The sequence below is a fragment of the Phodopus roborovskii genome, unplaced genomic scaffold (assembly GCF_943737965.1).
Source record: "Phodopus roborovskii unplaced genomic scaffold, PHOROB, whole genome shotgun sequence".
Lineage (NCBI taxonomy): Eukaryota > Metazoa > Chordata > Mammalia > Rodentia > Cricetidae > Phodopus > Phodopus roborovskii.
In genome coordinates, this window is record NW_026126648.1 from 4380689 (window position 1) to 4524867 (window position 144179).

Sequence of the window (144179 nt, forward strand, 5' to 3'; positions counted from 1 at the left end):
GGGTGTACGGTGTGCTTAAAAATAGACATAGGCTTGGGGGGGAAGAAGATAGGTGGTTAAAAAGGAGTAGAATGGTTAATAAGGATTTGCTGAGGGAGGCAGAGGCAAGCAGACTTCTTCGATTTCAAGGCAATTTGATGTACAGAGCAAGGGAAAGGTACACATAAAAACCCTGTCCAAAACAATGAATAAAAGTTAAAAAAGTAGAGTAATAAAAAAGCCACATGAAGATGAAAAATACACAGTCTGGATACTGTATGCTATTGTGTTATCTTTAAATTTCTTGACAGCCAAGGAAAGAGCTTCAGCTGTTAAAATACGTTTGGTTATCAATGCTGCTGGACTAATCCAACTTACATGTTTTGACAATGCTTTAACATCAAGATTTAAGTTTAAGGACAGCTTACTTTGGAAAAGAATTTCTGCTTTTGTTTCCACAGAAAATGAAAAGCTGTTGATTCCCTCCAGACTAACATGGTTTGAATCAAGCAAAACCCCCTGATGATCCAGGTGATCCAACATCCAAGACAGCTGGAACGATGCAGCCTCACAGACCACTACAGCCAGGATTTGGCCAGGGTTCTGGGTTTTCTCAGGGTCCCCATGACAGCGCCCCCCAACAGCAGGAAGCAGTTTGGAGAGAATAATACCCATAAATCCCAAATATTGTTTATAAGTGTTTGTTTTCATTTAAATGGGGTTGGTTATTAATGATTAATGATCACAACCAATCTCTTTTTAAAGGAAAGAGGGGGATTATGATATAGTAATGAATACTTTGCATTGGTATGGATTTTGATTTATTGAATCAAATTTAAGGCCTATTTTGTTATATGTATATTTCTTCTCTTGTTTAGGTATTTTTAAAAATGTAACACACAATTAAATACAGATTATGTAGTCACCTATAATAGTCAAAACTTATAGTTATGTTAATTAGGTTTTCTAGATATTCAAAGAAATAATTGCTGGATAGATATTCTTCAAACCTTTCAAAGACCTACAGAATGTAGCATTTAAAATGGTGTAGGGTTTTTCATGACAGTGAGACACAATTGCTCCTGGCAACACCAATTACTTCAGAGAAGAAGATAGACATCGAAAAACGAAAAATCTCATTATGGAGTTTGCCTTTGACACAGCAGAAATAGCCATTCAGACAAGAAACTGCTCTTGTCTGGACTGTTTTGACTTTATGCTGTACAAACTGGACGTATAGGACCCACAGGAATGTGACTGCTGAATTTGCCAAAACAAGATGGGTCCCTGCTTCATGGAAGAATCTGCCGGACATTCTGCAGGACACAGAGAAAAGTGGCTGACAAACTGACAATATAGGCAGACAGTTTAAAATTTCCTGCTTCACTGAGAAGCCTGTCAGACACACTGGCCTTTGGCTAAAGATGGATGCTCCAACGTTGCAGAGGAATTTTGGATGACTGTCCAGGTATCGAGATGTCTCTGTCAATTCTAGAGTTTACATATTATCCCTTCTGTGGTTTTGATGGAGCTGAAGATAGACAGTTATGATTATGGTTTCATTACTTATGATAAAAGATAAGTTACATACAAGACTTTAGACTCACAGAGATAGGATAGATGATAAAATATTTTCTTTAAATCATGCTAAATGTTAGCAGCCTAAATATTGTAACTATAGTTCTTACTTGATAACTGTTTTGTTATATGTAATCTTACTATGTTAAAATGAAAAACCTTTTTGTTTAGACAGAAAAGAGATGTTGAAGATGTCTTCTATTCATATGTTTCTCTTATTGGTTGATGAATAAAATAATGTTGGTCAATAGGGCAGCAAGATAGGCAGGTCTAGAAGATGAGAATTCTTGGAAAGATAAAGTCAGACACCATGTGAGACCACAAAGGGGTAAGAGGTCTGGACCCTTCTCAGGTAAGATAAGACCACGTGGAAATACTTAGAGTAATAGAAATGGGTTAATAATCAAGAGAGAGCTAGCCAATAAGAAGCCCAAGTCACCAGCCAACCCTTTCATAATTAATACAGCATCTGTGTGTTCATTTGGGGCTGATGTGGCTGTGGGACCAGGCCTCCGGGAAAGTGTTCATTACAACTCACACTCAGCATCCAAGGGAGAATACGTGAGCACGGCTCTAGGACAAAGAAACCTTAAAAAAGTTACCCCCATAGTACATGAGAGACAAACATACATATGTACATGAATGTAGATGTGAACTAAAATTATCTTCACTCTTTGTTACACACTTCCTTAAAATATACTGCAAGAAATCTGTATTGATGAGAATTTACGCAGTATTGTTTAGACATTAAGAGAGGCGCTCTATCACGTACCACATATCCTAAACAACCTAATAATGTTCTAAGCTATCTGGCCATCTGGAAACCAGTGATATGATGATGATGATGATGATGAAGATGATGATGATGATGATGATGTGGTTATTTTACAGGTTGGTATAAAGATTAAATTGGAATATGTACCACAGTTTAATACAGGGCCTGGTATACAGAGTACTCAACAAACGTTAAATGCATTACTCCACATCTAGTAAATTTGGCAGCAGTCTAAAGCTTAATGACAGACTGTTTTAAATGATTACATATTATATATTGTAATGTTGAACGAGAGATAAGTGTTTCAAATAATAAGATATAATGTTAAATGATAGAACGTTTTAAAAGATTATGGTAAAGCCATATTAATGCCACACTATTAGATAGCCACTAAAATGTTATTTGCAAATAATTTTTAATGTTGGAGAAACGCCTGAGATGAAAGTGAAAAGTCATGATATAAAAAATTATTTTTTATGTGAAATACATAACTATTTCAAAAAGTATCTAGCAGCAGAAGGCACCTCAGATAGTACAAGCAGTTCAGGGAGCAGAATTGGAGCTGCGTGCTTCTGTTTACAACTTCATACCTCTGTACCAGCAATCATCTCTTTTTTCAGTAGGGAAGAGCCAGGAAAACACCATAATTTGGAAAGGCTAGAGTAAGCCGACAAATGTACGTAAAATTTATAGAACTGAACTGCCCAACATTTTATGTGCGACGTAATACAGAAATGTTGGGGTTTCCAAAAGTCAATTATTTTCTATTGAATTTCCAAATACTGTAATTACAGCAAATAAATATCACAACATGCAACAGGGAATCTCCCTTGGTTGGATGTGTTTATAAATGTGTAATCTGGCATGCACAATGTACTCTGCCTACAACCACCCACATACTCTCAGGCCAACCTCTCCAAGTCTCTACCTGGCTCTGACCTAGAATGTCCTACCAACCCTAGGAATCAGCAATCTTGCAGGTCAAGCCTTCAACCAGCATCCTCCGTGCTTCAGTAGCTCTGACTTTTTCTATTCACCAAACCAAAAAGCTCTCATCTCTGCTGTAATTATCAGAGAACTCCTCCTGCGCGGCCATGAGAAAGAGAGCATCCCCGTTCACTCTCGAGGGTCTCCAGAACGTCCTACTTCTTTATGTACAATTGCTTCCCTTCCTGTAGAGCTCCAGAGCTGTTTCTAAACTCCTCTTTCATAGGATCCTACCTTACCTGCACAAGGCACCTTCGATTCAGACAGCCAACTTCTATCCCTAGGAGTTGATCTGTAACCATGTAATCATCATCCTCTGGGGAAACCATTTAAGACCTTGACAACTTTAACAACAGGACCAATGGAAATAATTAACAGTCATGAAAGATGATAGTCAGCTTCTTAATAAAGCATTCCTTATTAAGCCAATCTCAAAAGAGCTCCCCACTTATCTATCAGCACACCCCACACACACACACACACACATTATCCAGGGCCAAAACATCCTGGTTAACATGTCTCATACGTCACCCATCCTCATTGCACTTCTAGATAATTCTGACTGAGGTTCTAAGAGCTGAGTAAGAGGGAAGTGCTGTGTGTGTGACGCTGCTTGCTCTCAACTAGCCTATCAACTAACCAATTTCAAATTTTACAAACTGATACAACACAGTCTAAATGCACCATAAATTTATATTTGTTAATCTTGATATTAGAACGTTTAAACATTTCAAACTACATAAAAATATGACAGACGATGTAAAACAAAGACATCTACTGACAACTTAGTTCCAAAACATCGCTATTTCTTATACCGCAATTAAGCAACAGGCCAGCTTACATAGCTCTTCAGAAAACAGTGTTTTCAGTGGAGTGTTATCAACAAAAATCAGCACAACCCCCACATAATAATGTCTCCAATTTATTATCTTTTCCACAGTACAAATTTTTTTCCAACCATAAATCCTTTGCATTTATTCAGAGTCTGTAAACAAGTGCCTGACTCCCCACCCCGCCTCAGTCTAAGCATGTGAATGTTTAAGCCTCCGATCAAGTCTCAACTCTCCAGCTTGTATAAGGGATCAAGAGCCTTCTCTCTTTACATTATTTATATTTTATCATACAGCCTGCAGTGCAGTAAATCACAGTGAAAGCCCTGGGAAAACAAGACATGATCTTTACAGCAGGACTTGAAACTTTATAATAATAAATGCATTTGAAGAAGCATCCCATAATAAAAGTGTGGGTTTTCATTTCCAGAAAGCAAGTCAATTAGAAACCCTAGTTTCTACTTAAAAACCCATTGTGATCTAAAAGTGGAAACAGTCCCCTATCTGCAGTCAGGTCAAAAACTCTAGACAGTTTTACTTGCAGAGATTTTTTTTTTTTTTTTTTTTTTTTTCCAGTCTGGAAAACAGTAGTGCAATTAGTTTTACTTCGTTTCAGTTATTTAGTCCATGATGGAAACAGCTCTGTGGAAAGATAAGAAGATATTCTGGTAAACAAGAAATTTTTGCAAGCCCATGCTGGCTTACTGTCCATTAAAGCTTGTAAGTCCATGGCGGCTTTCAACAGAATGCTATGTATACGTCACTAACATCGATGCAGAAATAAATAGGCGGAAATAACTGTCTCTTCTCATTGACTCTTCGGTAATGTCGGACTTGGTAAGTCGATGGCGTAGTCTGTTGAATCAGCAGACAGTAGACAGTTGCCCTTAAGGACATTCCCACTATGGCATCAACTCTGGAAAGCCCCAATGGAGTTACATTCCTAAAATTAAGATTGAAAACGGAGTGGAGGGTGGGAGATAAAGTTCACAGATGCCGCTGAGTCACTTAGATTTCTTCTTGAAAAGGCTTTTGATTTTTGATGGCTTTTTGCTTTTCTCGCCATTATGACAAAGGTCATGTGGGGTACTGCTTATCCTGGACACACTGGAGGCTTCCTGAGCTGGCTTGCTGTCATTGCCAGCCGACGAACACGATGTGTGTCGAGGTTTAGGCACCGGGATGCCACTAGAGAGTTGGTTCATGCTACAGGATTTCTCCAAGATGCCATTGTAGACTTTGCTGGCAGGACTGAAGATCATGCTCTTGGTCTCTGTCAGACCCACGCACTCAGGGGAGCCCCGGGAGGCATCTGCTGTCACTGGCGAATCCCCTCTGGAAGAATCCTCCAGGGAAAGCTCATCTCTCGACACCTTTCGAGAAGACAACGTTTGGTACATCTCAAGGCTCGAAGGAGGAGACTGTTTCCTTCCAATGGAAGAGTTTAAGGAGTCACACTCTGAAGCTGTGTCTGGTACTTCCCTGAATGAGATAATGAGATAGGCAAAGGTAAAACTTTCAGATCTATATGCTCTTAGAAGTACCAACAAACATTCTAGTCAAATCAACTCTCATTCAGTATCCAATTATAAAAGGAGATATGTTAGAGTTATATACATAGTAAAATTTGAAAATGTTTCTGGTACGGTAGTCTATTATTTCATGAACGTGTGTGTGTGTGTGTGTGTGTGTGTGTGTGTGTGTAAGAGAGGCATATATATGTATTTATGTGGATGCCTGCATGTATGTGAAGGCTACAGATCAACACTGAGTATCTTCCTTGATTGTTATCCATGTTTTTTGTTTTGGTTTGGTTTGGTTTGAGATAGGGTCTCTCACCAAATCTGAAACTCATCAATTCAGGTAGGCTAACTGGCTAATTAGGTTCCGACAAGTGTGGCGGCACCTGACTCTTACACAGGTCCCAGGAACCCAGGAGCTTCTCCTGCTCATTTAGTAGGCATTGCATTTTCTGAGTAACGTATAACTGAACACATACAAGTTTTATATGAAGATATGTGTTTACAAAGAAAAAGACATCTGGGGTTGAGGGCTAGCACACGTGTATACTGTGTAGAACATGGAAGGCTGGTTTCACAGCAGACAGCCACCATGAGGGAAAGCAATACAGGTGTCCTCTGAGGTCACAGTCCTGCGGGACAGGGCAGCTGTGGCGGCCCCCACCACTGTGCAGAAGACATGGAAAAACGGTGTGGAAGCATAGCCATCTTGCTTGTGGCTGTGGTAATACTACGAAGACACACAAAACGCCAATCGTAACAGGCTCTCCGGAGAAAGCGCATCAAATCCTCTACTTGCAATGAGACCGCAAACCCTGACTATTTCTTTAGGATCAAGCCCCAGAGATTACGTGCTAATTAAAAAACAACTTTCACTAGGCAGAAAAATGATTATGGGTGACAAGTGATCTGATGGTAATATACCAGAGTCATGTAGCAACAGTTGTAACAAACCACCCAGACCACCATGACCAGTGCTGACACGTGGCAAAACTCAGGAACTAACAGCAGCTTCTCTGTCATAAACACCACTCAGCTTGAGACGTGGAGAAGGGTTTAGAAGTGAGTTCCCCACAGCAACAGGCCTCACAGTGCACTGGGCCCTCCAGACAGGGTAGAATGCACACAGCCATACTCACTGTGGCAAAGAAATTAAGTCATGATTTTAACTGAGTTTTATCATTCTCTCCATTAAGCTCTCAACATCTTCTTGAGCCCTGGGTATATGACCCTGCGTGTGTGTTAATAAGTAACGAATTATTTTGAAATTTCAGTCACGTTGATGTCTCTTACGTGTAAATACACTCAAGCCCAAGATATTACATTTTACATGCACGTTTTCACGTGACAAGTGTATGGTCGACCGCGTTTGTTAGCATCTATGCAGTTACATGCAACGTGCTCCTACAGCCCGGTGACGGCAGAGCTCTCCACGGGGTTCTGAACGTCACAGCTTTCCCAGTGGTCCAAAGATGAAACATGAGTTATGATAAGGAGGGACCTGCAAACACTAAGGCCCCAGAGTCCCTGATATTCACAGATTATTATTCAGGCAGGCCAATCAGCAAAGGCAGGACATGCAGAAGGCAAGTCTCCACTACCTACATAAAGATTAGCTCACTTGAGAAGGAACAGTGGACTGCCTTTAGAAACGGAAAGCAACCAGACTCTAACCCATGCTTAGAGAGAAACACAGAAACAAGAGCTCAGCAACATGACCACAGAGAACAGAGCTCTGCCACACACACCTGAGGCTCAAAGGGGACTCGAGATTCGACATGAGAAGTTTGGGGCCCGCACCTTGATTTTAGCCTCTGACAGCCTGAGCTGGAAACCCGTCAGCCCAGACTGGGAGTTCACATGTACTGAGCGCTGCGCACACATAGGTGTCTGTCGTGTGAAGCACTGAGTGTGTGAAAGCTTGCCGTGTGACCACAGAGCGCCCCCCACCTACCCCCTCCCCACCCCTCCCACTGCCGCTAGCTCGCCCGCCCCCACTCAGCCCGCTCTCCGCGGTTACTAATCGCCAGTACCATTGCTTTTCAGCAGTGAAGTAGATGGCCTCCTCCTCCTCTTCGTTCCGATACAGAGCAGGGCAGCTGGACACAGACAGAATGTCTGGATCGGGGGAAGGCAGTGAGTGCTGGGGGTGGTGAGGGTGCCGAGGGTGGGCGGCCAGAGGAGCATGTGCAGGGAGCTGAACTCGCGGAGACTGTGGGGAGGACGGCACGATGCTGCGGCGAGAGCGGCATAAGCTACTGCTTCGGGCTAAAGACCCAGAAGGTTTAGGCACAGTCCCTGAAACACACAAGACCATGAAAACACTCGCAACCTCCAACATCCCTTGTTCCTACGCAGACTTCTTACAAGCATGCACACGGGAACTGATACGGCAAGGTGTCGGGGTTAATGTTTATTCAGGTAACTATAACAACTGCCAGCAATTAATACAACTGTAAAAAGAATGGTAAGAGGTAAAACTAAAAGAAAATGCACATAAACGTAATCTGACTGTAAGAACACAACACCGTTAAAATAAAGACGTAAAACTTTATTCAAAATAACATTTAAATTGAAAGTCAATATGGCATTTTTATAAGGAATGCTAAACTTCATGAACACTACACTGAAGGAGGGAAACTACTATAAAGTGCTGATGGGTCGTCTTTAGGGGATCACATGTTTGACCTCTGAAGGTTTAAATAAAGTCTGGACAGTCTACCAGCTGAAAGCAAAGCTTGCTTCCTGAACACAGATCCTCACGGACTAAGTGAGCCTCTGTGCTCACCGCTGCCCCAAGCTACACCCAGGCATGTGGTGCAAACACACACACCTTTCCTTTCCTGAACTAAGGCTGCCCAAGAACACCGCCGTGGGCACGCTCAACGAGCTGGCTCTTCCTGCGCGCTGTATTCCTCAGGGCACAAACCAGGACAGCAGGTACTGGCACCCTCTATGGAATGGGTTATCTCTGAAGCTCTTGCTACCAGATAACACTGAGTTCTCAGACTTCACACCAGTGCTTTCTTCCCTGTCCGATTTTCTTGTCCTAGCCAAACCATGGACTCATCAATAACCCCTCCTTCGTCTCCCTGTCTATTCTGAGGTCTCGATTCACCAATCGTTTTATGATGAAACCACAGAACAAGAAATGAAACAATTCTCCTAGTATCAGAAATCATAATTATGTAAACAGAAACTCCAACAGCTTGACTGAGGACAAACTTCTCAGCAACAACTTCAAAGCACTCTGGAGAAAATAAGGAATTAAATTGGTCTACGCATGTTATCTAGTTAAACTATTATTTTCCAGTAACAGTGAAAACAGACAGAATTTCTCACTTCTAATTGGCTTCACAAAATATTAATAAATACTTTACTTTCAAGAAAGAACCAAAAGGAAGAAAGAAAAGTAAGACATAATGATAAAAACGAAGTATACTACATAAAACATTTAATATAAATAAGTCCATTTAAATAATGACTAAAACTGTAACAAAAGTGATGGTTATGAGCGGCAGTCCACACAGCAGAAAGTACCAGAGAACCCGAATATACAACTGAAGAGTCTCTAAAGTCCAAGAGAAGGAGAGAGGAGGGAGGGAGAAGGAGAGATAAGTGTGAAAGCGTAACTAAGAGCTCAGGGATAGAACAGACCAATAACCAGGTAAAATGTCTGCATTAAATATCCCCAAAACATGAAGGAAACAGTGCCACACAATTTCCAACCTTACTTCTTGGGGAGGAGAAGACATTCTATTCTCTATTCTTCTACTCACAATAAAGGTCTACATCCTACCTTAGACTCTATGCTTTAAAAAAAAAAAAAAAAAAAAAGATAGCTTTTTTATATTTATATTTGAAAGAAGGTTGTCTTACATGTCAATCCCAGTTCCCTCACCAGTCCATCCTCCCCTGTACCCCCATCCCCCATCCCATCCCCTTTCCGCTCCCCAGGGAGGGTGAGGCCTTCCATGTGGAATCTTCAAAGTCTGTCATATCGTTTGGGGCAGGGCCTAGGCCCTCCCCCTTGTGTCTAGGCTGAGGGAGTATCCCTCTATATGGGATGGACTCCCAAAGTCCATTCATACACTAGGGATAAATACTGATCCACTACCAGAGGCCCCATAGACTGCCCAATCCTCCTAACTAACACCCATGTTCAGAAGGTCAGGGTCAGTCCAATGCTGATTTCCCAGCTTTCAGACTGGGGTCCATGAGCTCCCCCTTGTTCAGGTCAGCTGTCTCTGTGGGTTTCTCCAGCCTGGTCTTGACCCCTTTGCTCATCACTCCTCCCTCTCTGCAACTGGATTCCAGTTCGGCTCAGTGTTTAGCTGTGGGTGTCTGCTTCTGCTTCATCAGCTGCTAGATGAAGGCTCTAGGATTGCATTTAATGTAATTTAATGTAGCCTCTCCACTCTTGCTTAGGTTGTTATTTGGGATCATCCTTGTGGGTCTCTGGACGTTTCCGTAGTGCCAGGTTTCTCTTTAAACCTATAAAGGCTATTATGCTATCTTTTTTTTTTGCCCTCCTCTATTCTTCCCCTGACTCAATCTTCCTGCTCCCTCTCCCCTCCTCTTCTCCCCTTCTCTTGCTCCTAACTCCCTCTTCCCTCCCCCCATGGTCCCAATTTCCTAGGGAGATCTTATCCCTTTCCCCTTCTCTGGGGACCAAGTATGTCTCTCTTAGGGTCTTCATTTCCTAGCTTTTATGTCGGTATGGATTGTAGGCTGGTGATCCTTTGCTCTATGTTAAAATCCATATTGAGTGAGTGCATACCATGTTCATCTTTTTCTGACTGGGATACCTACTCAGGATGGTTTCTTCTAGTTCCATCTTTTTGCCTGCAAATTTCAAGACTCTGTTGTTTTTTTCCCCGGCTGAGTAGTGCTCCATTGTGTAAATGTACCACATCTTCTGTATCCATTCTTCAGTTGAGGGCATCTAGGTTGCTTCCAGGTTCTGAATATTACATATAATGCTGCTATGAACATAGTTGAACAGACATCCTTGTTGTATGAATGTGCATCTTTTGGGTATATGCCTAAGAGTTGAATTGCTGGATCTTGTGGTAGACTGATTCCCATTTTCATGAAGAACTGCCATACTGATCTCCAAAATGGCTGTACAAGTTTGCACTCCCACCAGCAGTGGAGGAGTGTTCCCCTTTCTCCACATGCTCTCCAACATAAACTGTCATTGGTGTTTTGATTTTAGCCATTCTGACAAGAGTAAGATGTTATCTCAGAGTTGTTCTGATTTTATTTCCCTGACTGCTAAGAATGTTGAGCACTTTCTTAAGTGTCTTTCGGCCATTTTAGAGTCCTCTATTGAGAATTTTCTATTTAGTTCTGTACCCCACTTTTTAATTGGATTATTTGGTGTTGTGGTGACTAGCTTCTTGAGTTCTTTGTATATTTTGAAGATCAGCCCTCTGTCAGATGTGGGGTTGGTAAAGATTTTTTTTCCCAGTCTGTGGGCTGCCCTTTGGTCTTGTTGACTGTGTCCTTTGCCTTACAGAAGCTTCTCAGTTTGAGGAGGTCCCATTTATTAATTATCGATCTTAGGGTCTGTGCTACTGGTGTTATGTTCAGGAAGTGGTCTCCTATACCAATTTGTTCTAGGGTACCTCCTACTTTCTCTTCTAAGAGGTTCAGTGTGGCTGGATTGATGTTGAGGTCTTTGATCCATTTGGACTTGAGTTTTATGCATGGTGACAGACATGGGTCTATCTGCAGTCTTCTACACACCCTTATCCAATTGTGCCAGCACCATTTGTTGAAGATGCTTTCATTTTTCCATTGTATAATTTTAGCTTCTTTGTCAAAAATCAGGTGTTCGTAGGTGTGAGGGTTAATATCAGGGCTTTCAATTTGATTCCATTGGTTTACCTGTCTATTTTTGTGCCAATACCAAGCTGTTTTCAGGACAACCGCTCTACAATAGAGTCTGAAATCAGGGATGGTGATGCCTTTATTGTACAGGTTGTTTTGGCTATCCTGGGTCTTTTGTTTTTCCATATAAAGTTGAGTATTGTTCTTTCAATGCCTGTGAAGAGTTGTGCTGTGATTCTGATGGGGATTGCATTGAATCTGTAGATTGCTTTAGGCAAGATTGCCATTTTTGCTATGTTTATCCTACCTATCCAAGAGCATGGGAGATCTTTCCATTTTCTGGTATCCTCTTTAATTTCTTTCTTTAAAGACACAAAGTTCTTGCTATAGAGGTCTTTCACTTGTTTGGTAAGTGTTACCCCACAACATTTTATGTTGCTTGTGGCTATTACAAAGGGTGATGTTTCTCTGATTTCTTTCTAAGTTCCTTTATCCTCTGGATATATTAGGGCTACTGATTTTTATTTGAGTTTGTCTTATATCCCGTCACTTTGCTGTGGACTCTATTTTTATGGTTAACAACCTTTGTTTTTTACAAGGTCCAGAACTTAGACTCTAGTAACAAGGCGGACTGGAGTTCCCCTGTGTGACCACTAGGTGGAGGCACAGCTCTCCAATCCTATGAGCAATCAAATTGATTTTTAAAACTTCCTGTTAAATATAAACTAGCTCTTGTATTTTTTCATAAGTTTAAATATCTACATATAATACCACATTATTCAAAACATGCCAATTATTCAAACTTATAGTAAGTATTTTAATGAGCAGAAAACAACAAAAAATGTTTGCTACTTCCAAACTCCCAAAAGTGCTTCTAAGACAGGTAATGATAATAATAATAGCGATTATTATTACTACAACTATTGTTGTTATTATTATTGTTATTGAAATGAATCATCCTCTAGTACAATTCTGCATAGTTTTAAAGAAAACTATTTTTAAAAGGTTTGGTGTTCAAACAAATGCATACACTTAGGAATCCGTGTTAGGCACATATATAAACAAATAGAATAAACAAACTCAAATCGCAAGCCAGCTTCAATACAGACACAGTGTCAACTATCACCTCCTTGCAGCTCACACAAGGGCACAAATGAGGTCCCGGGCTTCTAGCGTTCCCCAGACTGGCAAGCTGCCCTCTTACCCGCTGTCTTACCCACCCGGCTGACCAGGAGTAGAGTTAAAGCCAGAGGAACCACGGCCACTGGCTGAGACCTGGCTGGCAAACGAAAAGCTTCATTTGATAACACTGTTTTACACAATCGGAACTGTTCTAGCAGTTTCAGGAAAGCTGTTAACAGCTGAACAGAAAAAGTCAAAATTAAAAATTACTCAGATTAGACGACTTGATTGCTCTCAAAAACTAAACTTTTATGTTTCCAGCTAACCAAGGGCTCAACTAATATACTTTTTCATTCTTCTGAGCTTTGCCCTATTGACACTAAAAAGTCATAAATATTGGGGAAATGGACCGGGCAAGCAGTAATAAAAATAAAGAATTTTTCAAATAATTTCTAATATTTAAAAAAAAAACTGCAAACTGAAAACACCTGTAATTCTGCCTGAAGTCAAACGTTACAGCATTCAAATTTTATCATACCAGAAACAGAGCATACAAGTAAGCAATAATAATATACGTAAAAAGCTTCCTTCGGAAGGACTCCCATTCTGGCAAAGAAGCACGTTGGCTCTCGAGTTTAATACTCAGAGGGGTAAAGACAGGAGGCCAGCCTGGGTCATACAGCAATCCTCATCTTAAGACAACAGAAAACACCTCACTAACACGTGCACATATGTTAAGTATGTATGCATATATTTACATAATATATACACGTGTGTGTGTGTAGTCTCATGTATGCATACGGATATACAGATCACGTCTACATTTTATAAACAAGCAAGGTTTTGTTCAAGGCAAACCGACTCAGATGAGGATGTAAAGGCAGCAGGGTTACAATGGGACAAATCTAAGCTGACCACAGTGGAGCGCTGACCACAGCGCTGACTACCGCCCACACCCAGTCCTCTGCAGCGCTGCCTTAGGTCTCTGACAAAGGCCGCCACTGCGTTTATATAACCACTGGTGGTCACAATGCTGAGTCTGTCCCTTCTTAACGTGACGCCCCCTTTTCAATTTAATGATAAGTAATGGTTTCAGAGCAAGCTCCTACAACGGGCTGTAGACAACAATCGCCAAAGTACAAGTATGTGCTACACTATGCGAATTAATCAGCTATTCATACTTCCTGATAATGTGTATTTCTAAAAGGGAACTCGTAACGTACATATAAAGAATACATACCTGAGAATATCTCACATAGTACTCTCTAAGGGTAAAACAAATATTACAAAGAAATAAAGGACAGTACATCTCCCCCACAGATTTCACACTACATCGCCCCTGAAAGGGCATGGTAGGAAGTTCGCTGAACTCACTTACCTGGGAACTGTGACACGATCGGGGGCGTGTCTTCATCTAAGTCATCGACTCCTCCAGCAATAGGGTAGGGTGGGAGGGAGACTCTGGGCATCACCACCCAGCTGTGGTCGGAGTAGAGGGAGGAGGTAAGGCTGGGGAGCCCAGAGTTGTGAGCTATCTGAAAGCCACAGATCTTCTCAATCTGCTGCCAGCGGAAAAGCCGCTCGCGCAAACACGTTGTCAGCTCAGAGAGTGCCTTCCTGAAAAGTTAATAGAGAAGTTTTTTTTATTATTGCATTTGAGCCTTGAATGTGACGCTGAAATAAAGGCAATGACAGGAAGAGACCATGGAAACTGGCCCATCTCAAGAAGAAACGATCCAGTTTCAGAATTAGTGTAAACTGTGCCGCTGTGTGTTTCCCTAAGTGCACAGGATCTGCATAGTGGACGGACGGACAGACAGACAGACAGACAGACAGACAGACAGACAGACAGACAGGCAGGCAGGCAGACAGGCAGGCAGACGGGGTAGAAGAGTGTTCTCACTTGGCTTCCAGAATCTTGTGGTCTACTTCATCCAGCGAGGAGCTGTGTGCAACATGCAAGGTCCCAAACACGGTGCTCCTCTTCTTTTTAATTTTTTCTGCCTGGAAACCCAAAAGGGAAAAAACAAAGCCCGGTTAGGGAAGGCCCACTGACATGCTAACAAAGTTGATTCTTGCTTTGACTGTATTAATAATCATAAAACCAGTACAAGAGGATTATTAGCCAAGATACAGACATGTTTTCAAAATAAGAAAACATGAGAAAGAAAGCATGCTTTCCTACGTGTAAGACATTTAAAGCTTTGTTCTAGAGAACTGTTTTTCTTACTGAGCTGAGAAAGCCCAGACTCTTCTGTCAAAACTAACAGAAAAACTTAACCAAATCCTATTGCAATGAGGGGTTAGTGAGTCAACTATGCATTTTCTTCCAGAATTCCGATTAAGGCTTGCTCTTATTGCACACAATTTAATAACAGCAAACATGGATTTCTAGTGACTACTAACCTGCATCAGGCATGAGGCGGCAACCTGGAGGAGAGAAGCTCCGTATAAAACGTTTACACCAGTGATAATAACCACAGTTTCTCAAGGACACTATGGTAATTTCGAGAGCTACATATGCTCTAGGGAGAACAATTTTACCTTGATTGCCATAATTACAAGATTCAACTTTACATGGCAAACTGTATTTTAAAAGCAGAGCCCTGCAGAAGAGAAGAGCTTTCACCAAGGAGTTGGTGACCCGCGGGATTGGCCATGACCTAGGATAATACCTCGTCCTTGGCGATGGCTAGCTGCGTCTCCGCGTTCTGTCTCTTGATATTGTAGTACTGCACTTCGACTTCATGCGTCAGCTGCAGCCACTTCTGAAGTGTGTCGGGGACAGACCAGCTGCTCCTCATCTCAAAGTCCTTCTCGGCCTTTTTTAGAGCCATGCGGACCTGCAGGGACAAGCGGAAGAAATCACAAGGAAGGGAGACTGAATAAACGCGGGTGCCAGAGCAGAAAGAAAAACTAGTTCGATTACGGGCGTGACCAACTCTTTTAGGCTCACTGCATCTAAGTGCAGCAACTAGAGCTGGCTTCCATTGCATCATAAACTTACTAAGCAAGGCTGAAAAGTCGCGGGCTGGAGGAGGGTACATGCACCCACATATAAAAAGTAGAAACACTGATGTTTTTGTTTGTTTGTTTGTTGTTTTGCTTTGCTTACCACTGTCAAGCTAAGAGAAATAAGGCACAGAGGAAAAGGAACCCAGGGGACATGCAAAGTACTCTTCACAGGGGACGCACTCCACACTTATGTCACCTAATACAAAAAGCAATGCCTGACACCTAGTGGACATTTTACTTCTCGTTTCCTGACACCCTGTCTGTTATTTCTCTTACCACATTTCCACCCTTCCTGCCTCATCCACTCCTTTCCATACAGCACACAGCAAGTAGACACTGAGTATGAGCAGACTGTGTAAATTTCAAGAAAAATCAGTTACGACCAAGAAAATACTTGGTTTTCCTTGTGAGAAGCTATGCATTGCCTTCCCTGTAAGTATGAGGTATTGCTCCCACATGCCGTTTAAAGGGGCCAGAGAATTAAACAACAAAAAAGGTGTCTGGTGTGTTAAGTGTAATGAATGCTAAGGGAAAAATTATCTAAAGAAAGCCTCAGTAACAAAGTGACAAAGAAGGAACAGAGAACCTGCTCTTAGAGCACTTACTTAAAAACCTAGGCACGGTACAAACTAAAGACATGAGGTGCCGCACGGCGGGACTGGAATAGATAAGTCAAAGCCTTCCCACAGAGCCATGCGTTTCTGCTGCCCGACCCATAACTGCAGTAGTGGCTCTCACGAGTTAACTAAGGTAACCGAAGCGCCACTCCTAAACCAAAGTGCAGAGGAATGTTTGATCTGAACGAACCCAACTCATTTACATAAACTTTTCTGTTTGCCAGAATAAACTAAGAAAAGGACTACACAAACTTTTGATAAAGAAATAGAACAGCTGTTGGGCAGTGTAGAAAAATATTTTAAAACTCCAAAATTAAAAAGTAATCGCAACAAGACACACAGTCCATAAACTTAAAGGAAGGAAGGAAGGAAGGAAGGAAGGAAGGAAGGAAGGAAGGAAGGAAGGGTTAGAATGTGGGACTTTAAAGAAAATGCTTTGTCGGTAGAAGCAACGTCTAAGGCAAAACTCTCCCGGCATTGTGTAGCAATATATGGGACAATGTGAATTTACTAAGACTGTCAGCCAAGCTGCGTGGCGTCCCTGCTAATCTCTCAGGGAGAGGAACTTGAAACCAAGCCCTGCAACATGTGGTCATGCAGAACACCATACAAGCAGACTACAGCAAGTCTTTCCTCTCACAAGACTCTGAAACTAAAACTTCAGTGCAATTTAAATGTACAGGTTACTAAACACAGAATCTCAACACATTTCCCCATGTTGTTCTTTATAGTCCTAATGATTTCCCTTAAAATAGCTGAATTATTTTTGCACTGAAACTATGTAGTTTGGGCATAATTGAAGCTGAGCAATGCTTAAATTGTTAAATAATGTCTCAAACCTGTGAAATGAACGACCATCCCATATTAGCGAGTATCCAACAGCAATTATTCATAACTTTCTTATCTGACTGAAATCCTAACCCTTAGTTTGAGTTACATTTTTTATCCATGAGGACGGTCAAAGTCAAATTAGCTAATCGCTTTTGCAAATGAATTCCAGATCTGAAAACTATGTATATAACAAAACAAACAAAAGAGCAACAAGTAGAAACATGCCAGAAATGAAGAGCCCCACGCCTCAAAGCTGGCTTCTAGGCCTGCTTTGTCTGTATGAGCTCATGAAGGTTTTAACAGGACGGTGAGGTTCACCGTCTGAGACTTAGATTTTTAGAGGCAGAACCACGCTGTGGTGAAAACTATTTTAATCACATAAAACCTAAAGTAGTATGTATCAGCAATTAGCCGAAAGTCTTTATTTAAGGGAAATAATACCGTGTCATCATTTTTTACGTTATTTCCACTAAGGAAAAAAAAATACATTTCAAACTATATGGAATTAATTGTAGGGTAACATAAGGATATGTATACATTAATTTCATGAAGCATTGAACAGCTCTACAGGAAAATACAGATTTGGAAAAGGATGTACAAAACCTTGGCTTTGTTGAGTAACATCTGTGCAGAAACAAGACAGCAGTTACTTAGCCCCTAATATGACCTTCTCTGTGCAGTGCGGCACAGGGTTACTGCTCAGAACACGCCACTGGCAGCATAAACAGGCACTTGTATACTCTGAGCGCAGTGTCTCTCGTCAATTCAACCGTGTTGGGTAGACCTAAAGGCCTCCTGCTCTCCTTTAAGCCATCTCTGACTTAGGATGGCATGAGGGTTGTATTTATACTGGCACAAATGGCATATCATATTTCAGTGGCCTTAGGGTCTACGGAGGCACGCAAAACTCCCCGTACCGAAACCAGAGATAAAATGAGAGGCAGCCACCTGTCAAACACTATCCTTGAGGCAGTTAATGTTCGCTCAGGGAAGAAGAGGCCTTTTCTCTAGTGGCCACTCGTAAGCCCATGCTTCTGTAAATACTCCCTCATCAAGTACTCTACAAAGGAACCAAATAAAACCCATGGGGGTCATCAAAATAAAAAAGTAAAAAGACATGAAAGCAAAAAGGCTAGGTGGGAAGAAGTGGTCAGCAGGGGCAGAGCGGAAGAGGGTAACTCAGAAGACAAATGACACAAATGCATCATATGTTATGAGAATGCCAGAACACAGCCTACTGTTGAGTGTAGTTACCACATGCTAACAAGAAGGAAAACTATTATTGGTTCTTTTGGATTGTCTCCATTCTAATAGGCAAACTTAGATAATTAGCTAACAAGCTTTTGGTAGTCCTGGAGCAAGACAAACACCAGACATCTTGCTGGGATCAGGCTGGGGTTTTCACAAGAACCTAAAGGGCATACCCAGTCCTTGGAGAGAGTATAACTTCGGCTAGGTCTTTACTGTTAACCTCTTGACTCATCCTGTATAGAAAAGGTTTGCCTGGAAGCCAGACATAATTACAAAATGTGCCTAAGAGTCTATTTTAATAGTTTTTAAAGTATGTTTTAATAAACTATCATATAAAAAACTTGCAAATAAAAAAAAATTACATACCAAAATTAACCAGACCCAAACTTAATGAACTTAAGTCAGAGGGAAGAGATTTAAAATGTTTTCTCAAGAGAGATGTGTAGTCAACGGCAACAAAAAGCCAGGGTTCAGTCAGTCAAATTCTCCAAAAGGACGCTTCTCTTGGAAGAAAAGTGATGTTCGATGTACACTTACTCATAGATTCTACTGAAATGTATCACATGATTCTCAGCTTTTACTTGACGATCAACTGGCAGGCGGCGGCAGCATACAAACAGTACACCATGTAGGAGGCAGATGCTTAGGTTCTCGTCCTGCCATGTAATTGACTGATTCTGAACAAGTCTCCCAACCCTCACTCTACTTTTCAGTTCCTCGGTCAATTAATGGCCAAGTCAGAAAAATGAGATGGCATTATAGACACAAATGTTCACAGAATGTATTCTAAAGATGAAAGAAGGGCCACAGAAGCTTCTAGAATGGAAAAGGAAACAGGTCCTCCCATATAGGCTCCAGTAGGATAAGGCCCTACAGACACGGTAGAGTGAAGATGAATCTACATCTATTTATGCCACCAAGCTTGTAGTAATTTGTCTCTGCATGTCTTAGTTAGGGTTCCTATTGCTGAGAAGAGACACCATGACCATGGCAACTCTTACAAAGGAAAACATTCAATTGGGGTGGCTTACAGTTTGAGAGGTTTGGTCCACTACCATCACGGCGGGACACGGTGGCGTGCAGGCAGACACGGTGCTGGAGAAGGAGCTCCATAGGTAACAGGGAGTAAACTGTCTCACGGGGTGTAGCGTGAACACAGCAGACCTCACCCCCAGAGACACACTTCCTAACAGTGACACTCACTAGGAGCTTATGGGGGACAATTACACTCAGCCAACCACAGTGCCGGAGCAGGAAATTGATAGGCGTGCATGCCCCGGGAGATTCTTCTACACCAGTCCTCTCCTCCCCAGAGCACCGTGAAGTGTCTGAAAGCCTACACCATCCTATTCTGAGTAGCTGAGTGCAGGAAGCAGACATCGGGAAGGACACTGTAGGTAACCGGGAAGATTTTAGCAGACTGTGTTCAAAAGCCACCCCGACAGGTTTCAAAGCAATGACTAATAGATGGATACCCTGTGGCCTTTGGCTTTACAGAGGCCCAAACTAGATGTCCTTTCTCTTACTTCCTAGGTGACATTAGAAACTCAAACTTACTGCACATACTACGTAAACACACGTGAACTCTGGGCAACAAACCCAGCATGGCATAATGTTGCATGGAAGAAACCTGCTGGCAACTTCACCCTTCAGTTACTGCTCCATAATTTACAAAACAGGAATTCACCAGTGCCGGGAGGAACAGCCCACAACGGGGATGGACACGGATGCAGATGGACACGGATGCAGAAAGGGGACAAAGGGAAGAAAGGAAAGCCCTGGTCCTGCCTCGGGCGGCAACAGGAGCGCAGCCTTAGCGATGCTACCTGTTCCAACTCCTGCTCCGCGTACTGACGTCGGCTCAGCTCGCACTCGGCGCCTTCCCTCAGCTCTCGCAGCCGACAGGCCTCCTCCTTGGCATAGTTGATCTCATCCATCATTTTTCGCTCTAGATTTTGCTTTTCTACAGCAACAGTTCTGTTCTCTTCCTGTGCCTTTTCGAGTCTTAGAGAACAATAAAAATAAATTAAAAAAAAAAAAAAACTCTTCACATATGCACCCAAAATTTCACTTTCATGAAAAGAGAAAACATTGTTTCAAACAACATATACTTTTTAAAATGAAGATTTTTAATAGTATTTCTATTTATCTTAAATTAAGGTAAGTATCAGGCAACCTAATATTTGGCTATCTTTTGTTATTCTGGGCTCAAAAGACAAGTATTACAGAAAACAGTCTCTATAAAGACACCATCCAGAAACTTACAAGTATTTAAATATATGCTAAAGTAAAACTCAACTACATTCTGTCTATATCTGATTTACTTCCTCTGATCTTCTACACATTTATTCCCAAGTTGTGACCCTCTGAAAATACAAAATGAAATGAGTATTTATACCTAATATGAACACTAACCATAGAGTGTTTACATATACACTATACACTCAGGTAATATTTTTGTAAGACATATTTGCTTATGTGAATGACAAGAATTAAGACCAGTTTTAGTAATTAATTTTGTCTTATTTTGGCTTTTTGAGACAAGTTCCTATGTAGCACAAGCTGAACTTAAAGTCACTAGCTATAGAGCCAAAGTTGACCCTGATGTGATCATCCTAGCTCTGTCTCCTAAGGGCTACGGTCCATCCCCGCATGAGCCACCACGCCTAGGCTGAGTGCGATGTTCTCAGTTACCTCTCTTGTAGGTCCATGAGACTTTGCTCTGCGCTCTGTAGACTCTCTAGGTCTTTCATCATTTTTGCAACATGTTCCTTTGATGACTTATTTTGTGTATAAGCAAACCAGCACCCCCCAACACCAATTACTATGGAAATTGTGAGAATAAAATCCTTCATCCAGTTATGAGGTGGGCCTATAGGGGGAAAAAAAGCAGACAGTTAAATTAATTTGAATGTAACACAATGTAAATATACAGAAAAGCAGATATCCAAAGCAAGGAAAAGTAAACATCTGCTTCCCCCAGATATAGATTCTGGACTCATAAAATCAAAACTTTCTTCCAACAATCAGTATGCTAACTAATATACGGGACCTGCGGAAAGGCAGAGAAAAATGCACGTGGCCATGTCAGGGCCCATTTCCAGCGCCATGCTCCTGGGAGAAGCCCCGGCAGAGTAAAAGGGGCCCAGGATGCTTCCATTTCCCTTAGTCAGACCAGGTCACTGTCTCTGAGACACAGACTAGATAACCAATCATTCACAAAAAGGCATTTCCCCAAGAATGTAGTTACATTATAAACTATGCTCACCAGTGGTCCATGACGCTGGGGAGATATTACCCCCCTCCCAGGACACACGACAATATTTTGTTAACCCACAGGGAAGTGAGGTGGGGGAAGTCGTTACTTGTACCTCATGAGTAGAGGCCAGGAATACCCAACACCCTACAGCTGATAGGAAAGCCTCTCCCCCACACCCTCTGCTAGTAACAGGGATTATCCACTATTCCTCCATGTGACAAGTTCCGGGTGTACATAGCTAGCTAGCTAGGAACGTGGATCCAGTGGCCATTTGTTTGAGATACAGTGGTTAGGTAAAAGGAAAGGTGCAGGAAACGTCTTCCTTAGCCTACCAAGGTATGACACCAACCCAGCAAAAGACTCCAGGACAACTGTCTTCAGAAACATAAAACATAGAAAACCCTATACTCGAGGGCCATTTTAACCTTGCCCTGACTGTCGATATACACCAGCTTTCCAGGGACTAATTAGAAAGAGACGCATGATTTCTAATAATATGTAATACAGTGTATTAATGCTCCAGGGGAATGTTATTTATAGTGGTAAATTGCCTGTCCTATCTAGTTTCCTGTCAACCTGACACAAGCTTACTTCATCTGACAGGAGGGCACCTCAATTGAGAAAACGCCTCCATCAGATTGGCTGGACGCAAGTCTGTAGAGCACGTCCCTAATTACTGATTGGTGTGGGAGCACCAACTCCAGTGTGGGTGGGGTCACCCTGGGCTGATTGGTGGCCCTAAGTTCTGTAAGAAAGCAGGATGGAAAAGCCATGAAGAACAAGGCAGTACGCAGCCCTCTGCACCAGCTCCTGCCTGCAGATCCTGGTCCTGTCTCAGTCCCTGTCCTGACGTCCTTCAGTGACCAACGGTGATGTAGTGATGTAGAAGTACAGGCTGAATAAACCCTTTTCTCCCCAGGTTGCGTTGGTCATGGTGTTTCATCACAGCAACAGCAACCCTAACTAAGACACTACCTAACGCTTAGAGCTCCTGCCACAAGACACGCTCCATGCTTCCTGTGGATGAACTCCATGGAGTCTCAAGTTGCTGGGAAGTCCAGGGTACATCCGTGTTTGTCTCAGTGTTCAGTATTTCTAGAGCACACACCCTCCCCTGCCATGTATGTAAGACATGCACTGCAGGCAGCTACAGTCTCAAAACTGCTTAGATTTCTGCTTCCAACTGAGAGGTTCAACTCAGGCTTCCTTTAGACCCTGAGCCCTATTTCCCGACTCTTCCTGAAATAGAATCTCCAGAAACAACAATATGCAGATTGACCAGTCCCAAATTCCAAAGCACTACACACTAAAGAGGAGATAAGTGAAAACTCTTAAAATGTATCTTTTTATTGATTACATTAGTCTTTTGTTTGTTTTTTAATGAAATCTAGGTTGGGCATTACACTATGGTGCTAATTCAGTCAAATGATAATTCTAAGACGAACATTTAAAATGTAATATGTCATTAATTTCTTAGGTGGTTTGCTTATTAAAATGCATTTTTAACAATACTTTTTTTGAAAACAATTTCATAATAGCACATTCTCTGGATTATGAAGCACCTTGTTCCCAGATAAATACAGTAAACAATCCCAACCAAATGGCATGTAGACAAAATTCTCTACCTTTAACTCCTGTTTTCACTAATCGGCTCCTGGGGAAAAAACGTAATTTCACACAAAACAATCACCTGGTGGATTCTGGCAAAGGCCCTGGGCATTTCGAGCAGGGTTCTACATCCTCTCTCCTGACTAACGCCCACCAGCTCACAAAGAGGAATTCCGGCTGTTTTCACCGCCTGCTTACTTAGCCCCAGCCAGAACAGAGAAGCACAACCAAACTCAGGTGATTGCTGAGCCTTCAGCCTCAAGCTGAGGAGCCCACCTCAAGCACTGTCCCAGGCACACATCCTAACCCGCATCCTGTAAAAGCCAGAGTCCCTGTACAAGTCTGGCGTTCCTTTTAGGACTCTGAAACACTAAAACACAGTATTCTAAAATATATACCGTTCAAAAACATCCAAAAGCATTCAGAAATTGTACATTAAATAAACACATTAAACTTCTCTTCTGGGGAAAAAAGTATTGCTGCCCAGGTTTAAAAAAAAAAAATTTAAGTAAAAATATGATGCAACTGTTTCTGACACATTCCTTTCCTAACCAGGCAAGTAACATTGTATACTTGGCTTTCCTACTAGAACTGAGTTCCTTCTAAAGTTTCCAGGGCATCTTTGTTTCTAATCTACACCTTAAAAGTTCTTTTCCTGGTGGCTAGGGACACTGTTAGGACTCACTACCAGTACCATCAGAACAGTTAAACTGCCATATCCTTCAGGATGAGCATCCGGCTGAATTAACACCAACAATCACAATAACCACAATAACCCAACTTTTTTTAAATCTAAAAATCCAAATTATCAGCTAGCCCCAGTTTTGCAGCTTTTTACATTAGTAAGCAGTTTTGAAAATTCACATTTTTATGGCAGAGAAGCTCGTCCTATAAGCCATACTTCCTTAACAGTTAGCCAGTGGTCTGCACCTCTCCATTCTCGTCTTCTGGATGGCACAGGGCTGGGTAGACCACACCCCTGAACCACACTGAGCCAAAGAGATACTAACGTGTCAGAGGCCCAAACAAAACCACATCCAGTGCTTTGAGCTGCAGCTTCTGTCTGTGACTCCGATCGCTGATTTTCAACTGGGAAATCATAAATGAAGTTTCATGAACCGCTATCCTGCACACAGAAAAAAGTTTACATGTGGTGAACAAGGCATTTCTAATATGTAATTCTGAATGCATGAACAACATATATACTGCTTCACGTACTGGAGGTCACTGCTGAGGGCTCATCCGTATTTAAAGCACACCATTCAGAAACCCTTCCGTAATACTCAGCTACTGAAAGCCTTCCTCAGTGTTGAGCTGTTGCTTTCTAGAGCTACTTTCTATTATATCTTACTGTAATTGAGACATTTAAGAAATGGACAGTATTTTATAATAACTAACAAGTGTCAGCATTTTCACAGAGAAAAATAAAATAGCTATGGGACTGACTAATAACCTTTAGCGGATGTTAAAAACGGAACTTACTTTAGGAGCTTTCAGTTGGCAGTAGCGGAGAAAGCTCTCCCTACACTCTTAGCGTTTAAAATGAACAAAGCATGCGGAAACCTAAAAGGAAGCTTAGCAGTCTTGAGCAGGTTTGAGGGGTGGGGGGACTCGTGTAACATGCAGTTCTTGGGTGAGTTACGCGGTAAACACAAGAGAACACTCAGAAGCCTGCTGGCCATAACGGGGTTTATGCGAACATAAGCAAGGGACAAGGCAGAGGCCACCGCCTGAGGTTGTCCTGTAACTTCCATATATGCTCTGTCCCCTACATGTACCCACACTTGTATCACAAACAAGCACGCACACTACATGTGCACACACACAGACTCAAACTATAACAAAATAAGAAACAAAGTATTTAAAGCAGATACAGTTACAATATTCCCTTTACACATCAGCCCCAGAAACACCTTGTAGGTTCAGAATTGAAGAGTGGCATTATCTAAAACACACTCCTCAATGCAGGCAACCCCCTGGATAACTACTGACCTGGGAAGTGTTGTTCCCTTTACATTGTTATCCCTGAAATTCTTCTCATACTGCGGGAGTTCAACAAATTCTACCAGCCACTGCAGGGTATCCTCAAGTGTCCAGTTATGAACTGCAAGACAAAAAAGAAGGTATATTTTAAAGCACACCGTTTTCACAATTAAAATTTGCACACAGCTATCTAACTTTAGAGGAAGCAAAGATGGGAGATTAAATTTTCAATTATATTCAATAACCAGAACTAAAATAGAATCTGGTACAACTGAAAATGAGGCCCACGTTGCTTTCCTAAAGGCACAGAATCTAAAACAAAAGAAACACATAAAAAAATAATGAAGACAGTTCTAAAATAAGCATCAACGCACAGTTTGTAAAGGATGGAAGAATCTATTTCCCTGGGCGCAGATCTGATTGACACTTCGCCTAGCCCATCAATGCATACACTACTGTGAATCGCCCTGTGGCAGCCAGGTCCAGCCTAAGCATGGCAGCATATGGCGGGGAGCAAGAGGAAGGAAACGTTTGTCCCTGTGGGAGTTAAATGCCTCAGACTCGGACCCATGTTGAGGCAACTTGGAAATAAAAACAGGGGGAGGAAGGAAAAACTTAAACCATGTTAGTCATTAAGGAAAATGGGGGAGGGGAAATCCCTCTCTCTCTCTCTCGCTCTCTCTCTCTCTCTCACACACACACACACAAACACACACACACACACACACACACCCCATTGGGATGGGGGGAGGCCCTCTGAGGTGACTATATCAACTAATACCCAAAATTAAAACCCATAGACGTCTGAAGGTCTAAGATAAAAATATCTCAACCAGAGAGGAACACTAACATTAAAGTATTCGTAAACAGATAGATAATCCTGCTGGGTTTTGTTTATTTGATGTGTGTGTGTGTGTGCGCGCGCGCGCACGTGTGCACGTGTGCATTGTGTGTGTTTGTGGTGGTGTTATTGTTGCTGTTGCTGTTATTTGAGGAGGGGCCACACTAGGAAAGTCTGCATTTGAGCACAGAATCTTACTCTGCACTAGTCTGAAAGTAACAACTCAGAGCAAAGACACAGAGAAAGCAATGGGAGTCGCATCAGTCCGAGGCGCTTGTCCGCCTGCAGTGTGTCATGGCTACGAAGGGTCCACCCGAGGGAAGGCTGTGAGTACACTGCCTTCTGTCTGCTTTCCTCTGAGGACTTGGGAAAAGGAAGTGTTTACAGACCACACAAGGGGGCACACGGGGCTGCGGACATCAAGGATGCACTGAGCGCAGTGCCGTGAATCCATCTGCACACAAACGGATCCGGGACAAGAGCATCCTCATAAATTACAGAAATTCCGAATTCACATTCGCGTGCAATGTTTTCAGTCTGCCTTTTCAATGTGATCTTTAAAGAGAGAAATGTGAACAAATCATAACAACTAATAAAAACTTTATTTTAAAGCTGTATGTGCCAAGTGGCAACTTTATACTGAGACAAAGCTGTCTCTCGTGTTCCCTTTTAGATAGAGCTCTGTCACAATGACTGTATACGGGCCTGAGGCTGCTGGACCACAGACGAGGCCACCAGCCAGGGGCTCGGGCCTAGATGCCTCCTACTGAATCTAACCCAGTCAGAGTAGGCTTCACAGAGTAGATAGTAAAAGACCCAATCTAAGCAATCTAGCACATCAAAGACCCAATCTAAGTGATCCAGCACATCAAATACTGCCCCAGTTTTCAAGGAGATCAGATTCAAAGAAGAAAATCAAATAAAGATGGCAAGAAACTCTTCCTAAGTAGACAGTTGTGGTGGTTCTAAAGTAGCTTTGTAAAACTAGTTTCTTTTGAAATGTATCTTTAAAACAACACATCCTAACACAAAAGGGAGAAAACTCACTTTTCCACTTGCTATCTGAGTTCCTTGAAGATGCCTTGCAAATACCTTTTCTTTTCTTCCCATGACCAGGAGCTTCCTCTGCTCCAAAGACTCAGCCTATCTCACAGCCCTCAGCCCAGTGCATTGTTATGCATTTTTTCCTACCATCTCCCGTGTTTCACTGAACCTTCCATCCTTGGGTAAATCTTCAACTCTTCATAAGTCATTCTGGAATTTAACTGACGGCAGTTGTATATAAGAGAAGGAATCCCTTCGGTATCTGCTTATCCCGCTGAAGGGTGTGTAAGTCCCTTGCTGACCACTCTGTGCTAAGCACTCATGCACAATTATTTGCTGGGGGCTACATAATAAATGGAGGAGATCAGACTTAAAGTCTACGTACTGTAAAAATCTATTCACACTGCAATGAGGAAATTAGCTTGTTTGCGTAAGAAATTCTCAGTGTCAAAGGGCTATCTGAGGCTACCGTGTCCCTTCTGCCCACCTGTAACTGAGCTAACTCATGCTGCACAGGTGAGCTGCACCTATAACCAGACGGTAGCAGAGAAGGACACAACATTTTTAAAAATGAAGTTAGCAATTTATTTAGAGTTTGGAATTGCTAACAAAGTGCTTTTTCTCAAAGCTGTGGCAAGTGCTATTAAGTTGACATTTCAGTAATTTTTACAACTAGTTCCAACACTAATCAAGAGGGCTCTGGGGTGGGGAGAGACTTCCGTGAGGCTGCACTGTGCAGTCAGTCAGGGACTGCCATCCCGTCTGGGCTCTTTAAGTCAGGTCCGGTTCTTAAATAAGCAGACTAATGAACTGGTCCGAGCTACCCTTTAAACCCTGTCTTTACGCTACAATGTAGCTAGCATAGGAGGGCTGCTGCCTGAAGCACCGCAAACTAAAGGGTCAACCCTGAACGCTTCATTACTGAATGCAGGCACAGAGTTGAATTCTATTCTATTGGGACACCAATAAAAACAGTAGCTAACATTAACGATTCACTCCACACCAGATTTACGAATGTTATTTCACAGGGACATTGCAACAGCTGTGAAGTGAGCATTTTTATTCTCGTGCTGGGCCAACACCTTTCTCAAGGTAAATCCCTTAATTAGGTTTAACAAATAAGTGAATGGACACATAGGTTTCAGATCGAGCTGTTTCTGGAACTGCTGGTCACTGGGCAGCAGCGTAACCGGTGACCCTCACGGTCTGTAGCTTTTTAAGCGTGCCGTGTGTCCCTGTATTCCCTGGCACTCTTCAGCTCAGAGTAGCTTTCCTTTCTCCCATTTGCCTACCCTGTCCTTACGCTCTGTGACTCAAATTAGGAACTCCTTCCTGCAGACATTTTACCCCTCGCCCACTTCAATACTACAGTGACCTCTCCTGTGTTCTCGCATCATCTGTACATAGATTTGCCACGAGACTAACCAAACACGCATGCAACTGTCCTCAACCAACTTTCTCTGTGGATGAGGACTGCCAAGAGAACAGGAACTTTGCATGAATTACTGTGTGTGTACACATATGCAAATAAGTGTGCACGTGTATTGTGCACGTGTGGAGGCAAAGAGCAACTTTCAAAACTCAGTTGTCTCCTTCCACCTGTCCTGTGGCTTTCAGGGATCAAACTGGGACTCAGCAGCAATTAATCGCTTTACCTGCCGAGCCATTGTGTTAGCCCAGGGACTTGTTCTTTTATTAAAATATCATTCCTCTAACTAAGGAATTTTTGTTTTAATATACACGAGCACATTTCATTTGTGCCCCATATCTAGAGTGAAATGTAGCTGTTGTCTCTATATTCTATGAAGAGACATCTGGCCAAGTGATCACATATATGGTCACACATGTCTAACAACTGACATGTGTGAAACGTGAAACATGCTCACTGCTGTAGAATATTAGTTTAACTGTGGAAAGAAGTGTTCCATTTGTCTATGGCGTAGAATATCACCTTAACTGGATAACGGAGTTACTTTTGTTTAATTATGAAAAGATGAGTTGCTTCTGTTTCACTTGCCGGCCTAAGGCACCTGATTGGTCTAATAAAGGGCCGAATGGCCAATAGCGAGGCAGGGAAAGGGTAGGCGGGACTGGCAGGCAGAGAGGATACACAGGAGAAAGCTAGGCTCAAAAGAAGAACAAAGAGGGATGAAATGAGGAGGGGAATGAGGGAGACACTGCAAGCAAGAAGCCGGACAGACACACAGACATACAGACACAGAGACGCGGTGAAAATAAGACATACAGAAGTAAGGAAAGCAATTAGCCCTGAGGAGAAAGGTAGAAAAAGAGAAATAGGTTAACATAAGTTAAAAGAGCTAGCCAGAAACATGCCTAAGCTAGCCCAAGTATTTAAAACCAATAATAAGTGTCCGGGTCATGATTTGGGAGCTGGCTGTTAGCCTGGGGGGAGGGGGGAACCTAGTACAACTAATACTTGAGATTTTTTCTCTAGACATTGAGTACTAGTAGCATAGAAATGTAGAATGTTATCAACAAGTAACCTACTACAAGAACTTGCCTCAGTGGACTTGTGGGTCTCCATGAGATGTCAGGGTTACATAGGGCTACTGAAATTGGAGGTGGTAATATTTCAGAGAGAGAGAGAGAGAGAGAGAGAGCGCATGTGTGAGTGCCACCTTGCAGTACATATCAGGCTGATCTGCCTGCCTCTGCCTCCTGAGTGCTGGGATTAAAGGTGTGCACCACCTCACCTGGTATGAGCTCTGAAGAGCAGGAAAAGGATGGTGAGTGGAACTAGAACTTCAGGGAAGGTGGAGCTCTGATCTAGGTGTGGATGGGCAGACATCTGGAGATTTCAAAACCAACGGTTTTCTGCTAACAGGGCAATTTCTGTGTAGCCTCTGTCCCCTCCCACTCCAGCCCTACCACAATGCAGCTGTTTTGGAAAAGCACTTGAAGAAGATGAAAAGTAGGCCTAAGAAGTGAAAGCTTTTTGAAAGCAGCAGGGTTGAAGAAGTGAGAATTAAGAAATGGGAAATGGTGGATACATCCATCAACAGAGGCCACTACAGCCTCAACTGAAACAGCCTTCTAAGAAAGACATGAACAATGCACAGGGCCACAGTCGGGCTTACAACTAGGTCAGAACCGCATGAAATGCTCTACCTGGCAGAGATCTCTGCCCCTGAATCCCTAGGGTGCTTACTGTTTCTACAAAACGGCATAGCACATGAGCTGTCTTATTTTGCTAACTACCTAACATTTCGTGGCATACTATAGTGAGCTTCCAAACTACACAAGATATTACTATATTCCAACATAAAATTATCATTTTAGTATTCAATGAGTGTAACATCCTTCTTTAAAAGGAACCAGTTTTAGTTTGAATTGTCTACCTGTGACCCGGAAATTGTAATAAAAAAAATAAGCAATACTACTTTCAGAGTGTCTCATCTCACAGCATCATTGGAGAGTTCTTGGCTCTGGAAACGAATCTGAGAAGCCTGGAACTAATAGAGGCCCCAATTCCCAACAGTATAAATAAAGAAGAGGGTTCTGCGCTTTTGATCCACTTCTGGGCTTAAGTACACCTGACATACAAATCAGTGTGGTGTAAAGTCAAAACTTTAAAAGAGCAACTATGCAAACTTCTTGTTCCTTTCATCCATAAAAGGCAATCTTACAGAGTCAATGCGGTCAGTACCCTTAGCCACACTTACATTAAATTAGAGGCCTAAAAATAATTTACTGAATACAAACTTAAGTTAAAAGTTTAGTTAATGCTGGTCCTCCAAATCTTAAACATGCTCATAAAATCACCCAAATACCAAAAAAAAGAATAAAAAAAACCCCTCTAATCATAAAGCATTTCTGTGTGTAATGATATGCTGACAACCGCTGTCAGTTAACTGTGCTAAAAGATTCCCACGTCTTAATTCATGAAATTCAACAACACTACGAAGTAATACTACAGCGTCACCGTGTTTCGTAGGTCACAGAGTTTAATTCCCAAACTCATACTCCAAAGAGGTATAGCACAAACATGAGACCAAAACCTCTCTAGGCTGCGAAGCTCAAACTGCCGACCTCCATGGCCTCTCTCCTCCCCATGCCTGTCTTCGTTTTGAGAAAGCCTCAAACACAGCCAGGTTCACTCAGGGTTGGCTGTGGCAGAGCTTGACTGGAAGAGATACACCATTTCCACATTTGATGTTCACTAGCTCTTAGCAGCTGAACACTAGCTCTTAGCGGCTGAAGCATAGTCTTACCGGTATGCAGCACTATTTGTGCTGGAGAGTTCTTTCAGGCAGGTCCGCTTCTGTTGCCATTACACAGAACACTGGGTCAATGCTGTAAAGCTAAATATGCTGTTTTCAATTATATCATGAAAACGACCTTATAAAATACCAAAAGGCTTGTTAGGGAAGATAAATCACAAAAGGAACGATGTTTAACGTTGACCATTATAAAATGTTCTGTGTGCTACGTTTTGTCATTTCTACAAGAGTCCAAAGACACGATGGCTTGAAAAAATGTTTGAAACACTAACATGTTTGCTAAACCTACTCTAAAAGGATGTAATTAATTATACAGAAGCTACTGAAATTAAATTTAATTTCAAATGAAGATTTTCAAGCTACAAAACCTCAAGAGTTCTCTTTATACTGGCAGACTCAACTTCTCACAGGAAACTTCAGTTAACCTAAGTTGTAAAAAGGCAGAGCTCTGATCGTGAAATTTTAACTAAACACGATATGAACATGAGAGAAAGCAACTTATGAAGGGGGAGTAAGTTGCAGGCCTACTCTGTCTTTCCTCAGTTGGTTTCATGAACCACATACAGTAGTCACTCGTGAGCAACACTCCTGATAGCCAGCTGCCCGGAGACAGGGTTATCTTTAGAACAGGGTCAGAATATGAATTCCTAGTTGCACATCAATCAATAGGACATGTCCCTGACATGGATTAAATCCCTGCATCATGCTATATTTGGACACCTAAAGCCATGCCCTGAACTTGGGAAGTTCGGCTATTAGTAGTTGCACTAATACTTTTGTTCATGTATTCCTTGCCTGCCATCATATAAGAACTGTGTAAAACTTTTTAGAACATAAAATGGCATTAGCAAATTTCTGGATACTCAAAACTTAAAACCATCAGGATATCCTGCTCCCAATAGTAATTCCAGCTATACAGAGCATTGTAGCCTTTCTCTACTATAAACTGGTATTTTATAATTATTTAAACTGTCTATATTACCGTGGTTACTCCAACAAAGATGGTCAGAGACAACAAAGACACAACTAAAAAATTGAACTCAGAGAAATACTGAGTCCCCAAACCTATAACAAAATGTAGAATAGATTCATTCAAATATATTGTATGTGCATATATTACTGGTTTCATTTTTTAATCACAAATACAGGAGTTAAAATACTGTGTGTGTGTATTCTAGGAGTGTTTTCTATAAAAACAACACAACAGCAGCAACATGCTCAATGGCCATTGTAAGTGAAAGAAAAATGTTTAATCAAAGTTTCTTAAACATCTCTCTGCGTGTCCTACAACAAATTTTTGATCTCAGGAACAGAGTGGCTAAATGTTTATGCGTTTTTCCCCTTTATAGTCAGATTTCTCCTTTTAATACTGGATTGAGATCATGGCAAGGCAGCTTACAATTACAAACACTTGCTACTCTTCAAGCTGACCAGAGTTCATATCAGGTGACGTAACAACTGTCCGTCACCCCTGCGTCTGGGGATCTGCTGCCCTGTTCTGGCCTTCATAGGCACTGACATGATACGGCTTGACTTTTTCTTTTTAAAGACTATTTCATATCAAATGAAATAATCTCTTTAAAGATGGGCATTATTTCCTTGGTTCCTTTACTTGGATATTCTCAACATGTCAACAACCGTTAAGTGCTTAGTAAATATGGAGTTGTGTGGAAAATGATTCTATTAAACAAGGCAAAAATAAAGAAGACAACCTTCACCAACTTGTTTTAGTGGCATTTGTAGACAAAGCAACAGATTTCTCCTAAAGTATGGATATGTGTCATTAGGTAATAAACATGCTAATTTTTAAAGTATATATTATGAGAAATTATATGTTAAGTAAGAGCTTTGGAAATGTTTGCTTTTGTTTTCTGCTGCTTTCCTCTGTTTTTGCTTTTGTTTGTTTGTTTTTTGAGTCTTAAAAAAACAGAGTGGCTTCTTTGGAAAACACAATGGCAGATGGTGCTGGTGTCGCAGGACGGCACAGAGGATCCGAGGGCCCAAGATTAGGAGGGCAAGGACTAGGCTCTTAGAGGTAAAGCTGGGCCCCCTGGTGACATGAGGAGGGAACCCCAGAAGAAACAAGCCTGTTCTCCCTGCCCATTAAGGAATACAAGATTGGTGGCTTTTCCTGGGAGTATCCCCAAAAGACCAGGTTCAAGGCTTCTGTCATCATTGGGGTGTGGCGCTTTGAATGAGAGTGGGCCATCGGGAATGGCACCTGTAGGAGGTGTGGCCTTGCTGGAAGGAGCGAGTCACTGGGGGCGGGCTCGGAAGTTTCAGAAGCTCAAGCCAGGCCCAGTGGCTCCCTTTTCCTGCTGCCTACAGATCCAGATGTGGAGCTCACAGCTACCTCTCCAGCACCACGTCTGTCTGCACGCCTCCATGCTCCCTGACATGATGATAATGGTCTAAACCTTGAACTGTAAGCCAATTAAATGTTTTTCCTTTGTAAGAGTGAGCAGGAAGATTGAGTCGGGGGATGAATAGACAAGAGCAAGAAGAGAGACACCATAATAGAGGGAGCCGTTATAGGTTTGAAGAGAAAACTGACTCTAGAGAAATGTCCAGAGACCTTCAAGACTGACTCCAACTAACAATCTAAGCAATAGTGGAGAGACTACCTTAAATGCCCTTCCCTGATAATGAGATTGATGACTACCTTAAATGCCATCCTACCGCCTTCATCCAGTAGCTGATGGAAGCAGAAGCAGACACCCACAGCTAAACACTGAGCTGAACTCCTGGAATCCAGTTACAGAGAGGGAGGAGGGATGAGCAAAGGGGTCAAGACCAGGCTGGAGAAACCCACAGAGACAGCTGACCTGAACAACCTGAAAACCCCACCATTACAATGACAACAATAGTCTCAAGTTAATTTTACTTATAAAATGTCTGATCTCCAACTACATAAGACTTTTCCTTGTATATTTAGCAATTTAAAATTAGCTATAGTTACTTGGTATAGAGTGTTTTCCAACTTAGGTTTTGTTACATACATACATATATACATACATATACATATATACATATATATATATATATATATATATATATATATATAGAGAGAGAGAGAGAGAGAGAGAGAGAGAGAGAGAGTCACAGTTTAATGCTATTGTGTCAAAAACAACTTTTAGGAAAAATGTCCTCCATTGCGAGTAGCAGTACAATAGTTAAAATATTAAGTTACTAGGTAGGCTCATTTACAGAGGACCTTTGTCAACAGCTCAAGAGTTAGTTACGTAAGACGTGAAAACTGTGAATAAGGCACTTCAGTAAAAAAGTAAATCCACACAGACAGACTCACTTACTCAAAGATGCTGAATAATGCCCTCTGAGGCTTTCTCCAAGCTTTCTCCAAATCTCAATCTTTCTATTGCTCAGGAGCACTCCACACACACACACTCCACACACACACTCCACACACACACACACACACAGATAAAGAGAAAGTTGCTGCCGACCGGCACCTACGTAGTGGGAATGGGACAGAGCCCCACACAAGGCAGGGTCTGCAGCGTGGTCCGATGGGCTCAGCAAAAGGGTGATAAACAGGGGAGCAAGTAAGTAAACATGCTGGCCTAACAGCCTATTACTCTATGGGCAGGGAAGCAAGACACAGATAGGGAAAGGTTAAGTTACAATCAATGCAACAGTGTGTACTGACACTAGGGGTATAATCCCAGCACTCAGAAGGCAACGACAGGCAGATCTCTGTGAGTTCCAGGCCAGCCTCGTCTATAGAGCTAGTTCCAGGACAAGCTCCAAATCAACTCAGAGGGGAAACCCTGTCTCAGAAAACCAACACACGCACGCACAGAGACAGAGAGAGAGAGAGAGAGAGAGAGAGAGAGAGAGAGATTAAGTTGGACTGAAATTAGAGTTATAAATTATCAATGTGAACTTGTGGTTTTTTTAATAAAAGAATATATATATACAAGCTGTAATGTTTAAGTCTAACCATTGAGAAATTTAAGAATACTATCCTAGTAACAACATTCTTGCTAAAAATCTTGATTTCTAAATACAACATCAACTAAAGTAATCGTAATCAGTGCTTCTAAGACTGGCACTGAGAAATAACATGACGCACCTCTAATACCTTCTCGGGTCAAAAAGGAAGGGCTCAGGAACAGAGTGGGCCAGTAGAGGTTTACTAAAGCCAGCACAGGAGAGCACTTTCCAACACTGAGCATCGAAATGCAGAAGGTGGGACTCTTAGAAGAGGCAGTGGGATGCTGGGCTGATCTTCCCCCAGAGGCTACTTCCAAGACAAGTCTGTTAGCACCAAGCATCCTCACATGACAAGGCGTTAATAATGAACTCAATTCTTGCAGTAGGGCACCAACTAATAAACAGAAGAATGATGGAATCTGAAAAACTGCCATTTGGCAATGATCAACAGTTAATCCAATGGGGGGGTGGACACCTAAAAGACACTAAAACAAGTGGGTGAAAATAATATGAGGAATATGATATTCTTTTTCAGAAAAAGTATCCTAACGGGCTGGCAGCACACCTCAGCAGGTAAGGTCCTTGGGTAGCATGCACAAAGCCAGGAGTTCAAGCCCAAGCTGTATCAAATTCAGGGTTGACATACACACCTGAGCCAGCTTGATGCAGGCCTGGACTACATGAAAGCCTGTACCGAACAAAAACAAAACTATCACAGAAGAGAGAAAGACAGCCGACAGCATATGCAGTTTGGTGACCAGGGTGAAGCCTCTGCCGTTGCAATGAGGCTGACACCTAAGCCACAGAAGAAGGGTGTGCTGAAGAAAGTTCCAAAAACCCGAACAGCCTGGTCGTGTAAATTAACAAATACACGCTAATTTAGGGACAAAAAGATGCTACAAAGATGGAATTTCTTAAGATGGCTAACCAAAGGGAGGAAGGCGTAAGATGCGAAGGAACTCTTCCGGGCTGAAGACTGCAGACACATAACTGGCTATCATCCATAATCCTGTACTTTTCAGCTGTAAGTCATTATTAGGACAAACGTCAAAACCGAAATGGGCAGTGGGGTTATCTAGACAAAGGGTGTATGGAAATTATTTTTTCTGGTGCTGGTAACTTCTCTAAATCTGATTTACTTCAATTGTGAAATTAAAATTTAAAACAAAGTTTTTCCTATGTAGCGAAAAGAAATTCTACTAATTTTGCAGCTTGTGATCTTCTTGAAACCAGTATGCTAATGCTAATTGTTTTGGGTTTTATTTCACTGCCTGTTCTAGAACTCCCTATGTAGACTAGGCTGGCCTATAATGCACAGAGATTGGCCTGCTCTAGCTTCTGCAGTGCTGGGATTAAAGGCATCTAACACCACAGCCAAGCAGCATGGTAATCTTTCCCCCTGACAATGAGAAGAAACGCAGAGCCCCTATTAGCTCCCAAATACTGTTCTCACTAACCCTCGGCACCGCTGTCTAGGTAAGCCATTGCTATTAGCAGCATTTTATAAATGGGAGCTAAGTTGCAATCCAGAAAGTATTGCAGGAAGATCTGAATGTAGGAAGCAAAGCCAAGGCACTCACTCGCTTTTGGATACTGATCTTGTCTATTTAGGAAAGGGTGAGGGTCCCAAAACCTATAGTAAGTAAGTCTACGCCAGCATTCATTTAGAAATAAGTTGAGAAAAAAGTAGCATGAAAATACATAATACTGGAAATCTTGTACTATAGGTTTATGGTATTTATATAAAAAATAAAAAGCACTATAAAAGCAGCTGAGATAATTTTAACAACTACAGTTTAAAGAAAGGCTGACTCATGACTTTGCAGTGAGAAAGAATCTGTAATTTTAGAAGTCTTTTTGGGAACATAGTGATTACATGTGGCTGCTGCTAGTACCCCATTTCTCTGCCTTCCAATCACCTGAGGGAATGACGTAGGGAACAAGTAACCATAAAACCCTATCGTGGATGTGACCATGACAGGTTTGGATTTGACTTCCTGGCAGTTTTCCAACTAGCGCAGGCAGGGAAGACGCCTACTTCCCTTTGGTCATCTTCCTTGAAAAGACAAGTCTCCAGAGGCCAAGATGCATAGAACTAGCCTCCAGACAGCAGCAAACAAAATCCCAACTGCTAAGACAGTGAGACCGGCATGGGAAGTCTAAGCGCATTCCTGCACTTTCCAACTCTGTAAGGGCCATTTTTCAGTTACGATTGCTCAGCCTTCCTCCACATCAATTACTGCTGAACTGGACCATCCTATTAACACACGAAAACACTGGAAAACCTCCCATCCTTTAAAATGCAAATAACTGTTTTAAAAGATGCTTCTTCATGGTTATGTGTGTGCGTCTGAGCATGTGAGTGCGGGCCGCGGAGGCTAGAAGGGGCTGTTGCATCCCTCGGAGCTGGAGTGCAGACACGCAGCCAGGCCATCTCTCGAGCCCCACAAACTAACTTTCTTCAACCCATGTCTGCCTTCTGGTGTCAGAGCCCCATCCTCTATGCCTCCTTCAGGAGTGGACAATGTTTACTGTCTTCGCTTTCTGTCTGATCTACCCCATTCACGTTCCCTGGGCCACCAGCATGAACCTGTGTCTGTAAAGAGCTTCCCCATCCGTCTAACCATGAAACTTGCTGTCCTGTGGCTTGAACTCCTCTCTGGAGTTCATACCCATCCTTAAACCATGTTCTTTCAGAGGTTTCCAGACCTTCCCACTCTCCTGGTTTCCTTTCTCTTCAGATACTTGCCAGTGTTCTTTCTCAAATCTTCCTGTCTCTTGACCTCATAGCCCTTAGTCCTACATTTCATTGCATTGTTAAAAATAAATAAATAAATAAATAAAAGTCTATCAGTATTCTTTCTTTTCATTACTGATCTCTGATCTCTGCCCAGAAGCTCATTCAGACATTTTTCCTAATCATGCCAATCCTCCCAAACTCTAACACCACAGAAGCACAAGTGCAAATCTTTATTCTCATTCTGTACCTGTATCCAGAATCCAGCCCCCATAAATACTGCTGGTCACTCTTTCACATTAGAAAGCGACTGACCTCCCTGCCATCCTGCCCTCACCCGATAATCACCAAGGCTCAAGACCCTCAATAGGAAGCTCCCATTTTTTGCTCTTGACTACATGTTCAAACAGCAACTATAATAAAGCTTTTCAAAAGAAATGACAAAAACATGTTGTTCAAACTGCCAGATAGGACTGGAAAGATGGTTTAGCATCAAAGCACTTTCTTTGTAAGTAAGAGAACCAGGACCCAGGGAAATGCTGGGGAAGTATGACCACCTTGCCTGTAATTTCAGCCTCAGAAGGCCAAGATGCAGAATCCCCAGAGCAAGCTGGCTAGCAACACTAGACACACTGGCTAGCTTCATGAATGATTCAGAGGCCATGCCTCAAAGAATACGGTGGGTTAACAATGAAAAAGATGCCCACCATCAGCCTCAAGCTTCCATGTGCATGGGCACTCCACACACACACTCCACACACACACACACACACACACACACACACACACACACCCCACACACACACCCCACACACACTACACACACACTGAAAAAGATGCCCACCATCAGCCTCAAGCTTCCATGTGCATGGGCACCACACACACACACACACACTCCACACACACACACACACAATCCACACACACACACACACACACACACACACACACACACTATTTAATAAGTAACAAGTAATAACTATGTTATTTAAGTAGCCTTGCCCTCCCTGGTCACAGGCTTTCTTGTTACCCTGTCATAGCTTTATCATAAAACTGTACCAGTAGTTGTATGAGATTGTAAATGTATTTACACATACACGGACATTCACATGTGTTGATTCTCTCCCAGAAAGTAGATTTCACGAGGGCAGGATATCTGCTTTATTGAATATCTACTCCCAACGTCTAGACATAATTCATGTCTCACAGAAGGAACTAAATGATTACTGGTGACTGACAGGAGGAAGGAACTGAATCTCACTTGGTCGCTTGCAATAAAGGGTACTGTTGATGATCAAATTTCCTTATCAAAAAGTACTCACTACTTTCTGGTCATTTTCAGTCTCATTGTGACAAAGAGAGGAAGAGAGGAAAGCAGGGGATGAAGAGGGGGAAGGGGGAGAGGAGAGTCAGACTTAATAAAGTGTTCAGATTCAGAAGTTCTACAGTAAAAGAGAAAATACACTATCCTTCAGTTTCAAACCAATCAATGAAGCATGGTGAACAAATCAGTGCAACTAAGCATGCCCACTAAAAACAAACTAGAGAGCTTTAGACAACTACCAAAGCAGACGAATCTTCGACTATCTCACACTACAATGTGGGATGTGCAGCTACTGTAATGCACAGAAACCTATTATTAGTCACTGTGGGAGAGCTAGAATAGCACTATCATTAAATCCTGCCACAAAACATTTGGTATTGGTCAAAACATGTAAAAGAACGGCGTTAGCATTTTACATGGTTAAAATACATAATTGAGAAACTAAACAAACTCATAAGGCAATTTATAGGGTAACGGATCTCTTGGGCCTCTCGTCAACCCCCTTCCCCCCCCCCCCCATCTCCCACGCCTTCCAAAAAGTAAAGGGCTTTGCTTAACAGGGACTGTTGCTGTCATCTCCAATGAGCATGGGTTCAAAGGGTCTGGAAATGGTGGGCAAGCGTGAAACCTCTACCTTCCAATGCACAACTGTCTTCCCAGGGAGTTTCTTGCCTGAATGAGCTTAAATTCTGTTTCTCTTTCGAGACAGCGTTTCGGTGTGTAGCCCTGGCTGTCGTGGAACTCAATCTGCAAGCCAGGCTGGCTTTGAACTCACACCTGCTCCTGCCTCATGAGTGCTAGGTTCAAAGGCATGCCCAGCCACCACTGCCCAGCTCACACTCAAACCCTTATCAGCTCAGGAATACAATTGCTCCTGAAGGAGACAGAAGCTGTGGTGAGATGTAGGGAGATAACCTCTCACCCATAGCTATTCAAAAATTTGCTAACTGTGATGAAATGTGTTGTACTTGTAATTTTCAAGCGCTTCCATTTTCTTTCTAGTACAATCTTATCTGCTTGTTCCCAAGAAAAACCCTTTGCTTAATCATACTTGCAACTACGATTCAATTTCCTTTTGCACTGACTATCTCTTAAGGAGGGTGATAATCACTGTCCCTACTTAGCTCACTCTCTTTAATTATTTTATTATGACAAAATATATATAACATAGAACTTACTATGAGTATAACCAAAAGGAGTTAAATCTATTTCCACAATACTTTTCATCCTGTGAAACTGAAAATAGTATGTGTCAATTATACAGTAATTCCCTTCTCTCCTGTCTACCAACTCTTCTATCATTGTGATTTTTGAATATTCTGTAAGTATTTCACATCTTCAAAATTATATATATATAATTTGTGTTGTTAGGCATATTCATTTCTTCAACAAGAATCATCCATATTGGGCATATTGTCAGAATTTCCCTCCTTTTAAAGGCTGAATAAATAACTCACTGAATTATATCCCATACTTTGTTTATCCATTCACATATCAATTAATTACATCTTCTTGTGTGGGTTTGCATGCATACACATGTGTCTTCAGTCACCATACCAATGCTTAAATCAGTTTCTTCAAAGTTAATGATTTGCTCCTTACCAAGTTGTTGGTTTGGATTTTTTATACCTCATTTCTTTACATCCAGCTATAATACTAACCACTCTTTCCTTCCTTCCTCCTTCCTTCCTTCCTTCCTCCTTCCTTCCTTCCTCCCTCCTTCCTCCTTCCTTCCTCCCTTCCTTCCTCCTTCCTCCCTTCCTTCCTCCTTCCTCCTTCCTCCCTTCCTTCCTCCTTCCTCCTTCCTCCCTTCCTTCCTCCTTCCTCCCTTCCTTCCTCCTTCCTCCCTTCCTTCCTCCTTCCTCCCTTCCTTCCTCCCTTCCTTCCTCCTTCCTCCTTCCTCCCTTCCTTCCTTCCTTCCTCCCTTCCTTCCTCCTTCCTTCCTTCCTCCTTCCTCCCTTCCTTCCTCCTTCCTCCCTTCCTTCCTCCTTCCTTCCTTCCTCCTTCCTTCCTTCCTCCTTCCTCCCTTCCTTCCTCCTTCCTCCCTTCCTTCCTCCTTCCTTCCTTCCTCCTTCCTTCCTTCCTCCTTCCTTCCTCCTCCCTTCCTTCCTCCTTCCTTCCTTCCTCCTTCCTCCCTTCCTTCCTCCTTCCTCCCTTCCTTCCTCCCTCCCTCCCTCCCTTCCTTCCTATATCTTCCACTATAAGAAGAGTGTTGCGCAGGAGAAAAGGAAAAAACTTTTTCAGGAGTCATGCAGTATAAAGAAAATAAAAGAGGGATGTCATCACTGAGCCAGGAAATCAAAAGGAAGCGGAGTTAAGAACATGTGCGAAATACACGAACACGAAAAAGTCCCAGGGCTTACATGAGGAGACACATGCCGGGACCATCATGCTTGTATTAAGAACAAAGGGTCAGGTAAGCTATCATGCCAACTCGCTTCCTTTCACATCCCCTCTCTCGATATCAACGGCACATCCTTGCCGCTGCCCCTTTTCTTGTACGCCTTGTCCTTAAGGGCTAGGCCATCTTTCCAGCCCTGTCCCTTTCTGATTTGCCCTGTGTCCCTCTGAAGGACACTACTCATTTCACTAGTCAGGCCCTGCAGCCCTGTCAGCATTCCGTAGGCTCTCTCTCTCTCCTACGCCTTCTTCCAATGGACTGCCAACCCCTTTGTTACCCCACCCTCAACACCCACACCCACCACAGACAGACAGACAGACAGACAGACACACACACACACAGAAAGACACACACCCACACACACACACACACACACACACACACACACACACACACACACACAAACTCTCACAATGGTTCTGGAATTACCCAGGGCATTCCACATGATGCCAGGTGCTTTACCACTGAGGAGCCTTTTTCTACTTTCCATTTTGAGAGAGGGTCTTGGTAATCTGAACTTTTCCTGTGGTCCAGATGGGCTTTGAACTTGTGATCTTCCAGCCTTAGCCTTTTGTGTGCTGGGATTGAAGGCTTATGTCAGCACACCTACTTGCTTGTTGCAGAAATTCTTCTTGTCCTGATAGGTCCTACTGTCCTTCTCAGCCCCAAATAAGTAGACAGACGCTACATTGATTATAAAACTGTTGGCCAATGGTTTAGGCTTCTTATTGGCTAGCTCTGTCTTAACTGGTTAACCTAACCCATTTCTATTAATCTATGTATTTCAGCGTGGCCTTATCTTACCGGAGAACACCTGGAACATCCTACCCTCCCAGGCTCTCTGGTGGGCTTTCTCTGCCTCCTTTCCCAGAGCTCTCCCCCCAGCCCCGCCTATCTACCTGTCTCATTGGCTGAACAGCGTTTTATTCATTAACCAATAGGAGAAACATATGTACAGAAGGACATCCCCCATCACTTGCTTAATTCCTGACTTTTAACTAGTAAGTCTATCATGTTAAGCACTTAAAAGCAAATGAGATAACACGTTTTATGCTCTCTCTCTCCCTCTCTCTTTTATTTTTAAGTTATTACATAACAACGAAGAAGAGTTGTTAGGGAAGTAAAAACTGAACTCCTTTCAATGAGGCATTACTTCATTTTGTCACAATAATCTGGATTTTTTTTTTTTTTTTCAAGACATGTTTCCTTGTGGACCTTTGGAGCCTGTCCTGGAACTAGCTCTTATAGACCACACTGGTCCTGGACTCACAGAGATCCGCCTGCCTCTGGCCCCCACTCCCCCACCCCCCTACCCCAAACCCCCCCCCCCGCACAAGTGCTGGGATTAAAGGCATGTGCCACATCCACCCAGCATAATCTAGATTCTTAACTTCAAACTAATAATTGCAGTAAATATCTAACTTCTGAAGAAAACACATGAAATCTAAAGTATCTAATAGCCCATTATTTTCAATATTGTAGAAGCCATGATGAAGCCAAGAGAAAGTAAAACTTGACCTTTAAGACATGGAACTAAATGGCAATGCTAGACAACACAAGTAAATGTGTGTGTGTGTGTGTGTGTGTGTGTGTGTGTGTGTATGTCTGTGTGTGTGTGTATACTGTAATTTATTCCATTTTAATCTAGCATTTCTTCTAAACTATGTCTTTGTAAATGAAACATACATTTCAAAATAATGGAAATTGAAGATTTCAGAAATGAGATAATGTGATCACATATAAATTGAACAACATAGCTAACACCATTACATTTCAATTTATACTATGTTTATTACAGTATATTTAAAACCGCAAACAATCAGTTGAATCGGGGGGGGGGGGAGGGGGACTTAAGTAAGTGTAATATTTACTTGAAAAGAAAACACTTTCTTTGACAGACTATCTTTGGATAGAACAACATTGTTCTATTGTCATTTTAAAGTAGTAATATTTTTCCATGCAAAGTAGAATTTAATATAGCTAATTTCTGTCAATAGCATATATTTGAATATCAAAACTATATTCACAGTCACAGCCAGGAATGGTGGCGCACACCTTTAATCCCAGCACCCGGGAGGCAGAGAGGCAGGTGGATCTCTGTGAGTTCAAGGTCAATCTGGTCTACAGATCGAGTTACAGGACACAAATGAAAATTATAGTCACAGTCTATACCCTCTCCCCAAACAAAGGGCTAAATGTGCTCTACCCATTACTAATACCCTCAGAACTATTCATCCAGCAGAAACTTCCAGCTAAGGGTGACAGGGTAAGTATCATGGAATGCAGCCCTTCTCACCTTACTTAACCTCTTCCTATCTACCCCACAGTTCCTCTCATATGGGCTCGACAGCCCATTGTAGAACGTCCCATTAACTACCTATTAGTCGGTCTCTCTCCCACCATGGCTAGGTCAAGAACAAAGGTGCATTCTACACTGACGTATCTTAGTCTGGGACAATGCCTTGCTCCTGCTTAGCACTTATGAAATGCTCCTACTGTGTGAGCCAGCTTCACGGACACCCTCAAAGCCAGTGTGCGCAATCATAAGAAACAAGCAAGCAAGCAAACAAACAAGAACCACACAAACAAAACCCTCTGGATACCCTCTAAACACAGGGTCAACGGGTCCAAGTCCTCCTGTAAAACATTGTGGAGTCCGCGATGTTCCGCTCTTCCCACTCAAATACACAGCTTACCCACACAGTGTCAACAACTTTTTGCCTGCATATGGCAAATAATCTTTCTACAGATTCTTATCTATTACAAGGATTTCTCAGAAGTTTCAACAATATCCAACATTTAGAGGTGGTGACAAAAAAAAAAAAAAAAAAAAAAACAGCTGCATGAGCTGTTATACCCCACATACTCAGTAAACACTGCTGCATACATGCACATTAAACACTGTTATACCTACATACACACTAACACTGCTACATACATACATATACAGTAACACTGCTATACATACACACACACTAACACTGCTACATGCATACACAGTAAACGCTGCTATACATACACACAGTAAACACTGCTACATACACACACACAGTAAACACTGCTATACATACACAGTAAACACTGCTATACATACACAGTAATCACTGCTACATACACACACACAGTAAACACTGCTATACATACACATTAAACACTGCTATACATACACACACATTAAACACTGCTATACATACATACACACTAACACTGCTACATACATACATACACACTAATACTGCTATCCATACATACACACTAACACTGGTACATACACATTAAACACTGATATACATACACACACAGTAAACACTGCTATACATACACAGTAACACTGCTACATACATACACACACAGTAAACACTGTTATACCCACATAGGCAGTAAATGCTGCTGCTCATAGCTGCATGCTCTAAGAGCACCTTTGTCTTTGCTACTGAGACCACACACACACCAACAGCTCCCTCCGACAGCGTTGCTTAGCTTACCATGGTCACATTTGCCTCAGAGAAACAGGAGAAGGAACACATGTCCACTGAGCATTTGTTCGGGGCTCAGCGCTGCTCTACACTTTCCTCTGATTGTGAACAACCTTCTAGATGCATTTAACGGTATTCACCCTTACCTCAGATCTGAGATACAGAAATAAATATTTTGTGACTTATCACACGCACTAAAGGAAATTACATGTCTGGTTTATAAACTGCATTCTCAAAGAACTTAACACTCAAACGTGCCATTTTAAAAGACTTGTGCTAAAAGTACTAATAATATATATATATATCCCTGAATTCATTCCCTAGAATAAATCTGTCCCCACTACTAACTCCTGCAACTCCACCATTTAGGTAGTATTTAACCAAACGTTCTTACATCGCTATCTAGTTTTTCATTTGTGCATATGAAAACTGCTGTTAACACTCCATGAAGAAATGGCTTGACGCTTCCTTGGATCCTACTACTGACTGCCATGCACGCTGTAAACAGACAAAGTATTCTGTTGCTGGGTGCCACAAACATGCTCCTGGATCGCCAAGTTTTATGTTTTGAGTAGCTCTGACAATATCGCCAAACGGTGTGGACTCAGTCCGTCTATGTTTTCTGATTCAGACTCGATGTAAAAAGCGACAGTGAACAACTAGAAAAGGCCAGCAGTTTTTATTGATACTTAGGGATCCACCCACACTAACACACCCAGAAGAAAAACCTCAGCAGAAAAAAAGTCTTTGCAGAGTAACAATTTATAATGAGCCTTACTTTTAAGAATTCAAGATCCATGGCCAGAAATTTTTTTACTTTTATATAATATTTACAAAAAAAAACTGCTGTCATAAACAGAAAGATAATACCCAAGATCATTTTCTGTTTAAGTATATTGACTTAAAAATAACAGTTATTAAATACCCAGTTCTCTCTACATACTGAATTAAAGAAAATTTAAGCTGCTTTAAGCTAAACTTTTCTAAATGTTTAATGTCTACTCAACTTATTGAAAAAAAAAAAAACACCTTAAAGCACAGCTGAACATTTTAGTTTGTACAGTACTACAGAGAAAGCACTTGCTAAGAGAACCATCTGCTGTGTCAGAAAACATTTAATTTACATTATAGAAGAGTCACGTTCTGTAAGTTAACCACTTTTATTATTCTTGTTATCTTGTATGCAGCGGTGTCTGGCCTGCATGTACTCCGAGCATTACATGTGCATCTGGGGTATCTTCAAAGCCAGGAAAAGGTCTGGGATCCCCTAGAACTGGCATTACGGATGGCTGTGAGCACTGGGACTCAAACCTGCGTGCTCAGGAGGGACAGGCAGCCAGTGCTCCTAGCCACGATCTCTTCATTCCCGAGAGACAGCTCTTAAATTACATCACTTGGAAGTTCCTAGACGTTCAGTAACATTCCACGTTTACTTCCAATTTCAGAAAATATTCAAGCATGAGTAAAGAAAGAACCCTGCATGGTATACTTTGTCATTTCCCTTCCCCTTTCTTCTTCTGTTACTCTCTGACAATCCCACATGTACACAGGGTACCCTGATACTGTCCGCCCCCAACTGCTCTCCGTAACCTGCCTTCCTTCCTAAGACCTTCCAGTCAACCTCCACGGTCTACTCCAGGCACCGCCTTCTGTAAATAATCCTAATGAGCTAATACTCCCTTCTGTGAACCCGCACCATCCCCAGCGTTAGCTGAACTGTGTACATACCACCTCAGCCTGCAATGACTCAATCCCTTCCTCTCTCCTAATCTGCTCGGTGTAACCTGGGGCCGTGTCTAACTTAACTTTAGTCCCCAGGATCCAGTGTTATGCTTGCCTGGCACAAAATACAGAATAACCCATGTAATATGAATTATCTTACGTATGACTGGTAACTAGAGATGTGTCAACATATTATGTCATGAAGCATTTTCAGACAAGTGAACATTTCATATCATGCAGCAGCAAAATATACAAAACGTATCCATCTCCCACCAACACCTCCAGCTGTGACTGGCCGCCGCGACCTCAGACACATGCCTATCACATGTCTGCGATTTGCCTTTCTCTTTCGCTTCAGGCAGCCTCAACCCAACTTAGCGCAGTAGTCCTTTCCTCAAGCTGCATTCACGAATGATTTCCAAAGTGTGTCCCTATGCCCGCTGTAGCATTTAGGGATTTTACATTCCTTTCCATCAGTTTCGGGACGGCAAGGACTCGGGATGCAAAGCTGCACAGATTCTGAGACAACTATTACACCTGCTTTTCTTTTCCATTAACTGTCACCTCGAGTTGTTCAGGAGTCCATGCGTTACAGCATGACATAAGTGTTTGATGCAATGGCTGTGGAGCAACGGGCACTGTACTGTCAGCCGCTAATCCCACACCGGTTGAGCATCAGTGTTGAAGAGGGCCACTGCTCTAGCCACTGGATATCTAAAAACTGACAGGCGAGAATGAATGTGTGTGTTTATCTGCCACATGCACATTTTTAACATACTCATCGACACTGAATTTACTATTTTTTTTTTTTTTTACATTCATTCTAATAAGAAGAACTAGTTGCTTCCTAGCAGAACTCCTGTGAGAAAAAGGGAAGGAGATCAGAGCAGAGCTCCGCGGGCCCAGCAAAGCTGTAACAGCAATGCCTGGCCCCACCCCACTGTTTAGTAACTATGGGAGACTCCACCCCGTCTCTGTAAACTTTTTGGTGAGGTTATAATGCCTGAACCCTCCACACCGTTACCTTCCTCCTTCCCTCTGGGCAGCTGTGCTAACGGGAACCTGGCAGCCACTTCTCTCCGGCCTTTGCCCCAAAGCAAGTGAGGTGGACCCAGGTCAAGCTCTCGGGAAAGTAACATGGGTTACGTAAGTCAGGCAAGTAATTTGGCCTTAACAGCAAACTATTGCTCTATCACAATACATCCCTCGATCACAATGTAAAATAAGGAGATAAGGACAGAATCAAAAGCTTAAGAGGAAAAGATCATATCAGTAAGCACAGCAGACTCCTCTCTCTGAGCCTTGCCTTGTGGGTAAGGGGCAGGCGCCGGGAAGACGTCATCCTACAGCACTTTAGAACACAGCAAGTGACACGGGAACAAGACATGATGGAAAGCAAGTGCAGCATGACGGAGACTGGCCCTTACTAAGGACCACAAATGAGCCAGGGGGCTAGCGGACAGGCCACTGGGAAACAGGAAGCGGACAATAAAACTCCCACCTCAAATACATTCCCTTGGCATGTTTCGGAGACACCCGCAGACCTCTACAGGAAAGACCATGGAAGGCTGTCCTTCTGTAGAAAACCAAGACTAGAACTCTACAACAATCCTCGTAAGTAAAATGAGTAACAAATGTAGGCAGAGGCATTTTCAACATCTTTTTGCCTTGATAGTATTTTTCTCCCAGAAACAAAGATTCCGTATGTGTCAATCGGCCAGCCATGCAGAGTCTGTGACCTGGCAGACGCCAACCTGAGGGTCCCCAGCCAGTTCTCCAGTTACACGCCTTCCTCTGTATGTGCCATTTCTAGATGTTATCACTGCTAATCAAAAAGTAATTAATTTATGTTTTTACAAAAGTCTGTTCAGCTTCTTGGTTTCGTTATTCAAACTTCTAGACAAAATATATGTGCCATACACAACTGTTTGGCATTTACGAAATAGGAATACTAGGGAAAGGGATAGTTTGGTTAACTGATACAGAAAAACAAAATAAACTGAATGAACTTTTTAAATTGCTTAAATTTTAGTGCCTTGCTAGCATGGTGTCTGAGGATGGGCCACAGCTTTCTAATTATTGCCCACAAAGTAGCTGAACACTTGGAAAGAGAAAAACTTCAGGAATCCTTCTTCTATAGTTTCACTTGCTTATGGTTTCGGTAACCAACATTCCACCTCAATGAGAAAAAATATTGATGGAAATTTCCAGAATGTTCTAAGTACTATAACAAAATATTATGCTCTTCTGGCAGGAGCTCAACTTATTCCTCTGTCCAGAGCATCCACACAGTATATGCTACCTGCTCTGTGACAGACAGCTAAAAAGGACCACGTCCTAGAACTTTTACTTGTCATACATTGTTATAGTTCCTCGACTGCTATTTATTATTTGCTGTTAACCGTACGGTACCTAACTTATAAATTATACTTCGCTGAAGAAGTATATACACAGGGAAACAGCATGCCCAGGTGCTTCTTCTGGAGGTCTTGGAACACAGGCTTGGGGCACAAAGCCGATTACAGCATTAGAGGGGTTCACAGAGGGCATCACTTTCTGAGCCCCTGAAGACTATAGACATTACTCACAACTAAAAGGAAAACTTGTTTCCTTTTTTCAAAATGTGATGTAACATTTATAAGGATACCATTTAACAGCTCACACAATGAGCTCAAGCAGACATTATCTTATTTAGTCTAGTATAGGATATAAAATTATCTAAGAATAGCCTGTAACTTAATGGATCTAAGAAAGTTTTAATGTACACAGTCTCAAAGAATTATGTGCAATGGGTAGGACTGCCAATGCCGGGCAGGGCAGAGGCAGACTGGCCGAGGCCCCAGACCACCGCACATTCTTACCTTCTGATGTTTTCCACTGTTTCCACAAATCCTCAACAGTTATGTGCTTATCTTCCCTGTGCAGATGACTATGCTTATTTGTAGCATCTTTATATTTCATATCTTCTCTGATAAACTGTAAGAGAGAAAACACTAAGTTAGACGTAAGTAAAATCCTTTAGTCCCAATAAACTAAAAACAAGACAAAAGTAAATTATAATTGGTGACCATCTTTCATAAACCACCCATTACTCTGTTGGTATTCTACAGCCATTTTCTCATGAGTGTTAAACATATTTTATGAAATGTTTTCTAATCATGAGAATGGAGGGAGTAAAAGTCTTTATTCAAAGTTCATTTGCTCAGTAGATACTAGTGCACATTTATAGTGTGCAGAGCTACACACACACACACACACACACACACACACACACACACAGAGAGAGAGAGAGAGAGAGAGAGAGAGAGAGAGGGAGAGGGAGAGGGAGAGGGAGGGAGGGAGGGAGGGAGGGAGGGAGGGAGGGAGGGAGGGAGGGAGAGAGAGCGCACTATAATATGGTAACTGTTTCTAAACGTCATGATGGTCCTGAAGGAAAGCACTGTTTTAATTCTGCTTTATAAATGAGGAGTGAGGGTTAGAACCAAGAGTTGAGATTGCAATCAAAGCCAAGGCCTCAGTCAAGCACATAGTTCAGTTATTGGCTCAGTGTTCCAATTCTGACACATAAACAGTGATGATGTATTTCCAACAACTAACACTAATCTCGTTCACTTCATCATAGTTCTGTGTTTTTCTACCATCTAAGCCATTACTCAAAGCAAAGTCAGCTATGGTGTTACAACTAGCAGATTTCATAAGACTATGTATATCCATATAAATCATATCTTAAAATATTTAGAAAGAACGCAGCAAAATTAATCTCTGCTAAAAATTAACCAGGTCTCTAATATTTCTTTCCCACTGTCCAACAAATAAAAAGCAAAGACTATTATACCTATAAATGATTCATCAACACTGTCTTATCTCCTCAAACTTCCTCGAAATGAGAAACAAATAGAATACTTTACATTGTTATTACTTCTAATTGTTGCTCAATGTTTCTTTCTTTCTTTCTTTCTTTTTTTTTTTTTTTTTCTTGTTTTGTTATTTTACTTGTATCTGCCTTGACTTTTCCTTGATTCTAAAAGTGAATCATAGGCTGTCAAAGTCCACCAGTCAAGAAGACTAAAAGCAGAATCTGAACTCTAATTAAGTAAACAGCATTCCTGGTAGAGATGTCCAATCTCCCACAAACCTACTCTGGGAAATCCTGACCTGATAGCACTAATAAAGGACTGTTCCATGAATAACTGGTTACTGAATATGATTTTCAGAGAGACTCACACACAAGATTCTACTAAGAAAACTCTTCTAGTAGTACTGGAAATCAAACAGATTGCTTTCCACATCTAATTGCAGGAAGTCATGTCACAAACTCATCACAACTTTTGCACCTATAATATGCATCCGGTATTTGTGCCTGTGTTTCATTGTTTTGACTCTGCTGTAATAAAACCTAATATATATCATTAAAACTATTACTTGGATGCTCTATTTAGTTGCAGCCCTTTCCCCTACAGACTAGTAAATCAATAAAGGCCCACGTACAAACCCTGCCACTCCTCTCTCACACTATCACACACTTCCACAGCTACGGGACAGGAGGACAGCTCATCAGAAAAGAAAACACAGGAACTACAACAGGGTGGCAGCTCTCTCTCTCTCTCTCTCTCTCTCTCTCTCTCTCTCTCTCTCTCTCTCTCTCACACACACACACACACACGAAATCATGAAAACTCACACTTCTTGGCCATGACTCTGGATCTTCAAGGAGATAAATACTCTGGTTTTGAAAGTACCATAACACTTCCAGTCACGATGGACCAAGTGTTAAGTGGAAGAGATCAAGCCAGTAAACATGCAGAGACTAAATAACACAACAAAGAGGGAGAGAGAGCACAACTACAGCCCAAGCGTCCCCGTGGCTCAATGGCTCCCTACTTTCAGTCCCTGGACTGCACAGGTTTTACTCTTATTGCCACAATACAAATCTGGATCCTCTTGAAGCCTTAATACCTGAGAGACATGACTTATCACTGATGGGAGATGGCATTCTGTAAATATGTTTCTCTTATTGGTTAATGAATAAAGCACTTTTGGCCTATAGGGAAGCAAGATAGGCGGGACTAGGAGACAAGGAGGATTCTGGGAGATGGAGTAGAGAAGAGTCGAAATGTAAGACTCAAGACGAGTAAGAGGTCTGGACCCTCTGGTAAGATAAGACCATGTGGAAATACTTAGATTGGTAGCAATGAGTTAATATTTAAGACAGAGCTAGCCAATAAGAAATGCTAGTAACAGGCCAAGAGTTTCATAATTAATACAGTGTCTCTGTGTGTTATTTGGGGCTGATGCAGCTGTGGGACCAAGCTGGTGGGAAAGCTCACCACAGGCAAACATTCAGATCTGACTCTATCACTATCAGACATTTGCAGGCTACTAAACGTCTCTTCAGTCTCCTACCACTGTTCCAGGCAAGAAGGGAAATAAAAATGCCTACCACATATAGTTGTAAAAGTAAATCTGAAATGTATACACAGTGTGCACAGTTTTGCAAACACAAGTAGATACACCAGTATTAGTAAAGTACGAATAAGTGCTGGGCTGGCACTGCACAAGCAGTGCACTTAAGAAGCTAAGGAGAGAATCATGGTATTGAGCCCAGCCTGGGGTGCAAGCAAAGCCCTTATCAAGAAGAAGCCTGGATAAGTGAACCTCATCTTGACTGAATATGTAAATTCTGAGGGAAATGCTAAATGTTTATAAAAGCCTGACTCCTAGTATTACAGAGTTTCAATTCAGATATTCTAAACAAAAACAATGCAAGGCTCAGATGCAGAAGAAAACTACAGCCTCTTCATTGACGAAGGAAACAAAAAATCTGACAAAGCACACTCGTCATCAAAATAACACAGTGTCCAAGGTCTGATAAATGAGTCACTTAAAGCAGATGGGCTCCTTAGAAACTGCAGGGTGTTCCTGTCTTGAAAACAAAATGAAAAGAGCTTCGTACAGGATCACAGAAGAATAAACAGCAAAAGAATTCCTACTGCCATGCTCACTTTATGTTGTAATTTGTATGTGTACCCATGCACATGGCACAGCACGCATGTGAAGTTTCAGAGGAAAACTCGAATGAGTTTCTCCTCCCACAATGTGAGCTCCAGGATCAAATTCAAGTCACCAAGCTTGGGTGGCAAGAGCCTTTACCTGCTGAGCCATCTCACCAGCCACACTCTCGCTTTTAAAGATGAAACACAAGCGCTTGCAACCAAGTCTGATAAACTGATTCCAGTAGCCAGAAACTGCAGGAGAGAAGGAGAGAGCCAAACTCCCTAAGGTGTCCTGTGACCCCCAGAGGTGTGACGTGGTACACATGTGCCACATCCTGCACAATCAATCAAACTGTCACTCGGTGAATTAACTTAGAAATGTAAAGAACACAAACTGGAGTGTGTTCTCATATGACTAGTAGCAAAGGGTAAATTATTTAAAAATCTGAAAAAAAAGTATTAATGTTACAATAAGTGCATTCCATGACAACCAGAAATATATTAGGAGTTCATCAAAACCTACCATTAGGCTTTGGCCCCAACTTCCAGAATTCTTTAATACCAAATTACTAACTTGGTTGTCTTTTTGCCATCTTAGAATTCATGCAAACTAGTACCTATGCAATCATATGAGTCAATACTATGTCCAATTAGCACAGCCTCAATGACATGCCAAATTATTTAGAATTAACTAGTGAATATTTAAGGAGAGGTTACATACTTAAATCTCCGTGTTCTACTTAATAAAACTGGTAAATAAGAATGTTTATTTCCAGTGTAGACGAAGTTAGAGACTAGATTTAGCATCCTCCTACATAGAACAATTAAAACACCAGGCAAACTATATGGACACCAATTTTCACAACATTGAACACAAAGCCAAAAAGGACAGGGATCCTGGAGAAACTAGAAACAATCATTTTGGTAGCTCAAGGAGTAGGGTAAACTTTGGGTCATTTTTAATGTAGGGTCTAAATAGTTGCCATATACTAAATGTATTTTTAAAACAGAACAACAAAGTTATCAGAGCCTATAATATACATTTTCATACTCTCTTAGCTGCTAATGGACCCACTTGATAACCCTCTCTGATAACCCCAAGAGCTAACACCACAGAGCTACATCAGCTACTGCCCAGGGTCTCCAAGGAGCACACAAGACCCTCCATCTAATGAACAGCTCGCTTTAGGTCATTTCTATTACTATATCCAAGTATCCCAAAACAGTAATTTGAAGATTTTTGATAATGAGCATAAATAAATTTTTCTCATATTTCTAGAGGCTAGGTAGTCTAAGATCAACCTGATGAGGACCTGTTCCCTGCACACTCATGTGGCTTAGCGAGGGCCACCCATGTCATTGGCTCACCCACATAAATACATGTAGGAGAGTAGAGTCCTTGTGACTGAAATTAACACTGATGATGTCTGACCTCCCAAAACTTCCAGGGCAGGCTAAATTCTTGGCACATAAAGTTGGGCAGAGGCCAGGGAGATGGCTCAGTAAGTGAAATGCTTGGGGTATAAACATAAGGACCCAAATTAGAATTCCCAGCACTCATCTAAAGCCAAGCACTCCAGCAGGCATCTGTAACCCAGTGGCGAGAAGAAGTCAGAGATGAGATCAGGGAGGTGGGGGACACAGCGCATCCGTGGTGCTCATTAGCGAGCCTGTCTAGCTGAAACTGAGCTGTACATTCAGTGACAGCCTCTTTCCTTCCATCACCAGATCTGAGTCCTTGGAGACCTGAGCCAGAACTCCTCCAACAAAACAGTAAAGCGCATCAATGCTAAGCTAGAGAAGTCATTACCGGGCATCTGCCAGCCACTGCCTCAGCTGCAGGCAAACTCAGAACTCAAGATATGGCTGTGAGAACTAACAATCAGCTACCTAAGGAAACCGCAAACAGGCGGTGATCCTAGAGCTATCATAAGTTTTGTACCAGTTCCTCAACTGAAATGTTTCCAGAAAATCCAAACCTAACTATTCATGATCTGGAGAAAAATTTCAGTGGGAAGCATGTAGTTATTATTGCTCAGAGGAGAATTCTGCCCACATACACCAACTCACAACAGCAAATGAAAATTAAGCAAAAGGATCCCGGAGGCCAAACCTGGTTGCTGTGCAGGACGGCACTCTTGGGGACTTGACCTTCTCAGGTGAAACTATGGGCAAGGGGATCTGATGAAAGTGGACGGCAGCTGGCTGATAAAGGTTCATTTACAGAGATGGGGGTTGGGAGGGAAAAGACACAGCCGGACAGGTGGCACACAAGAGTGGAGATACATCTTCTGGTGGGTCCAGGAAGAAGCTCATGGGCAACGGTGTGAATTCTGAAGTCTCGAGTTTCAACTGTCAGCATAAATGACGAAAACGAGTGCCTTTCACACAGAGGAAGACACGTGACATTGATCTTTGTGTGCATATGCACAAGCACACGCATGCCCACCTGCACCACACACACAACACACCACACTTCAGGTGTGCACATGAAAACATTAGACATATTCAATTAAGCCATAACATTTCTTCCTAATTTAAACAGATGGCTTAAATGGAAATGTATATTTCTAACTTGAAGTGCATTTTGTAAATTGAACTATAGCTATATGGTCCTACAGATGAGAAGATATTTAAGAAGTTTTTAATTTCTATAGAATTAGATTTGTTTCTTGTCATAGTTACCTGGACCACAATCACTACAAAAGCTTCCAAGAGTAATATCGCTTCACTCTGATACTCGGACTCTAAGTTGTGGAGCAGAAGACTAGGAAACGGATCAGGTTCTGTCTTTGAACAAGCAAGGGCCTACAAGGTAGTGCAAGCTTCTTCCACTGAGAAAGTAGTGTGCATTATAAGAAACAACATTTACAAAGGAGACAGCTAATGGAGCAGGAAATCAGGACACAATTTTAAGCACTTAAGTTAAAAAAAAAACTACTATATATCTGGATGGAGATGTTGCTTCAAGTGGACCCATAAACCTCACATTCAGGGTTCCAATTCACAGAGGAAAGGAGAAAGCCTTGAAGCTAGAAAAGATTATCCAAGAGGTGAGATTAAACAGGCAAAAAAGAATGAGAAGAAGAAAATCATAAATCTGCAAGGAAACTGGAAAGAAGTAGCCAATATAATAAATAATAGGCATAAAGTTAGGAGAGCCAAGTCAAAAGCGAAGTGTGTTAATCTACATGCACGCATTCTGGACACAGGGCTGGAAAGTGGAGACTGAGGAGCAGCCCTGCATAGCAGCACCAGCACGCGGCATGAGATCGGGCTGCGCCGAGTTACAACGGCAAAAGTCCGGGTGCATTGAAAATAAACACAAGAGAACAAAAGCACATGTCCTCCTGGAGAGATGACGCTGTGCTCAAAGAGCAAATGGGAGGAAAAGGAATGGAGGGTTCAAGGCAGATGGGGAGGTTTCGGGAGAAAATGGGATGTTCTAAAGAGCTGTCCTAGAACAGGGAGAGAGTTAAGTACACGAGGAAAGGTGCTACTTTTCAAAGAACACCAACAGAATGCACAACGCACAGAAGGAAGACAGTTTATGGGTACAGATGCCACTCATGCACTCTTAATGGCTATATAAGGCTATACGGCCTATGGCAACGTAACAATCCCAACATACCTGTTCAGGACCAGATCACTCGCAGGGTTTAAACAAAGCACAAAGCAAGGGAAATAAGATCTGAATGCAAAGGTAGAGGAAAACTACCACCCAAAGATACATAACAAAATATTGTCTCTGTTGTCGTCTAGAATAATAATGTGAGGATCAAAATATTCTTCACCTCTAAGTCAGGCAGTAGGCACACAGGTCTGCAGATTTTTTCCAAGATCAAACTGTATACCTAAAATGTGTGTAGATACAAAGCTGTGTCTGTCTTTCAGAATTGAGAAACTATGGAACATGTAAAATCTGCAAACACTCAGGTAGTATTGGGGGGCATAAAGGGAAATAGTGATGTATGATCAAAATATTGTAAGTATGGCATTTTCAAAGAATACATTTTTTAAAAAGGGACCTAAGTCATCAAGATTTAAGAAACTTGGAGCTGGCAAGACAGCTCAGTGAGGAAAGCCCCTTGTCACCAATCCCAAGGGACAGAGTTCAATTCCTGAAGCCCCCATGATGCAAGGAAAGAACTGACCATCTCAAATTGTCTTCTGACTTCTGCACATGTGCAGCCGTGTACACACACACACGCACACACACACAAGCACGCACGCACACACGCGCACACACATGCAGACACGCATGCACACATACACGCACACACACGCACACACGCGTGCGCACATGCACAGACACGCATGCACATACACGCACACACGTGCACACACACTCACACGCACGCATGCACGCACACACATGCACGCACGCACACTCACACACGCACACACTCACACACGTGCACACACACACGCACATGCACACACGCACACACTCTAGGAAACTCTTCCCATAGTTACAGAAGTCCAGGCCTCCTGCAAACTTCACTGCTGGCCTTCCCTTTCTTTCAGTGTCAATGTCACCACTACAAACATGGTGAGTGTTCCTAAGATTCGCCAGACACTCTGCAAGAAATGTGGCCAGTACCAGCCCCACAAAGTGACACAGTAAAGGAAGGGTAAGGATTCTCTGTATACCCAGGGAAAGCAGCATTATGACAGGAAACTGAGTGTCTGCAAAAAAGGCTAAAAGTACAAAGGAGAGTATGCTGAGGCCGGAGTGTGCCGAGCCCAACCGCAGTTCTAAGCGGATGCTGGCTAGTAGAAGATGTAAGCAAGTAGAGACGATAAGAAAAGAAAGGGCTAAGTGATCCAGTTCAAAGCCAATTTTGTTATGAAGACAATAAAATCATGAGTTTTTACTCAATACACATACACACTCAACACACACACACAGCACAATAGAAGTTTATCTACTAAAAAGACATTTCCTTCCCTTACATTCTTAAGAAAATTAATCTTTAATTTGCAACACAGTACAACCAGTGTTTTTTGGGGGGTGGGGGGATTTAAACAGATCTACCAGTGAGGTTCAGGGTAGTAACTATAGACTATTTCTTCAAACATGAAAATCATTTATCAATAACACTTAAGGAAATGGTAATTGTTTAGGTAGCTTGTTTACCCTTCAGAGATGTCTTTTTCAATCACCACATGTAACTATGTAGCTAATGCCAGATACAAAGGAGAAAACATGGTGAAGGCAGTAAGACTGGAAATCAGATCAAGCTAAATCACAAACATAAAAATACCAGTAACACGGTACAAAACAAAGGACCACTCTGAGTTGGAAGAATAGTAATGGAAAAAATAGAGAAAAAGAAGAATTTATACCAAAGTCCTACCGGTACTAAATCCGAAAACTAGCACTAACCTTACAAAATGCCTTCAAGCTGAACAAAAGCTACAACCGAGCTATACCCACAGCCCTATCATGACTGTACTTTCAACAAGCAAAATAAACACTACACGTGAGATGCCGCTGTGAGCTCGTATTAGTTAGGGTTACTATCGCTATGAAGAAACTTCATGACCAAGGAGATTTGGGGGAGGACACAGCGTATTCATCTCATGTTCCCACATCACAGTTTACCATCAAAGGCAGTGAGGGCTGCCCTGCGGAGCTGATGCAGAAGCCATGGAGGGGAGCTGCCTGCTTGACTTGCTCCCAATGGCTTGCTCATCCTGGTCTCAAACACCACAAGACCACCAGCCCAAGGGTGACCAACCCTACACACAACAGACTGGATACCCCCACATCGGTCACGAATTAGGAAAATGCCCGACAGACTTGCACATAGCCAGATATTAAGAGGGCCTTTTCTTAATTGAGGGTCCCTCCCCTCAGATGGCTTTAGCTTGTGTAAGGCTGACATAAAACTATCCAGCACAGAGCTTAAAAAAAGATGTATCCAAAAAGCTGTCAATAGTTCACCTTGGTTAAGGTAAAAGAACTGTATAGTAAATGGTCACAACTAAACAAACAGAGAGACTGTGCCTAACATAAAAGAACAGGAATGCAACCCTAACAAGTCTAGACTGTATCCGGTAGACTATGGCAGCGGGTCTCAGGGCAAGGCTATTGGAGCAGCAGAATCAGCATTGCCAGGGAGCTCATTAGAGCCTCACATTACTGGATCCCATTCCAGACCTACCGAATAAGAAACTGAGTGTGGGCCGAGCCATCTGTGCTATAAGTTGTGACTCTCGCCGAAGCTTGAGACCATGGGAGAATGGAGATCTGGCATAAGTTTTTAAGCGGGAGAGAAAATGGCAAATACTGAAAAACGATTTTTCATCAAGCAGTAGCAGTCGAGATGGATTTAAAAGGGGAACTAGAAATGGTTAGGCCAGCTATAAATGAAATAACAGTAAACTTAGTAGCCCACAGACGTTAGAAGGCAGACTACAACATAAGAATAAAACTACACTGAGACAGCAGATGAGGAAAAGAGCCGACTTAAACAAGAACAAGAAATCTCTCTCTCTCTCTCTCTCTCTCTTTTTGTTTTTTTTTTTTTTTTTTTTTTTTTTTTTTTTTTTTTGTTTTTTGTTTTTTTTTTTTAAGACAGGGTTTCTCTTTGTAGCCCTGGCTGACCTGGAACTCATTCTGTAGACCAGGCTGGCTGGAGAGATGGCTCAACCCTTAAAGCCTGTCTCAACCAAACCTATAAGAAAAGTTTTCTTCACGCTAGTGACCGACAGCCTAAGACTTTTTAAAAGAGTAACCAATGTACTTTACTAGCATCTAAGACAGGAGTGAGAAACACTACTAGATCAAGTGTGAGAGGAATATTCTAGAGCGGTGGCTCTCAACCTACGGGTCATGACCACTTCGGGGGGGGGGGGGTAGAATGACCCCTTCACAGGAGTCGCATATCAGATGCCTTGCGTATTGTATATTTACATTACAATTCATAACGGCAGCAAAATGACAGTTCTGAAGGAGAAATGAAAGCAAGTTTATGGTTGGGGGTCACCACAACATGAGGAGCTGCATTAAAGGGTCACAGCACTAGAAAGGTTGAGAGCCACTCACTGCTTTAGAGAGATGTTCAAATTTAATATACATGGAAGTGATAATGAAGTCCATGGGCCAGCATGAAAACTGCTAAAAACTAAAAGGGTGAAGGGGCCTACCAACAAACGTCCTACACAATACAAACCCTGCAGGTACAATACAGCAACGAGCCAGATGGAAGACGGAAGAGGCAGCACCCTGTCCTCTGCAATTCTGGTCTCAGCAATGTAACACTCCTGACAAACTAAATGGTTTCCCTAGGAAGAACTGGCACATGGCTCTCCTTCTGCCATTACTGTTCTATACTGATTTCCTATCACAGAACATCCTACGTGTCAGCCAAGTCTGTGAACAGCCAGTAATTTCACAGCCCCAAACCAAGCTTTGTCTGACACTCCCTAGATACACAGATATTATCTCCCCTAAGACATAGGCCATTTCCATGGTTCATTCAAATTTCTAGTATGTAATTTGCCAGAATGTTCCTTTTTATTATGTTACTATAGTTATGACTGCATGTAATCAAATAGATGGTAAACTAGCATTTTTATTCATGCCCATATTGTTCTATATTTAGAATAGTACTACACTTAAACGGGAACTTCAAAATATTACGTGTATTGTGTTTAACTGGATGGTCAAATATCAAGCCCATTTACTAAACTCCTACAGGACCAGAGAAAGGAAAGAAAAATGAGAATTAAAAAAAAAAAAATCACTATACCTTTCTAAATAGTATTTAAATAAAATTTTAGCACATATTTATAAGGTGCATCAAATCATGCTGCATATTAGAGTGTTGTATGTATGTATTAATATAAATATACCAAATTAGACCTCAATAAAGGTGAGACATTTCTAGAGAGAAAAAAATTAATAAATCTGTGGAATCTAAGGAAGTACAAAATTATAAAAGCAATGAAAGGGTTAATGAGTAGTGTTTTACTCTAGAAAACATTACGCAGCTATATTGATCCTAAAGAATTAGGAACTAACTTTAAGAGGGGAGTAAGAATTACACCCCCTGAGGTGTGAGAGGAACAAGCACCTGAGTTAGATCTCCAGAACCCACACAACAGAAGCCACACGTGGTAGCCTGCAACTGTAATCCTGGTGCTTGGGAATCGGAAATAAGCGTCTCTGTGGTGCTAGATGGCCAGCCAGCCTAGCCTAGTCGGTAAGCTCGAGGTCCACTCATACAGAAACCAAGTGGATGGCTCCTGAGAAATGCTAACCAAGACTGTCCTCTGGCTTCTAAACATATGCTCACACAGATTTATGTGTAGCTGCACACATGCACAGATAAACCCACACACAGTTAACCTTCTGTGGAGATCTTTCATGTTACTGAGGAAACTGAACCATGTGAAAAGGTTCTGAGTAGCCATATAGATTCAAACAGTAAAAAGGTTGACTTACTATTAATATTCAGACTAATTTATTAGAACTTAGGAAGGGAACAAACACTGAAAACTTAAGTATGGCAGGAGGCAGAATTACCATTACTGTCCGGTGAATGTAATAGCTTGGCCCCAGGCCTGAGAGAGGCTCCACTTACACCTGAAGTCTTGGTGTAACTACTAATTACCACTGTCTTTCACGCTTAGGAGTATCCCAGTCTGCGTGAAAAATCTAAGTGGCCACTCTATAATAACAATAATATAAGACTACTGGTGATAATACTACACAAGATATCTTTGTATTTCATTCGTGGAATGGGTTCTGTACACTCAAACTCAGACACCTTCTAGAAAATGAAAGATTATGTGAAAGTGCTAAACTCTCCAGAAATGTATTCTGTAAATGCAGTGCCATGCTGTGGCCCTGAGCATCCTCTGAGGGGGAAAGAGAGGAACAGGACAGACAGGCTGCAACTGTCGTGGCCAGATGCGCAGCCCTGATTCGCTCCCACGCCTCTGCCCCTGCAAATCTGCAACACTGCTGAGTGGGAAATTCTCATTGAGGGAAATTTAAAAATTAATGGAACAGGAATGTAAAATTATTTTTTTTTTTAATGAAAACGTATAAATAGCACGTGGTTTAAGTTAAACTAAAAGAACCTGAGAGGCAGCAAAACAGACTTCCTGGTAAAAGCAAGGCTGTGGTCACGCCTACAAAGACACAGATGCACAGCACTGAATGTTTTTCTGTCCTCTGGTGCCACAAAATGGTTCTACAAGTCCCGGATTCTTCGACAGATCTCAGATCCACTCTTTCTGAGTTTGAATGTAGCATTGTAAGCTCATTGTTCCACAAAACCTATACATACAATGGTGTTCGTGTTTCTATTCAACCAGAAGAGCTAACTTAGTGTACCTGTAACTGAACTATTAAATACTAATGGGGCTCCTCAAATGGCCTACAGCAAATGCAGCCTCAAGAAAGAGCCTACTGTAATACATCAGAACTGTATGGGAGAGGCTAAGATAGCACAAGTAGAAACAAATGGCAGAGTAACAAAGAAATTCTTTCACTCCTACCATGATTGCAGATACACAGTAACAAAAGCTCTGGAAGAGTGGGTTCTCTTTCCTAATATGTTGTTTGAGAATGTCATCCATATGTATAAGGTGCTTGACCTAACTCACCCCAGTTCCTTCCCCTCTAACTCCACCTGTAGACTTTTTCTGCCACTTTCCTCTCCCAGCTTCACGAAGTCTTTTTTAAGCCACCGGACCCGCCACTCTGCTGCAGTTATGTGTGTGGGTGAAGGCCATCCAGCGGAGCACGGGCAGACCCTAAAGCTGCATCCCTGAAGAAAACAGGCAGAGCGTAGTTAAGTGTCATTTACTCAGAGGTAGTTTATAAATGAGCTGGAGGCCCACAGATAAAGAGGCAAGTTCAGTCAATGAGTTCTACAGCTGTACTGTAGTTCTACTGTAGTTCTACTGTAGTTCTACAGTAACCCGTAAGAGGCGGGGTTTGCAACTAAATGCTGGAGCAGGGTAGGAATTTCACAGTTTGAAGGAAAATGTCTACATACAACCATAAAATACTAGAACCGTTTATTAACATCTGAGTCAGTTATATACACAATGGTTCTCTATCATCTAGATTATGAGCATCTTGCTTCGAAAATAACAAAGGATCTTCTCCAGAAAATATAAACCTATCTCTTTCCTTCACTAACCATACCTCCATGTTTTCTTACAGAATATACAAAGAAAACTTGAAGGTGGAACTTACCAAAAAGCAGAATCACCAACTAGAAGGGAAAGTGGGTCCCTCTGTGAGACCCTCACAGGAGTCAAGATGACAGAAAATGTTACACAAGCACAATGACGTCAGCCACTAACTAAGGCAGGGGAGTGAGCCCTGAAATGTTTCTTCAGAGGCTCAATAATGAAAGAGTAAGATATGTAAATATAATGTGTCGGCATCAAGTTCGGATAAAGTGCCTCTGCTACTATTCACGTCATAAAATGACCCTCAAACTCCATCAGACATCATAACCAAAGAACTTGGTACAACCAATCGTTTAGCTCCACCCCAGACCTCCACGTCAGCAAGGCAGGGCACTGCTCAAGAACTCTCATGTCAAGCTCCTGCTGGTTTTCTAGAGAGAGTTCTTTGTTCTGTAGTTTCTCCACACTGTGGCAATGCCCTTTTCATCTACTTTAGAAATTAATGATACACATCGCCACAGAAAAATAGCACAGACTATGAGTCAAGAACATGAGTTATATATTCAGGTTGAACTAAAAACCCCCGTTCTATGACTGATAAGCCGATGACCATGCTCAACCTCTCTGTAATATCCAAGTCAGACCATAATAGCATATTCTTTGCTCTTAGTGATTGTATGAGTATCCCATACTTTAGTACATATAAATTGCTTACACTGAAAAACAAATAGTCAATGTTCAGTGTTATCCCCACATGTAACTTCATAAATATGGCTGGTCTCACAGTAACAAAAGTAAATAAACCCAGCACCACTGAACAGGCAGCAAAAATTCGCTTTTACCTACTTTCTTCACCTGACCTTTGACCTGCTTTTCCTTTTACAAGAATGCCAGATGATCCGCAGTCAAACAAACTATACTAATGCATCTGTAAATATGATTTAGAATCACCAATCATTACATAATAGTACTCATCGGTAACTCTTACACGTCATGCCTTAAAAAAGTTTGATTTCATGACTTGAATGAACTTGTACAGAACACAACATGAATTTGTTTTTGCACTGTGTTAGTGCAAAGACCTCCGAAATGAGCAGTTCAAACCTCACACCCTCACAGCCCGACACCTACAGCAGGCCTTCAGATTGTGTAACACCAGCAGGTACAGCAGCGGCGATGTTAAAGGGAACGAGAGCCAGGAGACAAACTGTCAGGGCCTGAATCTGAACCGTTCTCACAGGTTCACGCACTTGTTCACGGCAGGTTCTGCCTGGGGAGCGAGCTGTCCTGCAGAAGTAAGTTACTAAGGGACATCTGGTGGCGGCTGTCCCTGGGACCTGACTGCAGTCACTGTCTGCTTTGTGACCCACCACGACACACAGCCCTTCATCACACGTGGTCATGTCTACGCCCTCCATCAGGCATTCCCCACCCCAATGCTGAAACTTCTGAAACAGTGAGCTAGAATGAGCCTTGCTTCTCTTAATCCGAGTCTGTCAAGTGGTGGCGGTGAGTGATGGAGAAGTAACTATATACTCTCCTTGCTAGTACCAACACCTCTGACCCACAGAGAACACAAGATAATAATAAATTATTCTAAACACTGTTCTCGTGACACCTGTTAACATGGTAATAGATGTTACGTGTTAAGATTTTTGCCGTAAAACTTTACTATGAGTCTCACTAACATTTAATCCTCTGAACAACTAACAATTCAAAGTTCACTGACCTTTCTTTAAAAAAAGAAAAGAAAAATGCACCTTCTCTTTTTTTTCTCATCTTAATTACTAATCTTCTAAGTGACTCTCCCTTCCCAACAGATAATCAGCTTAGGCTACACAGTGAGATCTGCCACCATCAACCTTGCAACCATCCATTTCATGTGACTACATAACAGAGTGAAAGAGAAGAATGAATGAATGAATGAATGAATGAATGAATGAAAAGAAAAACTAGAAAAAGAAATGAAAAGATGCTTTAAAGCAAAAAGATAAAAGGTTTTAAAACAGAAAAGAAGCTCATACACCCTGAAATGTCATCACGACCTCTGGATGCCATCTGCTCCGACCGCCTCGCTCAGGACACGGCCATTCGCATCTCTCGCTTCAACTATTTGTTCAAACACAGTTCCTATTAACAGAACATCCCTGCTTACCGAAAACAACTCAACCTCAACAGTCAGAGTCAAGACATACTGTCTTAGGATTTACACATTTTTCCCCCTAATTTGAAACTTTCCAAATCTTCCAAACTCAAGTTTTATCACAGCCTGGAAATTTACCAGGTATGTATTCCATTACCGACCTGCATTTATATTCAGTAGCTACACTTAGCTCCAATGCATGAAGTTACATATAGCCTTGCCCACCATCTCCTGTCCTGATCCCCTGACCCACTGATGTGCCTTCCCACAAGCCCTGTCAGAGTGTTAGCTCAAAGACACAGATGTCCTCTGTTTTGCTCCTGACCTATTATGACATCTGGTTCGCAGTAGGCCCTCAGACATCAGCTCAGAATTAAATGAATGAGCATACTGTGGTGGTGTGCATAGGCATGCCCTCTGCCCTCTGCCCTCTGCCCTCTGCCCTCCCCCCCCCACTCCGCCCCACCCCAGACTCATGAGTCTGAATGCTTGGTCTACAGGAAATGGCACTATTAGGAGGTGTGGCCTGTGGAGGAAGCGTGTCACTGGGAGGGGTCCGCTTTGAGATCGCATATGCTCAAGCTACACCCAGATGCCTGCAGAACAAGACAGGACTCTGAGCTCCTAATCCAGCACCACCGTGTCCCACAATTACACTGGAAAGGAAAGCCAAGAGAGGAAGCAAACAGAAAGAAAGGCCATGTAAACACGACGAGCAAAGCTACGACTTAAACAAGAAAACCGCTAAGGGCCCTGAGAAACGAGCCGGGTCCGTAGGAGTCAGGGGAAGACTGGGGCCTGGAAGAGGAGAGGGAGAGGCGCTCCACCTACTTCATCACTCTCGTCCACTTCGATCCCGCCGTCCTTGTCATCATCCATTTGCTTGTGTATTGTCTGAAGCGCTTCCAGACTAAATCTGTCTTCTTCGGTGAAGCATGGCGGACTCAGGGATATGCAGGGATCTGAAAGAGAGCAGAAGATAATCACTAACTCGCCATCCTGGAATGCAGGCTGTAAACAGATGTCATCATCGACAACAACAAAAGCCAGACCACACTGAGACCAGGGTCTTGTGTTGGGCACTGGAAATACCACAGTAAACAAGAGACAAACATTTCTAGTCTACTCTTCAAGGAAAGATAGATATAGGATGAGTATGTGAAAGTTACAGACTTTCTAGCAATGGCAAGCAGTTAGGGGAAAAAAAGCAAAGAGCAGTTACAAAATGTTAAAGAATTTGAAATTTTTAATTTATATTTTCAGACCACTCTACATACAAACCTCACATCATGCTGTGCTCTACTACATTGTGTATCATTCTGCCCACACCGCTAAGCAAAGACTACTTTCTCCCATTTGTTACAAGTTCACAGTAACGAAGGTTTTGCTGGATATATTTGAGATCGGATTAATTCTGACACTACACACTTTAGATCACAAACTTGTGTGCCATGCACAGCGAAGACAGTCATGAAAACTAAAAAGACAAGGAAGTCACTAGAAATTAAAGAGTGTCGTATCCTTCCGGCTTCATACGCTCAACAGTCTTTTCTCTGCACTGATAGTGGCACCAAGGACAACGGAGTCAGCGTCAACAGAATAAGACTTCGCCTACTTAACAATCAGCATTAAATTACACCTTGTTTTCCTGTATTCAATGTCAAGCGCTCCATCTGAAGCATCACATCACTTTAAGTGAAAAACGGTTATGTCTTTTCATCTGAAGTGAATCAGAACTGTTTCCTCTAATAAGAATTATCTTCTACTAGAAACAAGTATCACTTCATAAATGCAACCTGCTACAGTAGCTCTGTTTCCTACCTTTCAGAGGAAATGACTCATCAGTAGCTTGCTTAATGAGATGACATCTCCCTAGACATAACCTAGATCCTAACCAGATCGTCAAGATTCCATATCCAAATGTCAGTACGTGGCTATAAAGAAGCATGTCAGTATTCCTAGTGTCAGAGAGGAGTGTGCCACCAACCACTACTGCTGGCCCGAGAGAGCATCACAATGCACGCACACGTCTTGTGGGAAAGGATGCTTCCAGAGTGACATTTCCAATCTCTAGTATACACCTACACTTTCTGCTTTCCCTTTTTATTTTTTAGTCAGTGTATCTCACTGCAATTCACACTTCTCTTGAACAAACCAGTCGCTGTGGTTTAAGTGTGAACTTTTCCTCCAAGTTCAAGTTTTGTGCTCTTATTCCCCACACAGGTGACAAATTCTGGAGAGGCCACAGAGACTCCACAAGGTGGGGCCTGGCTAATGCAAGCATGTTACTGGGAAGGACTATGAGCAGGTTATCAACACCACATCTCTCGTCCCGCTCTCTATTTCCTGACTACAAAATAGGCATTGTTAGTGTTCAGATGGGGAAAAAAAAAAAGTAGAGACTAGCTGGTAGAAAGGTCTAGAGGCTATTCTGAATAAAGAAAAGAAGAAAACCTTTCTCCCTGGCAAGGAAGCTCATGTTTGCAGTCCCCTCTGCCAGGAATACGCTTTCTCCCTGGTATACCCATGGCTGATAAACTCCCTTCATCCCAGGGAACATGTTTCTCCCCAATTCCCTATCTCAAACATCCTCCCCCGTGTTCTCTTCTGACTCCACAGCCCTTTATCACAGTGATATGCACGTCTCTGTTTCCTAACTCCCACACAGAGAAGCTGCCATGAGATCACAGGCTTTGTTTCGATCATCCTCTCCACACTGTCTAGAACAGTATCTGGCTCACAAGAAACATTCGAAAGTACTTGTTTCCTGATTACCATAGCTTCACAAGACCCCTGCTGTAGTCAAGGGACCTGCGATGAAATTCCATGAGATCAAGGAGTACATCTGCTCTGACTCTACCAATACTACCCACACTCTACCTATAGTATTACTGTAGTGTGTCCAATAAACAATGTGTCTGTCTTTTACAGGTATTCAACTGCCTGTCCTGTGGCCTGGTGAAAGAAATACTACTAAGTAAATGGGAAGAAAAATAAAACTCCCGTAGGAAATAATATGCATTCTGGAACCCACAAATAATACAACCTGCTAACAGGGCTCTCAACTAGGGCTCTGGGCTCTCTTGACCCCCTCTTCTAAAATCCTCCCCACTGCGCCTGGAAGACTGGGTGGGAGACATGGAAGGACATTGAGCAGCTCCACTGCACAGGGCAATCTCACACAACAAAGCACAGTCCTCCACCAAGTTAGTATTACTCCCCAACCTAAGAGGAAGAAGACACTAACAAGAGGCCACTGTTCTTCCCACTGAGTAGGACTCCATTATGTAAATGTACCACATCTTTATCCATCCTCCAGGTGAGGGGCATCTAGGCTGCTTCCAGGTTCTGGCTATTGCAAATAATGCTGCTATGAACGTAGTTGAACAGATGTCCTTGGGGTGTGAATGTGCATCCTTTAGTTATAAAGTGAAATGGCTGGACCTTAAAGTAGACTGATTCCAAAGTGTCTGTACAAGTTTGCATCCCATCATCAATGGAGGAGTGTTCCCCTTTCTCCACACCATCTCCAACATAAACCCATACTTGGCGTTTCTGATTTTAGCCATTCTGACAGGAGTTAAGATGGTGTCTCATAGTTGTTTTGATTTGCATTTCCATGATGGCTAAGGATGTTGAGCAATTTCTTAAGTGTCTTTCAGCCATTTTAGATTCCTCTATTGAGAACTCTCTATTTAGGCCTGTACCCCACTTTTTAATTGGATTATGTGGTGACTAGCTTCTTGAGTTCCTTGTATGTAAGGGGTATGGTTTTTCCGCCACTGGTCTTCTACCGCCTCCACGCCAGCCCCAAATAACACACTGAGACTCTGTATTTGATATGATGCTGTTGGCCAGGTACTAGTTTCTTATCGGATAGCTCTGTCTTAAGTATTAACCCATTTCTATGTATTTCCACGTGGTCTTACTGAGAGCGGAGGAATGGCGGTTCTGCTCTCTCCAGACTCTCCATCTTGACTCCTCCCTACTATTTCCTCTTTCCTCCTTCCCTCCTAGTCCCACCTATCTTGCTTTCCTATTGGCCAACAGTGCTTTATTCATTAACCAGTATGAGAAACATATTTACAGAATGACATCTCCCATCACTTATATATATTGGAGATCCACCCTCTGTCAGATATGAGTTTGGTGAAGATCTTTTCCCATTCTGTAGGCTGCTGTTTTGTCTTGTTAACTGTGTCCTTTGCCTTACAGAAGCTTCTCAGTTTCAGGAGGTCCCATTTATTAATTGTTGATCTCAGTGTCTGCGCTACTGGTATTATGTTTAGGAAGTTGTCTCCTGTATATAATGTGTAATGTGTACATGTACACACACATACGCAGGCACACACACACACACACACAGAGAGAGAGAGAGAGAGAGAGAGAGAGAGAGAGAGAGAGAGAGAGAGAGAGAGAGATTGATTCATGTTTTTTCAAACTAGCTCATTTCACTTTCTGGATGAACCACAGTTTATCTGTCCATTCCCTCCTGGAAGACATCTTGGCTACTAAATTTTGCCATCCTGAACAAAGCTGCTACCAAAAAAAACTCTGTGTAGGCTTTTGTATAAATGATTTTCTAACTCTTCTAGATAAATACCAACAGATGTAATTACTGAAGAAACTGTCAAACTGCTTTCTAATATTATTTACACTATTGTTCACTCCACCAGAAATGTATGAGTTCCTGGTATCCCACACTTCGTCAACAGTTGGTACTGTCAGCGCTCAAGATCTGCCAAGCTTTAAGGGGTGTGACATATCTCACTGATCTAACTGGCATTTCCAACTAGCATGCTGTGAACTATGTTTTCATATGCTTATCTGCATCTCCTGGGTAAGATACATTGCCTTTATTTTAATCTGGAGATACATACATATTTGCCACTCAAGGATGTCTATCACAATGTCGAGACAGTGCATTGCAGGGGATAAACTGCAGGGCTAGGGGTGTGAACACTAGTGCAGTGCTTACTAGCAGCTAGCATGAAGCACCACAAGAAAACCAAAAACAAGGAATCTAAACTACAGGCATGGCAATAAAGCGTCAGAGAAAAGGCCACATGCCGAAATGACAAAGTGCTCTATGAGGGAAAGGAAAGAGACGGGGCTGGTATTTCAGGGTTAAAAGTCCTCTAGACTGTGCTGGGCTAAGCCAGGCCATACAGCGCTTCTGAAACGCACCGAATGCAACGCCATTGAGCTTCCACTGGAGAAGCGCATTTGGTCATCACAGTCTACTGATACACATGGAGAACGGTCTAGAAACCTACCTACCGAGAGACAGAGACAGGAGGCACTAACAGTACGTGCAGTCTTTAGTTTCCCTCTCAGAAGGGAAGCTGAGCTGCTAAACTTCAAGCAGAAACGAGTAAGGAATAGAGCCAGGTGACTTAACCATAAACCGTGGCTGCGGCCCACTAACCATGCATCGCACCCTGCCAAGAGATCAGCTTATCATCTTGCTGACTACTTAAGAGTCTCATGATTAGGATTTGCTTAATTACTACCACTGAAAGAAAATAAAACAGCTTGTATTTATTACTTCCATGAATAGTCCAAACATTTATCAAATATTTCAGTCTAAATACTTTTAGGGCAAACTTTAATATCATCGGGGCAATTCTCTAGTATCACTTTCTAACACATCAAATACCAGCTTCAAACTCACAAAGAATGAATAATGTAATATCCTCTCTAGGTCCCCGTCAATCTTACATTCCTAGTCTTCTCTTACTCTCCCTACATCTGGCATGAGACACCAACCTGTAGTAGGATTAATAGATAGTTCTGAAGATTAAGAAAAACAAAAGTGCTAAGTATTCATTTCGATATACAACGTACTGTGTTACCTGGTGACCAACAGGCCTTTAGAAGATGCTAGCATTCACTAAGGCTCATTACACAGCAGAAGACAAAGAGTCTCATCAGCACATATATGCATACAGTACTGTGTTACAGTTCTATCTGAACACAAGTGGAGAAACACAGATCCCACAACACCTACGACTTCCTGCAGGTCAAGAAGACACACGCAGGGCCGGGAAGCCACACGCAGCTACTTCTAATTACAGGGCTGTGTTATCCCGAAGGAAAACTAAGAACCCCTTGTAAACAGCCGCGTGTAACTCACTGCCTCTTGGAACTCTGAGTCTACGATTCTACGCGGCATAAGGTGCCGTGAATTTACACTCAGCCCAGCAGTAACAAAGTGGTTTCTCCACACTGTGAGTTAAAAGTTCCCCTAACAATATGCTATTTTTTTCACCATTTTGTGGTTTTAATTGAATTGTGAGATACAAACTCAGTCCCTTCCCACTTTCCATGACACTTTTAATATTAGAATTTCTTATCTGATTATTTTCACTCCTATTTATTCCCTTGTATGCCCATCCACCCAAAGCTACTTCTTAACCCTCTAATAAACGTGGATGCTAGAATTACTGTTTCTGCCTCAAAACTGTCTTACTATGAATACAATTCATTTCCGAGCACAGTCCTCTATACAACATAATTCCTGGTTAACCAACATAGCCCTTCAGTGTATATAAATAAGGAGTTCTTCATAGAGCCATATTTACCTCTTCACACACAGTTTCCTCTCTTTTTCTTTTTTCTTTCATTTTCCCTTATGCTATAAGTGCTCCCAGAATGTAATAATGTATTTGTCTACAGCACTGTAGCATCTGTTAAATGGTAAAATACTGTTGACTAGGTGCAAAGAGAAAGAGAAAGCAAACAGGTGCATGAACATACTTATTGACTCATGGTTTCCCAGGATGTTACAAAATTTTTAACAAAAAAATATTTTGAACACAGAGAAGCAATTTCTATCCTCTCCCCCAAAATTAGAAAATTTCATTGGCTGAATGCAACATGACGGAGATAATAACTGAGAGGTAACACTCCAAGCAGCACCTGCTCTTCTTAGTCTGTACCTAAAGGAGAGCTACTTGAACTCCTACTGCACAGGGAGGACGCATGGACAAGGAGTAATAGTAGCTGACAGAGGAGCTATGAAAATAAGCTCCAATGAACACCGGTCACTGTTACTGCCCTTCCTAAGCACACACTGGGGAGATAAAGGGAACCCTGTCCTGTCAACTGACAACCCAAGAACAATTGTTTTATTTCTCTATCAATGGAAGGGCTTAAAGTCATGTAAAATTAAATTAGTGTCAGTATTACAGAGGAAAGCTCAATGCTCTATGGGGAAAAGGAAATATTCAATTTGTTTCTGCACTGTCAATTAAATAAGGAAAAATGTTTAGCCTCTTTTCTTTAATTCCTTCATCCACAGAATAGAATACCAAAATTTACAAAGCTCTTGTCAAAACTAAACTATGCATATATTTATACATTAATTTGATGCTCGGTAAATACTTATTACTACCAAGACTGGCTATTCAATGTCTCAGTAGAAACCTACTGAATTTCCAGCATTCTGAGTCTTCTATTATACTACTGTTAAGAAAAAATCATCAAAACAAAATTTTAAGTAGATTTAACTCAAACAGTTTTTTATCTTTCCCAATTCAAATAGACTTGGAACTACAGAACAAGAAGAAAATTGATTCCACACAGCACTTACTGTGTGACTGTAACATAAATGGGTATACTCCCTGACTAATTCATATGTTCACATCAACCAGTGTCAATATCACATGGTTTTCACAGCATTCTCCAAAGGCAAAACGCTAGTTAGCTGTTGGGTTGTAATACATCCCAAGTTGTTTGAACGTAGAGCACTTCATCTCCTAAGCTGCTCAAAGAATCGGGTTTCCTAATCTTAACATTACCAACAAAGACTATTTTTCAGAAAAGGGTTCTTTCTTTTGAATTCATTTCCTTTCCTATCTGTTTTGTGAGATGTTGGTACTCACATTCAGGCTGTTTTGTGAGATGCTGGTACTCACATTCAGGGTCTAGGCAGTGTCCTACCACTAAACTATACTCCCATCCCCTAAAGAACTATTCTGAAGGAAAGTTTGAAATCAGGAATTCTAATTTTTGTTTTAGCTTCATTCAAAACTGAGTAGAAGTACACAACTTCAAAAGATACTGTTTTGGAAAGGAAGATGCTCATTCAGCTCATTTGACTTTGGAGGAACACTTGGCTGTGATAACATAGTTTTGCTATGTACTTACTAGACTAGATTACTGGGTTTTTTTTTTTTTTCCTTCAGTCAATTATTTTAGGGAATTCTTAAAGTTTTGAAATAAAAATGAACATACCTAGTCCATTACCACACAAATCAGGTCACAGTATTAAAAACAGTACTTTCCTTTCTTACTCTTCTGTAATAAGGCTACCCTACTGTCATAAGCAGAGGGAGGAATTGGGTGTGTGTTTCTCCAGCAGGAGAAGGCAGTCATGTAACTTAGTGGCATCTGCAAATCTATGTTGAGACTACATACACAGGCTATAGGAAACCAGCCAGCACACGCACACACACGCACGCACACGCGCACACTACAGTACTTCCGTCTGTGTTTTGAAAGGGAAGCTTCATAAAGCCTCACTTAGCATATTAAAGGTTTACACATTCACTTCTAACATGCAGAGTTACAAAGTTCACTACAACCATCATTGATAATTAAAAACATCACAGCAAGCACTTTTATGATGCCTCTGAATTTTAAAAGTGTCTTCCTAGAATGTTTAATAGCCTAATAAGATACCCCCATCCCAACACAAGAGAAACTGAAGACAACGGTAACAGAGCTGCACAGCTTCCATGCAAAAACATGGAGATTAGTATGTTACCCGACTGACACTGCGAAATAACTTCATCTGCCAAGACAACCTTTTCTGTCTTTTCCACTGGACATGGTAAGCGCATGCAAGTCTGACACCTGTTCCTGCTTCAAAATAAGGAGGCAGACGTGAAGGCAGTTCGTAACTGATCATATGTTACACACCTGTAACGCAAACTCAAATGTCCCCAAGGTAACTTTTTCTCTCTCAGGAAGTGTCTCACTCCACCTCATGGCTTCTTCGTGTCATGCTCACCCTGCCCTCCAGGGTGTGAGGAAGACAACTTTACAGGTTATAAAATGATACGCGGGCACTATAATCCCAAACTTTAGGAGGCAGAAGCAGGAGGCTTGACGGTCAGAGCGCACCCTCTGCTACACACTGAGACTGAGCGCAGACAGAGCTAGGTGAGGCCCTGGCTCTCAGAGAGGGGAGAGGGAGAGGAGTGAAGGGGAGGAAGGCAGGGAGGAGGGAGGGTACCAGCCACTACCGAAGACTCACGACACTCGTGTATTAGCCTCCGCACTCTTGACAGGACAGTAACCTCTCCCACTAAGGTGCACCAAGCTTTGCAAGCTGTTCCATAATCAGTCCGCAGAGCACCGTTTCTAGCCCAAAAGGGGAAATGGGTTCTAGTGAAGAAGGTATTTTCACACGTAGACCATAAACTACAAACTCCAATTCATCTGCCCCTAAACTTACTTTTGTTCAGTACTTTTTGAAATATACCATCACTTATTTTCCAATGTAATGTAATTTTTCAGGGCAAGTAGTATTGAAAACATGAGAACTATACAATCAACTGAACCAGTTATCAGGAGTTAAGTGTCCACATAATACAATTTAAGACACTGTGATCCATTTATTTCATGCATTATCCATACTAGTGTCTCAATATTAACTAAACCAAGTGCAAATTATTCAGAGGCCTTGTTCGATGTTATGTTTCCATCACCTGGAATTCCATCTGAATCACAGCAAGCATGAAATTCAGTGTTTATTATTCACTATTTATTAGGGAGAGAGAAGGAGGGAGGGAGGGAGGGAGGGAGGGAGGGAGGGAGGGAGGGAGGGCTGAGTCAATGACTTCGCTGACTTTTTTCCCTGTTTCCATATTTTTTAGACAATCTCACTATGTGGCCACAGCTGCCCTGGGACTTGCCTTGTAGACCAGACTGGCCTTGAACACACACACCCAGCAAAATATAGCTGATTTTTCACTTACGTTTCACTTACTTAATTTTCCTGATCTTTTCTTTTTCTATGCTATAATCAACAAAGTGAAACTAAGCCCCAGAACACAAACAACGAAGCATCCGCGTTCACAGGAAATCCCTCCCTTTTATAGCTGCTAGGCAAAGGACTCTGAAGCCACTCTCCCCTCTGACACTGTCCAGCATCAGGAAATCTGGAAGCTCTCCCTTCAAAACATTACCAAGAGCCGCTGTCATCGTACACAGATGTCCCTTCCCTTCCGGCGTCTCCCTCTGCTTTCACGGCCTGACTGACGGCCTCTCATAACCACCTCCCTGCAAACAGCTTCAGCTTCCTCGCCTGGTTCTCACGTCATCGTGCTCAGTTAGTACAGCCATAATCCCAGCTAAGTGCAATTCTCGACAATTCTCTTTACACCTTGGATCTCCACGTGGCTGATCATGTCTTAAATTCATACATACATACCCAGAGACCTTTGCTTGCACCCCTAATGCTGCCAGGAGAAACTCCCGGGTATGCCCAAGCCGCTGCTCTATGCCATACCTCGATCCTCATCTCAACCTCAAACTATCTCCCTGTCCTTACTGGGAGCAGGGACTCTGCTTCCTATGTTTCACTGAAAGCAAAGCAATTCCGCGAAGCTATGTGAAAAGATCTCCCATAAATGCCCATGGCCAGAGCAGCACCTCCCTGAGTCTGCATCCTCCGTGTAACTACTGTCAACAGTTAGGCATCCAAGGTTTTATAAAAACCAATCTGCACATTTGTGAAATCTCACCCCACTTAGAGCCTCGTCCCTTCAGAAATTCATAGACAACATTCTGCCCTGGATGAACTGTTACCACTGGCGGATCAACAGGCAGCTTTTCCTCTGCTTGACAACAAAAGATGTTCGGCCCTAGTCCCCTGCCACTGTCTCTTTTCTCCCCTTGCAGGAAATGCCCTAAAAAAGCTTGCAACGCGCTCCATTTCTCTTTTAAAGTATACTCTAAATCTGCTTGCTCTAGATCTCAAGTAACCCCCAGATTACTACATCTAACGAGCTGCCTCATTCCTAGATGTCAATTAGCGTCTGCCACGGCTGCCCATTTTCCTCATGCTGCTTCTGGAACACAACACCCTCATTCTCCTCACTGACAGTTCCCAGTAGGAGTGGATTTGAGAGTCCGGCTTGTATTATTGGGTTATACAAATACACACACACACACACACACAGAGAGAGAGAGAGAGAGAGAGAGAGAGAGAGAGAGAGAGAGAGAGAGAATAGATTAAGTGCTGATAATACATATATGTGTGTGTGTGTGTGTATACATATGTGTGTGTGTATATATCTGCCAAGTTGCACACTTTGAAGTATGAACCTTTTATTGAATATGAACTACACAGCAAAGAATTTTTTTAAAAGAAACTTGTCAGTCTTTCACATCACCCTGTCACCAAGACTGTTCAGAGATGGACATTAAACACAGGGATGGACATTAAACTTTTTTATTTTATTTTTATTTTGACCCTAGGATGGAGGCAGCTACCTGAGCCACTAAGAATAGTTAGATCCTTTCTTGTCTAATTCTCTCTCATTAGCTTGGAACTACTATTTTTAATTAAACACTTTCTTTCTTAATAAAAAAAAAACAGATCAAATGGGTGGGAGAGAATTTGATGTTCTTCTTGGCATGCACTATCATTATAGTTTCAGAAATTACCTGCTGTAATTCTGGTTTTTTTCAAATAAGGAACCTTACCAGTAGTGATATCAACTTGAAGAATTTGAAGAGAGATAAAGTATCTGTGGTACACATATTAAGAGAAACTGAGGAATTTACTAGGGAAAAAAAACTGCCTCTAGCAAATACAATTAGGTTGAATTTTCCATAACAATAATAAATTAAGACTTTACTAAAACTATACTGGAGTGATGATTTTTCAAGTAAAATTTCAACTAAATCCCCAGTGTATTTTGGCACAATCACACAAGGCTTTATTCCGCGCTATATTAAGTAAGTTTTAATCCCCAAATACTGTAACAAGGCTTTCTTTGTGTAGATGGGCTGGGGGGATTCAGTAACTACTCTGACTGCAGTTTTAATTACTGGTAACTTAAGAAACTAAAGTCTCCTGATGTCACATGCACTTTTTCTAAGCTTTTGAGAAAGATCCACTCAACTAGGAGCTCAAGAGCCAGAGCGTCTCTCAATGGCGCGATTCTTCCTGCGAGGGGAGGAGAACAGGCAGGAAGTGTGGTCTGTCCTGCCAGGTCTGCAGGTCTGCAGACTCTTCTCAGGGAAGCTCGGGCATCTCTCGGGCATCTCAGGGAAGCTAGGCCATCACCCTGGCCTAGAGCTTCTGCGAGCTGGGAGCACGCAGACTCAATGGTTCACTCTTACTCTACCTTCATTTGAACTTCTTGTTCTTTTTCACTAATTCTAAAAACAGTTAATATTTCACAAAGCACTTCTTATTCTACTCCCTTAAGCGCTACACGAAGTAGATATTTCTATCACAAATAAAGCATTGAGTCCCAGAAAGAAATACTGCCAGAGCCAAAAAACAAGTAGAACCTGGTTCAAAAGCCCCTCAAAGATGCCAGAAAGATTCTTGATTTAGGGGAGTGGAGAGATGGCTCAGAGGTTAAGAGCACTGGACCTTCTTCCAGAGGTCCTGAGTTCATTCCCAGCAACCACATGGCAGCTCACAACCATCTGTAATGGGATCTGACGCCCTCTTCTGGCCTGCAGGCATACATGCAGGCAGAACACTGTATACATTAATAAGTAAATAAATCTTTAAAAAAAATTCTTGATTTTGAATTCATACAAATATAGTTTAAAATGTAAACAAAAACGGCTGTAATAAAATAGTATAGTCTATAACTTACTTTTAAACGTAACTGTATTCAAAAGAAATTCCATGAGTCAGATCTCATATATCTCAGGCTGGCCTTGAACTACTTCTGTAGCTGAGGGTAACCCTGAACTTCTCTATCATCCCGCTTCCATTTCCCACTTGTGAGAATACAGTAGCCCATCACCAGTCTGATTTCATGTAATGCTGGAACTCAAACTCAGAGCTTCATGCATGCTAGACACGCACACTACAAACTGAGCTACAACCCCAGCCCAGTATCCATTTCTTACAAAGAGGCGTGTAGCTGGGGGAGGGGGGCACAGATGAACACAGGCTATTCTATTTAAAAGTACTAACCAGATGAATAGCTCTTGTGTATGGTAATGTCAGGCTAGCCATTTTTAAAACTACACACTTGAAAAAAAAAGAGAAATATAAATTCTTAATGTTTATAAAATGACACAAAATAATTATTAATACTGGGAAGATTCTTTTACAACTAACCCACTTGAGAATTCACCTTCCTAATCTATAGGGCACTGTTCCATGCCAGATAGCTTCATAAGTGAGTTCTAGCGATGATCAAGAAAAAAAGACTTCTACCTTGGCAAGCTTGTCCAGAAAACAGAAAGGAGAAGTAGCCTAGCTTATGATCAAGAGGAACAGAATTCTAAAAGTATTAGCAAGTTAAATCCAACCATGAAAAGGGTACAACTTTAAGACAAAGCTGAGTTCACTGCAAAGATGAAAAACTAACAATAGAAAATCAATTAGCATATTCTAATACTAAGAGATTAAAGGCAGGGAACTCGCATGACTGTAGGTACACATGTAGAAAAGTAGGCCATAAAAAGTAAGTATTAAAACAAAATGAACAGGAAGGTTAGAGGCGCACTCTGACAGCACAGGAAGCCTGCAGAGACTTCGCCAGTAAGAAATGAGAGAGGGGCTGCAGAACCCCGCAAGGGAAAGGTGTTAAACAGTAAAGAAAAAAGGAAACAGTGTTAAACAGTAAAGAAAAAAGGAAACAGTGTTAAACAGTAAAGAAAAAAGGAAACAGTGTTAAACAGTAAAGAAAAACTGAAACAATGTTAAACAGTAAAGAAAAACGGAAACAATGTTAAACAGTAAAGAAAAACGGAAACAATGTTAAACAGTAAAGAAAAACGGAAACAATGTTAAACAGTAAAGAAAAAAGGAAACAGTGTTAAACAGTAAAGAAAAACGGAAACAGTGTTAAACAGTAAAGAAAAACGGAAACAATGTTAAAAGGTAAAGAAAAAAGGAAACAGTGTTAAACAGTAAAGAAAAACGGAAACAATGTTAAACAGTAAAGAAAAAGGAAACAATGTTAAACAGTAAAGAAAAACGGAAACAATGTTAAACAGTAAAGAAAAACGGAAACAATGTTAAACAGTAAAGAAAAAGGAAACAATGTTAAACAGTAAAGAAAAACGGAAACAATGTTAAACAGTAAAGAAAAAAAGGAAACAATGTTAAACAGTAAAGAAAAAGGAAACAATGTAAAAGTAAACCAGTAAGGAAAAAGGAAACAATGTAAAACCGGAAATATAAAAGGAAACAATGTAAAAGTAAAACAGGAAATAAGAAAGGAAACAATGTAAAAGTAAACCAGTAAGAAAAAAGGAAACAATGTAAAACTAAAACTAAAGAAAAAGGAAACCATGCAGACTGTGAAGTCTTCCAGAAGAAAATACTCCCTTCAAAGATGAAAGTAAAACTAAGAATTCAGGAAGAGTGCTTGATTTAAAATACTGTATTTGCAGATGTAAAACAAAATTACAAGAAACTATCTTAAGAAAATCGCCAAACTGTTCTTTAAAATTCACAAATTCAAGATGATGAAAAAGAAAATAAAAAGGGGGGGGGGAGGGAGGGAACCTCAGCACTGTCAAGTAAAATCCCAAGCCCTAATCTGAAACTTGATAATCAAGAGGGGGGGGAAATGAGCATTTTCTCTGCCTTCTCCATCAGAACTATATTTTAGGAAAACTAAAAAACTGATTAAAGTTCTTGACAGACCAGCTAATAAATGCAGAATAACTAAAATGGAAAAAAAAAGCATAGCCTGTAACTTCAATTAATAGATGCAAGCAACAATCATCAATGCTTAGGATTGGGGGAATGAACAACAGTGATTCGTCTCCATTACGTTACACACTTTTTGAATGCAGGGATAGAACGGGACTGGGGATAAATCCACAGATCCAACTAAAAAGAAGGAAGTGGAGCAACAACACACTAGACATGTGACTCATGGGACAACGGTGACTCGTGGTGGCTGCCCTGGAAGCATATGGTGCCTGTTAGGAGCATCCATATCATATCCAAAAGTTTAAGATCTATCTAGACAAGTTGCTAAAACTTGCTATCAATGTGGAGGAAACAATTAGGAACAACTAAATGGCACAATGTGGAGGAAATCGGCCAAATGCAAATTAGTTCAGAGGGCACAGGACTGCGCTTCTTCAACTGCCCATGGAGAAATCGGTCTGTGAGAAAGCACAGCACAGCGGCCGGGCACGGATAGCTCAGTGGCAGAGTGCCTGCCCAGCACACTGAAGACCGGGTCCAACCCTCACCACTGGGGGAAAGTACAGATATAACTACACAACAGCTCTATGTACCTGTGCCAACTATCTTTTAAAATATATCTTTGAGAAAAGGAAAAGTGTAAACCTATAATATGAATAGTATTTCATTAAAGAACACATATTAAATATGCTGGTACATTCAAGGTTATATTGCAAAAGCACTTTTGGTGGCATATTTGTTTTTATAACTGTTTCTCTTCCCTATACTCACTCCTTTTTTCTTAACCTTTCCTTTAATAATATTGGGTCTCGTGCATCCTGGGCTTCCAAGCCCCTTTTTAAACCAGCAATAAACAGCTATGCACTTCCAAGTGAACTATAAATGTGGTTGTTGATCTCGGTGATTAAGATGGGGCTTAAAACAACTTCAGGCGTATCTGTACAGGTATTTCCAGGGAGTTCTGATTAAGGGAAGATGAACTACCCTGAATGTCCATGAGCATGTCACTTCTAAACTGCTTCATTTACAGAGAGGGATGGAGAGGTGGGCCGGAGGTTAAGAGTGCAAACAAACTCTGCCCCAAAAATATAGAACTAATTTCAGACGAAAAGTTTCTAAGCTCTGATACCTTTCCTACAAACTTCAAACTAAACTCTACAATCACATAAGCCAATTTCTTAAATTATTTCATAACTGCATCCATTCATTCTACTGTGTATTTTTCTCTAACAGAAGCTGATCTGAATATAAAGAGTGGCTCTGGATGGAAAAAAATAATAAATTTTCTGAATTGGTTCTCTGCTCATTAGATTTAGGCAACATTAGACTCTATTTCCATTGATTAAAAAGGAACAGACAGCCCAAAGCACAGCACATCAATAAAAATACACAAAAAAAAAACTGCATATTCCTAAACCAAGGTTCTGTGTGAACATGTATTTGATAACTTAGAGAACCTTTCAAACAAGAATAATGAGATTAGCTGGTTGCTGGCTCCTTACTACTAAATGAAGTGGAAAAATAAAAGGTAACACTCAAGGCTTCATATTCTAGCATTGCATAAAAGACCTACAAACTTCTATGTCCAAGACTAGAAGAAACTGTATCCACTGTCACTACAGAGCCAATTTCTGAACAGCACAACTAGAGTGTCCTGCTGCGTGTCTTCATGACAAAACAAACTGAATTCAGTCTCACGGAAAACCGTGTACTAAATCGAAAGCACTGACTTGGGACGAATCAGATTCTGAGAACTGGAATGGGACTGCAGCCTGGGATCCTGTGTACATCAAACATCTCACTGAGCATGCCGTCTACTACCTGCGGTGAGCTTGGCCACTACGATTCGAACACAGTCCCAAAAGGTGCCTGTGTGCAAGGTTTGTTCCCCGGTGGGACAGTTTAAGAGCTGATGGCACCTCTACAAGGCAGAGCCTAGGAAGGGGTCAACACTGTTCTTGTGCAATTCCAGTTATTGTAAGAAAGTAAGATCGGCCCCTCCCTGCTATCTTCCTGTCTCGCCGCATGACCCTTAAATGTACTGTCTGTCATGAAGCCATCTACCTTGAAGTGCTCATGAGCACTGAAACAGTATCAACAGGATGACCTTAAAGCCCAAAAACTGTAACAGAAACACCTTTTCTTTACACAGGCACTTTGCTAACAGAAGATGTGCTAATATATTTGCTTTTCATGGAGACTGTAATAGCTTCTTGAGATAACCACTTTGCCAGAAATTGCAGATTCTCCTCGGGACTAAACCTGCTCTACGCCTGTTTTTGAATATTACCAAACGCCTGTTTTTGAATATTACCAAACTCCAGTTCCGGCAAGAACCAAAGTACAACCCAGGGAGAGGTATGCAGGCATATGAACAGAAAACTGGGAAGCGTGTGTGGGAATTGGTGTTAAAGGTGCAGGATAATATGAACAAAAATTCTAGTTTGGCCAGACCAAATTTATTGATAAGAACCATTAAAGAGAAAGTATAGGTTAATGTGCTGGGTCTAGCAGTCTAGCTGGTTAGTTGCTAAATATAAATCAAAATGAGGTTCCAGAGCCAGAACTACTAGGGTACCTACTCTCCAAAGACTTGGTCAGTGAGAATATCATAGTGGTTTATCACATAAAATCTGTTTACCTAATTCAGGAGGATCCAAATTACTCAGTCTTAACCATAATTACAAGAAATGAATCTTAAGGAGAATCTCAGCATACTTTAAGAGCTTTGAAACTGCTGTCTAAGCCACAAATTACCTTGAGAACCTCTAACACTGATTGTGGGGTCCTTAAAGGCAATGAGGATAACTGAATCCTAGAAAAGCAAGGGCCAGGGGTGGTGCTTAACAACCAAACCAAGGTGAGACCTGCCTATGGGACAGCGAGACATGTTTTCTCTCCTCCCTCACACCTGTGGCCTCATGGGATTGGATACTCAGAACTGACTAGAGAAGGAAAAGGCTAGGTCGGTTTTACAGATGATTCTATAAAATATGCCGCTAGGAAAAGTCAATGGTTCTGGTCCCTTCTGAGACATTCCTTTAGTGGTGAAAGGGAATCCACATAGTGGGCAGTGAGATTAGTTCTTTTATTTCTTGGAAAAGTGGGTAAGAGATGCTGATGCACAGATCAACTCTCAGAATATGGTCACAAACTTGAAAGGATGTGATCCAGAAACTGCTATGAAGGAAATCTAAACAAAGCATAATGGCAGACATCTCTGAATGGGGGTTGGAGGGAAGTAAAGCTATGTGCCCAATATGAATGTTCCCCAAAAGGTGGGACCACTAAATATTGTAAGAACCAAGTAGGTAAGATAATCCATTCTGTGAATACCAGTAAGACTCTTTCTGTAGCCAAGCCTATCATTACCCAATGGCCTTGTGAGCCAAGAGGCCACAGGAGGGAAGAATATTGTGCAGGTATTCAGAAACATCAACATTTACTCAACCACAGCAGACCAGCAAGAGCCACTAATCTGCCAACATGGAGTCCCTAACACAGTAGCAATCCACAAGATGATCATCCAGCTACCTGATGACGGGTTAAATACACATACAAAACATTTTCATCATTGAAAGGGTGATACTTCGGGTTTTTTGGAACAAACACTCTGAATAAAGATTTGCTTTACCTGCATACAATTTTTTGGCCAAACCTACCATCCACAAGGCTGACAGAATGCCTTATCTACCATCTAGTTATTTCACACAGCATTGCTTCCGATAACAAATTCACCTAAAAGCACATGGAGCATAACAGTGGACCCAGGCTGATGGGGTTCATTCACTGGTCTCACCAAGCTCCTGTCTCGCCATGCAGCAGCTAGCTTGACAGAGCGGTGGTGGGATGGACTTCTGAAAGCTGTTACAATGTCAAGAAGGCGGCAGGTCTGGGGTGACGACACCCACAAGGTTGTGTATGCTCTACATTTCAATGGAGTAGTATTTCTCCCACTGCAGGCCTGAGAATGTGTGAACATCGCAAAGGCGCCACTCTGTAAACAATACCACACCACAGAGCAGTACGGTCTGGCTGGAGTCTTACTTCTGACGTGGTGAAGAGTGGTCCCACTGGAATATATAGCTCCCCGAAACAGGTAAAGACTGCCTCTGGCACCGGGGCTCTTCAAGCCTCTCAGTCAACAAGAAAAACACTCGGCTGCATAACAAAACCCCAAGCTTTCTCTGAAAAGGAAACCCTCTTCCCCGAGAAACTATAACATCATCCCTAGCCCAGGGCACTGGTCTGCCAAATGTTCTTGGACTTCTAGGCCGACCAGTCTCTACAACCATCTGAACCAGGTCAATACAGAGATGAGTGTGACGTAATTATTTTAAATTACAAGTTAAAACACCTGCAAGACAAATTGTTGACTAGTTTAATTATAATCATGCACGCTGTGGCTGTTCGAATGAGAAATGGCCCTCTCGGGCACAGGTGTTTCAACGCCATTCTCCAACTGGGAAAGTTTGGAGGTGTAGCCTTACTGGAGAAAGCATGTCACTAGAGAGCTTTCAGAGATCAAAGACTCTGCCATTTCTCGTTTTCTCCCCGTTTCAGGCTTCAGTTTGAAGAGAGGAGCCTTCAGTTTCCTTCTTCAGCTGCCGTCCTTCCCTGCAATCTTGTGACAGTGCTTACCCTTCTGGAGTGATGAGCCCAAACTAAGTTGCCTTAGGCTTATCATTTATCAGAGCAAGAGAAAAGGAACTAACACATGTAATACTTTTAACTGTATTAATAGCAAACCCAGACCCTTGCACACACCAGGAATGCTAATGTAATTTCTATAGGGACAAAAAAAGGTATTAAGAGACTTTTAAAATACTAAGAAGCAAGGACAATCCAGACAAAGCCAAGTAAGACGAAGACCAAAAGCAGCTCAGCAATACACTCAGGAGAAAGACTAAACTCAGATCTGTGCTTTAAGGAATCAGGGAAACACCAGAAACCAAAACAAAGTTTTAGGTGTCTGTTTTAGTGTTTACGATATTATACAATATTTTTAACCACATGCATTTTATAGTTTTACATTACAATGAACTTGTTTTTGGGAGCAATAAAGCCGAAAGGCTTTCACTTCCCAATGGATTCAGTGCCTGTGCAGTACCTCGACCACTTTCACAACTTCCACAGCTAACAAGAGAGCATTATCCCCGAGTCCAGCCCATCTACAGCCTGCCTTCAGTAGCCCGCAGAAAGTGGTCCCTTTTCAAACATTGATAACGTCTCATCTTTTCTTAGAAACCCTGAAGTCACTCCCCATCTCATTCCCCAATGTTCTCACACCAGAAAAACTAAAACTAAAATAAAAAAGACTGTGCATCCTTCCTACACTGCCTCTCTGACCCAGTCTACTCTTACCAATGCTTACCAGAGTCTACTGAATGTTTCTTCAGAGTTCGACTCTATCTAAGGGGACCGGGAAAGGCATCGTTCTGTCTAATCCTGTTCCGTTTTTGTTTTTGTGTTTGCTCTGTTTGACACGGGGTTTCTCTGTGTCGTCTTGGCTGTCCTGGAACTGGCTCTGTAGATCACAGAGACCCCCCTGCACTGCCTCCCCAGTACTGAGATTAAAAGCCGCCGCTGTAAGGCTCATTTTTCTTGCCAAGTGTTTCCTAAGACGCTTGTAACTGACAACTGACAGTTAAGTGTGAATGCACACACACACACACCCCGTCCCTGACAGTCTCTCTGCCTTGCTAATTTTCATCTGCTAGCATCTATCACTGCCAGACATGCATGTACACTTGCCCAGCTGTTTACCCTCTTCCCACTTCAATGTGTGGTCACTGCTTTGTTTCGTTCACTACTCTAGTACCCAGAACATGTGCCCAACAAGCGTAAGTTAAAACAATACACTGGCCTTAAGCTAAAATGTTAAGTAATCTTTCTATATTACAACTATACAAGAAACTGTCATTTGCTCAGTTTACTATCTCCATTCTCCTTACTCAATTTTTTTCTACTGCAAATATAAAGAGATAGTTAATGTCCTACCTGTCTTAGTTCTATTTAACCACAGATGAGATCCAGTCCCAACTTTCTCATTTGCCAAATAAGAAATCAGTCATGCTAATCAGACTGTTAAAAATCTACTCTTATTGATGACTACCTTATATGCTACTAGATGGAAGCAGAAGCAGACACCCACAGCTAAACACTGAGCAGAACTCTTGGAATCCAGTTGCAGACAGATGAGCAAAGGGGTCAAGACCATGCTGGAGAAACCCATAGAAACTGCTGACCTGAACAAGGGCAAGCTCATGGGCTCCAGTCTGACAGCTGGGAAACCAGCATAGGACCCACCCAGACCCCCTGAATGTGGATGTTAGTTGGGAGGACTGGGCAGTCTCTGAGGCCTTTGGTAGTGGATTAGTATTTATCCCTAGTATAGGAATGGACTTTGGGAGCCCATTCCACATAGAGGGATACTCCCTCAGCCTAGACACATAGGGGAGGGCCAAGGCCCCGCTCCAAATCATATTGACAGACGTTGAAGACTCCCTATGGAAAGCCTCACCTCTCTGGGGAGCAGAAAGGGGGTAAAATGGGGATTGGTGGGGGGATAGGGGAGGACAGGACAGGAGGGTGTGGGAACTGGGACTGATATGTAAAAACAAGCTTGTTTTTAATTTAAATATAAAAAAATATATAATGAAAAAACTTTTAGAAAATCTATTCTCTATGATGTAAATGTGAGATAGTGTTTACATAAAACTTTCAATCAGCCATCAAATCAACACTTGTGGGTAAACACACACACACACACACACACACACACACACACCTACATTTAAACTTAGGCACTTAATTTCACTTCGTTCTCATAATGCAAAAGCACTGGACTCCGTGTTACGTCTCACTGATCCTAGACTTTTTCGTGTAATAACTACCATTCATACAAAGTTACCTTCCGACATTAGTCAAAACACAAACAGAACTCACCAACGGAAACTTGTCACACATACATTGAACCCAACACTCTTACTCAAAGTAGAATCTTATTTACATCTCAAACCATACCTATCTTCCACCTTAGCATATTTATGCTAAAACAAACTAAACAAGCACATGCCGGGATTCCATTTAAATTATAATCAAGAGTAAGGACACAGACGCAAGGACCGAATTGAGCAGAGGCACACGATGATAAGAAAAGAACAAGCGGAGTGAGGACGATGCATTTATCGACGTAAGTGCTGACTAGCAGGTGAACACTCGCTTTGAGCAAAGCTGACGAGCTGTGTATTGATAACTATGGAAAAAACTCTATGAAAAGTAAGTACCAAGTAGCTTAAGGTCATGAAACACGATGCTGAACAGACGAACACAAACCTGCTATGGATATCTGTACAGTTATGCATGTGCTAACAGTAGCCTTGTGCCTGTTTACTGTAAAGTACATTCTAACCAAGAAAGGAAATAGCACATTTTAGACATTACTGGCTTCTAAAACGAAACAAGTCTTACAATTCAAAGGTGTTAGTATTCAGCAGGCAAAAGACAGTGATTTAAGGTGAACCCTGTAGCTGGCCGCCCTGCAAGCCTGCACTCAGCTTCTGCGAGTCTCAGCTCGGTTACCTCTCCTATAAGATGGGAACCTGCCTGTCAGTCTGCTGTGAGGAAGGACCGAATGACTCGTTTCATACAAGGCGTTGAAAGCAGTTCTAATGCACAGTAAGCACTCAGTAAGCATTGGGGTTTGCTCCTGTGGGACACTTAATCTGCCCGCGCTGCTACACAAACAGTGTCTCTAGGCTAGCCATTGGAGACGGGAACTGAAATGGAACAGGGCGCCCTCTTAAAATATTTGTACTTCCCCAACGTACAAAGCAGTGCCATCAATTGTTTTGTGTTTTAGGTGTGTCAACGCAGTTACTGTAGCAGCAATCCATCATACTCCAGTCTCATTATTTTAAACCTTTATTACAGCTTAGGCCGAAGCACATTTTACAAATTATACAAACATTTACAGCATCAGCATAAAGCAATGGCATGCTCTGAAAGAGTAATAACTATGTGCCTGCCAAACACTGTGTTCGACATTTTTCCTATATTCACAGCAATCCTATTAAGTAGATGCATGGACTGTATAAAATGGCATAAACCCATTTTACTGGAGAGTACATGGTATGTCCTTCATTCCTTCACTGCAGTTAGCAGACAGAAAGGGTCTCAGATATAGTTAAGAGACCCAGGACTGTTTGTACAAACCAGATCATGACAGAGAGGAGAGCTCTCCAGCCCAACTTCTGTCCCCTTGCATTTTAGAGCAGGCATCTTCTGTGCCAGAAGACAAGAAGAACCCAAGCTCTTAATCCCATTATCTCAGTCCTGCTGGAGATAATGTTCTTGGTTTAGCAAGAAGCTTATTCATTTGCCAGGTGTTAGTCCAGGTGACAATTTGATAAACCTATTGTTAACAGGAAATTATCAGAAAATATATTCCTCCGGATCCATTTGGTGTCCATACAATGAAATTATATACATTAATGAAATTATCGGTGTCATACTAAGTCCTACAGCCTTGAGATTTATCTGAACCACTTATTATCACAGAAACACATCCAAACACCTTTACATGCTCCCCTGTCAACTAGTGAAACAATTATTTAATGCAACACTATCTCCTTCGAGTAAATAGATGGCAGCAGGAAGCTTTCCACTTTAACTTTGTCGGTCTTTTGCATGCCACTCTTTCGTTGAACAATTCTACTTCCAACTGTAGCTTTGTTACAGAAAATGAGTCTATTACAACCCTTTGTGGCACAGTCTAAGAAGCCCCCGTGCAAGGAGGTAACAACTGAAATGCATAGCTATGAGCGGAGGGCGTGGCTCAATGGAAGAGTGATTAGCCCTAAATTCACTCCTCAGCACTAAGAGAAAAAAGTCAATGAAGAATGAATGAATGGTTACCTTATACTAGAGACAATGTTGTCCCATCATTCCTTCCTGTGTTTGCTTCCCATGGTAGAAGAGAAATATAGGTAATCCCTGTCCTCACATTTTAAACCACTAAAACGTTACTGCAGCTATTTAAAGTGAACTAGCATGTACAAACGCAGGGCCACACTAAGAGGACAAAAGTAAGCAAGGGTGACACTGTGACGCTGTGTGACGCTGTGCTAACTCACACAGAACGTTCGGGAATCCAGCCCTTGCTGAGTAGCAGAGTAGTGCCTGGGCACTCTCCCGCTTAGGAGGGCGGAGACGGGGAGGCAGGGAAGAAGAGAGGGTCTCAAGCTACGTAAAAAGCTAAGGAAGAAAAATCAAGGCAGAAACTGCGTCAAGGCTCAGCAAGAGGGAGTATTCTAGCAGCAGAGAAGAAACCAACACAACAATGTGCATAAAAAGAAAACCAAAGACAGGCCGGCCCATCACTCTGCGAGTTACCTGACAGTACGATGTTTCTGTTCTATGGTCAGGAATACGGGCCACTAAAAGCAGGAAGGCACACAGAGGAAGCCTCTACGAGAACCCCTGAAGGAGGTGAACAGCAAATTAAAGTGGAGAAACCGAAGGGCACACAATGGTTAGAATCATAGTATTTACAAACAGTGGTCAAGACAGGAGCCATGAGGGCCAAGCGATCACATACGGCTCACGGGGCCCTAACTGAAACACAGTTTACAAGGCTGAATCTCAACATGTTCTCATGGTGACGGAAGCCCGGGCAAGTGTACCAGCAAGTACCCACCCAGTGAAATACTAGCAAGTTTATGCAAGGTCTATTTCTGTCACTATCCATGAGATAATGGGCATTATACTAAACTAAAGGGTCAAGCTTTCAGGTTCCCCAGTATCTCCTGCTGCCATGGAATTTTAGGGGAGATTAAATGTGATCCTTTAAAAACTATTAAATATAGCCAGTGTGCTCAAAAATAAATTAAAGCCACCATAAGTCACCGTGTACTTTGCTGGCACTCAAAGCCCTCAATACGTATTCTGCAGATAAGTCAGCACATTAAAAATTAAAATGATAAACTGGCTTACGTCTTCTAATATGATTTCATAATCTTTCATAATCCACAAAACTATGCACTCTTTTGTAGAAAGGAAAAAGTGAGTGGCCGCTACTACGTCTGAAATCAAATCAAGAGAACTATGGAATACTAACAGGCTCTTACAATACAAGTAGATACCACAATCCAAGGCCTTGAGAATTCAGCATTAACTAAAATAATACATAATTTCTAGATCATAAAAATAACTGGAAAAGCTCACTGGCCTGATCAGGTTGATAAATCAATCAAATCGCAATGTGAAGAAAGCACACATCTTAGAAATGGGTTAAATCATGGAGAGCAGGTAGTGAAGGCCCGCCAGAGAACTCGACAGGGGGACGTGAGGGTCAGGAAAAGCACACAGAACCTAAGCCTGAAAGCAACACACAGGCAGACATTACCAGAGAACAGACCACAGGAAGTAGACAGCCACCTCTGATAAATAGGCAGGAAATTCTTGCATGACGATTAAAACGCCAAAAGATGCAACCCTAAACACCATAGTCACAAATGTTGAAATCTGTTCATATTAATAAGCTTTTATTTAGCAATGGAGCAATGACTTTCACTGTGGCATTTTAATATAGACATTTTTCCTGTTGACTCTTCCCTCAGGTTCCCACTCCTGCAAACCTCTTCCGCTTCCCAAGAGTCCCTTTCTCCGTTAAAATGCTGCAAACCAAGAGATAAAACCGCCACTCTAGGATGACGCCTGCTTGGTCATGGTGGATGATTTCTCTGATGTGTCCTTGGATTTGGTTTGCCAGTATTTTACTGACTATTTTTGCATCAATGTTCACGAGGGATATAGGTCTGTAGTTTTCTTTCTTAGTTGTGTCTTTGTGTGGTTTGGATTCCAAGGCAATTGTAGCCTCGAACAAAGGGTTTGGCAATGAGCCTTCTGCTTCTATTGTATGGAACCGTTTGAGGAGTATTGGTATTAGCTCTTCCTTGAATTTCTGGTAGAATTCTGCACTGAAGCCATCTGGCCCTGGGCTTTTTTTTTTTTTTTTTTTTTTTTTGGTTGAGAGACTTTTGATGACTGCCTCTATTTCATTGGGAGTTATAGATCTATTTAAACTGCTTATCTGTTCTTGATTTAATTTTGGTGGTATCTATCCAGAAAATTGTCCATATCCTTTAAATTTCCCAATTTTGTGGAGTACGGGTTTCCACAGTATGGCCTGCTGATTCTCTGGATGTCCTCAGTGTCCGTTGTTATGTCCCCCTTTTCGCTTGTGATTTTGTTGATTTGCATGTTCTCTCTCTGCCTTCTGGTTAGTTTGGATAAAGGTTTGTCTATCTTGCTGATTTTCTCAAAGAACCAACTCTATTACACTGATTCTTTGTATTGTTTTCCTAGTTTCTACCTTATGATTTCAGATCTCAATTTGATTATTTCCTGGTGTCTGCTCCTCCTGGGTGAGTTGGCTTCTTTTTGTTCTGGAGCTTTCAGCTGTGCTGTTAATTCCCTAGTGTGACTACCCTCAGTTTCTTCGTGTGGGCACTCAGTGCTGTGAACTTCCCTCTTAGCACTGCTTCCAGAGTGTCCAATAAGTTCCAATTCTAGGAAGTCTTTAATTTCTTTCTTTATCTCTTCCTTGACCCCGGAATGATGCAATTGAGCACTGTTCAACTTCCATGAGTTTGTAGGGTTTCTGCAATTTGTGTTGTTGTTGAATTCTAACTTTAAACCATGGTGATCCTATAAGATACAGGGTGTTATTCCAATGTTTTTTGTATCTGTTTGCTTTGTTGCTGAGTATGTGGTGGATTTTACAGAAGGCTCCATGAGGTGCTAAGAAGAAGGAATATTCTTTTGTTGGGTGGAATGTTGTATAGATATCTGTTAAGTCCTTTTCCTTTTCCCATTCCTCACTCACTTTTTTCGACCCTAGATTTCTCCTCCTACGTATTTTCTCTGTTAGCCGTCCCCCACCTGTCTCTCGCCCTAGCTACTGGCCACTCAGCTGTTCATTAGACCAATCAGATGTTTTAGGCAGGCAGTAATGCAGGTTTACAGAATTAAACAAAAGAAAGCAACAAATCTTCGCATCATTAAACAAATATCCCACAGCATAAACAAATGTAACACATCTTTAATATGCCACAACAATGTAGTTACCTCAAGCTTACAAAGTCAGCTTCTGCACATTACATAATAAATACCCGAGCCAATCCCTGTTATGGGGGGGACGTTGGCTTTGACTCGGTGTTTCAGAGGTTCCAATCTGGACTCAATGTGCCCAGTTGCTTTTGTGCCTATAGGGAGATGGCATCTCCTAGCAGAGACGGTAGGACAAAGATGACAACCTCATGGTGATCAGCAAGAAAATCGCGTACGAAACCAGCGAATCTTGGTCCCCTTAAAGCACACGCCTGACTTCCTTACACTGACCTTACCTCCAAAAGGTCTTACCACCTACCAGTACCACAGGCTGAGGACCAAAATGCATGGGCCTTTTGAGAGGCCTGTAAGACAAAACTATACCAAGATTATGTTAAAGACATATTATTTAGAAGTATAGAGAGAGATTTTGTGAAAATATATCCTGTAATCCTTAAAATGTCAACAAAGGATTTAGCAACGCCATATAAAATGAATCAGATAAAAATGGGCTAAAACAGAATTAAGAAAAGGAAGAGATAAGAGAGACAATCTGACTCTGTACTCAACAAAGCTCAGCCCAGAGTTTCCTTCCACGTTACTAATGTAGACACTCAGACATTAACCAAAAAACATTGTTTAGCAAATGCATTATGCAAAAGCGGTCAGTTATGAGTCATATGAAATACTTATGAAATTCACTATATCCTTGGGAATGCCAATTCTAGTTCATGAAAACCCTGTATGTTTTTAGCCATTTCCACTACTATCAGAATTTACAAGAAAATTACTAGAAAGGGGATTTAGAGATCTATAGGAGTAAGTAAGGTAAAAGAGTTAACTAAGACTTTAAATGGCATCTAAGGCTGGGGACACAGTACAGTAAGAAAATGCTTGTGCATGGTTCTGGGTTCAATCCTGACTATTTACTAAATAAAACCAAATTGCAATCTTGCCTGTAAAGGAAATGCAGACCATGTGTCTGAAAGCTGAGAGTATGCTACAACCTAAAGAGCTATCTATAAAGTAGGAGTGAAGATATATCAGAATGCCCAACATCACCTGACACAAAAGATCCTTATAGGAAGAACTCTAATTCAACCAATGTCTCATGTTTAGTCAAGGGCTCTGTTTTCAGCCATACAAGCAGAAATATTCATTTACCCAAAGCTTTATTTAACACTTTCTTCAGCCAAAATAACAGCCACAAACAAGGCCACTGCTCGGCCTAAGAAGTAGGAATTAACAATACCAAGTAAGGAAAAAAGTTTCCTAACTTTTCAATAGAGTAGATGCTGACAGGTACCACAGTGTGCTATTTAGTAAACATGGGATCCATATAGTGTGTGCATTAAAAAAAAAAAAAAACCAAAAAAAAAAAAAAAAAACTTTAAAGAAGGAAGGGTTATTTCAATGTAATATTCTGAACACATCCTTGTTATAAAATGATAAATCAGACAATGGTAGCCCATTCCTTTAATCCCGGCACTTGGGGGAAAAAAGACAGGAAGATCTCTGAGTATAAGGTCAGCCTGATCTATAGAGTGAGTTCTAGGACAGCCAGGGCCACACAGAGAATTCCTGTCTCAAAAAAAAAAAAAGATAATAATAAATGAAAATTAACTTTTCTAAATTACAAATTAAGAATTTGAAAATTATACTTTCCAATGGCATCTTTTAACAAATACAAAAATAAATGCTCTTGTGGCTTGTAGATCCTCACTCTGAATCCCATTTACCCAAAAGATCTTGGCTATTTAATTGCAAACTTTGTTATAATAAGATTCTTCATTACGATTAGGGAAATACTATCTCTAAACACACTAGTTTAGGAATTGGCATCTAAGTAAAAACAGCCGCTATTTATCTAGAACTGGAAGACAGACTGAACGCAGATTTTTTTTTTACTCACTATTTCCTGAAGAGAGTCCATTTTCTTACCAACACATTATAAATTAGTCATCCTAAGAGCCTTAATATTTTTTTACTCCTTTATAAACTTAGAACATGAAGACAAATAATCCTAGTTTTTAGAATCTTAATATTCAAGATAAATGGTGAATTTATCATGACTACCAGCTACCTAACCTGAAGATCAACTTTAAAAGACTTAAAATGTAAAGCTAAACTTTCAATATACTACAACAGCTACCAGATAATTTTATAAGAAAGTATATAAACACAAATATTCACATTATGGAAGCGAAAGAACCAACTTATTTGCATTTTTCTCCAAGATTTTAAGATGCCTCCTTCTATACACACAGCACACACAGACATGGTGGGTACATGATTGCTATCTCAATATTCAGTAAACTGAGGTAAAAGAATCACCACTCCAAGGCCAGCCTGAACTCCACAGAGAAGCCCTGCCTCAAAAATAAATAAATAGCTATATTGCAACAGCCAGTGACTGGTACAGCATCCTAAAACCCAGCCACGCAGGGGACCACCTGAACCCAGATGTGTAAGGACAGCAGAGATGACCCAGCAAGATGCAATCTCAAATAAACACAGCACAGCAACAATCTAAGCATCAAAGTTAGTAGATCTGGGCTCTAGTTCTGGTTTATGCAGGATCTTAAAATTGATTCCAATGTAAAGCACGTGTATATGCTTTCTACAAAACTCAAGAACTTAACTATGGTGACCTGTACAATAGATACTATAAATAAGAAAAAGTGTCAACAAATAAAAGGCAGTATTCTGCTTAGCTTTAGTTAGGAGTTGAGACTCTGGATCCTGAGACCCCTGCAATCATAAATGAGCACAGTGCCAATTTGTCCTGAATGCAGGTTTCAGTAAAGCTACAGGTGCACGACAATAGTCAGAATATTAAAGATGAAACCATGAGAAGAGATTATTCGTTTTATTAGTGTCCTAGAACTTAAAAAACTATCACATAAGCATTGTGTAACATACTCTCAAACCAAGACACAAAACATACTTTTATAGATGCCTAATAGTGAGCTTGTGACTACTATACTCATATTAACTAGCTTTTATAAGTGACATAAATGTAATGCTATTTTATTTTTATGTGCATGTGTGTGTTCCCGGGAAAGTTTACGGGCACCTGGTGCTTACATGCTCCTGAGGAGATCAGGGGGCATCAAAGGGAGGGGGCCCTGGAAATGGAGTTACAGGCAGTTTGTGGGCTGCCTAACATACGTGCAGGGAGCTAACCCCAGGTCCTCTGCAAGAGCAGTAAGTGCCCTTAATTGTGGAGTCATCTCTCCAGCCCCTTAACCAGCACTTAATAAAATGTCTTTTAAAGTCTGTAACACTACAAGTTAATGAATAAAATTCCAGGCTTTTAAATAAGCACATCAATATAATTACCCTAGACTCTTATTAAAAAGGTAGAAGATTATCCAAGTTCATGACTTAAGACAAATGAGTAATATATTAGTCATAGCCACTCGGTTTATATAAGTGAAAACTGAAAGTTGATCCCTAACATTTCTCTACTAGAAGCTCGCAGTCACAAATAAAGATGAGTTACACAGCTCTTCCTCAAAGTATCTCACCCCAAAACTTTCTTCTACCACTAGAGATAGATTAAGTAAGAGCAGATGCCAATAACTAAATCAAACCTACATCCCAGACTACCAAACTGTCTGTTTTTAAAAACTGGACACTGTCAAAAAGATAGATAAATCATTAATCACAACACACATTGATAGTATCAATAACCCCAACAGACTCCAAAAGCAAATCTTCTGACCACATGTACTTAAGAGCTATGGGACAATGTTTAAAACAAACTCTAATAGATACCTGAGCAGGCAAGGAGGCACATCTCACTGAGGGTAATTTGGAAGACTTATAAAAGAAAACACAGACAAGTAGGATCCACGTCAAATGTCGCCCAGTGCTGTATCTTCAACTTTCAAAGGAGTGCACTAAACACAAAATAGTCTCAACAAATATTCACCAACTGAATGACAAATACTTGGAATGGTCTTTGAGAAACAGGACATTCTAAGAAGACAGAAATATAAATCAAAGGAATAAAGGAAAAAAGAGAGCCCAGTTCTCCAGACATACACTTGAGATACATAGGTCAACAATGTGTATCCCCCGGAACCTCATACCTGGTTTAGATCTGACTAGTGATCTGGAAAACTAAGTTTTACTAATGAGCATGACATGTACGAGAAAACAGTATCAACTACAAGAGTATTGCTTCATCTAGGCCAGACGACTGAGTTTGAAACAAATATGGTAGGAAGGAGGATGAAAAGATCTGAGTCAAGGGTAACCCAGGGATCTGCTCAGCCCTTAAGAGCACTCGCTGCTCTTGCAGAGGACTAGGGTTAGGTTCTCAGCATCCACTGTGGCTAACAACCATGTGAAACTCCAGTTTCAGCAGATCAGACTTCCTCTTCTGACCTCTATAGGCACTAGGCACATACATCATACACAGATATACATACTGCAAAGCACCTATCCACACAAAATAGAAATAAATAAATCTTGAGGAAAAAAAAACAGTTTGTGTTTGTTTAGACAAACAATGGTATCATTATTCTAAGGAATAAGGACTCTACACACACACACACACACACGATAATATGGTTGAAGCAGAGTCAAGTAAAATGATGTTAACTGGGTATTGGGTATCCCTTGCTAATGTAAAAAATTCTTTTATATTATCTTCATAACAGCCCTACAAGGTAACTAAACTGCTTTAAATACTACCCCACCCCACCCCCCCAAAAAAAATCACAATACTTTGCCAAAGCTCATAAAACTATGTGTCACTTCCTCCCTTCTTTTTCCTCAAAGGATCCGTAAGGTGAGCCCCTTTCCCCAGCTGTAAGAGGGCGAAACATGTTTGTCCTAAACAGAGGTAACTATTTCCTTTTGATGACAAACTGGACTGACCAATGAGGCATAAGGAAAAATATGCGGGGTCCATTAGGAATGCTCCGTGCCAGAAAGGCAACGCCATACAAGGAGTTTTAAACAGCACAACCCAAGAGCAGCCTTTGTTTTCTCTGTTACTGCCATAGCCATGTCCCAACGCATGCACAATCAAATCAATGCTAACTCCAAACTACCTAAATCCTTCCTCTCCCCTCAAATTCTACAACACTTCCAAATGGACAGGGTACACGCCTGCCAGGACAATGTCCCTGTGATCAGGCTTCCTATCAATATTCCATCACCCACAAACAGCAGCCAACAAAGCTTAAATGGAATTCATGCAAAGCATGGTACTCTGCAAACTCGTTAAGGTCAGGTTATAAATGGTGCTGCCACCTATAAAATAGCACCAAGAGCCAAGAAAATGAAGAGTAAAAGCAACCTATATCCAGCAATCCCACTTCTAGGCATCTAGTAAAAACAACTGAAAGCAAGTATCAGAGAGAGGGAGCAGCACATACATGTTGCTCACATTACTTACATCAGTCAAAACATGTCGATGGATGGTGGATGGATGGGTGGGTGGGTGGGTGGGTGGGTGGGTGGGTGGGTGGGTGGAAAAAGGCGATCTGCATATAAAATAAAGTGCCTTTCTTAGGAAATTCTGCTTAATGTTACAACATGGGTAAGCCTTGAGGACATTCAGTCAAGTAACAAATTAGAAACAATTTGACAGATACTATGGGATTCTACTTACACCAAGTACCTAATGTAATCTAATTCACAAGAACAAAAATTTAAAATGGCAGTTGCCAGCAGTTGGGGAAACTATCTAACAGCACTAAAAGCATACACTTAAAAATACTTTTATATATCTTCTATCATGGCCTAAAAAACAAAAATTAGTCCTATCATTTCACTTCCCTCCTTAAAAACAGTCCATTGCTTCCCATCTGAAAAAGGCCAGCAAGGGGGAAGAACTAGAAAGATGTGAACCATCTGACCCTACTCTCTTCAGCAGGCAGATCTCAAGCTGATCTCCCCCTAAATATGCTCAGAAGAGCAGTACTCTCTCCTTCTCACTGTGCGTGCGTGCGTGCGTGCGTGTGTGTGTGTGTCTGAGAGAGAGAGAGTGGACTTGCAGTTGAGGCCATATACATGGGTTTGTGCTGTATGTCCCTGACATGATGTCTAGAGGTTGACACTGGGTGTCTTTCTCAGCTGATTTTTTGAGACCTGTCTCTCACTGAACCAGGAGCCCATGGATTCAGCTTCTGTGACTTACCGATGAACTCCAAGGGATCTGCCAATCAACGCCTCCCCAGATCTGGTATTACACTCCTGATGCCAAGCCAGTTTTTTACACTGGTGTGCTTTACTGACTATGTGAAGTTTTTGTAATCCAAACATTCTTGCCTCAGGATCTCTAACGAAGCTACTATTACCTGTACATGATACGCTATCCCCCAACTCTGCAATGACTTGCCCTTCGAATACTATATTTAAAAATACGGCCTTAAACCAGGTACACACCTTCAATCCCAACACTCCTGAAGCAGAGGCAAACAGACCACTGTGAGTTTAGTTCAAGGCCAGCCTGGTCTACACAGTGAGCTCCAGGACAGCCAGAGCTACACAGTGAGACCCTGTTTCAAAAATACAAAACAAAAAGAATATGTATGTTCTTCGGGGAGCAGGAAAGGCGGGTCAGCAGTGGAGAGCACAAACTTTCAGAGAGCTTGTGATTCCCTCACTGGGGAGCTCACAGCACAAGGGACCCCAGCTGCAGGGGACGTGATGTCCTTTTCTGGCCCCCATAGGGACCGAATCCACAAGTTTAGTGAGATATTAGCAGGAAAAGGTGCTTGCTGCCAAATCTGACAGCTTCAGTTCAATTCCCACACTGGGTTCAGACACAGAGGGAGGCAGGGAGGGAGACAGGAGGCAATTTTTTAGTATGAATTTCTTACAAGCTTCCCCAATTCATCCGCCCACCTAAATTAACAGGGGCCCCCACACCATTTATCCACATTATTTTCTATTCCATGTATTCTCTGTACATCTCATAATTTTTAAAATATTGTTATTTTCACAGTTTAAACATTAATATAAGCTCTATGTGAACAAAAACCTTACACCAGGACTCATCAATGTTCTCGACACTTCTCATAAGCCTATACGATACACTTGACATCCAAGTATTCCTTGATTTCACATTTTAAATTACTCATAAATACATGCTTAACATGGAAAGATCATTGGAACCAATCTCCAACTCCAATATTACACTTTTGAAATCACTCCCTGAGGTTATTATTAGTGAATACATTTGAAAAATAAATGTATTTTTAAGAGTGTTAAAAAAAAATTGTCTGAAGAGTCACTGCCAGTTGTTAAGGTAAATGTGCTTTCTAGTTTAATCTTCCCTAGTTTTTAAATTTCCTGTAATAAACTTTTAAGTTCAGAAATTGAGTTTTTATTGCTGACATTTCAACTACAATGCACTGTGAAGTCTTTTGTTTAGCTAAAATAACGAAGGTAAACTGAGCATGTAGCTCAGTGGTGGAGTGCCTGCCTACAATGTGCAAGGCCCTGGGTTCAAGCCTCAGCACCACAAACAATAAAACAAAATACATACAAAATAACCTACCTAAAGAATCCACCAACGTCTTCAAAAATACCTCACTACTTTCTGATTTTCATGCCTATTGATAGCATCATTTCTCTACAATCTTGTAACTTACTCTGAGAATTTCATACACTTCCTTGCTAATACTCAGCAAGCCTCAGCACATTTCTACAACCCTCCTTCATCCATGGGAATGGACAAAAGGAATGGACAGCTTTAGCAGTAATGGGGCACATACACTTGTCAGGCTCTATGCTAAGCAGACTATTCACTCATTTGTTCTTTAAACCCCACTCAAAAGATACAGAGAGTTAGACCCTCACACACAGAGCCGCCTACCTGCAATAATAAACCATTACCAGATTGGCAGGCAAAGTAATAAAAACCGGCTACTGTCTGCAGGCTGTAGTCTTGACTAGTCAAGTCACGTTACACAAAAGAACGACCCATACAAAAGCTGTATGAATCCTAAACCCACATCCCGTCCCAAGAGGAAATATCCACACAAAGCAAAGCACAAACGCCAACCCCCTTTTATTGGGGACAATGACTTTTTACAGCAAACTGCAGGCTTTCACGGGACTTCAGGATCTGTGTGTTACACAGGAGTGACCTTTAGAAGTTCAGAATATTTCACAGCAAGAAAATAAAGATGCACTCAAAGGCCAATGGACAATAAAGGCCTAGTTTCACGCCACCTAGAATATCTAATTCTATTGATTCTCCAACCTGATTTAACTTCAGTTACACTCTCTACTTTAACCTAAAGATCCTTGGCACTGGAAGATTTTTCTTAATTATTTATTTGCATTTTATGTGCACTGGTATTTTGCCTGCACATTTGTCTGTGTGAGGGTGTCAGAGGCCCTGGAACTGGAGATACGCAGTATTGAGCTTCCACGTGGGCGATGGGAATTAAACCTGGTCCTCTGGAAGAGCAGCCAGCGCCCTTGACGGCTGCATCTCTCCAGGCCCACGTGGGAGGCAGGAAAGCAAGCACTCAGTGCTCTCAAGCGCTGCGCTGCCAGATTTTAAGGTACAGACTAAACTGTCACTACATGTAACACTGACTACAGGAAATAGCAGTAATAACCTCACAAGGATTCTCGAAGAACTAAATGAGCTAAGATATACAAAACTGCTACCCAAAAGCTGAGCTCCACACGTAAACCTGAATGCTGGAGCGCTGTACACAGGCTCAGCACTGACTGTCACAGCATCCTGGGTATCTGCCATCCACAACCACATCTAGCATTCTCAGGCGAGAAGGTATCCCTTCTCAGCTCCCTGCTGTCATACTGTGTGCGTTCTACGTGACCGATTCGCAAGCTCTACTCCACTCTGGAAAACAACTTCTCCACAGAACATTTATTCAACCCAAGAATGGCAAATCCTCACCTTTATCGCACTTCCCATTGGCCTTTAAGTGGGTACAGGTCTAGCAGACCTCAGGACAGGTATCTTACTGATCTTGAAAGGCTGGACATCTCCCTAAAAATCTGAAGTCCATTTGCTTACATCACATCTTATTCCAAAGCTCCTTGGTAAAGGGCTTACCTAACATTGGCAAGATCCTGGCTAGATGCCAGCTTCCAAAGCTGGGGTGGAGACCCTATACAATTTATCTTTAGTACTGAAAATGTACAAGAAGAACAAAAAAAATCTCCCACTGAATACATTTTTTTTTTCATTTTGATGAGGTACATTTGACAAGTGGAAGTGTATATAGCCATTCCAGGTGTATTATTTGATTTGATAAGAGTGTAATTGTGGAAACAGTCATCATTACCGTACTGCACAATGTATCGATTAACAAACACCTTTACCCTTACTTTCAGTATGAGATAACACGATGATGCACTCTCTTACAAAATCTAAAGTAACCTGGAAATGTCTATTCTAATACATTTGATATTTTCAGATCCCACACAAGTGAAACCATGCAGTATTTATCCTTCTGTGTCTGTTTTATTTACTTCTGTATTTGTTCTACTTAGCAGAATGCTTCCCAGATTCACCTACACTACCACAAAATAGAAGAATTTTCTCCTTTGAATGGCTGAATAAAACCACGCTGACTGTGGGTATATATGTCAATCTTCTTTATCCATTCTTGCATCAGCAAACATTAATAGCCCACTATCTCTGTCTAAGTGTCACACCTTTGTATCCATTCTTCATCAACAGGTATTTAAGTCGTTTCCACATCTTGGCTATCCCTGAAAAGTGCTGAAAAGGGACATAAACGTACAGATATATCTCGTGTATTTCTAGTAAACATAGCACTGTAAACAGACAAGCTACAAAATTAACGCATTCTTACACTGTGTGCATACACTCCCAGGCAAGTTTCAGGGTTCCTGTTCTCACAATAATTTTTTTCTAAGGCAAACTGCATCATCTTTACAGGACCCAGTTCCTCACGTCATGGCTGCCACACAACAGAAGAAGTGTACGCAAACACACATGCCCACTAAAAAGTTCCTTTAGTCCCCCTCAGCTCTCCCTCATACCCACTCTCAAAGTCCTAAGGCCTGAATGCACACCACAGATGCAGATTCCAAAAATGGAAGGCACCTACCAATGCAATTTTCAAATCACAAGAAAACAACACGGATTAACACAATGAGCAGGTGTGGCAAAGCAGGGCAGCTCAGAGAGGAGCAGAAGGAGGAGACGGGAACCTACACCCCTCTTCAATGGGCAAGTCAGCCCTTTACTGTTGGAAAACAGCAACAGAGGAGGCGGGTCAAGATCACCTCGGGACTCGGAAAGCACACATCTGTAACAAGGAGAGTGTTGAACAGCAGATGAGGGGGTGGGCATGGTCACACACTGTAAGCCAACATGGGTGGTGGAGGCATCTGTAGTTGACTAACCTGAAGAAGATGAAACAGAGACTACATTAAGTTACACTGTAACACCCTGACCTGAACAAGGGGGAGCCCATGGACCCCACACTGACAGCTGGGAAACCAGCATAGGACCAACCCGGACCCCCTGAATGTGGTGTCAGTTAGGAGGACTGGGCAGGCTACGGGGCCTCTGGTAGTGGATCAGTATTTATCCCTAGTGTATGAATGGACTTTGGGAGCCCATCCCACATAGAGGGATACTCCCTCAGCCTAGACACATGGGGGGAGGACCTGGGCCCTGCTCCAAATGATATGACAGACTTTGAAGATCCCCATGGAAGGCCTCACCCTCCCTGGGGAGCAGAGAGGGGATGGGATGGGGACTGGTGGGGAGAACAGGGGAGGACAAGAGGGTTCAAGAACTGGGACTGACATGTAAAACAAGCTTGTTCCAAATTAAAATTTAAAAAAAAATTATCAAAAAAAAAAAAAAAACAAAACAAAATGAAAATCTAATTTCAGTTTCCGAGAATCATTTGACAAATACAAATCATTGTCATTACTCCAAGAAGTTTTTAAAATGGGACTGTTTAATACTCAGAAATGATGTAATAAGAATCACTGCCAGTATTTTTTTTTAATTAAAAACCCAACACTTAATTCAGTAAGAGTTTTTGAAGTATTCCATTTACAAAATGAAGATCAGAGACAGAGAAAGTGAAGGTAACTGGAGGCAAACAGAGCTGCAGCACACATGCAGATAACCCAGACACAAGCTCTCCAGCAGGCCCATCCCAGTAAACTTCTGGTTGAGCTTGGGAGGTCCCCTGGAGCTGTGGGAAGAGCAGAAATGGGGAGAGCTACTAACCCTATCTTAAAAAACACTCAGCCTTCACTACAAACATCCTGCAACTACCTTTATCCTTAATCCAAAGTTAGCTCCCTGAAAATTACGTGACTGACAAAGCCTAGCAGAAAGGAAATTATTCTGGGGATGGTGACATGAAGGCCCATGCAGGGCTTGCTACTTACCGCACCAGCCAAATGAAAAAAAGCCAAGAGCCCAATGGATCATTGGCCTGGGGTTCCCTACCCCGGCAGAACTTTCCTAGTAATGAAGTTCTCTGAGGAGGAAACAAATGTTCAGCTGGAAGAACACAAGTCTGAGAACTATGGTTTAGGAGAGAACCATCCTTAAAACCAGCAACAAAGACTCCAGTCAAGGAAAGTGGTTATTCAAAGGCAGACTAGAAAAGTGTCCAGAGAGGCTGAGGATAAGGAAACCTACAGACACTAAAACCAAAATGAAGAAGGCAAAACAACCCACTTAGGTCTGACTGGAGATGATCATCTACAAACCAGGCTTGAACCTCACACGGGAAATCCAACAGTTAATTTTGAGACAAATAATAAGCCAGTACTCAGAAGAGTGCTCAAGAGACAACGAGCTATCTAGGTGGGAGAGCACATGCTAATAATATACAGTACAAGCTCAAAACAGAATGAAAAGTATACTGAAGTATAGAATAAAAGGCTTTACGTAAACACAAATATATTATCTTTAGCTGTTGGTATTTTTGTTTATCAGACTAATTAGCAAGTATATCTGTGATGTTTTGCTGTTAAGAACTTTAAAAATCATCACAGAAAGCAAGTCATACACACAAATACCTAATTTTGAAATGGTAAATAGGCAAACTTAAAGTGAGGAAGACATTGTGTTTCTTCTGGGAGTTTTCAAAGGTTGTACTAACTTAAATCATTCTAGAAATGCTGAAGCTAAAAGAAACAGCCAAGCCCCTGTCTTAACTCAAGGGTAAAACTGACTTTCTAAAACGTCTTGCAAGTGTTTCCAGAGTGCCGTACTGCTTCCTAGCTACCCTCTTACCACCATCCACCCACCCACCCAGAACTCGCTTTTTCAAACACAGGTCATTCTCATGCCTAAGTATCACAGGCCCTCTCCCCCACTGATGACAGGTTAAAGACCAGGGGCTCTTACGAGTTCATGAAAAAACTCTTGGGGTTATTCAAAATGTCCTCTGATTTGCCCTAAAGCATTAAAGTAACTTTACATTCCCCAGAGTGTGTACGCATTTAGTATTTCTTAACATCTTTAATTAAAAAATTTTCACGTCAGTTTTCGAAGTTAACCAACTAAATCAATGTGCCAAAGACTTTTACCACATTGTTCTGATTGTTTCCCATATTTCCTAGCACATGGCCAAGAGACCCAATTTTAGATGTGCTGACATTTCCCTACACACTAAATACACCGGGGAGCGCTTGGTAGCCTGGGCCCAGCCTTTTCTCCTTTCCTCCACACACATTAGGCATATCTCTGAACAGTTAGCTTCTTCCTAACTCTTTCTTATATCTGCCTCCTCTTCCAAGGCCCTTCCATTGACCTCTACATGAGGTATACAAGCCTGGGCTTTCTCAGAATCCACACAAGCCTCTTCCTTTCCCCAACAGTTTGTACTCCGTTATTATGCTAATCAAAGTTGGCCTAACATTGTTCAGATTTATACACATACATGACATGCAAGCGTGAGCATCCATTTTCTTGTGTCTTGTATGAAAGTAATGCTCTAACGGGTTGGTCTCAGATCATAGGAAGCAGTCAGCACACTACCGACACCTAGCAAGAGCTAATGCATACGGTACTGCCCAGTCTGTGATAGTCTTGAGTTTTGCTAATGAGCGGACTCGGGGCCTATGCTTGTGTGCATTCGTCCATATTCCTAGTTTGCTATCTCTTGCATGTATTTAATAATTGTTTGGTTGATAAAACTTACCAAATTAAAAATAATCTAGTTAGTTCCTAACTTGGTCCAAACTCTAATGAATATCAAAAGTAGCTTATTAATCATTATTAGTTGATAATTTTAACATTCACTTAATCAGTCTATACTATACTATATGTGTAAGTATCTCCAAGTATAACTCTGGAAGTATTCACATCATATTAACAATATCCAAAATAGTTGATACGATTACTCATGAGTCTCAATTAACCTAAAAACATCAGCTTTAACCCCACCACAAACTAAATCACCAGCAAATTATCTCACAGAATGTTTTATTTTGTTTTGTTTTGTTTGTTTGTTTTTCAAGACAGGGATTCTCCATGTAGCCCTGCCCATCCTGGAACTAGCTCTGTAGACCTGGCTGGACTCAAACTCAGAGATCCACTTGCCTCTGCCTCTGCCTCCCAAGCGCTAGGATTAATGGCTTCCACCACCACGACCCAGCCCAAGTAGAAGCTAAATCTTACACCCTCATTTCCAATTGACACTTATGAGATCCTCCACAGTGACCAATGGGACCCCTGGGAGTCTTAAACAAAGGATGGGATGTTTCTAAACAAATGTATAACTCCTTTTAAACATGCAGAACAGATGAAACTCAGATACAAGCAGGCCCTGTAGCTAGCAATACAAAGTAAACTCAGCAATCAATGAGTGGAGGAGGGGAAAAAACAGCAGGGGGGGCATCAAAGGCTTGCAGAGAACACAGAGTGTCACAATGCAAACACCAGCACAGGCCAGCCTACAGCAAAGAATGACTCAACATGGCACACATACAGCTCACACAGCCAACCAGCCACTCAAATGTGGCACTAATAAGGTAATGGCTACTGGATAAGTCTTGGGAATGCAAGGTGAGTGGCAAGTAAAAGCTTGGATTAATACTTTTCGAAACCTGAAAAAAAAATCCCATCTAAATTAGTGAATGCCCTGAAGCATAGGTGTTTAATACTCCTGGGTAAATTGGCCCTTCCAAACGCATTGTTCTTTCAACTAAGAGTATTGTAAGGTTTTGTTGAGATTTTAATACATCTGATAGTATACTGAATCAGTGAAGTGATAAAATGTTTACACAAACACTAAACAATGTTACTCTATTTCATTAAAAATGTTACTCTGTTTCCTTAAAAAGTTACACAGAGTTGGTTGTTTTAAAATTCTGAAACAATTAGCTGTGAAAGTGAAAAATAGTGTTAAATTATTCTACATATTTTTCCAAATTGTGTTTTGTGGACACACACACACACACACACACACACACACACACACACACCGGAGGGGGGGATTGCATTTCCAAGATTTCTCATTATTTCACTATTTTGATGAGCTCAACCACTCTCCACTGGAGTCAATCCATTGATGTTATGTGTGTTAAACAAAAACAATTTTCAAAAGTACTGATTCAGAATATAATCTGCCAACTTCCAGTCATCAGTCTTTAATCTGAATCAGATTTCAATCATTTGAATTACTTTCTTAACTAAATATGTGTGTGTGTGTGTGCATACATACAATTTAAAATTTTACCATGAGATATTATAAATATTGGTTCCACATTCCTAAAACATTTAAGACAATAGATCCTTTTCTTTTGATGGTGTCATTGCCTATCTCTGCAAGAATACTCTTCCTGCTCCAAACTAAGATCCAGCCAGATTGATTTAAAAAACAATTTAATCTTAAAACACACTAACATAAACCATTGGGAGGTAAGCCTCAATAAAAAAAAAAAAAAAATGTTTTCTAGGTTGTATTAATGAGGCAAATTCCTAAGACGTTCCTGACAGGTAAATATTAAAAGTACCAATCCGGAGAAGAAAGCAGAGTGATTTGGCTGCCAAGTTATAGAGCTATTTATTTCAAGTACCAGCAGTGAAATTCTCCCACAATTCTTACAAAATTTCCAAACTTTAAAATCCACATGAAATGTAGTTGTCTTACAACTGATGCTCATGTCTTCATCTATGCATTAACACAGTGCAGAATTTAAACAGATAGTAGCTTGGGTTTAGCTGTGGCTCCACTTCCTGAATCGTAAAAATAAATATATATATATATATATATATATATATATATATATATATATATATCACCATCAATTGTTCCAGGCTTCATATAACAAATGAAACCATAAAAGAGAACTACCCTCAAAAAAAAAAAAAAAAGGATGAAATGAGAAAGGGCCCTACAGAGGCCACAGAAGAAGTCAAAGCAACTTTCACCATTCTCCAACTTCACAAATGGTTTTCAATATACATTTCCCCAAACGCCAGCACTATTGACCGTATTTACATAAATATTAAGACTACTACGATTTAACTTGGATACCGTATAGTCTTAGAAACTGAAACTTTAAGTGGAAATGTTTAACTTTTTCAAAGTAATCCTCAAACAAAAGGAAAAAAAAAAAAAACTTGAGATCAAAAGAAGTAATTCCAAGGTTAACATTATTCCAGTAAACTTCACCTAAAAAGCACACACAAATTCAGTTTGTGTGAGAAGTCTGATTTTTCCCAGTAAGAACCACCTTGTCTTTACCGATGTGCCATAAATAACTACAGAGAAAATTAAAAGGGTTGCAGCTTATTAAAATTCCATGCACTTATTTTCCTGATATGATGTTCTCAGTACAACACTTGTTAAAATAAAGTTCTGCATCACCGTCCTTCTGCCGATTCCCTTTGGTAAGGCGTTATGCAATTACCTACTAATCAAACATTTCTTTAAAAAAAAAATTAAAAAATAACAACAAAACTACACTCCTATAGCTCAGAGGCCAAAGCAATTCTGTTCTGTCCCCACGGGAGGCAACAAGCCCTCAACACAGTCTTACTTAACTAGTTTATCGCTGCTCCCTTCTACACGTGCCACACTCTTATTAGAAAATAACTATTCGAGCACGAAACCATCCAATCCGACCCTCCCCTGCAGTATTATGTACCTACAGATGATAGTCTACATATATATTCATTCATCCAAGGGTCCCCTGCGTCAGCTGAACAGGATCTGCTAAGTTTTCGAGTACCTTAAATAAGCTGACCATTATGTTCTACACACCCTACAACACTGCCTGACAACGTTTACCAACATCCTCCTCCTCTCTACAACAGGAAATAGCCTGTCAGAGAACTCACAGAAGCTGCTTCCATCTGAGCCCTCCCGAACACGTCCCAGAGCAGCTGTTAGTGCCTACCAGGCGCCTCTTGTGCTATCGCTGTAGTTAAATTAACAGTGGGTCATCTTCTTCCTCTTTAATCTTGCTATTCCTCCAGAAAACCTAGAGCTCTACCTTAAAAACGAGCACAGCAGGAAGAAGAAAAAAATAAAAGTTACTCTAGCTCCACCACTTTGCCCCAGGAAATCATTTCAGTGCTTAAACCACACCAGATCAGTTATATAAGACAACCAAGGCTTTAAAAGCGTGCAGTTTTCTGCTGCTCAGCCTTACCAGGCACGTTCGCAAGTTTTCTGTCAAGTGCTAGAACGCTCTGCACTTAAAAGATGAGATGCCAGTGCACTCCCATCGGGAACTACGCTGCCCAAACCCACGTCGCAAATACCCTGTGCACTTGATAAATTTTAGGTTTGCTGGTTACCTGCTGCGCCTTCCGCACCCTTTGTCGCCCGGGGATGCTCTCGACCAGCAGATACTTTCCGTCCCTTACGACGGCCTCGGACCCCACCAAAAAAAAAAAAAAAGCACACCAGACATTGCCGTTTCTCCACAACCACTAACGGCCCTCGCTAGGTGCCGTGGCTCTGCCTCAAAGAATGTCCTCTGCGGCTGCCCCTGGGACAGCGCGCTCAGCCGGGGGCTCCCAATCGCTAAGGCGGGCGCTGCCAGCTGCCTTTGCAAAGGCAGCAGAGGCCGACTCCATACCGCATTGCCGCCTCCGCCGCCGCCGCCTACTTTCTCCCGCCCGCAGCTTCGGGGGGGGGGAGAGGGGAAACGAACCCCGGCCCCGGACAGACACAGGCGACCCCCAAGCGGGGCCCGTCGGGCGGCACGGAAGAGAAAGCAAAGCCCCACTCGCTCCTAAGAAGGGCGCAGAAGCCGCAGCGGGCGCACACAGCGCCAGCCGCGGGGCTAGCAAGGCGACCGCCGGGGCACGAGCCCTCGGCGCTGGGGTCCGGCCGGGCTGGAGGGGTGGGTGGGTACGGGGGTCCCCGCCAGCCTGCCCGCCGCCCGGGCCTCACCTGTCAGCAGCGCCCGGCGCTCGCCCGCCGCAGCCGCCGCAGGAGCCGCCCCGGCCGGCCCCGGCGCGCGCCGCCCGCGGAGGTGCCGGGGCACCAGGTCGCATCCGTCCGCCGCGCCCGCCAGCAGCAGCAGCGGCAGCAGCAGCAGCGGCAGCGGCCGCCAAGCCCAGCTCCGCCCGAGGGGGCAGCGCGAGGCCCGGCCGGGAGCGGGGGGAGCCGCCGTCCGCCCCGGGCCCCGGCGCCTGGGAAGCGGGCTCCGTCCGGGCGCTAGCCCGCTCGCTTCGGCGGCGGCGGCGGCGGCGGCGGCGGCCCGCGGGGCTCGGCTCCCCGCCGCGTTCATTGGCTCCGGTTATTTAAAATGAAAAGAAGTGGGGGAGCGCGCTGCGGCTCCGCCGTCTCCCGACCCGGCGCGACTCCCCGCGCGCAGCTGCCGCGGCGACGCCGGGATCCGCCGCTCTGGCGCGGCCAAGCCCCAGCCCAGCGCCCGCGCCGCCGCCGCCGCCGCCGCCGCCGCCGCCGCCGGGGCGCATCCCCCCGCCCCCTCCCTCCCTCCCTCCGTCCGGCCCGCGCCCGCCGCCGTAGCACCACGCTCGGCTCGGCTCGGCTCGGCTCGGCTCGGCTCGGCTCGAGTCCCGAGGCTCCGCCTACCCACCCGCTGCCCGGGCCACGGCGCAGACGCGGCGCGGCCCGGCGCGCTGCGCTGGCACCGCGCGTGCGCCGCGCCTCGGAGGGGTGGGGCGTTCCCACGCTGGTGGGCGGGGTCCTGGGAAGCCGCGCCCCCGGTCGGTGCCCGCCCCGAGCGGGAGCTCCGGAGGAAGGCGTGCGTCCCCGCCCACGCGCCGGAGGATCCGGGTGATGGGCGGCCTGGGGAGCTGCAGGAAGCGTGTGGACGCCGCAGATCCCACCCCCTCCTAAATGCACTGATGCCAGGGTCAGAAAGAGCGGCCTCCCCCGACTTGGATGTAGGTGGCGCTTACCGGTTGCAGGCTGTTTGGAAGTGCAGGCTAACCCAGCCTGTGGTTGTGTTTACTTAGCAAACACTGGGTGAAGCGCTCGCTCTGCCATCGCCAGCGTGCTAGGAATTTACAGCAGCATAGTGCAACCCATCCTTCTCATCGCCATTGCACAAGTGACGAAATCCGTGCCCTGAAATGTCACAATCACTTAACCCACCGTCCCAGGCTAATAAGCGGACGCCGCCAGATTTAGCAAACTACTGGATGGAAATGTTCAAATAATTTGCTCTGGCTTTTTACTGTTCTCCTTGCTGACGTTTGCCCGCGGCCCTCGCCACACTGTTGCCCTCCCCGCCCCCCCCCCTGCAGACTCTGGCGCCTGAACAGGTTGCCACCGCTACAATATAGACTTGACCATTTTGCTTGTCTGCAATGAAGCAAAGTTTTGTACATCCAAGAAGTTCACTCTCTTGCAAATTCTGCTCCGGACAGGTTTAATTGGTTTAAAGGAGGAGAGAACCAGATCCGTTTCCTCTAAGAGATCGCTGTCCCACCGGGTCAGGGACTAGGTTGTTACTGTTGTTTGATTTTGTCTTTAATTGTGGGAGTGGTCGGGATGTGACCCCTGTAAATGGCACTGGGCTGCGAGCGAGGTACCTCAGAGACCCATAAGCATTTCTTTTAAAAGGAGGGGCAGAGCCCTCATACACACACAATGATTTAAGATCTTGTAGCTAGGATTGTTAAGAACATAGACCTGCCTGCTGTTGGGTTTGCCGTTGCCTTGCAGTTTAGATCACTTTGTTTCAGAAGTCAAGAAGTCTAGTTAGACAGCTTCCAAAGTAATTCCTTAGGAAGCTTGACCAAAGGAACCTCAGCTATGGCTCATTGTGGAAGGGGCAGAAATGTGCTCCAGAAAAGAGGCTAATCAACCCGTCCACCGTTATTCCTTGACAGATTTCTTGGGCACATGGTGTTGGGGGCGCAGGAATCCTTGCAGGGCAACTGTAAGATTCTGTTTGGCTGGCTGAAAGGAACAGCAATGACTCGTGTGCTTACTGAGTAGACAGTACTGCCAGGGCACCAGGAAACCGTGAAGTAAACAAGTTGGTTTCCTACTCTCCAGGAGGCATCACTTAATTCATCGATATTTACTGAACACATATGCCAAGCAAAGTACTTTTGGTGGAGATTCAACGGACCAAGAAGCACTTGAAAAGCTCAAATAAGTCAGAACTTGAAGCTGTATGATTGCTAACTGTCCTTCCCTAGGGAAATTTACCACCTTGCACAGGAGATAAAAACTTTTGTCTATTAAACAATTATAGGTTATTACAAGGTAGGAATCAGTTACTAAAGTGGGTAGTGTGAACGGTGTTATAGAAATAACAATATAAAATCAGGAAAAATTAAACAAATTGGTGGGCCCAAGCGTCTTCAAAAAAAAAAAAAAAAAGAGGATATACCATTTCTTTAAAAGACAGGGTGCGGGCAAGATATTGTATTCGGGGTCATAAATGTTTGTTTCTCTAGTGGGGTCACAGATAAGGAACTGGCATTCACTATAGAGGCCTCTCTCAGATGGACATGGGTTAGAATAATCCTCTACCTTACATCTTTTCCGTGGGTACCAAAGTTTCTTGACTATTAAAGTGAGCAGCCGTGTTGAGCGTTGTTGCTCAGAGGGGTACATTGTCACTGTGCATCATAGGCCTAAGAAACATGCAAGAGCAAGTCTTACTTTGCAAGAAAATCCCATCTGTAGAATTGCAAGCCACACACGATGGTCTTCCCCCGTTCCTTTTCCTTTCCCTAGCAACCTAGAGCATCCTGCCTGTCCTTTCTCTTGCCAAATCCCATTCAAAAAATCTACCTGAAACCCCTTTATCATGACGGGTACCCTATTCCTACAGCCCAGCCTCCTCCTTTGGAAGTCCAAAACCTCACAACTTGCCGTATATTGGCAGAACCTGTTCATTCATTGTCTTGTTTTCAGTCATGGCTTCAAGCATCTGATGGGCAAAACCTTGAACTTTGTTATCAGACCAACCTCGTAGAAACCTCCACTCCATCTTTTCAGTGTGATGCACAGGCAAGTTAATTAGGAACCCAATTATACCTGCACCACAGTTATTGGTGGTTGCAGTGGAGCGGAAAACCCAGTTACAAGAGCGCCTTCCCTGGGTCCCTGGCACTCGGGTACTCTGTACGTGGTGACGGTGGCCTTAGGCTCTAGGCGTGTACTCTGTAAAGGAGTCCTGTGTTAGGATTAAATGCACTGCACTTTTCCTAGGCTGCTCGATTCCATCTTCCTGCAGAAGAGCCCAACTCTCCGAGCTCGCCCAAAGCAGAAGTACTGCCCCGGCTCCTCCCCATCCACTACCCCTGCCCCCGCCCCCGACAGCCTACACAGCCTGAGCCGGGCTGCAACTTGGAGAACCGGATCTCTGCTGGCGAGCACAGCCAGGCGCCTCGCTAGCTAGCGCGGCAAGGGCACAGCATGCCAGGGTACTGTGGGCGGACCCGACACCCGGGTGATGACGTCACCGCGTGGGCGGGCGCGGCGGCTCCAGGAGGGAGGGAGCGCAGTGGGCGTGGGGCGGGGTGGAGGCATCATCACCCAGGGGAATTCCGGCTGAGGTCGGGCGTGCCCACAGCTTCCCCGGCCCGACTGTGACCCCAGAGAGTGGGGGGTTCCTGCGACATCAGAGCAGAGGCGGACGTTGGGCAAGTCTGCTTTGCTAGCCCTTCTTAGTTCCTGGGGAGACGCAAGAAACTGTCCCCGTTTGCGAGCCGGGCCACTTTCCTAGTTCCCTTGCATACTAAGGTCCTGAGAATGTAAAAAATCTTCAAAATGGTAACGGTTCATACGGCCACAAATTTGAAGCAATGAAAGTTTCCGAACATGTGTAGGATCTTCAGGTTGTAGAATTATTAAAAACACAAAAGGGGGGAGCGGTAGGGTAGTAAAAGTTGTTCGCTAGCAAGCCCCAGGTTAGTATTGGTGGAAACCCTTTGCATCCTTCTCTGGGAGTGGAGGAAGGAAGCTTGTAAAAAGCCACCCTGTAAAATAAAAGAAAGTCACATTTACCCACGAAAGCCAAGTGGATCGGTGGTTTTGTGGCATAATTTGTTACTAATCATAGCAAGTCTGCTCAGTCACTGGTTAGTCTGAAGTGTTACGTGGTACCCTGTGGTGGAGCCTGTACTATTTCCTGTACTGGTGAAACTCGCTGAAGAGAAAGGTAAAATATCACAGCTGAGAACGACCAGAGATTGGAATGATGGTGCAGGCTAGAATACCAGGCGAATATCAGGAGGTAGTCGGGCAGTTATGCAATAGATAATGCGTGGTGTGCTGACACACGTGTGCATCTGGTAGCAGGTAAGACTGAAAAAGTAACTGGTGAGATGGGAACCCATGCTTCCCTGTGCAGGCGGTGGTGCAGACCAGGACCCCAGCATCCCCCAGGAGAAACAGGAGATTACCGAACTCAAGGCCAGGGTTTGGTCTAGGGTACCAGTCATGCCAGCATCCCCCAGGAGAAACAGGAGATTACCGAACTCAAGGCCAGGGTTTGGTCTAGGGTACCAGTCATGTTCCTAGGGTGAGGGCTGGGGAGTAACTCAGTGGTAGAATGTGTGTGTGTTTCTCAGGTACAGACTCCAAGTTCAATCCCCAGAACATCTATACACACACACACACACACACACACACACACACACACACACACACACACAGCTCATAACCCACCAAAAACAATGTTCAAAAAAAAAAAACAGTAAAATTACAGGTTACAAAACAACATACCAAAATTAAAACAACAAACTGTTGGCATAATAAATTAAGGAAAGAACCCCGTTTTGATGCAGTTATGCAGAATGATAAAGCTAAAATATTGCTACTGCCCAAAAAGATCTACAGATTTAGTGGAATTCTAACAAAAGTTTCAGTATTTTTTTTCCACAGAAACAGGAAAAAAAAAATTCTAAAATTTGTGCCGAATAGAGGAAGATTCCAAATGGCTAAAGCAATAGTGTTCAAAAAAGAACAAAAGTAAAGCTATAGCATTCCATAACATATACATTTGAAAACTACTGTAACCAAAATACATGGTGCTGCCATCAAAACAGACACATCCACCATGAAACAGCCAGCAACCCTAGAAAGGAATCCAACTATCAGTGAATTTTCAACAAGTACCAAGAAAACGCAAATAGGAGAAGATGCTCTGTTTAATGGATGGTGTTGAAAAGTGGAGATGTCCACATGCAGAAAAGTGAAAGCAGGCCCTTATCTTACATCATAATAAAATGCACCTCAAAGTGGATAAAAAGCCAGGCTGAAGAGACAGACAGATGGCTTAGCGGTTAACCTTCTGCTGCAGGATCTGGTTCCCAGCACCCACGTGGCAGCCTACAACCATATATAACTGCAGTTCTGTCTGTCCTCTGTAGGCTTCTGTGCGTACATGTGTGCTGTGCATGAACCCTTGCAAGCACACACACACACACACACACACACACACACACGAGAACGGTTTTAGAAGTTTAATGGATAAGAGATGCAAAATGAAAATAACGGAGACTGAGAAGAGGTGGGAGGGCCAAGGAAATAAGGCAGCTGAGTTAGCTTCAACTGTGCAACAAAGATGTTGGCAGCCAGCCGGGCCTCTCTCTGTGTCCCCAGAGCGTACTTTGGAGCTCGCTGTGTTTTGGAACATCACAAGCGGTTGGGGGACAAGTGAAGTTTCCATCGCCCATCGTCTAAAGGCTCCTAAAGGAGACATGAACTCCCCCACACTTCCCGATCCCTGCCACCTTTCTCTCCTGGCATCAGGGAAGCCAGATCCCCGGTGGCGTGGCAGCAACATTAGCTATGCATGCGCTGAGCCAGCTAGTGAATGGCAGCCAACGCTCCTCCCCAGCTGTCCACCTGCAGCCTGCAGCTTCCCAGTAGAGCCAACAACTTTTGTAACAGAAAGGCTATCTCCGGGTGGGGGGGGGGGTGGGGGGATGAGTGGAGATCTAAAACAGGAGGAAAGGTATCATTACGATATGTCCCAGAGTCAAATGATGGACCTGGAACATCACAACATCCTGGCCACAGTCACGGAGGAGACCCTAGAGTTCAGCAAGCCTCGCTCCAAACACAACACATAAGATTGCAGGAGATACTTCACACTTAGCGTAAGATTTAAATCTTGGTTTTCAAAAATGCGCGTCTTTCCCTGTGTTGGCTAGTTTTATGTTAAGTTGATACGAGTTAGATCTGGGAGAAGGGAACCTCTGTTGAGGAAATGCCTCCATAGGATCAGACTGTAGGCAAGCCTACAAGGCATTTTCTTAATTACCAATTAATGGGGGAGGGCCCATGGTGGGCGGGATCATCTCTGGGCTGATGTTCCCAGGTCCTGTAAGAAAGCAGGCTGAGCAAGCCATGGGGACCAAGCCAGTGAGCATCACTCCTCCCAGGAGTCTGCATCAGCTCCTGCCTCCAGGTTCCTGCCCTCTTTGAGTTCCTGTCCTGACTTCCTTTGATGATGAACAGTGATGAGGAAGTGTAAGCCTAATAAACCTTTCCTCTGCCAGTGCCTTCAGACACGGTGTTGCATCACAGCAACAGTAACCTTAACTAAGACAGTCCCTTGATGAATTTAATCTATTCCAAGACTCAGAGTCTCAAATTTCCACCATGTCTCAAAAACCCAAGTTGAAAATCTGCTCTGATACTTAAGGCAAACTCTTTTGAAGTGTCTCTGGAAATGCAGAAGGGACACTTCAGGGACACAATGGTGGTGCAGGGTTCATGTTCCCTTTACAAAAGGGAGGGATTAGAGAGAGAGAGAGAGGAAGGGACCAAAGCCTGACCAAAACCCAGGAGGAGAAACTTTAAAACCTGTAGTCTATATCCATTTCATATAGTAGCTTGATGTGAGCTGCGCCGCGAAGGGGTTGGACAACGCCCACCTCCACACGGGCCCCTTCTTACCGCCGCCTTCTGCCTCTTATCCCACATCTCATTTGCCTTGGCGTCCTCTGTAGCTTACTCTGGTAAACGCTTCACACTCCTGGTGTCTCAGTTTTCCAGAGCCTTCATTGTTTCTTAGAGTTCATTCCTGTGACTCCAAGGACTGCCTACAGAAATTTCTGACCTCCCACATTTTCCTTTGACATCCAGGTGGAAGCTTCCAGAACCCTGTAATTCTTCAATTCTCCGTGCCTGTAAAACCGGCATTGGATAGGCAATACCAGCATCTACCCTCCAGTTTGAAAGCAAATGGGTAAGGTGATATTAATCCTGGGGGAGACTTCCTTAGGAGCCTTTGGTAAGCATGGTGTCGTGGGGTACTTTGTCTTGGTGGAAAGTCTTTCAACAAGCCTGCACTTATGTACCCTTGGCTCTGGGGTGGGGGATGTCTCCTTTTTGATGGCACCGGTCGCCAACAACTGTCCCCTCCTTGACTCAAATTTAAATATGCTCCTTTTCTAGTAAACATTTTAAAATCTTTATGTAGTACTCCTTCCTCCTTATCCTTACTTTAAACCTAGATAAAAGCAGCCAGACGTGCTTGGGCAATAGCCTGGATGCTGACTGCCTTGAAACTTCATTCATTAGATTATCTAGTCCTTTCTATTTCAGTTCACACCTCATAGCATCCCACGGCATAGGCAAAAAGTAGACAAGGTCTTTGCCGCAGTCTGATATGAGTGCCTCTCATTCGGTTCCCAGTGGAGGCCCCATGCCCCTCTGCAACCTTACGAACACTATGATTTGCTATCTGCAGTCCTAGCAGCAATCAGATCTTCTGAGCTCCCTTCACGATCATGAAACTCTGATGATACCATTCAATGTTTCTCTAGCCTACATCTATCTGTAAATGATTCCAAACCTCCCCACAACAACTCCGACCGATTTGCCCTGTGTGACTTTCCATCGCTGTAACAAATATCCTGAAGGAAGTAACTTAAGAGAAAAGATCGAATTGGCTCAGACCTCCAGAGATTTCATACAAGCTTGGCTAGCTTCTGTGACTTTGGGCCTGGCTCAGTGTAGACTCCTCAGGGCAGTGGACGTATATTGTCGGGGAGGCCACTTACCTCTTGTAGTTAAGAGGTAGAGACAGACAGGAAGGAGCCAGGGCATGGAAAGTCATCCAAGGTTCTACCCCCTCCCCTAGTGACCTACTTTCCCCAGCCAGCCTCCACCTCTTAAGCTTCCAACATGTCACAAAATAGTTGGGGACCAAACCTTGAGCACATGGGCCTAGAGGAGACATTTCATGTTCACACCATAGTCTTGCTGGAGCATGGTGGCACACTTTTATCTCCATTACTTGTGAGGCAGAGGCAGGCAGATCTTTATAATTTCAAGGCCAGCTTGGTCTATATAGCAAGTTTCAGGCCAGGCTAGCCAGAGCTATGTAGTGAGATTCTGTCTTTGAAAAAACAAAAGACATATTCAGACAGATTGTATAGGGTGGATTATTGTGGAGAAAAGAATTTTAAAAAATTTCTTCTCATGGAATGCAAAGTCTAGATGGGGAAGCTGAACATATACAAGTAATAAAGTATATTCTATGTTAGACAGTGATACATGCTAAATGAAGGCAATCAGCTGGTAGGTGGCTTTTAAAGTAAAACGCTGAGCAAAACGAGACACTTGTACAAATCACCATGGCGGGGAGGATCCCAAGTAAGGAAAGGTTCTAGGAGCAAAGCACACCTGTCGTGTTCAGTAACACCAAGGGGGAAAAGGCCAGTGAGTACTGCAGGTGTGGCAGAGACCAGAAGTCTTACAGGGGTACAGCTACAGATTCTTCTAATGAAGTAGCGTGGAGACCATTGAGTAGAGAGGGGCGACAGGTGTCTTCCTACAATCAAAATTCTTACTTCGCGGCAGGAGTTGGGAAAGGCCGGCAGGAGGCTGCCTACTGTACAGCCCCGTGATGGTGGTCCGTCTAGATTCACGGCGGAAGTGGAGAAAGCAAATAATGCAAGTGTGGGTAAAGGTTGGAGGAAAAAAAATAATAGGGTCTGGGGATCAACTGAAAATAACTTGCGACAGAGGGGGAGTAAAAAGGGAATCTAACCTTCTGTCTGAGTGGCCAGAAGAATAGAGCTGTCGTCAGCTGGGAAACGCAAGACCATGAGAGAGTAAGGTGAAGGCCTGGACGGGCGGGGGAGGGACTCTGGTCACTCAGTGTGAGGTGTGTGCAACCTGAGATGCCCAAAGAAAACCACATGAACACTCAGACATCCAGGCCTAGAGTTCAGAGGAAGAGCCATGCTGCAGAGTTAATCTTAGGAGTCCATTAGCTTACAGACTGTATTTAAAGCCATGAGATTATTCATACTTGTCCCAAACATACTCTTCCTGTCTTGCTCTCTGCACACTAAACAGGTGCAAATGAAATAAACAGTACTTATCCCAGCCAGGAACAAATTTATAGTCTTCACTATTCATAGAAGTATCATTAAATAAATATTTAAGTAACAGGAAAGACAGCTTAGCTAACTTTAAACAATCCAGAGTAAGTTTACTAAGGGAAATCCAGTAGCCTGTACGAAGTGTTGGATGATGAGGGAAACATCTAATAATAAATAGAAAAGTTTGGAATAAGTTAACCTTAGAATCATCCCATTTTCCATCACTGGTCATAAATTAAATGTCTGAAGTAGTCTCCCAGAACTGTGAACTATTGGGAAAGGAAGTAAAGAGTAAAGAGGTGCTAGGTAGGTAGGTAGATGATAGATAGGTGATAGATAGATGATAGATAGATCATGATAGATGGATAGATAGATAGATAGATGGATAGATAGATGATAGATAGATGGATAGATAGATAGACAGATCATGATAGATGATAGAAAATAGACAGATAGCAGATAGATAGATAAATAGATAGATAGATGGATAGATAGATAGATCATGATAGATGATAGATAGACAGATCATGATAGATAGATAGATAGATAGATAGATGATAGATGATATATAGATAGACAGATAGATCATGATAGATAGATAGATAGATAGATAGATAGATAGATAGATGATAGATAGATAGATAGACAGATAGATCATGATAGATAGTAGATAGATAGATAGATAGATAGATAGATAGATAGATAGATAGACAGATAGATAGACCGACCTTAAAGCAATTGGCTTCCATGGTTAGGAGGCCAAAAAGATCCTATGACTGACCATATGCAAGCTAAAGGCCCAGGGAAGCCTTCAGTGTGTGCCGTGGTTATAGTTTACATTGCTGGGAAGAGACACCATGACCACAGCAACTCTTATAAAAGGAAACATTTAATTGAGTTGGCGACTTACAATTCAGAGGTTTAGTCCATTATCATCACAGTGCGGAGCACGGCAGCATGCAGGCAGACATGTGGCTGGAGAAGTAGCTAAGAGTCCTACACCCCGCAGGCAACAGGACTGAGACACTGGGTGTTATCCTGAGCAAAGGAAACCTCAAAGCCCGCCCCTGCAGTGACACACTTCCTCCAACAAGGCCATGCCCACTCCAACAAACCTACACCTCCTCATATTGCCACTACCTATGAGATAATGGGGGCGGCCAATTACATTCAAGCTGCCCCAGTGTGGCTCAGTCCGAGTGTGAGGGCCTCTGAATCTGGTAAGCTGATGGTACATATCTCAACCTGAAGCCTGACAACCTGGGGACTATGCAAGCCAGGCCCACAGTCCAACGGCTGGCAAATCAAGAATTCTGGTGACAGAATTCCAGGGAGATTCAGCAAACTACCTCTCTCTGTCATTTTAGTTATGTCTGTCTCGATTCAGTGACCCTTCCCCAGTTATTATTGGGTTACCTGACAAGATTCCAGAAACACCCACACAGACACACCTGGACCTTCAACAGATTGTACTACCTAAGGATCCCTTATTCCAGCCAAACTGGCCAGGAGAAATAACTTTCATGGGCTCCGTAAGAAAACTGTCGCAGTCTGAGCGGCTTAAAGACAGAAATTCACCGTCTCATATGACTGGGGTCAGCAGGTTCAGAATCTGGAGGTTGTTAAGTCCAGCTTTGCTTCCTTCTGAGGACTGAGGGGAGAGATCCGTCCTAGACATTCGCTGAGATTGTAGACAAACCTCTCTCTGTAGCTCTTCACGTCACCGCCACAATTTTCCTTACTCTCTAAGCGCACATGTGTTTGTTATGCAAGTACATATCTGCACGTGTGTGTTGAGGGGTCCCTGCTCAAGGGGCCACCAAATATGCCCACCATCATGGCCAGACTTTTGGCACAGCCTCTGAGGAATTATACTCACCTCTAGTGCTTGCTAGGCGAATGCTTTCCCTATTAAGCCATTTCCCCAACCCCGGAATCTTTCCTCCATGGCTCGCTCTAAATTTCCCCCTTTTATATGGGCATCATAGATGGCATTATAGATGCACCTCATGACTTCATACTAACAACCTAGCCCAATCTGACGACAATTAGGCCATAAATGTGTGCTTCTGTTTACTTTATATTTGCGTGTGTGCGCGCGTGTGTGCGTGTGTGTGTGTGTGTATGTGTGTGTGTGTGTGTGTGTGTGTGTGTGTGTGTGTGTGTGTACATGGCAGAGGATAGCTTTTGGGGGTCAACCACTGAGTGCTGGCATTGAACTCAGGTCATTACCTGCTGAGCCCTCTCTCCAATCTGCCTTGTCTCCCTTCTTTCCTTCTTTAGTTAAATGGAAAGGCAGGTAACATCCATCAAATAAGATTGCATTCTGAGGCAAGGTTAGGACTTTAACACAATGGATTTGGAGGAGACACAGATAACCCACAACAGTGTCTGTAGGGGTATAGGGGGACACTTGCATCGACGCACTCAGTAGTATCTGGGGAAAGTAGGCTATCAAACTGTAGACTGATAAGGAACACGGCATGTTAAGATAGCAATCTGTCCACAGTCCTGAGAAAACCTCCCGCTGACATCAATGAGCTATAAAAATAATAAAAATGCCACCCTCCTTAAGGCCTACCAAATGTTGCAGATTCAAAAGCTTTCTGGATGACCCTATATTTAACCTGGGAAATAATTTAGAATTTAAATAATTTAGAATTTAAAGTGACATAAAAACGAATGTAGACCTCCACCAGATAGCTAGGGAGCCTTAATTTAGCTGGGGGATAGCTAACCTCCATTCACAAAAGGCACTAAACTAATACACATAGCTGTATCAGCATTACTAAGTACAGTCTTTGTGATGCCTGCTAGCATCTGAGGTCTAAGGGACTGACCACGTGCCCCTACCTCAAAAAACAAGACAAAACAACTTGCCATTCAATGATGGGGACAGATTAACAAGTGTTTATAATTTTAAAAACTTAAAACGGCGATGAAATAGCATGCTGCAAAACCACATTCCATCTGGGGTTCTGAGGAAGACTTAGAGGAGCAGCTGAGGAAGCTGTTGCTAAGTTAAACGTTAACTAGACAGGAAGAAATGAAGACATTTTAATAATAACACTACCACTCCCCCATCCCCACCCTTCTAGTCATGAAGCCTCAGGCTTCAAAGTGATGCTATGGATCGTTCCTTGACCATACAGCGTATACTTACAGGAGCGGAAGTGAGCAGGACAAGGCCTTTGCAAAGTCAAGGCAGCATCAGTGGCCGTAAGGCCTCTCAGAACCTAGGAAGGAAAGCTCACTGCTGAGCTGCCAGGGGGCTCAGAGCTGAACTGGCCGGTTAACAGTCATGGGGGAGTGCAGATCAAAACGGGCAGCAAGTTTTGTGTCAACTTGACCGAAGCTAGAGTTATCAGAAAGGAGGGAGCCTCAAATGAATAAAAAAGAAAAAGATCAAAAGCCTCCAAAAGATCAGGCTGTGGGCAAGCCCGTAGATTGTAATCCACAGGTTGAGAACCGATGCTGTAGGCATTTTCTTAATCAGTGATTGCTGGGGCAGCGCGTAACCTATTATGGGTGGTCCTGGATGCTGCAAGAAAGCAGGAGGAGCAAGCCATGATAAACAAGCCAGTTAACAGCACCCCTCCATGGCCTCTGCACCAGCTCCTGCCTCCAGCTTCCTGCTCTGTTTGAGTTCCTGCCCTGACTTCCTTTAGAGACCATCACTGCTGTGCAAGTGTAAGCCAAATAAACACTTTCCTCCACAAAGTTGATTTTGGTCATGGTTTTTCATCGTAGCAATAGTAACCCTATCTAAGACAGCATATAACAGCTTATTTTGTTTTAATTTTTGTTTCTTTAGTCTATCGAAATGGTGGGAGAATGTATATGTAGAGAATGAAAGAGGAAACTTACTTAAGGCATATTCAGTTTGATATGCCTTTGGTATGGCCAGGTATCAAGGTATAGAAACATGTGATGGAGTTCCTAGAATTCAGGGTGTGTAAATTCACCCATTCCTGTGGTTTTAAATGCCGCCTGTGTTCATCAGGATTCCTCAGGGAAGCAGAAGCAGATTCAATAAAGTGTGTGTGTGTGTGTGTGTGTGTGTGTGTGTGTGCGCGCGCGCGTGCATGCACGCGTAGGCTGTAACATGTTATTTGAGATAATCTACCATCCATCTATTGATCAACCCATCCATTTACCTCTATGTGTCTATCCAGGAGTGAAGAAGAGAGATATTTAGTATAAGAATGTGGCTCACAAGATTTTAGAGGTTAAACAGCCCTGGGATCTGCATCAACCAGCCAGAGACCCAGGAGAGCCAGTGATAAATGTCCAGTCTGTGTGAAAGAGAAGCCCTCAGCTCAAGCAGAGTAACTTTTCCAGTTTGTTTGTTTTTTTTTTCAACTTTTTCCTCTATTCAGCTTCTTGACAGGTGGGATATTGCCTGTGTACATTGGGGAAACAATTTGCATCACTCAGACTGGCAATTCAAATACCAAGGTTACCCCAGAAGCATCCTCAGGGACACATCCAGAACTGATGGGAGATGTATGCCATTCTGTAAACATGTTTCTCTTATTGGTTAATGAATAAAGCACTGTTGGCAAATAGGAAGGCAAGATAGGCGGGACTAGGAGACAAGGAGGATTCTGGGAGAGGTAGTAAAGAGGAGTCAAAATGTAGGTCGAAGAGGAGTAAGAAGTCCAGACCCTCTCTCCAGTAAGATAAGATCACGTAGAAACACTTAGATTGATAGAAATGAGTTAATATTTAAGACAGAGCTAGCCAATAAGAAACACTAGTAACCGGCCAACAGTTTCATAACTAATACAGTGTGTCTGTGTGTTATTTGGGGCTGATGCGGCTGAGGGACCAGGCTGGCAGAAAAGTGCTCATAACACAGAACTGCTTAACTAAAACCTAGACACCCTATGAGCCAATCATATTGACACATTAAGAACCACACTGCCATTCTTACTGACTCCTAGGTCATTCCTCCTGCTTAGAACAATCCTGTGGATTATAGTGTACTCATGCTGGTAACTTTGGTGTTAAATCAGCCTCTGCGAGCTTTGGATCTTAAAGCCTCTCAAAGGACTTGTTTTAAAGAACTCACCTTTAAACGGTGGTGGAACCTTCAGGAGCGCAGTGGGAGGTCCTAGATCTCTGTGAGTGGCCTTGTAGGGAGAGTGTGGAACCCCAGGCTTTGGCTTTTTTCTTCTTAGCATCAACATAGAAAATTTGGCCCTGCTATTGCTCCTGAGATGGTATCATGCCTTGACACCTGCACAAAGCAGTAAGCTATCCTATCATGGATCGAACCTCCAAAACTGTGAATTAAGATATATGTATTCAAAACCTTTTTTCTTTATGAGCTTATTGCTTCAGGCATGTGTTGTAATAACAGAGAGAAAACACAGCCCCATGTCAGTCAACGGATCACCTGATCACTTGACAAGCCCTGTAGGTTCTACCTTCAAAACAGAGAAGGAAGCCGGATTTTTCTCACCAATTCACAGCTACCCACTTTCACACAGGCAGCCCTTGTCTTTTGATTGGTTTATCTAAGTTTCCTCAGGTCGTGCTCTCATGCTTTGCCCATGTTCTCCAACGTCTGCTCTTGTCATATCTGCCTTGAACCCTCCAACTAAGCTGGGTGACATATCCCTATGACCTCAGTGCCAAGAGGCCAAGGAAGAAGGGTTTCCACCTCTGAGGTTGGCCTGCATAGCAAGTTTCAGGGCAACCAGGGCAATGCAGTGAGACCCCAGCTAAAGCAAAACAACACAAAGCAAAACAAAAATAAACAAACAAACAAAAAGCCCAGTAATCAAAGCATCTCCTCCCCTTCGACGGTTTGTGGAAACTTCCATGATCTTCCACGATCGATCGGCCCTACCTGCCATTCTGATCTCACCTCCTGTTGCTTTCCTGCGCATTCAGTTGCTGGAGCCAGTCGGTCTCCTGGAGCAAAGCAGATGACATCAGCTTCCCTCACTTTTAGATGTTATGCCCATAGGACTAGACGTGGGGGTTTTGATCAAGTCAGTGTACTAAGAGAGAGGACATACAAAGGAAGGAAAGATAGAAAGACATCAATTTTAGCAATCAGAGAAAAAGTACAGAAAAAAAAAAAAAAAAGCCCTGAAGATCAGACAAAAAAGAAGGGGAAAAGGAGGCAGGAGGGAGCTAGCAAACAAAAAGATAAACGAAAAGCAGCCAAAAGAAAAAGCACACAGTGGGCATGTATCTGCGAGGTGTGTACTCGCGGCCTGAACAAAATGTAAACCACAAAATGGACAAGGAAACATTGACTATAACCTGAACAGGCAGAGCCTTCTTTTTCTCTCATGACTCCCTAAACAGTACAGTGTAATAGCAATTTACATAGCATCTCCATTGTGCTCAGTAACGGCAAGCACGCAGAGGCGATATAAAACACATGGTGTATGTAAGCAAAGTTCACATCCAAAGGAGCCCGGGGACCACTTCCCAGTGAACACCCACAACAGCACACTTTGAAACAGAATGGTCAGCGGGGTCAAATGTAGCAAGAAGGTTAAAAATAACACTTAAAAGTAGATACCTCCCAGTTGTTTAAAAGTGTAGATAATTTTACACCACATATCCTAAATCCAGATGAGTAAAGTGTTGCACCTAAATATTTAGGAAAGAAATATATTTTAATATGGGAGGGAATTTTAAATTATATAGTTTACAAATGTACTGCTAAGTCTGACTCCGTTAAAATGAAAATTACTCTTTATCAAAAAAGATACTAAAAAAAAGTAACAAAGTATAAATATAAGTATGACAACAGGGGAAAGTTTTATAGTAAAAGCTTACAATAAAAAAGGAACAAGATTCTCATACATAAAAACAGATCTATAAGCAGGCAACAATGGATCTACTTCACTAACAGATGAAAAGGGTGGTTAGGCCATAATATTTTCCCCCATCCATTAGAAGAATTCTTAAAATATAATTATGGCAATGGAATTGTGAGATAAGATTACATATATGCTCCCGATATGCCTAAGCAACTATAATCCATTTTAGACAGTAATTAAAATATGAGTTTGCGATATCCAAAAAAATGGAACCCATCCAAACATCTATCAGTAGATGAACAAATAGACAAAACGTGGCATTTTACACATGGTAGCTTATTATTGAGCTTTTAAAAGGAATGCAATACTGATGCATACCATAACATGGATGAACCTGACATTATGATAAGGGAAATAATCCCAACACAAAAGGACAAATACTGTATTATTCCACCTGAATAAGGTATCCACAACATTCAGTTTTGTACAGGAAGAAGGTAGAGTAGTGCTGGATTTCAGCGTCCCGGAGAGGGAAGAACAGGGTACGCTTATTAGGTGGGCCGAACGTCAGATGATGGACATTTTTTATAGTGGTGATGTTTATACAACACTGTGAATATATCTATACCAATGTATTTAATTATAGACTTAAATGATAGACTTAAAATGGCAGTGTTACATGATGTGGATTTTATTATGCCAGAAAAACAAAACAAAACAACAACAAAAACTTGACTACTAATAAGGTCTTGAAAATGAGCCAGAAATTCTACTCTTAGGAATCACTCTTGTGAAAATGAGCCAGAGTTTAAGGGAAGACTTTTATCAAAGATATTATATGTAATTGCAAAACAACTCTTGCAAGAAAAATACATGGACAAATAACTGTGGAATATCCCCACTAAGCTGCCAGCCACAGGACAGCGCGGACTTTGTCTCTTCTTGCTCTGCAATTTATCTCCACCCCCTTCCTCTGGTTGGAACCCAGAGAACACTCAATGGACATTGTTGAACTAATTAGCATGGTGAAGAGATGGATACAAGGGTATGTTAAAGGACTTTCGTGGCATAGGAACACAGTTTGATAACAGCGAGTGGAAAATGCAGGCTAAAACTTGCATGCCATGTCACCTCAACTATGTAAAACAAGGGTTCTCCTTAAGCAGATCAATGAATCCTATTGTTCAAGCCCATTTTGAGCTATGGCTTATTACATCTGGGAGCTTTCTCGCTAAAGCTCCCACCCACACAAGAACTCCAGTCGAAAGAGCTCTCCACGCTCTCCCAAAGCTCATTAAAGACAAAAGCAGAAAGTTTAAAGCAAGCAAGCAAACAAACGGAGTGGGGGACGTGGATAAAAATTACCTGACAGCAAGGGGGGGGGGGGAGGTAGGAAACCCAGTTAACTGATGCACAGAACAACTGTAGAACCATGAAGCACAGCTTCATGGGGGGTTAGTGGAGGATGTGGCAGCTTCACAGCGAGGGCCCTTTGAAGCCATCCCCGTAACGACAGATATTTGCAGGCATGACTCTGCATCACCCATAGAAAAGTTCAACTGCGTTTGAGAAGATGGTGCCTTCCTAACACAGCTCAGAAGGATTTTCAGTTGAATGTTAAAAATATGTAACACCAGACAAGGCAAGCTCAAGTTCCAGTAACCTCCCTCAACTGGAGATCCTCTTTTTCCAATGTGATAAAGCAAATGGGGGGGGGGGCTGTTTTGTTCTTCAGTCTAAAAGGCTTGAATTTATGTTGGAAATTGGGTTTTTCTACACATTGGGATGCATGGTGGATGATGTCCTGGGGTGCATGGTGGATGATGTCCTGGGGTGCATGGTGGATGATGTCCTGGGGTGCATGGTGGATGATGTCCTGGGGTGCATGGTGGATGTCCTGGGGTGCATGGTGGATGATGTCCTGGGGTGCATGGTGGATGATGTCCTGGGGTGCATGGTGGATGTCCTGGGGTGCATAGTAGATGATGTCCTGGGGTGCATGGTGGATAATGTCCTGGGATTTATGGTGATGTCCTGAGGTGCATGGTGGATGTCCTGGGGTGCATGGTGGATGATGTCCTGGGGTGCATGGTGGATGATGTCCTGAGGTGCATGGTGGATGATGACCTGGGGTGCATGGTGGATGTCCTGGGGTGCATGGTGGATGATGACTTGGGGTGCATGGTGGATAATGTCCTGGGGTGCATGGTGGATGATGACCTGGGGTGCATGGTGGATGATGACCTGGGGTGCATGGTGGATGATGTCCTGGGGTGCATGGTGGCTGATGCTCTAGGATGCATGGGGATGACCTGGAATGGAGCAGAAGGCTTACTTTACATGCAGATCCTTCCTCTCTTTCTGCAAAACTTTGATGGACCTGAGATGGAGCTTAGGGTTTGCTGTTGTCAACAGATGCCAAAGGGTCTGGAAAGGGATGGTCTAGATGTTCTGAAACAGTGAAACTGAACTAATTAGACTTCATTGAGGAACTGCTAGAGAGTTCTGTATTCTCTAATCCTCAATTCAGGACATAGCAACGCTTGCCACTCTACACATGAAGAGGTTCACGGAAAATATTAGCCTACCCGGAATAAGCACCAGATTCGTAAAGCAGTTGAGCCTGGTGTCTGTCTGTCAGTTATGACCCCACCAGGGTTTTGTAAGCCTGTATTCAACTTTATATTCTGTTCTGATATTAATGGAGTCCAGAACAAAATTGGAATTAACAATTCTACCGCAGGTTTATATTTAATGCTGATTGAAAACTAATGAAGTATGTACCACAATCGGTAGCTTGCATCAGCATGACACACCGTGAATGCTGGGTGCTTTGACACCAACTCTCTTTCCTTTGTCTCTTTGAGAAGCTGAATCCCTGCATGTGACACTTACATGGCAGGTGGCTTATTTGTAAGACACTCAGAAGATCATTAAGAAAAATTGGAGTGCACATTGTGGTGACTTTTTGTTGCCTTGACCAGATACCCAACAAAAACAAAAGCACTTAGCGAGCAGGGGCTTATTTTGACTCAAGATTTGGAGATAAAGTCTGTCGTGGTGGGGAAGTCATGGAAAGCAGGAGCAGCTGGTGGCTGGCAGAAGGGACAGGGGCTTCTTGCTCCCACGTCAGCAGAAAGAAAACAGAAGGGAATGCTGGTGCCTTTATCAAGCCCACCCCCGTAGGATTCAGTCTATCACCCTTGCGATAGCCTTTGTAATTCCTCTCCGGAAAAGCCTACACAAACATATTCAAAGGTCTGGCTGATTAGCACCCTAGGTGTTCCTTAATTCAATTAGCCCGGGTGGCTGAAATTAACCATCACAGAGGGATCTTAACCACATATAGGGCAGGAGAGAAAGCTTACAAAATAGGGCCGAGTGAACTTTTAACAAAGGCCATGAAACTTGAGTAAATACCATGTTAACATAGCCCACTAAAAATCTTAACTGTAGGAATGATTTCACTCGCCATCCGTTTCCACTATACAGCACTTTTGCAACTAAAACCTGTACCCCCCCCCCCGCCCCCTGCCAACTGCTTGTGTTTTCTCGTTAAACTTCCTGACACCTGGCTGTGAACGGACCTCTAGCCCTCTAGGGAACTTCTAGAAATATACTATTTCTATTCATTGTTCAAAACCCAATTCATACACGGCCTCTTCCCAGTAACCTTTTCATGATCACCCAGGCAGAATTAGTCATCCTTCAGCCTGTGATCTTACAGATTGCTATTGCAACATTTGTCATGCTCATTTGTATATTTGTATATCTCCTTCTCCAAGCAGACTGTAAATGAGTCAAAGGCAAGACCTGTATCTGGGTGGCAGGAGACTCATTTTGAACTTGGGACTATGAGAGAGCAGGCGTGTTAGAATACAGTGGCAACTCGGATATGGGACATGATTCCATTCATTCATTCATTCATTCATTCACTCATTCAACTTAGCAACAAGCCTATTACAAGAAAGTATGTACATGATATTTAATGAGAGAAAGAGGAAACCCAAGGTAAGAAGCCACATGGGGATGAGATCAGATGAGCAGACTATATCAAGGTTACCTACAACCCTCCCTCTGGGTAGCCTTGCAAAGCACACCCTCTGATATGGGTTTGGAAGGGAAGAGCTGGGTCCAGTCTATAGAGGAGAGCCTGTGCCCAATGAAGATCTGGGAAAACTCAACTACACAATGGGTAGGACCTGGTAAACAATGACATGGAGGCCCCTTGAAGGCAGAGGAGAGGGCCATTACAGTTACTAAAGGACTAGATTGCTAAGCATTAAGCATCTCGATTCTTCCATGGTCTGACTCTCAACATATTAAGTTTTTTTTTAATCCAGTATTTAATGTTCTAAGTAGGGAAGATTATTTTGTTGGCATTAATTTTATTGTCATTTTTTTATTGTGCAGTAGCGATGTCAAATATAAGTAACAGAACATTTTATTCCTGTGTAGAACCACCAAAATCATACAACTCATCCCTGGTTGTTTAATCCTGGAGGTGCCTCAACGTGATCAGAACTCATTCACATAAAACAGACTGGGAGAAATCAGGAAAGGACCTCAGGACATTCTCAGGGCAACTTCAGACTCTCTCAGGGATCAAGGACCAACTGGTCTATGTGAACTGAGACCTGGTAGATGATGTACTGCCCCTCCCACAAACCATTTACCACCTCCCCTTCCATGAGTCACTCTAACTGATGGCAGATGATTGGGTGTCCCTGGAAGGTTTTGGGACACCCCCATCAGAATATGCCTGCTATTTAGACTGGGATCCTTGAGATAAAGGTCTCACCAGATGCCACCAATAAATTATGTTATTTTACCTCAGGTGGGAATTACCAGCTCTGCCACACCTTTGCCCAAAATACCCTTGAGTATAGGCACAAGGCCCACAACCCTCTTGTCCCTGAGCTTAGATCCCTGCCCGGGTGAACAGGGCAGGCAGAAGCCAGGATGGAAAGGGAGAAACAGGTGGCCAGAAGCCTTCCTAGGGAGGAGACAGATTGCCCTTTCAGCTGAAATGCCAAGCGTCCGTACATGTGCTGCTGTCCCGAGGAACCACGCTCACAGACTGAGACAGTACTGTAAGAATTTCATGACAGCAGCTGCGGAGCATTAAGCTGGGCAGAGAGCCTTCTGCATGTGGGGCCCTGGACAACTGCATTGGTTGGTTGAAAGCCCAGAAAGCTTGCCCCGTTCTATGACATGACCCAAGAGGGCTAGAAAATAGGAGAGGACCAGGGAGAAACGCTGGGGAGCCGGAGCATGGGAGTGAAGGGCGCTCTAAAAGACTGAAATGATAGGTAAATGGGACAGAGAGCCAGCCCAGAAACCACAAGAAACCAGGATCATCAACACCAGAGGCTCCTTCTAGTCAGCGGTCTAGAGATATGTGTATTGTCCCATGAGCATAAAAAAAAAAAAAAAAAAAAAAAAAAAAAAAAAAAAGTTGAGCCCATGTTTAGAAACTGGAAACATTCCCACACAAAGCAGGCTTCTTACAACGACAACAAAAATAAATCAAAAGACCTAACAATGTCCACATTCCCCCATGACGGACGTGAGGGTCAGCAGCTGCTTCTGTGGGAGGGAGGGACACATGCTTATGACTCAGCGGGGTCTGCCCCGACAGGCTTGCTGGATTCCCTTAAGAGGGTTGCAGCCCATCTGACCTGTGAGTTTGGATCTTGGGCCCATACCCATATCCAGTGCTACAGAAAGTTCACCTAGGAGGGCCTAAAAATAGGTCAGTGGGCTGGGCATGTTGGAGAAGAGCAGCAGTCTTCACGAGAACAGTCTCAATGGGATGTGCGGATGGAAGCCAGATGGCGGTGGGCTGGGAAGTGAATGGGGGGTGCGGCGTGGGGATGGAGTTGGAACAGAAAGGGTACAGACTAATTTCTCAAGGGTTTTTTTTTTTTTTTTTCAAAAGAGTGATAGAAAAGTAGATTGAACCCGCCCAGCTACCCCTGTTCCTCCCTCGTGTCTCCTCCCACACACCCTCCCTGACTAAATAAAGAAGGAAAGCAATGTGAAAGGAAGCAAGATCCCTGTTTGAAATTTTACACTCCAGAAAAACATCAATTCGGGACAGGCCAGAAGTGGAAATTAACCGGTGTTTTAACAGCTCCCTGTGAAGTGCCACATGCAAAGCTATCAGTCTCTCGTGTATTCAGGGCCCTTGTCTGCCTATTCCCACATCATGTACTCTCAACTTCCCAAAGTCTTTACCTTTAACTGACTGTCACCACCTAATGCAGTGCAAACGTTATGCAAATTAGTTGTTATGCCATATTGTTTCTGGAATAATGTGAACCAAAGTCTGTACGTGTTTTGTTCCAACCCCCCAAGCTTTTTGTTGTTGTTGTCTTGTTTTGTTTTCCGAGACAGGGTTTCTCTGTGCGACAGCCCTGGCCGTCCTGAAACTCACTCTATAGACCAGGTTGGCCTCAAACTCACAGAGATCCACCTGCCTCTGCCTCCCATTGCTGGGATTAAAGGTGTGCGCCACCACTGCCCAGCTGCCCTCAGTTGAGTCTGTGGCTGTAACAATTATAAGGGGATCAAAGGCTGCCTGTGTTTGTTGCTGCTGTTGTTAGTGGTTAGAAAAATAAAGTTAGGTCGAAGCTAATCCAGAGCTTCTTATTTTATCCTTTGACAACTTGATTTTTGCATGAGAAGTTTTAGGACAAACCTCCTTATAGTGAGGAAACAAAACAAAGTTACATGATCTGGGAAGTACTCAAAATCTCAGAAAACAATGTGACAGCCCAACTTTATTTTCTGAAATAAAACTACTCAGATCCTAAGACACCATGTCAAACATGCAACATCCTCCCCTTCAATTGTTGAATAAACTAATCTTTAAATAAACGATGGCATCTGCTTCCACCTACTGCACCAATGACTGGATGTTTTACAGGCCTGTTTGTTCATGAGGATGAAACTGGAAAGGCCGGTACTGTATCATGAACATATTTAGATTCGGATTTAGCAGGCTCTGCATTTCATGAGGATTTTGTCTTGATTAAGTGGATGCTGGAGCAGAAGACCTGAGCAGAAGTGTGAGAACTCCCTCCGTGCCTCTTTCCAGAAGCTACAGGGAGCGGGCTCTGATTTGCGAATGGATCCTGACAGGTGATTTAGGTTGGATTTGGAGATCTTGGTAAAAGGCATCAGGCTTAACTCTGCCTCGGCCAGTTGTCCAAAGAGAAGGAAGCGCTCCCTCCCTCTGCAGCCGGTGGAGGACTGTGGTCTGCAAGGTGACTGCGGTGTTTGAGATACTCAGTGCTCAGTACCCACTAGTGACGCCTGGCAGTGTGAGTCTGCCGCGGATGTAAAATCCACAACACAAAGCTACGTCTATGGGAAAGAAAGGGGGAGGGGGGCTATAACACTCTTTTTGCTCTGGTGTTTTGTTCTGTTACGAGGTCGACAGCCTTCACTTAGTAAACACTAGAATTCCTTCAGAGCTTTGAGTTAGCATCTGGCACGGAGAGCACCGGTCTTTGATGTCAGTTCATAATTTCAGCGGCATGCCGGGTAAACTGCAATTAATCACGGACGGGGACTCTGTGTCCACTGAAGTTCAAGCTTACAAGTCAATATATACATACATACATACATATATATACATATATATATATATATATATATATATATATATATATATATATATGTCAGTCATATAAATAAGGCCAGTAATGGGCCCAGACTACTCTTGAATCGGGTGGTGTCGTGTAATGTGTAAGTGAACCTCCCGAGGGAATGGGCCGCGCGCGGGCAAGGGAAAGATGCGGTCCTCATTGCCTCCCTTCCTCGGCAGCTGCTTTGCGGCCCGCAGAAATGTGGAGTCTCTCTCTTCACTAAATCACTGAAATAACCCCCCCGAAACCCTACTCGTCTTTTCCCCCCCAGTGTCCGTCTTGAAAAGTCGCAGGACACGGCAGTGTTGGCAATTCTTAATTTTCCATGGTCTCTCTCCCCTTCCTCGTACGGCACAATGCGGTCTCAGCCCTCGTGCGAGGTCTTTCTGCTAGCCGGCCTTTCTAACCCACCCCTATCTGCCGCCAACACCTTTCCTCCCGCTGCCTGCGCCCACGATGGAAGCGATGCGTCACCGTCAGTCACCGTAGGTCTGGCTCTTCTGTTCTCGCCCTTGCTGACCTCATCTACTCTTACGTCTTGGATCCGTCGCTGCAAACGGTTACCAGATGATTGTGGCATGTGGAGCTAACCTCTTTGTCAACCCGTGGAAAGAGCTGAAAAATTGGAATTCAAATCAAATGAGGCCACACAAATGCCTTTCCTGCCTTCCACAACTTCGCGGGCCTTTCCGCTCGGGCCTGCTGATGCCACTGAATGACCCCACTTTCCAGTTAAATGGGGGAGATTGTGCGATCTTCTTTGATTTTTCCTCCTACTCATACCCAACAAAGTGCCTTAGCCTCTGCATACCACTTTTCTGATAGTCTTTTGTTACACCCCTCCCCACCCCCAGCATTTAGTCCCAATCAGACACATCATCTCATGCCCACTTCCAATCTCGGTGCTTAGTTCAAGACCTCAGTGAATCTTCAGTGTCAGCCAAGACCAGCACAAACTTTTCTGCCAGGAGTTCGACTCTTCCTGCAGCACAGAGTTTTTTGTTTTTTTTTTTTTTTTTTTTTTTTGTTATACTTCTCTTCAAGCTACCATGCTCTGGCCAAACTCAACGATTTTCCACTCCCCAAACTCGTTTACCTATGGACATTTGCTAATGGTGGTCTAGTGTATAGACCTCTCTCTCTCTCTCTGCCTTTGCCATGCCTCCAATGGGTGCATCAGTCTGGATCCAGGCAGGAGGTAGAAACCACTGTGAGAGTTGTGACTAAAGACATTTGATACAGGTAGGCAGTTGGGTTCTAGGATGACAGACAGAAGGAAAACAGGGAGAGCAGAGAAACAAAAAAGAGGCTGAGCCCTAAGTATTCACAGGTTGGAGGCCCCAAATTTACACCTGCTGCTTGTCGGTTCTAGATGTTACAGAGAGGGGCTGCCTGAATGGGCCTGAACCCTCTGTTGTCCTGTGTGAGCAGCCACAGTCTAGAGGCCACGACCCTGAGCCGCTCCAGCGGCTGCCAGCACTCTGTGTCCAAGCCTGAGCTTTCTGAGCTCTCAGATCCCTCTCTGGACAAAGTTGACCAGGGAAGAGAAAAAATAAAATAAAATACAGTTTTCAGACACCCAGCCCTACCTTTACCTAGCAGAAGGATAGGCGGGGCCGTAAAACAATCAATGACTGGATGGCGGAGGGCCAAGGCAAATAACGCGCGTGCTTCCTAAATGTCTCCTGCTAAACCTCTTCCTGCTCTCTCCAACACTGCCAGTGAAAGGAAACCCCCTCCCTCCCTGCCTCCCTCTCTCTCCTGAATCCTGACCCTAGGCATCTTTGACAGGACTTTAAGCATATTTGTTGAGAAACTACCCCCCTCTAGTGATTGTCATCTGTCCAGAAAAAGTAACGGGGCGGGGGGGGGGGGCACGCTTGGCTTCCATTCCTCCGAAGTTCCGCGGATTTCAAGGTGTGGTCTGAGAGGGCACAATTTAATGTGTGAGCACGAGGTAGTTTGCTAAAACAGGAGGGGAAAGTGTCAGATTACACACTGGGAGGGTCAGGAAGTATTTCCAGAGGAGGCCAAAATCCAAAGCCAAATAGATAGAGGCCATGGCTAAATCCCTTTGATAGAAAGAGAGTCGCATACAAAGGTCCAGGACAGGCGAGGAGTCCTCTGCTCAGGAAACAGAATGTGCGTGCATGGTGTGGGGGGAGAGAGAAACAGGTGAACGGGAACAAGAGGGCTTGAGAAAGTAGTAGGTGCCGCAGAGTGCAAGCTCTGTGCCTTGCAGGCCAATAGAGGCATCCGAGACAGCAGACAGCTATTGGGGATTGTTAGAGGCCGGGGACATGATCTGACACTCCAGTTTAGGAAAGCTGTGTTGACTTGGAGGACAAGAACCGCACTGAAGGGAGAGAGGGGGACCAATTAGGAAGCTGTTGGAGAGAACAATAGTGTCCTAGAAGAGGTTAGAGCCCTGGAAATGCATGAGTGTTCTCCAAGAGGTAGCTAGAAAATAGACCTGAGTACGCAGGAAGTAAGGGGTCAAGCATGGGTCCTCCATGAACCTTGCCTGGGAAAATTTCCTGGACAGAAGTAACACCCCTGAAATGGAAAAAATCATATTTGGAGATATTTGCTGCTTTGACAAAAATATCACAAACCTTGGAATTCACAATCATATAAACTTACTACCATTGCAGGTCTTGATGTCAGAACTATAATACCATGAGGGCCGTACTTCACCTGGAGTCTCTAGCACAGAGGCCATTTCTTTGTCTTCTCCAGCTTCTACAGACCACCAGATTCCCTTTGCTCCTGATCCCCTCCTCCATCTTCAAAGCCACCTTTAAGTCCCTCTCTCTGATTCTGCCTACTTCTTGTAGGCTCCATGGTTGGGCTCGGTCCATTCAAATACTCCAGGACCACCTTATCATGTCAAGATCCTTGACCCACATCTGCAAGGTCCCTTTTGCCCCTTTTGCCATTCAAAAAAAAAAAAAAAAGTCGCAAGGTCTCTTGGAGCCTCTTGTTCTGCCCACCGCAGAGAACAAAGGCACAAATATGGGTTCAGTTTTGCATGTATGGAGTTGGTAACTACAGCACATCTTAAAGCAGGGTATGAAGGCTCACTGTCCACAGGGACCTGGGAGCATGCCTGCCTAGCCACTAACAGGCAGCAGAATGGTTAACAACATTTAGTGTAGAAATGACACGCCTATACAACTCCCATTATCTATGGCACTTTTAAATAGCTCTTTGCCAGCTGCACCATCTGCCGTGAGATGCCACAGAGACATTTGATCTCTAAAAGCTCCTCTTGGAGGTCAGACTCTTACTTCTCATGCTACTTGGTATGATTATGGTTGTCGAGCATTCTGGAAACGGTAAAACCAGAAGAACAGACGTTGCCAGGGACTGGGAGTGGCCAGAGCAGCCAACGGAAAGGGGGTATGAGAGAAACACAATTCCATAACCCTGTCAAAACTCGCTTGACTATACACTGAAAAGGGTGATTTCTAGCTGTTGTAATATCTTGATGAACATGACTCTTGGGGAATAAAAAAGGAGAGAAAAAACCCACCAGATCCCTTCCCTTCCTGCTGACCATGTGCCCAGTTCCTTTGCCCTTGGCCCCATGCAATCAGGTCACTCAGGTTCATGTGAATATATCTTGTTTGTTCCCAGAAAGATAAAGCCTCCCCTTGCCTTGTTTACATTTGTTTGCTTTTCCTGAGGTGACGCTCAGCACTCACTAATTTTGAGAGGTTTAGGTCAACCCAGAAGGGTCATTTTAGTTGTGATTAACTTTTCTTAGCTTTTGGCTAATAAATAAATAAATAAATTAATTAATATAATAAAAATAAGAGGACCAGCAGTGGTGGAGCATGGCTTTAATCCCGGCACTTGGGAGGCAGAGGCAGGTGGATCTCTTTGAGTTTGAGGCCAGCCTGGCCTACAAGAGCTAGTTCCAGGACAACCAGGACTGTTGCACAGAGAAACCCTGTCTGAAAAAAATCAGGAAAGAAAAGAGAACTAGGCCCTCCAGTATTGCTTATTGTGTCAATATGAATGGTCTCACCAAATAGCATGTAAAGATAAATATTAAATAGGAGTGTAAGATATTTACATATTGTGTGTGTGTGTGTGTATGTGTGTGTGTGTGTGTGTGTGTGTGTGTGTGAAGAGCAGAGTCCCCACTGTTTGGCCTTGGGAAAGGAAGCAATGATAAACTTCTAAGGAGTCATCTTTCCTTTCTCTCTAGTTGGACAAGCACCAAGCCTGAGCCTGGCAGGCACCACCCACTTGCCTATGCAGTGCGGGAGCCTGTGATTCTGAAGATATCACATTTCTAGAAAAAGCAGAACCCTACCTGTGGAGGATCAGGGAGGAGTTTCCTGCATGGAGTGAGGCCTCGGGGTGAGAAGATTGTCTTACCACAGTCACTTGCCAACACTCTGATCTCCTTGAGTTGCACAGAAAGATAAATCACAGCTTAAAGAACCCAGTGTTTTATCTATCCTGTGCCTTGAGAGAACCTAGAGCCTACAGAGAGCTTGAGTTTTACTAAGTGTTAATATCACCCCAACTTTGTCCAGGATGTAGAGATCTTTGTTGAAATTTGCCTTCATCCCACAACCACCACCACCAATAGGGTGTAGATTTCGAAGGCCTGTGAGCCTTATTGCTCTCTCTCATTCAATAGCCTCTTTAACCTTCAAAGGCAGAGTTTGGCAACTAATGCAAGGATGACACTGGGCCTTCTACTTCTGCTTTTGTTAATAAAGTTTTATTGAAAAGGCTCCAGGCCTACATATTATCTAGAGCTGCTTTTTTACCTCAAGAACAGACAATGCGACCTGCAAAGATGATCATCTCTTCCTTATCTCATGGAGCATTTCCAGGACCGGTTTCAGAAGGTCCATCAGACCTGTACTCAGACATCCTTACTTTTGAAGGTAGGAATGGAAAAATAGCATCTGAGGTGTTGTAGTCTTCATCAGAATTTATTCTTGTTCCCAAAAGATTCTTAGGTAAAATTTCCATTGCTCTCTTTGTGACATATGGCATTTTTGTCTCTGTGTCTTAAAATAAGTTTAGGATAAGCTACACTTAAATTGTGATAGGTTATAGACCCTTTGGGCATCTGCATGGACAAAATGATCTCTTCTTCAGGACTAAAGATGGACACTTGAATGTGGCAAATGCATATAAGGGTAAGCTAACCTGTGCTTGTAGGTAAAGTTACTCTTTTTCTGAAGTAAGGGTCTTCCTAGGCCAAACCCTGGATGCAGATTGGGAATATAGCTTAGTTGTAGAATACTTTTCTAGAATGCATGAGTCCCTCAGTTCCATCCAGGCACCACAAAAGCCATAAACAAATACAAACAAACAAGACAGTATGAGGAGGGAATCATGGGAGTCAGATGTTAAATTGGGGTGCGGCCGGCATCTGCACAAAGATGTTTCATAAGTGACCTCTTTGCCTTATACATCTGACCTCTTAAATGGTTTTAAGAATGAAGGTTCTCAGGGTCCCGGTTCTGTACACTCTTAGACAAACAATGAAAACATTGGAGACCCTGGTAAATTGAAGAAGCTACAGTGGGTGATTCGGGAACGCCCAGTTGTAGACGGATGATGGCAGCGGTCACAACTGCCTAAGAACCCAGATATATGCAAACACTGGACAGCTTGAGGGTTCGGTGAGGCCCACGTGTAACCCCATGGCCAGTGTTGGTGCGTGGTGGAGGCTAGTTCAAGAGGAATGTCTGGTCTGCACACGTAGGATGTCACACACATTTAAAGTAACTGACTTCATCATGCTGGATTGCCTTGCTCAGCCTGAATACAAGGGGAAGTTGCTTGATATGCCGTGCTTTGCTGGTGCCCGTCTGAGCGAACACACAGGAGGGATGGATTGGGTGGCAGGGTACAGGGGGAAGAGGGTAGGGAGTGGTTGGAGAGGAGGGGGGGTGTGGTCAGGGTGCCAAATAAATAAGTAAATGAAGTTAAAAAAAAAAAGTTACTGGGAAGTTTGCCCAGTCAAGTTGAAGAGCAGGTGACTGAGGTGTGGCAGTACAGAGCCACAGCTAGCACCGAGGACACAGAGGCAGGAAGATTGTGAGGTCAGCCTGTGTCAGTCAGGCAGCACGTTCCAGGCCAGCCTGAGCCTGTCCACAAGACCCTGTCTAAAATAAATACAATTAGATCACAATAAAGGCTGTGGCTGTAGCTCGGTGGCAGGGTGCTTGCCTAGCATGTGGCAAACCCCAGATTCAATCTCCAAACTGTTAAACTAAATAAATGAATGAACAAAAGTAAGACTGATAACAATCTGGGGACTGCTGGCTAAAGTTTTGCTGAGGTGTCGAGCGTACTGTCCCTGAGTCCTGGTCAAACAAGGACATTTGCATTTGTCAATAGGCATGTTTATTCAGAGATGAAACCGAGGGGTGATTTGCAAAGGTTTATTGGGTTGAGTAAGCAGTTATGTAACTCCCCCCTCCAAATTCAAATGTGGTGGAGAGTGCTGCTCTCTGGAGGCTTGGTTTCATGTAGAAATCTATTTGCTGGTCTTGGTTGCTGCAGGCCAGTTAGCTAGAACAGAATGAAAACCCATGCCTTGAATTACATTCTGGGTGGTGTTTTACTCTCTTGCAGATATGGGCAGGGTGTTAAGGAGAATCCGCAGCCCAGTCTCTGTGGGGACATGCTGAGCTGCCCCTGTATTGGATTGTGTTACTTACTGACATCATTCTAGAGTGCCACCCCCCACATACACACAGTGTCCCCAAGAGCTGACAGTGAACAGGACTCTGTCTACATATGTCACAAAATACTGCCAGGACCCAACACAGCAGCAGCAAGATTTAGTCCTAATGAAATAAAAAATAAAACAAAATAAAATAAAGGAAGAGATAACTTCTGTGGCTGCTAATAACTTCTGCCTTGCATAGTTGATGATAGCCTGCTCAGCCGCAGACTTCCTCTGATTAATAATTGTCATTGGTCTGTGATCAGATTATCTTGTTTCTTGTGGCAGCTTCCTTTGTCCCTCCCTCCCTGTCCACCCCCAATTGCTCCCCCTCCCCCATGATCCTGAAGATGAGTTACAGAGAGGGCTGAGCAGGACTTTAAAAAAGTATTGATTTCAGCTCAGGCAGTTGCTAAGTGGCCTCAGGCAAATCATTGAATTCCTTTGCTATTTTTTTCCAGCTATAGAAATTAATCTTCAAGGGGCTAGGGAATGGCTCAGTCAGTAGGTGCTTGCCTTGCAAGCACAACAAGCTGTGTGGCATAGTATGCTTGGAAGTCCTGGGACAGAAGAATTCCTGGGGCTTTTTGGCTAGCTAGTCTCTCCAGGAGATCAAAGTTCCAGGATAGTGAGAAACCCCTGTCTGAATAAAAAGGTGGACAGTGCCTATAGGACAATACCGGGGTTGCCCTCTGACCTCTACATATACATGAATACACACACACACACACACAGACACATACACAGACACACACACACACACACACACACACAGACACACACACACAGACACACACACACACACACACACACACAGACACACACACACAGACACACACACACAGACACATACACAGACACAGACACACACACACACACACACACACACACACACACACACACACACACAGACACACACACAGACACACACACACAGACACACACACACAGACACACACACACAGACACACACACACACACACACACACACACACACAGACACAGACACACACACACACACACACACACACAGACACACAGACACACACACACACACACACACACACAGACACACACACACACACACAGACACACACACACAGACACACACACACACACACAGACACACACACACACACACACAAACACACACACACACACACACAGACACACACACACAGACACATACACACAGACACACACACACAGACACACACACACACACACACAGACACACACACACAGACACATACACACAGACACACACACACAGACACAGACACACACACACAGACACACACACACAGACACATACACACACAGACACACACACAGACACAGACACACACACACACACACACACACACACACACGGGAACACAGGAGAGAGGGGAAGGGAACAAGAGAGACACAGACACAGACAGACAGACAGAGACAGAAAGAGAAAGCTGAGTGTGTGTGTAGGTCAGGATGCTTTCTAAGTTTCCTTCCGTCTCTGGAATGATTTTGTGGCTGTTTTTGGAGTAATTTGGGGGCAGTCACAGACCCTTCAACTCTCACAGTAAAAACAAAGAGAAGATGATTTGAAAACGGCAAAAGGATTTGATAATCTTTCAGCACAAAAGTGCTTCAGGCCAAGCTAGAGTTCAAAGGTCAGTTGGCCTCCACTGAAGGTATCTGAGGCTAGATTCCAGGAGGCCAAAATTAATGTCCCCAACTGACGTACATTGTCTACCCAGGGGCAGCAATCAGAATGGGCAGCAGTCATGTCTACACAGACCTTTGGTCCTCTGCCAGAGACCTGTTTCATAAAGGAGGAAACGGAGGTGCAGAGTAGTTGATGCCTCTCCCGGGACGGCATGCCTAAAGGAGCCAGGACCAGGACTAGTGCTGGGGAATTCCAACCTGCCTCTTGGACGCTTTCTGTTTCTCCCATCACAGTTCTGGAGAAGCCATCTTCAGAACCAGGATCTTCAGGTCCAGATGTGCTGGCGTCAGGTCCAGGTGTGCTGGCGTCAGGTTCAGGTGTGCTGGCGTCAGGTCCAGGTGTGTTGGCTTCAGGTCCAGGTGTGCTGGCATCAGGTCCAGGTGTGCTGGCTTCAGGTCCAGGTGTTCTGGCTTCAGGTCCAGATATGTTGGCATCAGGTCCAGATGTGCTGGCATCAGGTCCAGGTGTGCTGGCTTCAGGTCCAGATGTGCTGTGTCAGGTCCAGGTGTGCTGGCTTCAGGTCCAGGTGTGCTGGCATCAGGTCCAGGTGTGCTGGTTTCAGGTCCAGGTGTGCTGGCGTCAGGTCCAGATGTGCTGGCTTCAGGCCTAGGTGTGCTGGCATCAGGTCCAGGTGTGCTGGTTTCAGGTCCAGGTGTGCTGGCTTCAGGTCCAGGTGTGCTGGCTTCAGGTCCAGATGTGCTGCGTCAGGTCCAGGTGTGCTGGTTTCAGGTCCAGGTGTGCTGGGCTTCAGGTCCAGGTGTGCTGGGCGTCAAGTCCAGGTGTGCTGGCGTCAGGTCCAGGTGTGCTGGGCTTCAGGTCCAGGTGTGCTGGGCTTCAGGTCCAGGTGTGCTGGCGTCAAGTCCAGGTGTGCTGGCGTCAAGTCCAGGTGTGCTGGCGTCAGGTGCAGATGTGCTAACTTCAGGTCCAGGTGTGCTGGGCTTCAGGTCCAGGTGTGCTGGGCATCCTCAGTTACTCACAAGGCTCCACCCTGAAAACGACTGGCTTGACTCACAGCAGAGCAGGTGGGTTCCAGCCCATGCTTTAGCCCCTGGGCTGATGGGTTCGGTGATTCAGGTGAAATCCTTGAGGTAGAAACATATTTATAGCTGAGGGTTTTAATCTAGGGAAAGTGAAAATAAGCAATTTCCATGTTGGTGAGTAACTTGTCACTTGAGTCTGTGATGAGGAATAGAAGTCAGGCTGTAGATTGAATTGGCTTTGGAGCACCAACAAGCATCATGGGAAGGCCAATCTATTGTGGTTAAAAGTTAAAAATTACTTACCTTTCCCCATGATACAAACGAATGAGCACATTAATAATTCATAAAAAGAGGTTGTGAAACTTCATCAAGGAAAAAAATATTATGTAACCTATTTAGAGGCTAGCCTCTGCCTCCCTCATCTCAGTGTGTGTGTGTGTGGGGGGGAGGTTGGGTTACACAGCTGGGAGGTTCCTTCCTGTGCTGTAATGATTATTATTTCCCAGGAAGTGTTTATCTTCTATTGCTAATTATAATGTACTCTCCTCCAGTCCCTCAATCTGCGTCACTGCCCACACCCAGAACCAATGTAAACATCCATCTATCCAGCATGGAGCACTAACTTCCTTGAGGAGAAAGCAGGAGCCTTCTCTGCCTACCAGCGGGGTTGGAAGTGTCGAAACATCATTGGGCCGGACTTCACTGGGTGTATTGTTAGGGCTGCCGACGAAGGAGCTAAATCCCATCCAACAAGGGTCATGTCAGCATCAACTGTGACAGTGACTCAAATGGAGAAATCTGAAAGGAGCATTGAGAGGTGAGAAGTAGTTATGACAGCAACCACTCTGCTATCCTCATAAGTAGAGCCTCTTAGGAACTGAAGGCGTGGTTGGTAGTAACACTATGTGTTTCCTTCTCCTACACGATATTCACTTGAAGACGGTAAGGGACACCGATAGCTAGCTGAAGCGGAAACGGACGCTCCTATTGAGTGCATCACAGTCAACACTGCAGCATGCTGGGTATTGTTGCATACATTCATTACTAATAGCTAATGCCCAGGGAAAGCCAAACTTGTACCGTGCTCTGCCACGGGCCTGTATTCCTCGGTATCACACTAATTGTGTAAAGTGGGCATTTTTGCCGGTTACTTTCCTCGTTTGTTACTGAGACAGACCACCCGATAGAAACGACTCAGGAAAAGGGCTCGTTTTGGTTCGGGATTTTAGACATTAAGGGGAAGGTGTGGCAGGGTTCATTGCGGCGGGAGTGAATGTCCAGGACTGCTCATGCCTCAGCAAACTAGGAAGTGGAGAGAACACAGGAAGGTGGCCAGGCTACAGCTCACAGGGCCAGTCCTCCAGGGACTGACCT

The 144179-nt window shown here is 43.0% G+C and overlaps 1 protein-coding gene across 1 annotated transcript; it reads right to left on the minus strand.

The window, feature by feature from the left end:
* Positions 1–3994: 3994 nt before the first annotated feature.
* On the minus strand, positions 3995–110095 carry Stim2 (stromal interaction molecule 2). The gene is made up of 12 exons (XM_051174109.1): positions 109580–110095; positions 66059–66189; positions 49792–49906; positions 25200–25311; positions 24218–24333; positions 21035–21212; positions 20167–20344; positions 15302–15469; positions 14530–14630; positions 14005–14243; positions 7703–7967; positions 3995–5631 (listed from the first exon to the last, which is right to left on the minus strand). The coding sequence occupies exons 1-12, from the start codon at positions 109917–109919 to the stop codon at positions 5154–5156; spliced, it is 2421 nt and encodes an 806-aa protein (XP_051030066.1). The 5' UTR covers positions 109920–110095; the 3' UTR covers positions 3995–5153.
* Positions 110096–144179: the final 34084 nt, after the last annotated feature.

Coding starts and splice junctions, on each gene's coding strand:
- Stim2 (XM_051174109.1), bottom strand. CDS start 109,919: ATGAACGCGGCGGGGAGCCGAGCCCCGCGGGCCGCCGCCGCCGCCGCC. Junction 21,213..24,217: donor TTTGTTTGGGCCTCTGACAC/GTTAGTATCTCT, acceptor TTCCCCCTATAG/GCCCACCTCATAACTGGATG. Junction 15,470..20,166: donor CGGAGCAGGAGTTGGAACAG/GTAGCATCGCTA, acceptor TTGTCCCTGCAG/GTCCGCATGGCTCTAAAAAA.